Source organism: Vipera ursinii, assembly GCF_947247035.1.
Source record: "Vipera ursinii genome assembly, chromosome: 3".
Taxonomy (NCBI): Eukaryota; Metazoa; Chordata; class Lepidosauria; order Squamata; family Viperidae; genus Vipera; species Vipera ursinii.
This window is the reverse complement of record NC_139516.1, coordinates 34,795,589-34,939,767: the sequence shown is the minus strand read 5'-3', so window position 1 is coordinate 34,939,767 and position 144,179 is coordinate 34,795,589. Positions and strand designations below refer to the sequence as shown.

The following is a 144,179-nucleotide window of genomic DNA, read 5'->3' as shown; positions in this document are numbered from 1 at the left end:
CAATGTCACAATTAAATTGATACATATCATCCAGGATGTACAAACCTTAGTTGAATTCAAACATTTTGTTGTTGACTGATATTAGAAAGCATCACAGATGGTGATTTAAGGTGAATCTAGAGCTTGGAGGGCAATGATCTTCTACCTTTCTGTCAAAGGATGGTTTATTATTTACCGAGCTACAATAGTAAGGGTCTAACTGTAATGTTAGCTACTGAAGTGAATAGAGATACTGTATATGTAAAATCTAGTACTTAATTTCCATGCTGTTTTAAAGCTCTGGCAACATTCAAAGAAGGAAATGTAAAACATACATCAATTTGTCCACAAAAGATGATAATCAGTGACACATCCTATAATGTTGCAAATATTAATTTCTATAAGCCTGGATCAGATATTGACAGTGTATCATAACAAGATTATAGCAGAGAAGAGGAGGTATAGTAATCCTTCTGCAAATAATATTTTCCACTTTGGGGTCTGACTACATTTAGGGAAAATATGTTTTCCTTACAGAAAAAGTTGCCTGAAAATGGAAAACTACAAGAAACTAGGAATTGGTAAGGTTAAATCCTGACTCTTTAATATATTAATTTCTGATATGCAGGGAGGCCGCTATTATTATTAACATGGGCAGACATTAATATGTATTTGTGACCCTGTAATTCACTTGGTCTCCTTAGAATCTAAATTTTATGTTGATATAATACCTTCATTCCTCTTTTCTGATCTTCTTTGGGTATGCAGAAATGAGACAATGGGTGGGTACATATGATCTTCTAGATATTCTTGCACTATAACAGACTTGGTCAACAGTGGGAAAGGAAGCAGGTGAGTAACAGAATACAGATTCCCCAAACTTTTCTGGATCTAAGAATATTGGAATATGAAGTCCAAGGTATGTAGTAGGCACCAAGATGCTGCCTGGGGGCGTTGTTGGCCTGACATTACCTTTCTAAAGAACTCTGATACAAATCCAATCTGCTCTGTTTGTGATCCAGTCCTTGTCAAATAGAACGGAAGTGGAAAGTGGACTATTGATACTTCCCCAACCTATGCGCTGTAAACAGTGTTTGGGAGAGAATCATTACACCATCTTCCAATACGTTACATCTGCAGATGCAAGCACAAATGCACAGGTCTTTGGAAGATCACTAATGGAGAGAGCACAATGTGCGGTCCCTGGAGTTATCTCTTCCATCCCTAACAATGCTTGGCTAGTTGCCATTCCAAACTGCCAACTGAAGATGTCCTTTTCATCTGACTGTTTGCTTAACCTCAAACAGCAGTTGGCTACAAACCGATCAAGGGGCATTCTAGGTCAGTGCTTGTTGAAGGCAAGGTGTGGTTGGGGAGGGGGGAAGAGGAAGGGTGTCCTTTTTCAGCCCTCAGGCAGAACTAAAGCACTTGAGCAATAGTTTATAGAAGTAGGCAAGAATTCACAAACAACCAAGGAAGAAAGGCATAATCCAAGGTAGCATGCTGCCCAGGTTCAGGGAAAAGAAAACGGGCACATGACAGAGCTATTCCTTGGGAGAGAGCCTAAAACAGATACAAACCTATGCAGGGGTGGCCAACAACTTGCCAGCAGATGTTTTGAACTTTGTCAGAAGTTAAGCTTCTCTCTAGAGCATATTTGAAAACAAAATAAAAGATATTTTTACATGAATTCTGCTTTATGTCCTATTAAAAATGAAAAGAGATAGTGGGAGTGCACTATCTACTGCCCTCATCACCTCTCACAGAGTTCATCTCTCAGTGAAACTCCCCACACAGAGTTCTCCATCAGATCAGAACAATAATCAGAGTTATTGTGTAGTGGGTCCAACGCAAGGAAGAGACGCCAGCTGGTGTGTGAGTTCAGCTCTTTATTGGAGGGGGGTAGTGAACTGGGGAATGAGGGTTACCTGGCCTCCTTAAATACCCGGCCAGGTAAGCGGACAGCCAATGGGATTGGCCCTAGGTTTCCCGCCGAAACTGGGTTTCCCACCGAAACCGTTCAGGCCAACTCCCCCTGGTGGCTGTTGCTATGCAGGTGCCTGCATACATAACAAGAGTGACAGAGAATCCTGAAGCAGCTTGAAAGATTGTATTTTATATTTTATAATCCACAGTCCATTTCATCCTATATGTAAAGGGAAGTATCTATATGCTTATGGTTGGATGTGTATAGGAAGGGAAAGAGTGAAAGAAGAAACAAATATGAATGGTAGAGAACAACAGCAAATGAAATCAGTCATTCAAGTAATAGAAATATTTAACCAAATTTATTTACATCTCTATTTCTGAAAACTATTGCAAGGAACACTACAGGATAGTTTCACATAACTATTGCAGCTTAGTTTTAGCCTTCGTGAAAACTGGACTTTGAAGAACCAGGATAAGAAGAGTGTTTACACTTCTGAACTTTTGTTTTGGGGAAGACTCTTGAGAATACCATGGAAAACCAAAAAAAACAAACAAACAAATGCATCATCAAACAAATCACCAGCAGTCTCACTTCGCATACAAATGACCAGGCTCAAATTATCCTACTTCAGACCCACTACGTGAAGATCTAGTTCTCTGGAGAAGACTCGAATGCTGGGAAAGGTGGAAGGAAAGAAGAGGATGGAGGGGTTCAACATGGTAATGAACACAGCGTTGGAAGAACTGGAAGACCATGTTAGCACTAAATTGTCATAGGGTTAATTGATCTATGTGATTGCTAGTAGTCAGAAACAACTTGATCATACTTACAACCAATCAATCAATTAAAAAAATCTGGGGCCCTTTAGAGATATGTACAATTTAAATTACAAACCCAGATTTCCCTTTTCTTATGCTCCAGTGCTAGAGCCTTGTCTGGTCCTGATGTCACTAAGATGTATGTTGGCAATATTGAGCTAGAAGGAACAAGTAGTAATAGTATAGCCTCTTCTGATTCTATTATACCATAGTATTTTAAGACCATCATTTGCTAGGTTCCCAAATTGTACTCATCATATATCATGATTTACATAGCTGAGTTCAAACAATTCAATAAAATAAAGCCAAACAAATTATATTTAAATCAATGTTTAAGCCCAGCTGATGAGGAGTATATAGCATAAACTGAAGTATTTATTGCATGGGAGCATAATTTCACATTTTCTCAGAAGAAAAGGAGTGAAGATCTTGAGGCTATTTAAACATTGTTGAACTCGCAACAACACTGCCATTGACCATGTTCCTGGAAGCTGATGGGAGTTGAAATTCAGCACCTGAAAGGCCACAATTTTCCCATTCCCACAGTAAGACGTGTACTTAGGATAATGCCATTGCAACAACATTACATCAGAGAGAAAATTTCCATTTTGATCTAACATTGAAAACATAGTTGCTTCTATTGCAAATATAAATTGGAACATAACAACCTGTCATTGTTACCATAGCACTGTATAAGCAACAAAGGTAGTTTTATTGTAATGTTTAGTGTTTTCTGCTTAATATACAGTAGTTATTCTGTGACTGCCCTCTAGCTGTTGTATTTTCCCCCATTCTTCACACAGGTTTGATTTATTTTCTAGTATTTGCCAACTATGTGGTAAATGTTGAAATCTGGCATAATAAATAAGACAAACTTATTGCATTCATGTTTCCAATCTCTGAATCAATCAAGTAAGATGCAAGCATCTTCATCATAATATCATAAAATTTCAATATCCCCCAAACCAAATGTTCAGAGAGAGATTCTTGTGTTTGGTGAATGCACATTTCAGATTCATTATGATTATTGTTTGGGATTAACAATCTAGTTCACTTGTGCTGCACAGTGATTGTTTTAAACAGATAAATGAATTGACATTGTTAGATATCCATGACAAAAGACCATTTTTTATTATTTGTTGTTCATTTTTTAAACAAATTAATCATTAATTAATGCATGCAGACTACAGGTAGTCCTTGTTTAATGGTTGCATGTTTGGTAACTGTTCAAAGTTGTAATGGCATTGAAAAAGGAGATTTACAACCAGTCCCTGGAATCATACGATCACAATTCAGGTGCTTAGCAACAAGTGCATATTTACAATGGTTGGTCATGTAATCGCCATTTGCGATCTTCACAGTTCACTTCCAACAAACAAGTTAATGGGAAAGCTGACAAGAAGTTGCAAGTCTTGTTCATATGACATCATGCTTAACAACTGCAATAATTTGCTTAATAACCAAGCTGGAACTGACATCATAAGTCAAGCTTGGTCACATGAGTCCTTCAGGAAAAGGGCGGTATATAAATCGAAACAAATAAATAAGGATTCGCTTTACAACTGTGTCACTTATCAACAGGATTGCTAGTCCCAATTAATAATAATAATAATAATAATAATAATAATAATAATAATAATAATAATAATAATAATGATGATGATGATGATGATGATGATGGAAGGGACCTTGGAGGTCATCTAATCCAACCCTTTGCCCAGGCAGGAAACCCTATACCATTTCAGACAAATGGCTGTCCAATTTCTTCTTAAAGACTTCCAGTGTTGGAGCATTCACAGCTTCTGGAGGCAGGTTGTTCCACTGGTTAATTGTTCTAACAAAATGAAATTCAATGGTGAAAAAAGTAAGGTTCTACACTTAGGCAGGAAAAATCAAATGCATAGGTATAGTATAGGTGGTACCTTGCTCAATAGTAGTAACTGTGAGAGGGATCTCGGAGTCTTAGTAGACAATCACTTCAATATGAGCCAGCAGTGTGCTGCAGCTGCCAAAAAAGCCAACACAGTGCTAGGCTGCATTAACAGAGGGATAGAATCAAGATCAAGTGAAGTACTAATACCACTCTACAATGCTTTGGTAAGGCCACACCTGGAATACTGCATCCAGTTTTGGTCACCACGATGTAAAAAAGATGTCGAGACTCTAGAAAGGGTAAAGAGAAGAGCAACAAAGATGATTAGGGGGCTGGAGGCTAAAACATATAGGAAACGGTTGCAGGAATTGGGTATGTGTAGTTTAATGAAGAGAAGGGTGAGGGGTGACATGATAGCAGTGTTCCAATATCTCAGGGGCTACCACAAAGAAGAGGGAGTCAAGCTATTCTCCAAAGTACCTGAAAGCAGGATAAGAAGCAACGGATGGAAACTAGTCAAGGAGAGAAGCAACCTAGAACTAAGGAGAAACTTCCTGACAGTTAGAACAATTAACCAGTGGAACAACCTGCCTCCAGAGGTGGTGAATGCTCCAACACTGGAGGTTTTTAAGAAGAGACTGGACAGCCATTTGCCTGAAATGGTATAAGGTTTCCTGCCTGAGCAGGGGGTTGGACTAGATGACCTCCAAGGTCCCTTCCAACTTTATTATTATTATTATTATTATTATTATTATTATTATTATTATTATTATTATTATTATTATTATTATTATTAGTTCTAGGTTGCATCTCTCTTTGGTTAGTTTCCATCCATTGCTTCTTGTCCTGCCTTCAGGTGCTTTGGAGAATAGTTTGACACCCTCTTCTTTGTGGCAACCCCTGAGATATTGGAACACTGCTATCATGTCCCCCCTCATCCTTCTCTTCATTAAAGTAGACATACCCAGTTCCAGCAACCGTTCCTTGTATGTTTTAGCCTCCAGTCCCCTAATCATCTTTGTTGCTCTTCTCTGTACCCTTTCTAGAGTCCCAACTTATTTTTTACATTGTGGTGACCAAAACTGAATGCAGTATTCCAAGTGTGGCCTTACCAAGGCATTGTAAAGTGGTAATAGTACTTCACATGATCTTGATTCTATCCCTTTGTTAATGCAGCCTAACACTGTGTTGGCTTTTTTGGCAGCTGCAACACACTGCTGGCTCATATTTAAGTAATTGTCCACTAGGACACCAAGATCCCTCTCACAATTACTACTATTAAGCAAGGTACCTCCTAAACTAAGAATACAGCACATGTAGGCCACCATCAATAATGTAAAATAATTCATTCATTGTGCAGTGCTTTCACATATTCTGAACTACAGTTTTTCTCTGATAGAGCAATAATTCATTGCATCTGGATCTACCTCCTTCAAACAGAGGCCATGAAAATGGGTTAAACTTCAGTCACCTTACATTGCTGGATTGTCAACATCAAAAACAGAATCCAGTTGAGGAAAACTAATTAGAAGGTTGGGGAATGTAGAATCCATATTCCATAGTTGGTTGAAAACAGACATGTCAAACTTGCAACATCACGTGACGTCGTGCGACATATAGAAACTTTTTCCCCATTGCCGGCAATGGGGTGGGTGCGGTTTCCTCATGATGCGTCCGGCCCGCGGGCCAGCAGTTTGACACTCCTGGTTTAAAACATCGTTTTCAACCCTCAGAAGAGGTCCTGGAGATTCTTTCACTTGTTATCCGTCCATCCTTATGACAGCTATATCTGCTCTGTACATTGTTGCCTACTGGCACCATAGGAAAAGAATTCTACCTGCTCTAGGATTTCTAGCCAGCACTAATGCCCTTTACAATAGAAAAACAATTAGTGTGCATATTTTTGCTTTATTGTTCACAGGGATCAGCTGATCATGGGAAACCACTGTTTCTGTGAAGTATCTGCTAGCTAAGTCATGATAAATGCCATTCTTTCTGAGAGGTTATTTACTGAACACTTCTGGGAGTAGTTGGTTGTTAATGAGGCACCCAAAATGGAGACTGAGGAAGCTGCCAGGAGCTGGAGGAACCCTGCCAGGAGTTTAATGAAGTGTCAAAGAGCCTGGGTAGGAAAACATTGTCCTGGACTTTGATGGAATATCTACATCTTTGCCTAGGCAATGGAACCTAATTTGCTCTCTCTGCAATGAAAGAGTGAACAGATCCCCCGCCTGGAGCAAATACCCTTCAAAAGGCTGCAACTGGAATTAGGTTGAGTACCCACAAGCCTAAGAAGAGGAGACCTCTGTCAGGTGAATATCCTCCCTATGGAGAAATATGCTAAAAAACAAAACAAAGGAAGCTATGATGATTCATTGGGGAAAGTAATCTGAAATAAATAGTTGGGCACTGGAAGCAACCAAAGGAAGTAAAATATGTACAATTCCAGAGATATTACTATAGCCCAATAGCAAAGATCCTAATAGTACCTCAAAGGCTAGGAATTTCATCTTCAACTTCCAACTTCAACATTCTCACACACCTGTCTGGGAAATGGGAAAATAATAAAGAGAAGGATTAAAGGGAATACTGCAACAGAAGTGAGACTTTTGAGTTTTTCAAATACTAATAGAATAAGGATCATTTAATGCTCTGGCTCGAGTCTTATGCATAACTTGAAACTGCAATGCAAGCAGAGATTAATCTATACAGTTGCATTTTAAGTTTTAAGGTTGCCAAATCAAATCCATTTTTAATGTCACTGTGGGAAAGAGCAACAAAGAATTGTGGACTCTTGTTCACTATTTTGTGAAATGTCACTTGTTCCTTATGAAAGGATTGCCCAACTAATAATAAACCTTACACCCTGCTTAAAGAAAATGAGTAAAGGCTAAGGAATAAGAGCACTGCTTCTCTGTTCTAGTAAGATTTGATGTAATTGGCAATCTTTTGCAATCTGTAGGTACAAATTAACGTAATTAGTTTGCAAGGGCTGATCTGAATCATCTACTAAGAACTTCAGTGCAATACCAACCAAGCTTCTATTGTACAGCACCAATTCCTATGTTGCTATTCCCTTAACGTACAGAATGGTAGGAGGAGGAAAGTTGGGCCCTGCAGATATGTTGGACCTCAGGCTTTGTAGCATCTAGAGATCTGGCTAAGGATTATAGAAATTAAAATCCAACTCAATGAAGCAAATCAAGAACAATGTACTGAATGCTTCCAGGAGTATTCAGTAAAATAGCTCATTTTGATAAATTCAGTTGATTTTATTTAAGGCTTGGAAAAAGTATTATTATATTGCTTCTGTTTACATCTTGGCTGTTGCACTTGCTCTTTCTCATGGCAACATTAATCTACATACCTCACGTCTTTGAGTGGACCAATAACCCCAAAATTATGGCAATACATGGTTAGGAAACTCCATACATGCATGCCTTTATTAGATTTATATAACTGTTCATTTTATGCAATAAGATGGGCAGCTCTCAAACAACAATAAAAGCAATAAAAATAAACATCAAAAACTACCTATCCCAGAGGGAGGGACTCAATAGGTGGATAAAAATGCCAAATCCAATCTAAACATCTGGCTGTCTGTGAGATGAACAATAAAAACATAAAACCAGGGTCAAGAGGGCATAATCTAACCATGGCAAAGGACTGATGTTAACATTCCTCTGATCCAGATAACTACCCACTTGATCCCATGGATCACGTACACTCCCCCTTTCCTCTAAAATCAATCATAATTCATCTTTCCTTTCTCTTCTTCCTACATAAGATTATCAATCTCTCAGATTTAACAACAACAAAAAATAAGCAACAAAAAAATTCTTCTTGACGCCTCCTCCTCTTTCTTAATATTCAAACTTTCTTCTGCTTCTTTCTGGGCTTTTAAAATATTAAAGATGATTGAATATATACATCATGCTCAGATAAAGGTAAAGGTTTCCCTTGTCTAGTCCTGCCCAAGTCTTGGGTGTGGTGCTCATCTCCATTTTTTAGCTGAGGGAGCCAGCATTTTCCAAAGACATTTCCGTGGTCATGTGGCCAGGAGGACTATATGCCAAGGTACATGGGACACTGTTACCTTCCCACCAAAGCAGTACTTATTTATCTATCGTATTTCAATGCTTTCAAACTGCTAGGTGAGCAGGAGCTAGGGCAAATAATGGGAGCTCACCTTGTTGAGCAGTGATCATGTCTTGAACCTGGGCTGTCAGCCTTCCAGCATTGAGGCATTGATTATAACAGCACAGGTACTAAATACCAGATCCATACAAGCAAGCATCTACCACACTAGGCAGGACCCAAAGTGCAGACTATGCAGAGAAGCTTCAGAGATAGTCTAGGACCTAACGGCGGGATATAAGATACAGGCAGAAACAGAATACACTGAACGACACAACCAAGTAGCTGGCATTGTGAACGTGAACATCTATACAGAATATGGGCTAGATCCTCCTAAGTCTAGGAGGGAAATCCCACAGAAAGTTGTGGAAAATAATAAGGGTAAGATCCTGTGGGATTTCCAGATCCAGAGAGACAGGCAAGTACTGGCCAATCAACCAGATGTTGTGGTAGTAGACAAAGATCAGAAGATACTGATGGTAATAGATGCAGGGGTTCCAAGTGACAGCAACATAAGGAAAAAGGAGCATGAGAAACTGGAGAAGTATCAGGGCCTGAAGGAGGAAGTGGAAAATAAAGGCCAAAGTGGTCCCAGTAATGATAGAAGCACTCAAGGCTGTGACTCCTAGGCTGCGAGAGTGGCTTCAATAGATCCCAGAAACATCCTCAGAGTTCTCTGTTCAGAAGACTGCAGTGCTAGGAACAACTAAGATCCTGCATAGCACCCTCAAACTCCTGGGCCTCTAGAAGAGGACTCATTATTGATGAAGACACAGATGCCCTACTAGTATGAAAAGGGATTTGTAATTTTTACACACATACACACCATGAGTTAAACAGATTTGGTTCTTTCTAATCCAGGGGTCTTCAAACTTGGCCCTTTGATGACTCGTGGACTTCAACTCCCAGAATTCCTCAGCCAGGAATTCTGGGAGTTGAAGTCCACAAGTCATAAAACAGGGCCAAGTTTGAAGACCCCTGTTCTAATCCATGACTACCAAGATCCTAGGCATGTTTTCCTAGACGCCTCATCACTAATACAATGAAACTTACTCACTAGTAACAGTGCATCCCAGGAGATGTTATCAAATCACCCATCATTTCTCCTTCTCCTTCTCTTTCTTCATATTCCAAACTATTTCTACTTTTTTGTTTCCTGTATGCATTTCAACACAACTTCCTAAAGAGGCAGAACTCAATTTGAACAAGTTTTTTTTCAGTTACTAACCTAGAACTAAGGAGTAACTTACTGACAGTTAGAACCATTAATCATTGGAACATCCTGCCTCCAGAAACTGTGAATGCTCCAACACTGAAAGTTTTTAAGAAGAGACTCGACAGCCATTTGTCTGAAATGGTATAGGGTTTCCTGCCTGAGCAGGGGGTTGGACTAGATGACCTTCCAACATTATTATTATTATTATTATTATTATTATTATTATTATTATTATTATTATTATTATTATTATTATTTGCAGTCAGCCAGATGTTCAGACTGGATTTGGCATTTTTTTTTATTTAAAAAGTTTTACAATACATTTTGACTTTAATCCCCCCCTCCCCCACCCCTATCCAACCCTCCCTATCCCTCTCCCCCACTCCCTCCTCCCCCCCCCGACTTCCCAGAGCTAAATACAGGGCATAAAATCAAAAAACAAACATAAACACCCCTATGTTATCAACAATAAACTATAAATTCTATCTCTCTCTAGCTCATATAAAATGAATACAAACAATATTAATATTACAAATAAAGTAGAAAAAAAGAGGAAAACAGAAAAAGAGCTTTACTCAAAATAAATTTTCTTAATCCCAGTCCTTATTCATATTAATTTCAAAAAGAAAAAGAAAAAGAAAAAGAAAAGAAGAAAAAAAACTTTCACCTGCTATTTGCATTCTCCCATCTTTCTCTAATTTCCAAACAAATTCTCAGTTACACACCAAAAGCGCCTATCTCTGTTAATCTTAATAATCTCCGACCAAACTAAACTATGATCAAAAATAGTTCTTGCATGTATCACGCCAAATGTCTCGCAGTTCCAAATCATCCTTAAGTTCAAATAAAAGTTCAAATAAAAAGAGTATATAAAAAAAAAGATTTAGGCAATCTCTAAGACAACTTGTTGTTAATTAGGAGCTTACATACCCATTCTTAGTTCAACACATACTTTAAGTCCATAACCCTGATATACTTTTCTAGCAAGCAAATAACATCAATCTTAAATTGTGTAAAATATTAAAAAAAAAGAAAAAGAAAAAAAACTTTCTTTCTCCTCTATAGTAATTTTACTCCATTGACATTCTAATCTAAAAATTAATCAGCAAACTTAACGCCCCAAAACTTTTGGAGCACCTCTGTCATGACCATTTTTGTCTACCTATTGAGCCCTTACCAAGGACCTGAGATAGGCAGATGTGGATGTTTGATGGTATTACAGATATTGTTGCAGAATGGAAGCAGTTCCTAGTAAGGCCGCCTTTTGCAATTGACTAATGGTGAATTTCTCAATGCCAATGGTGTTCAAGTAGTGCTCCAGTTGTTTGGGATTGCGCCCAAGGCGCCTATTACTATTGGTACTACCCAGTGCTTTTTTTGTAAAAGAAAAAGGTGCTGGAACTCACACATGTCATACAACCCGCCTTGCCTACCCTACAAGGTTCCATCCAAAAAAGGTGCTGGAACTCCGTTCTGAGCATTTATGAGAAAAAAAGCCCTGGTACTATCCTTGTTTGCCTTTGCCACAGTCTTTACATTTCTATTTATAGGTCTTTGTATTTTGTTATCTTCTCCAGTTCTTTCTCATCTATTCTGCTGTCTCCAGGCACTGCCATGTCCAGTATCCAGACTTTTTTGTCTTTCTTATCAGGGTGTTATGTTGCAGGTGCTTGTCTGTTTGAATTCTGAAGTCCCAGAGCAGTTTAACTTTATCATTTTGTATGACTTTGTCTATTTTATGATCCCACCAGTTCTTGCTTGCACACAAATGATATTTCTTGCAGATCTTCCAATGCACCATTGTTGCTACTTTGTCATGCCGCTGCTTGTAGTCAGTCTGTGCAATCTTCTTGTAGCAGTTTACCAGGTGGTCCACTGTTTCTCCAGCTTCTTTGCATAGGCGGCACTTACTGTCTGTTGCTGTCTTCTCAATTTTGACTTTGTATGCATTTGGCCTGAAGGCTTGGTCTTGTGCAGCCAAAATTAGTCCCTGGGTCTCTTTCTTCAACTTTCCTGCTCTTAGCCATTGCCAGGTCTTGTTATTATCAGCTTTCCCAGCTATTTTTTAATGTACTGGCCATGTAGTGCTTTGTTTTCCCATGCCTCTATTCTGTTCTTCATTTGATCTTTCTTGTAGGCCAGTTTGGTCTCTCCAGTAGTCAGTAAGCCTTCTTCTTCTTCTTCTTCTTCTTCTTATTATTATTATTATTATTATTATTATTATTATTATTATTATATAAAACTTTTATTCATAAAACATGAAACTCAGTCAACTGAACACTCAAATTGACTGGCACTAATGGTTGACACGGGTTGCTGCCAGCATCCTAGGTAACAACCAGGTTGTTGTTGTTGTTGTTGTTGTTGTTGTTGTTGTTGTTATTATTATTATTATTATTATTATTATTATTTATAAGTCACATGGTGCTAATAGACAGACACAATGACTCAGACACTGAGCTTGTCAGCTGGAAAGACCTGAGCACTGCATAATGGGATGTGCTCCCATTACTTGAACTAAAGAACTGCAACTTTATTTGGGGAAAGGCCATTTTAATTGCACATGATTTGTTTCAGTTTCTATCTCTGATTATTTCTAGCTAAAGTAATCTTTGGAAATAGAGTTAAAGAAAGATCACAGAGATCTGATGTTTTGGTTTAAATCTAATGGTATCAAACCACAATGCTGATTTAGTTAATCTATTTACATAATATACTAAAATCCTATTTTGATTTGGTTATGTGTAACCTGAGAAAAGGCACAATGCATATGTTTAAAATATTACAGGTGAGGACACATCTAAAACAAGCTACATCCAAACTTGAAGAAGGATGAACATTCTAGCACAGAAACTTCATACTACAGCTAGTGATTTCAAATAGCCATTATTGGAAATGGGTAAATATTTCCAGTTTAAAAGCCAATCCTTCCCTGAGGGGGCTCCTCCCTCACAACTGATAGGCAGTGTTTCATGTCATGACTTACAAAGGAATACCTGGAGTGATCAAAGGGAATCGCTCACACATTACTTGAAATAAACCAGATTTCCCACAATAACATTATGGCTGATCCCCTTAGGACATTCTGACAGCCTCAAATTTTTACCCAGCCTTAAAATTGGAAACTGGCCCATAGGGCACCAACTGCAAAACAAAAACAGCAGCCAACAGACTTCTATTCCTAGTCACAGTCACCTAAGGCAAGGAGTAGCAAATCTGAGCAGACTTGACACCCAGAGAGTCTGCCCTTGGATGGTATTAGAATAAGTAGGATTTAAGCCTGTGTCATGCCTGGGTTAGGGATAAGACGAAGGCAACTTCATGGGGATACAGTATTGCAAAACAAAAGGCACCAGGGCATATTTGTGGTATGGAGGAAAGTCCATAGTCTGATACTGCTTAATGAAACTAAAGCATTTAATGCAGCATCTTATTTTTCACAGGGGATGCATTGTGCCATGGAGCCTTGAAAAGAAATAAAGCTTGGGTGGCTAAGTAGTTTGTACACATGATGATATTATAAATTTATTTCACTGTTTGTATTAAATGCACGGCATTTGTTCTCTTAATAAAATAAACAGCCCATTTGAGGCAAAAATAAAATAGTATGTAAATGATACGGGGACAGAGGTGGCAGACTGGCAGGATTCAGAGTGTATTTACAATATCTCCCAGATACTTATATTTACTGGTTGCTGATCCATGGCCTGGCCAGTGGGGATGGGACTAATCATGCAACCTTATCATTTTTTCCCTGGAGCAAGGGATCATGGGATACCAATCAGGAGTAAAAACGTTGGGCACACATTCTGTATTTCCTAAGATGGCACCTCGGAACAATTACTATGTTTATATGCTGCCATATCCAAAAGTAAGAAGTTAAGACTGGCTAAATGTATTGAATGAAATCTGCAATTATGTTGTACAACATCATGAAAAAGATAACAGTGCATGTGATAAAAAAGCAAGGGAATGTACTTTTGAAACCTATCAGATTTGTTTATAGTGCTCCTCCTCACACGACAGCAAGATTTCTTTTTTCCCACAACTAGTATTTCCTCTAAGTACCTGACATACATGATTAAGCAAGTCACTAGGTGTCATTTAAAACACACCTTACTTACATCCTATCTTGACAGCTGCAACTTAGTCAGTGTGGATACAACTGACAAATGACCAGAAGTTGCATTTGGTATAATCTGCAGCTAGCCTGATAACTGCTTCAAGGTTCAATGATTATACGAAGCCAAAATTGGAAGATCTATGCAGGCTGCCAATTGCTTACTGGGCACAATTTTTATTATCTGTTAAAACTCAAAGAAAAGCTCTAAAAAGATTAGAGTCTGACATCTGAGTGATCACCTTATCCATGTGGACCAATCCAGTTGTTCATATCTGTTGGAGAGGCCCCCTCAAAGATGCCTCTGCTGTCAGAGACCCTCCTTTTGCAATGGAGGGTTATTCTTCTATCTGCACTCCCTCTCTTCACTCAGCACTAAGAAAAATCAATAATTCATTATACTTATCATGAATTACTGATTTTTCTAAGTGGCAAGTGAGTAGGGTATCATGTGAGTAGGGTGATGAGTGAGTAGGGGTGTGTGTGTGCATGTCAAAGAGGCATAAGCTGCCTTGAGCATCCAGCAGAGTAGAAAAATAGGGTGTAAAAAAAATAAATAAGCACAAGTCATTATGCAGGTGTTTAATAAGACTGTATATGGGAAATTCACAACACTAATTTATAGTTAAGATCCCCCCCTCCATATCAAGATAAAACTAAAAGTATTTATTTATTTATTTTCACAAAATAGCCTTGACCATTTTTAATTTTTATAGAAATTAATGTTCCCATGAATTATCCATTTTTAATGTTCTGGACATAGATATACATGAACCTATTTGCAGCTACTTTGGTAAGCGTCATCTCTACTCTCTGCATGGATTAAATCTCAGATTACAGGTAATCCTCAATTTACAACAGTTCACTTAATGACCCTTCAAAGTCACAACTGCACTGAAAAATGTGACTTATGACCATTTTTCATAGTTACATGATCACATGATCATGTGATCAAAATTCAGATATCTTGGCAACTGGTTCATATTTGTGGCGGTTGCAGTGTCCCAGGGTCATGTGATCACCTTTTGTGACCTTCTGACAAGCAAAGTCAATGGGGAAGCCAGATTCACTTATCAACCAAATTACTAACTTATCAACTGCAGTGATTCACTTAACAACTGTGGTAAGAAAAGTCATATAATGGGGCAAAACTCATTTAACAAATGTCTCACTTAACAACAGAAATTTTGGGCTCAATTGTGGTTGTAAATCAAGAACTACCGGTACTTCTGAATTGGAGCATACGTTAGGTTTGATCTACGTACAAAATATAATCAGATGTTTCTTGGGTTTTTTTAATTAAAAGGGTGACAAATATGTTATTTGTATATCTGCTTAAATAATGGCTCTTATACTTTTTTATAAATGCTATTCGATAACATTTTTCACAATGGTATTCATCCTATGCTAATATGTTACTTATGTAATACCATGTCCCACTTGAATGAAAATATGCTAGGAATAAATTTTGTTTCCTAAATGTCCTGACACAACAAAATTAGTTAATATTTGCTGACTTTTTAAAAGCCTTCTTAAGGTAATATTGCCATTTCCGAGTTAAGAGTACAAAAACAGTTATTCCAAAATCCACTTTTCAGTCCATATTTCTTGAAAACACTTTAATTGTACTTGGAAATCATAGACCTCTGCAGAATTGGTTTATTGCATTGAGCAGTAATCAGTAACCTGACTACAAAGTGAGACAGAAATAGCAGAGGTGCTGTAGCTCAGCATTAAAGCATGTCTGCTTTGTGGGCAGAAGGTCTAGGTTCAACTCCTGGCATCTCCCAGTATGAGTAGAATCAGAAATGTGTTCCTAGGGTTAAAGGGAAGGGGTTTTGAGCCCATTCACTTCTTGTAACCAACCAAATATACCTATATTACATTGAAGCAATTGAAATAGTAACATTAGAAGAATTTTTGAAGGAAATGCATAGGGATCAAAGAATTACGGAGTTGGAAGGGACCTTGGAGGTCTTCTAGTCCAACCCTCCTCCTCAAACAGCAGACCCTATAAAATTTTGATCAAAAGACTGTCCAATCTCTTTATAAAAATCTGCAGTGATGGAGCACCCACAATGTCTGGAATTCCACTGATTAATTGTTCTCACTGATAGGAAATTTCTCCTTAATCCAGAGAGTGGTTGGATTTCTCTTTGATAAGTTTCCATCTGTTATTTCTTGTCCTGTCCTCAGGTGCTTTGGAGAATAGATTGACCCCCCCCCTCCTCTTTGTGACAGCCCTCAAATATTGGAAGACATGCTGGCTCAGGAAATTCTGGGAGTTGAAGTCCAAGAGTCATAAAAGAGCCAAGGTTGCCTACCTCTGGACTAGGGCATACCCAGTTCCCGCAACCATTCAAGTGAAAAGGCGTTGTAGATCCTATTTTTTCCTTCAACATATCTTTGTGCAAGGACGCGGTGGCTCAGTGGGTTAGGACGCTGAGTTTGTCGATCAGAAGATCGGCAGCTTGGTGGGTTGAATCCTGAGTGCCGCGTAACAGAGTGAGCGCCTGTTACTCGTCCCAGCTTCTGCCAACCTAGCAGTTCGAAAGCACATAAAAATGCAAGTAGAAAAATAGGGACCACTACAGTGGGAAGGTAACAGCGTTCCGTGCGCCTTTGACATCTAGTCATGCCGGCCACATGACCATGGAGACATCCTTGGACAAGCCCTGGCTCTTCGGCTTTGAAACGAAGATGAGCACTGGCCCCTAGAGTTGGAAATGACTAGCATGCATGTGCGGGGGAACCTTTACCTTTATCTTTTGTCTTTGTGCAAGAGGATTTTCAGCAACTACCAAAACAGTCTGAATACAATGCCACTCTTTAACAAATTTCAATCAAAAGTTGAAGAATATCTTTACTGAAATATGCCTTCATATGCAAGGCTCATACATTCTTTTAAGAAATGCTATAGAAAATCAAAGATATTATTGAAACATGTTGTCTTTCATTAGTCTCTAAATCTCCTCCCTCCTTTTATTAGAGTGGCAGCCCAATGTCCCTCATAAAAAAAATATTGTTTATATTCCATGCCCATAAAAGTTTAATAAACATTGGATTACTAAAGCATGCTGGGCTATGAATGACCTTATACTTTAAAACAAATTTGATCCTTTTATTGTTATTAAATATTGCCAGTGTTAGTCCAAAGGGAGGAGGCACAGTTCTATTTCTAAAAAACAGAGATAAGCTGCATCTCTGGCATTGTGTGCAAAACCTTAAACAACCAAAAGTTTAAATTCACCTGACTAGTGATTAAATCGTGCAGTGGTTAAATAACCAATTTGTAAAGGTTATTGCCAGATTTATCCATAGCCAGAAGAAGAATCTCTGTCTTTAAGGTTTATCTTAATGGTACACATACAGAGCAATTATTGGTCACAGGAATAGTGGTGGTAGTATTCATTCTTGCTTCATATATGTGTTTCTCTGTTCTCTCCCATTTACTAAATGGAAGGCAAAGGGCTTGGGATCACTTGCACAGGTTCTGTCTAGTTTTGCACTGTTTGTTGTGCAAACAAATGCTTACATTCATCACCAACCTGGTTTTGATAGAAGCAAATGGAATTATGGGTAAGAAACATAACAGAAGTAGATGAACTGACAAGATCAGACTTTTCTTTTGTTAACAAATGATTGAAATCACATTGTACTTATACAGGTACCTGCTCCATGGAATATCCTCCCTTCAGAGATCAGGATACACCCAACCCTTTAATAAGTTCCTAAAAACCAGACTATGCTCCCAAGAGTGTCAAGGGCCCCATTTCCTGGCTATGTACTAACTGGCTGAATATTTTGCTCTTCAGTATGTTGAATTGGATGTTTTTACTGTTTTTTATGGTTTTACTGTTTTTATTGCTTTAAAATGTCCTTTTAAAAATTTTAATTGTAATATATTTTTTTGAATTGTATGCCATCCAAAGTCATTGACATAGACATTGAACAAAAAGGAAATTTCTTTGGCAGTTTCCAAGTTTTTGTTCATTCTTTACTGAATTGTGTGTAATTTTTGTTTTCCCCCTGGACCCTGACAGGGAAATGCTTAATTCATATAGATAGATAGATGAGAGAGAGAGAGAGAGAGAGAGAGAGAGAGAGAGAGAGAGAGAGAGAGAGAGAGAGAGAGAGAGAGAGAGAGAGAGAGAGATATTCCTGAATTGGGGTGAGGGTGCTCTTGTCATGGCTGGGGACTTCAATCAAGCTTGTCTAAAAACAGTTCTCCCCAAGTTTGTACAGAATGTGCAATTGTCCACCAGAGGGAAGAACACTCTAGACCGCGTGTACTCAAATCTGAAACAGGCATACAGAGCATTCCCTCTCCACCATCTGGGTACATCCGACCATCTTTCACACCTGTTGTGCCCAAAGTATGTCCCTCTCAGGAAAAGAACACAGGCAGTCACGAAAAGGGTCAAAACCTGGCCAGTGGGTGCTCTCAGTAGGTTGCAGGACTGCTTTGAAACCACTGACTGGAGTGTATTCGAAGATCAAGACCTGAATGCATATACGGATGCCATACTCTCTTATATCAAAACATGCACTGACAGTGTGACAACAGAAAAGTGCATTAGAGTTTACAGGAATTGCAAACCCTGGATGACTGCAGAGGTACAAACACTCCTAAGAGCCTGGGCTTCTGCCTTTAAGGCAGGGGACAGAGAGACATACAGAGAGGCCAGGGCAAATCTCAGAAGAGGCATTAGGATGGTGAAACAACAATATAAACACAAGGTGGAGAGCAACCTAGCAGACAACAATCCGAAGCAAGTGTGGCAGGGACTGCAGCACCTAACCAACCACAAGGGCAATACGAGGAACACGGTTAATACCAATGCCTCGTTGGCAGGAGCTGAATATCTTCTTCGCTCACTACAAGGTGAAAAGACCAGACCCCGTAGCCTCTGCTGGCTGGCCTTCTGATTCTCAGCCACTCACCCTGTGTGAACAAGTGAGAGCTGTATTGAAGGCTGTGAATCCCAGCAAAGCTACAGGCCCAGATGGGGTGCTGGGGATAGTGGTTAAGAACTGTGCCGACCAATTAGCAGGGGTCCTGACAAGGATCTTTAACATCTCCTTGCAAATGGCATGTGTGCCATCATGCTTGAAAGCAGCTACCATTGTCCCAGTCCCAAAGAAAACTGCAGTTGAGTGCCTGAATGGCTACAGACCTGTTGCATTAATGTCTGTAGTCATGAAATGCTTCAAAAGACTGGTTCTCTAACATCTTAGGACATGCCTCCCACTGGACTTCAACAAACATCAATTTGCCTACAGGGGTAACAGATCGACAGATGATGCCATAGCTACTGCTCTACACTCTGTAGCAAGCCATCTGGAGAAACCTGGAAGCTATGTCAGGATGCTTTTTGTTGATTACAGCTCAGCTTTCAACACCATTTTGCCGAGCACTCTCATTGAAAAGCTGACTGACTTGAAATTTCCCCCTCCATCTGCAATTGGATTAAAGACTTTCTCAGGGACCAGTTACAAACAGTGAGTGTTGGGTCTGTTTTATCCACCCCCCTGAAGCTTTGCACCGGCTCGCCACAGGACTGTGTGCTTAGCCTCTACCTGTACTCATTGTACACATATGATTGTGTATCGTCCGACCCATCTACTGCAATAATTAAGTTCATAGATGATACCACCATAGTGGGTCTTATTACAGGTGGAGATGAAACAGCATACAGGGGGGAGGTACAAAAACTATCCATATGGTGTTTAGAGAACAACTTGCACCTGAACATCGGCAAGACAAAAGAGATGGTGCTAGACTTCCGGAGGAAAAAAGAGGAACCTGCCCCACTTTACATGGGGGTGGCTGTGTGGAGAGAGTTTCCTCCTTTAAATTTCTGGGAGTCTACCTCTGTGAAGATGTTACCTGGAAAGCTAATACAACCCAGGTGGCCAGAAAGGCGCAACAGAGACTCCACTTCCTCAGGGTCTTGCGGAAGAACAAGGTAGATGTACTACATGTACTGTAGTACATTAACCAATGTACTACATCGGGCATAATTATTTAATGTTTTTTAACTTTTGTATTTCGTATTTTGATATTTATTGCCCTATACACCGCCCTGAGTCCTTCGGGAGAAGGGCGGTATAAAAATCTAATAAAATAAATAAATAAATAAATAAATAGAACTTGGCAACTGCCCTCACACATCTCAATGTATGGTTAGTTTGGGATTCTGACTGGTGAATTCCCTATTGTCCTCCCCCACCCCCCAAGGGACATGGATTCTGTGTCATCACCAATTGCTCCCCAAAACATGAAGAGATGGATGAATAGCCCTGTTAATATTTAGTTGTTTGTTTTACTTGAACAGTTGGGATAGCATCTTGGTGCCTTGACAGCCATTCTGAATAAAGTGTTGGTGTTTATTATAATTGGCAGACAATTTACATGAATATTGATGGGAGATGAATGTTGCTTTTGGGGTTTACCATTTCAAGGGCTACAGTTAAAAACAGATGTGAATTTGTTCTAAACTATTTCAGGTTTGGGAAGTTGTAGTCTAGAAATATCTATAGTAATGTTTATCAATGGATTAATATTTCCTGCAGGAGATAACCTGGCTGTGTTCTTGCAGCAATACATATTTCTGCAGCATAAAAAGCAGCAGTGCTCCACCATAGTCAAGCAGTCACTTAGTTATCCATAATCTTCTATAAATTGCTATGCAGTTGTTAAGAAATGATAGAGCTGATCTCCATTAAAAGACTCACCCACTGATTCTTACCATTTTACAAATACAGATTATTTGCAACTCGATTTGTTTCAGTTACAGTTGGTTAAACAGGGAGACAGGCACTATACCACTCTCTTCCACACCAGATTTAGAAAGTGCTATACTGTACTAATGACTTTCAGTAAATAGGTCTTCTAGCAGTTATATTTATGCAACCAGCCATGCTATTAATTACAGACTAACTACCTTCTGCTCTTTGGGGCTTGTAAATAAGACTATTGTTTTGATTTCTTTTTATTTTATTTTATTTTTTTATGCAGATGAGAAACAGAGAGTTTGTTTGAGGGTGAGTCACTCATATTTTTAACTTGGTTGGAATCTAGAGGACAAGGGTTTCTTTTTACCTAAGAACAGTCAATGCCTAAAGGCTGGTTAATATTTGTCCAAAGTTCTAAAGATGAAAAGGCTTCCACTAATGTTGAATGCATACATCTGGACTATAAAATGTGTGTGCAATAGCAAATAAAATGGCCTGGAACATTAAATTTTAAATTAATATGAAATATGAAATACGAGTTCAAAGAAAACAGCCTGAAGCTTTTGATTTTAGATTTGGAAAACATTTTTATTTACCTACTCTGTAACCTAGACGGTTACAAGGACCTAAATTCCAAATGTGGTACCTGTTTACTTACAGACTATACCTTGGCATTTGTTAAGGAAAATCCTTTTAATAAATAATATAAGGGGGGAAATGTAACTGGGCCTAAGACAGAACCTTGGGGTCCTCCACTGCATGCTTCCCTCCATGTAAACGTAGTGCCATTGACTACACATTGAGTATTGTTGGTCAGCCAGTTACAAATCCATCTGGTGGTGATACTATCTATCCCTTCCTTACCAAGAAGTAGTTTGTAGTCTACTTTGTCAAATGCCTTACTGAAGTCCAAGTATATTATGTCCACAGCATTTCACTGGTCTACTAATTTGATCACTTTGTCAAAGAAAGGAATAAGATTTGTCTGGCATGATCTGTTTTTGACAAACCTATGTTGCCTTCCAGTAATAGCTTTGTTTGCTTCTAGGTGTTCACAGATCTGTTATTTCATTATCCTTTCCAGGATCTTCCCAGTATTGATGTCAGGCTGATTGGTCTGTAGTTTCCTGGATCCATTTTTTCCCCTTTTTTGAAGATGGGAACCGCATCTTTTTCCAGTCCTCTGATAATTTCCCTGTGCTCCAGGATCTTTGAAAGATATGGTTCAGTGATTCTGAGATCACATCTGCCAGTTCCTTCACAACTCTGAGATGTAATCCATCTGGTCCTGGTGATTTGTACTTGTCTAGAATAGATAGGCATTGTCTTCCCTTTTTCTTGCCTATTTTGACTTATATTTGTAATCTGTCTTTTACGGCAGGGGCCACATGAAGGCATGGCCAGTGCATGCGCACACATGCGTGCACTCACACACCCCACACTTGTGCTAGCCATGAGCATCCCATTGGCGCTAGCGCTGCCCCACCCCTGAGCGGGGCAGTACATGAAACCACGCCCACTCCGGTCCGCAGAAAAACACACTCCACGGAACCAGTCACTGGTGCTCAAAAGGTTGGGGACCTCTGTTTTATGGTACTGCTTTTGATAGGTTGGAGTAATTTTTTTCCTTTTTATGTAAAGACAGATGCAAAGAATGAATCATGCAGATCCAATTTCTCTCTGCTGCCCCTCAGCCCTTGCCATTTTCTCCCATTAGTTTCCTTCACTTTTTTATGTTTACATATTGAAACTTTTTTTATTACATGCAAAGCAAAGCAGTGGCTTCAATTAACTTTTTTATTTTTAAAAATATCTCTGGGTCCCATTCAGACAATGTATATCATTGACAGGGGTGGTACATCCCAGTGTTCAGTAAATATGTTCCTTTGTAAATTACATTCTGGGTGGCTGGAGTTAAAATGAAGTTACCTTGCCAATTTGCCAATTATGGTAAATAAGTGGTATTTCTTGGTTCCCTCAAAGTGGCAATTATGTAATATTGCTACTGATATAATTTAACTCAATATTCCAAATGTACTCAACAGCCCAGAAACATTGGTTGGACCACAGATTATTTTAATAAAGATTTACAATTACGGTATATAATATGTTTTTCTTAACCATCCAATCATACAGAAGAGAAATTCAGTGTTTGCCTTATTCATCCTATTTATTTATTTATTTATTTTATTTCCATTTATATCCCGCCCTTCTCCGAAGACTCAGGGCGGCTTACAAGCTTAGCAGTAGCCTTCATTCTATGTATATGCCTGCTTATTAGGGCTTTCACACACACACCAAGCGGCATTATTACAAAGTCAGCTTATTGCCCCCAACAATCTGGGTCCTCATTTTACCTACCTCGGAAGGATGGAAGGCTGAGTCAACCTGGAGCCTGGTGGGACTCGAACCTGCACTAATTGCAGGCAGCTGGTGTTACTTAAGGAGGCATTAGCCCACTGCTCCACTGAGGAGCAGTGAATATATTTTGGTGACTATAATTTCCAGAAGTTCTGGACAGGTCAATTGCTGTGGCTGGCATCTGCAATGTGTCTTTTAATGATCAGATGTGCCTTCTTTTCTTGTTCCTCCTCTTGACTCTGTACTCTGGCTAGAGGCTGTTCTCTGCCAACTACCTGGGAATTCTGGAGACTAGTCCAAGCACCTCTGGAGGCTGCCAGGCTGTAAATTATTTTATCTTAATCAGACATTGCAGAAAAGGGAGCCTCTCCCTTTAGAATAAACAAGCAAGTAGAAAAAGCGGTCAAGGAAACATGATTTTAGAATAATCTCTCTCTCTCTCTCTCTCTCTCTCTCTCTCTCTCTCTCTCTCTCTCTCACACACACACACACACACACACACACACACAAACAAACCTCATTACTGTCTATAAAATAGGCATGTGATTGAAGGACAACCACGCATGGTCTCTGAGCAGTTGAACAAATTCCAAGGTTTGATATGGCACTACAGTGCCCTCTAGAGCTTCTGGAACCCTCTTCATTAGACCTGAATAGATGGCATCCCAGTTTTATTTCCCACAAGAGTGAAATGAAAAACCACTGAAAACCTCTGCACCTTAATCAGTAATTTTATTAACGTTTGTTAGAAAGTTAGGTTTAATTCCTAGATAATTTCTGATTTGCTAGCTAGACCTGGGACATCATAGATGGAGGATTGTCTTTGGGCAAGAAACAATCCACATTTTTGGTTATGTGGTTTTCATGTATCTCTCACATTCTATGAAACTAGGATTAAATGGTTGGAAGGACAAAAAAGTCTTAATTCTGAACTTCCAAGCAGGTGACCCAAAAGATCTTTCTCCAACTCTCATCTCTGCAAAAAAAACAAAACAAAAAACCACCATGTGTTTAATGCTGAAACCGGAGACTTTATTCAAGGAGGTAATAAGTAACTAACTTAAACAAGCTGACTATTGATTTCATTTGGAATTCTCTCTGTGTATGATTGTTTCCTTTCCTTGCTTACTCTATATCTTTCTTTCCCCAATGAAGTCATTTTTCTTTCTAGAGATTTGGCTTCACTGCTTAGAAGAGAATACCTAATCAAAATCTTCCCTGTGTGCAAAACTTTTGTTGCAGATTTGGCACATGGTTTGGGCATGAAGATCCAAAGCATCTTCCTTTCTAATTTGCTAGAGCTTGGCTGAAAGGTCAACCCCTGGGGAAAAGGACGAAGAATTCTCCAGCTGGACAGACAAGAGCACCAGGAAATTCAGACTGACTCATGGCGGCCTGCTGAAAATATTTTTTACTGAAGCCTTGGAAAAAGTGACACCAGGGAAGTTTTAAATTTTAAATGATCACACACACACACACACACACACAGAGAGAGAGAGAGAGAGAGAGAGAGAGAGAGAGAGAGAGAGAGAGAGATTCCTCTACAAAAACTCCTTGTGTTTGTAATAAAGACTTCTAAATTCTGTTGCATTGTAGGCCTTCTCTTTTTTTCATTCCATGTGTGTGCTTTCTGAATTGGTGGTAAATCTTATAAATCTACTGTAGCTTCCTTAAAAGAAACCTAAGACGCTTCTAATATCTTCATGACCATCTTTGAATTATATTGCATACGGTACTGCAGTGGGAGAATGGTCTATTGATAAAATAATTGCATGGTGATCACTCTCAGAAAAAAAAGCATTTGTCAGGATATTTTTTTACTGTTCCAGTGGGGGTTTTTTTTAATTCAAAAGCGTTCTTGAAAATGAATATGACTCTAGAAGTATAATATTTTCCTTTTTTAAAAAAAGTAAACATCATAAAAGAGTCTGGGGACAAACTACTGTCCATAGGCACCGTCTTGAATCCATGTACATGACCTTCTTGTCTCCACACAACAGAGACCCACTTACCTTTGCCAATACTGTATACCCTCATGAGGTAACCTCTGTATCATTGTCAGCCAGCTACTAAGTGCAATTATCATTGCAGCCTCAGTTGTTTGCTTCTCAAGAGGCTCCTGCCTATTTCTTAAGCCAACTTCAGAAATTCCAGTCCAGATTGTAACAGGTTGGCAACTGGGATAGGCTGAGGTTCAGTCTGGACTTTAATGACTGCAAGAACTGACTAGTCGAACCCCTGATTGTTATTCTTCCTCTCCATGCAGAGAAGGCAAGTCTCCCTGGCTAGCTCCTATGTGGACCAGCCTATCAGGGCCCGCTTTTCCCTTTGGGGATTGTTCCTTACCAGTCCCAGTGGCTTGCCTTGGCTTTCTTGATATTGGCACATGGATGCCTCCACATGGGTAACTCTTTTGACAGTAAAGCAGACCCTTTCTCTTCCTTTTCCTTCTTATTTCAGAACTGATGCTCTGATGCCACAGCAATACTCCCATGTAACACCTCTACTCCGCAAGCTGCATTGGCTTCCAGTTGCCCTCCGGGTGAGATTCAAGGTGCTGGTGATGACCTATAAAGCCCTAAATGGCTTGGGTCCAGGATATCTGAGGGAACACCTGCTGCCGGCATCAAGTTCCCTTCATCCAGTGCGCTCCCACAGGGAGGGTCTTCTCAGGGTGCCACCGGCAAGAGATTGCCGGCGGACGACACCCAGGGATAGGGCCTTCTCAGTGGGGGCGCCTGCCCTTTGGAACCAGCTGCCAGTGGAGCTGAGGACTACCCCCAACCTCCGTTCATTCTGCCGGGACCTGAAGACCTGGCTCTTCGAGCTCTCTGGCCCAGGCTGAGGATTAATCTTATTTTAACTGGGGTTTTATTTATACAGGGACAAATATAATTTTTTTAAATTTGTTTTTAACTTTTGTATCTTGGGTTTTTTTTAATTACCCTGTAAACCGCCCTGAGTCCTTCGGGAAAGGGCGGTATATAAATGTAATAAATAAATAAATCAAAGTATCAGGGGAAAAGATTGTTCTTTTGTTCTGCAGATTCAGGGAATTGTAACAAGAACTGATAATTCAGCTTCCTAGCAGCAAAGCAGTAGCATTCCTATTTTTGCCACATAAAGATGTTTAAAAAATGAAGTCAGGGGCAGGGGAACTTTTCAATAAGATGGGCAGAGTGGGGAGCAAGAGGGCGCCAGCTTTGAACAGCCTGTGCAAAAACAAAGAGGATAGAATCTTTGTTTCAGTGTCTTTTCTGAGAACTATTTCTATCTTCTCCGTAGATCTTTTTCCTTCCAGAAGATCTGGCTGTTGTAGGAACTCCGGGCAGTTTCCTTCTATTACATTAGGTATCTGGTGTTCCACTTCAGTGCTTCTCTTGATGCTCAACCCTGAACTTGGTTCTTTCATTTTAGCTGAGACTCCTACAAGTGTGTCCTAATTTCTAAAAGTAAATCTGCACCATTCCTTATTGTAGAATCAGGAGTCCATCTTAGCTAATTATCAATCCTTCTCTTCTTGTTGTATTCCGCTAAACCTTCCTCACACAGCATGGCATTGGGACAATTCTCCGCCACCGCAGAGCCCAACTGTCCTTTCCATCTTTTCTACTGAAAAGGTGATTTAACTAAAGCAGTTTTTGCATGGCCTTTGGCACACAGCCTTTATACTTACAGTGCTTGGGCCAAGCATTGGCCCATGACAAGTGGGCCTGTTGGATGTCCACCCACTATGACATCTATTTGCTCATAGGTAAAATAGTATCCAAACTGAATTTAGATAAGACCTCTCCCCTCATAAAAACCTTGGGAGGGTAACTCTGACATATTTCTACTACCTCTGGAGGTCTACATTCTGCTAGCTTTTGGGACTTCTACTGTCTCTGGGTCTTGGGTTCCTTTAGAAGGATTTATAGTTCTCTCTTTTGTAATTAGGCCATAAATTGTACAAGCTGCGTCAATACAATTATTTCACTGATGTGGCTATTAGACAGTATATGCCCTTTTCATAGCAGATCTCTTTTCAGATGTTAAGCACACTATACTAATTACTTAAGTTTTTCCCACTTGCTCCTTTTCTCTTTTTTGTATATTTTCCTCTCTTTGGAATTCCAGCACGATTCTTTTAAGTGGAGTTAGGTTTCAAATTTGAGATGAAGTGAGGAAAGCAATAGTAAGACTATGACAACTGTATTGAAGAGGATGTGATCCAAGAGGACAACCTGAACAATATGAGACCAAGTCATTTGGTGGTTTGCCATTCCAAATAAAAAACATAGGCTTAAAAGGGTATATTTAGGCCACAGGGTTTAGCCCCTTGCTCACTGTAGGAAGCCAAATTAAAGCACCCTTGGCAATTGGTGTGTTTTTTTTAGCTAACTTCCTAATGATTCTTTCTGCTAAAGAAGGCAAAATCTAACTTCTTTAAGATCATTATTTCACATTCTGTGATCTGAGGTAATAGAAAACAGGTCATAGACTTCTGTGTAATTCCTATCAATTGATTTGGGACCAGTCATTTTTAGCACATTCACCTGACAGAGCAGTTGTAGGAAAAAACTAAAGGATGGAATATTAATTATACTGCCTCGAGCTCTTTCAACAACAATGTGATATAAATGTAATGTATACATGAATATAATATTTAGATAAATATTATAAAATATTAAACCAACTATAATGGTTTATCTCTTCTTTTGAATCATCTCAGTGAATGTTGAATGTTTTTCTGTTTGAGCTTGTGAATTCCCCACATCCCCCTTTTTAATGTTTAAACATTGCACTGTTTTAATTCCTACAATGTTTACATTATTATGTTGATATTTTTATTGTTGTTTTTACCTTTGTACACTTTCAAGATGTTCTTGTAATGGGAAGCAGTGTTTAAAGGTTTTTAAAAGAAACAATTCTATAAAGATTCAGGGTTTAATTTGAATTTCTTCATTCTGTGCTTACATCCTAAGCCGATTGGCTATAACAAGAAGCCACATACACAATATGGGTGTTCTGGGAATAATACTTTGAATTGGCTTACCTGTGATATCCTGGGAATGCTCATTTGCTGCACTGTTCCAAAACTATGCAGGATTTCTGAATCTCTGCTGAAGGAGAAAGTAGAAAAGAACTCAATTAAAGGAACATAATATGATGTCACATTTTTCAGACAAACAGACTTCAGATCAGGGGCAGCTCCTATTTCTTTTAGACAGAAAATCCCAAGCTCCTGAGAGTTGAAGAAGTTACAAAACTTTCTTTTAACTTTCAGCTGGTTGCACTGTAATAACATGGACTTCACTAGAACCAAACCTAGTCCATTTCTTCTCTGTCAACTTCCCTTAGCAAGAGTTCCAACAATATTGATGTACACAGAATTCATTGTTGCTCCTTGACAAAGATAAGATGGGAACAAATGAACAATACAGCAAGCTGTGATGAGCCTATAAAAGTACTATGAAGAGATAAACCTAAAAAGCCAAACCAAATAATAGGATAAAGCAGTGTGTATTTTGGAACACTCAGTTGTATTTGATGCCAGTAAAAGGAAAAACAGTGAAACTATTCAAGCGTTCATATACTGATCCAAACAAGATATTTTATTCCCACATCGCCTTTTATAAATAGGCTAATCTGCCTCCAGTATATGTGTAGATTTATTGATGAGACAACAGAGTCATTAACCCATTGGATTAAATCCAAATTGTTACTTCAATTTAAGGGACTTACATCATAGCTAAGTTGTTCCAAAAAATCATCAGTTGTGTCTGAGTTCAACAACTTGATCTTGGTCCAAATTGCTTAGATTAGAGGGGAAAAAGAACATCACGTAATCATAAAATAACAAACAATTGAAACTATGGGTCTTAATATCTGATTTTTCTCCCCTAGAACCAGCTCTTTCTTCTAGATCCTGTTACTAAGCTCCATGATGTTATCTCTTCAAAGTGTTATATTTATTTTATTTTATTTATTTGTATCCTGTTATTATTTTTATAAATAACTCAAGGCGATGAACATAGCCAACAAACTTTCCTCCTCTTATTTTTCCTGACAACAACAACCCTGTGAGGTGGATTGGACTGAGAGAGACTCGTAACTGGCCCAAAGTCATCCAGCTGGCTTTCATGGTTAAGGCAGGACTTGAACTCAAAGTCTCCTGCTTTCTAGCCTGGTGCTTTAACCACTAGACCAAAGAGCATGCAGGAATTTGCAGGATGAATATTAAAGATAAAACATATAACATAATATAAAAAGACAGCTTACAAATAAACCAAGAAACCATGAGATACATAAGTCACATTAAGAGCATTTTAATAGTGGAAAAGTTCAGTAGTGGAATGTTTGCAATCAACATCCCACTATGGATAGCAGACATTCTAACTAGATATGTTTGGATCTAAAGAAAGTAAATGAACATACTAATTTATTTATTTATTTATTTCCTTATATTTGTTTGTTTGTTTATTCAATTTGTATAGTCACCCATTTCACCAGTATAACCCTGCGTGGCTCACAATAATTAAAACAAGAACTGAAATATAAAAAAAATAAAATAAAACCATATACTATTATCTTAAAAGCACAATTAAATACAAATCATCATATAAATTATAATTCCATTTAATATAGCCATTACTAAGGCCAATCACTTCTACTGAACCCCCAGGCATGATGGCACAGCCAACACTTCAAGGCCTTTCCAAAACACCAGAATGGTAGGGTCAATTTTAGTAGAAATCACTAATTAAGTAATACACCACTGGTCCAATTATCTGTAAGAAGATCAGTCATTCTCTTCCAGGAACATCTGGGCAATCCAGGAGCTAGATCAGCATCCCCAGAGTATCTCAAAATTGATGGGGCAAAACATTTGGGCTGCTTTTTGCATTCAGGGAGTTGGGGAGCAAAATTGTGCCTTCAGTCTTTAAAATGTTCAAATCACATAGTGCATTCTTAAAACTCCTGTTCCTCCTAGCACACTTTATCCTGCCTCATCCATGTTTTGGGGTGTGTTCTTCAAAGTGCCATGTAAGACCTATGTGTCCCTCAAACCAAAGGAAATTGTGCAGATGAAAAATTATTAGACAATTGCTTCTTACCAAAAATTTGCAGGGATACAAACTTTGCAGTGATTAATATATGTTAGAGAGCAGTTTGGTGTAGTGCACAGTCAGTTGGGTGGCCTTAGCCAGTTGGTGTCTCCTAGCTCTGGGAAGGAGACAGCAGCAAACCACTTCAAAAATCTTGCCAAGAAAATTGCAGGGATTAAGTCTAAGTCAAAGGCACAGAAGAAAATTAAATTAGATTGCAGAGATAGAATGGAAAATGTTCATTTGACATGTCCCTTCCTGTATCAGTGCCCAATTCTACAATAAAGTCTCCAAGTATCTCCTATTTGGCCATTGTACCAACATAACAGCTGCATTAACACCTCTAGAATGGTGCTAGTATAACAGGATACAACTTCTGTGTCCTAGCTGTATATCTCTCACCTGGAATATCAGAAGCATAGAATTATTCAGATGAGTCATGCTAGTTCTTAAGCACAAATGCTCTAGATTACAAAACATACATTGAGCCACAGGGAACAAATGACCCTTGGTTGTTGAGAATTCTTTAAGCAAAGGCTTCAAACCCACAGGAAATGAATTTTAAATTGTGAAATGAATTTGGAACACTGAGCTGTGATCAGAAAATTATGAGGTTAAGATTCAAAAAGATCTAAATCTAATACTCAGATTAATATAAATGCAATTTGGACCGAAGACTTGGTCTAGCTACGTCTTAGCTGTCCATGCATTTGGGAGTGTCAGTTTTGGGAGCTTTCTTTTTAAACAATAGGTGGCTGTTGTCACTGCAGAAATTCCATGACACATTGGCCCTATTGTGTAACCCTTTTATGAACTAAAAATAGTTCTCTTTATGACAGGAAATTGCTCTGGTGAAATTGCTCAATTTCTAGGTCACTGTAAAGAAGACAAACACTAATAAGAGAAACTGCAAATGTTCCCTGCAATTTTTGAACACTTCAAAGTCCTGAATTATTGAACTTGCTTTACAAGCTGTTTGGAAAGGATCAGTAACCGTAGATGGGAACGGCTTCTACAAAGCTGCCGGAGAGACTTTGCGAGTCTGGGTAGGCAATCCTGAGTTAGATGGGGAAGAATGAAGTAGCACAGGGCTTTTCAGGTAGACCTCTCTGGGGTTCCATGAGAAACTAAGGACCAAAAAAAGCCAAAATCCCAAGTTCAGTTGAAAGCAGCCAATTTCCTATCGCCAGGGTTTTGCTTCTTGATCAGAGCTGTTTTTAACTAACAGACTTTGAATTTGTTTGAAAACCCCTGAATTAGTGTGCCATTTGCAAGGGAGGTATTTAGGGAGTGTTCCCAGTCCAGCTATTCTAGCTCTGCCCTCTGGCTTTTTTGCTTATTATCTCCAAGTCTTGCTTGTCTGTGGACAAACCTGGAATGTTTAGGCCAGGGGTCTTCAAACTTGGCCCTTTTATGACTTGTGGACTTCAACTCCCAGAATTCCTCAGCCAGCAAAGCTGGCTGAGGAATTCTGGGAGTTGAAGTCCACAAGTCATAAAAGGGCCAAGTTTGAAGACCCCTGGTTTAGGCAGAGGTGAAAAGATACAAAACTCAAGGAAACTGATGTAGCCAAATAGTCTTATTGCAGGCCTTTAATCACAAGGAACAGAGGTTTGTCCACTGATTCTGCTCAAGTAGTTCTTCCTGAAAGATGGATATATAAAGTAAACATGAGGCAAAACTAAACAGTGCACAGTCCCAAACCTTTCTCCTACAAACCTGACTGCAAGTAAATCATTTATCTGAAGGAAACATTCCTCCAAACTTCAGTATAAAAAAATGCAAAGTTAAAGTCCCCATAAAAATCTCCATAATCAGACACCCATACTGTGCTTCCACTAATATCCTGGTCCTGGTGACTGCAGAGGGCAGGAGCAGAGAGGAGCTGGGATGGGGCCTCTAGAATTTCCAGGGAAGATTTTTCCATGAAGCAGGTGCCATGACAGAGAAGGTATGCTTCCTAAATCCTAGCAGCTGATCCTGCTTCATCAAGGGGACCCAGAGCAGGTCTACTGTTCCAGATCTGGTGGAGCAGACAAAGACCACTAAAAATAGGCAGTCCTGCAAGTAATCTGGCCTCATGCCACATATAACTTATAAAAATGCTGCTTCATTCAAATGGCATGCAGGGACAAAGTAAAACTCCATGTCAGTGCCATTTTAAAATCTTCAGTTAATCTTCATGATACAACCTTTCTGTAATTCGTATATATTTAAAATTTGATTTCCATCTCTGGTTCTTGCTAGGACAGGGAGTGCCTGAGGCTTTAGCTGAGATAATACCAAGGCTTTAATTATCTGAACATTGAGCAACTGCAAAAGTCACTGTACATCTGTCGTAATGCAACCATTATGCCAGGGTTCTTCCATGCGGGAAGGCATATTAGTTGGAAAATAAAACTGCCCCTTTCACGTCCATAAAGGGCCTGGTTGGATCATATGATCAACTCTTGTCATTTACAAGGACTGGTATCTCCTAAGGTTTTTGTTAATGGTTAAATGATATGCAGAATTTTATTGCACAGGGAATGATTGCTTCATAGTTAGTCCAAAATACCATCTTGATATGTTTATTATGATGCCTTCAATAAATAGGAGGAAAACAGTGAATTTGCATGAGTGTGTTGATGATGTGAACATAAGGAAGGGGAACATAAGGAAGGGCTATGCATAAAGGTGAAAAGATGACCTCAAAATAATCATGATAGCATATCTTACTACAGCTGACTTGAGCCTTAGATTTGGTACAAAAGATTTTGCTGTGTATCTCAAATACAATCTTCTTAATAGGTAGTTTTAAGGTTTCTCCCCCTTGTAGGATGTTAAGTATTTGTTGTGTCTTAAGAGTCTATTTGGGGGATGAAAGGAATGAATGAGGTTGTCAGAGCTTCATAGAAATGGTGCCCTACTCTTTGTATTTTCTGTTGGTTAAGATTTAGTATCTTTTTGCCCTTTAATCTTATGAGGACATCAACTAAAACCTCTTCTAAAAAAATTCCACTCTTGATTTGCACTTGTACTTAATTTGTTCCTGTGGATGCAGAGTTGTCTCTTAGTGGTCATGTTGGCTGCTGTACCTTTGGATGAAAATTGCCCATTATCTAGTCTAGTTTATTTGTGTCATAGGTGAATTTGCTGCTGAGGAAGAATGAGTTCAGCTAGTTGTTTGAGCCATAGAACAGAGGTGTGGATGAAGACACTAATAATGAAAGAAACACTTATGGCTAAGGCTGTATTCTTGTGAACTCTGTGTTACAATAACATCCTAGGTGCTTGGGATGATCCTTCTCATCTTTGTTCCCTTTGACATCCAGAAGCAGAATCGCCAAAGGCGTGTCTACTAGGAGAATTGTGGGTAGAATGCAGGATGAAATAAGGCAACAGAGGAGAGCCATTGAATCAGGTCCACCACAGTGATGTCCTAGTAATGAGGAAGGGGGATTGGCCATCCAGTGCTGCTGGCTTTCATTCAGTTCAATGCCTGGGGAATATGGCTCCGTGGTGAAGTAGCTGTGAGCTTTCTGAAGGCTATCAGCAGCAAGTGGCTTGTGGTTAACAGGCTGGTAATCCCTGAGGAAAACATTTAATGAATATTTTGTTGCCAAACCACTGGAGCCCATTTTGATTGTACCCCACCATCAGAGAAACTCTTTGATATGACCACAGAGAGTGAGTTGTTTTCTGGAGTTTACTAGTCACAGTAGCTGATAAAGTCTAAGGAAAGTTAAAAGGAATGACCTGGCCACATGAATGGCTGTCGGAGTGTTCAATCATGCATGATCCCTGGACTAAAAGAGAGCCTGAATTACAGTTGGATTCACTGAAATTTAAACATTGCCAGGAGACAGGGCAGTGGCACATTATTAAATGCCCTAGTTTTGTTGTAGGAAAATGAGAAAAGGCAACAATCACATACACAGTATTCAATTCAATCATTCTAGGTCAGACATGTCAAACTCGCAACATCACGTGACATCGCGCAACGTATCGAGATTGTTTTGCCATTGCCGGCAATGGGGTGGGAGCGGCTTCCGCGTGATGCATCCGGCACACAGGTTAGCAGTTTGACACTCCTGTCCAGGTAATTATTAGCTTCTTAGCTCCTTTTGTGTTTCAGGTGTGTGCATTGCAAAGAAGAGTTTGACAAGACATTATGTTGGCATTATGACATTATGTCTTGTGTTTGAATGTGTATAAGTAGACCTTTCTTGATCCTTGTTTCTTTCTTTGACCAATTACCTCCAACTTTATAGAATGTAGATTGGACTACATTTTACTGGCTTTGTCCAATCAAGGATAATATTGCATCTATGACGTCCTGGGCCCCACCAGCAAATTGGACATTATCTAGGGACTAAGCTTATCTTCCCAAAAACCTTGATAGAATTAAATGATTACATGGAAGAATCTCTCTCTCTCTCTCTCTCTCTCTCTCTCTCTCTCTCTCTCTCTCTCTCTCTCTCTCTGTGTGTGTGTGTGTGTGTGTGTGTGTGTGATGCCATTTCCAGTGCTGTACTGTTGGAATCAAAAAGCTTTAAAACTAATGCAATCTTTTTTCCCCTGAAAAAAAGCATGCAAGTAACCAAAACACCGCCCCCCCCAGTTTCATGGGTTTCTCTATACACTACACAGCAAGAATGAACAGAATTTGAAAAATCCATTCCTGTCTACTCTGTTCACAGCACTATTCCCCAGCCTGTTGCATTTCAGAGATTATCACATAAAAATTCAGATCAGACAATAGCAACCTTAGTTGGAATGACAAGAACTATAATTTAATGGAAACATTGATCCATCCTCAAGCTGTGAAAAGTCCCAGTGATTCAATTGGAAAACCACACTTACATTATTTATGGTTGCACCACAGCTGGGCTGAAAATACAGTTTTGGCTGGCAGATACAACAATATTAGGAGATCACCAAAGAATAGAACTTTTCTTCATGTGGTCCAACACAATTTGTGAAAGTGCCCTTTAAGAAGCAAGCAGTTTAAGCAGAAGAGGAAAGTACTTAGCATATAATTCAGTTTTAAAATATAGAGCATATTGCCTGGATACAGAACACAGATGACATTTCTTGAAGCAAAACGATAAAAGGATAGAAGGAAATGCCATATTGAAGTTAGGACTAGTTGCTTAAGACATTTGGAAAATTAAAGTAGGCCTTACTGAGACAGAGTGAGAGCTCCTCACTGTCTCTACCACATCTTCATTCCCTTCGTCCAGTGCGCTCGCACAGGGAGGGTCTTCTCAGGGTGCCGCCGGTAAAAGATTGCCAGCGGATAACACCCAGGGGGAGGGCCTTCTCTGTGGGTGCGCCTCCCCTCTGGAATCAGCTGCCCGTGGAGCTCAGGACTGCCCCTGACCTGCGTTCATTCCGCCGGGACCTGAAGACTTGGCTCTTTGAACTCTCTGACCCAGGCTGAGAATTTTAACTGGGGTTTTATTTTCAGGGATAATTTAATCTTTTTAATTGTCTTTTAACTTTTGTATTTTGTATTGGTGTGATTTTAAAATGCCCTGTAAACCGCCCTGAGTCCTTCGGGAAAGGGCAGTATATAAATCTAATAAAATAAAATTAAAATTAAATTAAAAATCTCAATCTTTCCTCAGCCCAATTAGGTTAGGCATTTCAATTGCATTTTTAGGGTTTAACTATGCTATCATATGTAAAGCTGACAGAGAAACCCATATAGTACCAAGCAACGGAGGCTGGATTTATATCTCACCTTTCCACCATCAGTTCAATGTAGAGAACATAATATTTGCCTTCTCTAATATTATCCACATATCAATTCTGTGGGATTGGCTTAGGCTGTCAGATGGCGATTGAACCTATCCAGTGGCAGAATTCAGTTCTCATGGCAGAATCAGGGTCAGGTTATCAAGCAGAGTGATTCTCAGCCCTAGTCCAATTGTAATTGCTACCCTACTTTGAAAGGGTTAGAATGCAGTATTAAGAACACCTGAAGATCCAACACTGTGAAAAAGTGGCAAGGCAAAATGCTATAATATTACAGGGAGTAAATATTCTTGGAACATGTGGCTAAGGACAGGTTTTCTAAAGTTTCTTTGGTACACTCTGTTATGACTCAGGGCCAGCCGGTGGGTCCGGCAGCCGGTTCAGATGTATCGGATGACTCAGATGAGGGGGAGGAGGAGGGTGTGGAAGACGAACCGGCTGATGATGGCTTGGAGGCTTTGCAGAGCCCTCAGCCGGGGACCTCTTCTCAGCTGCGTGAGCCCGATAGTGCGGAGGATGATGACCCACAGCTGGCCCTGTTCAAGGACGCCCAACGCAGGAGGCAGTCGAGCAGGAACAAACAAAGAAAGGCTGTGGGACTCCTCGGGAGGAGGCACAGGGAGACCACGCCCTGAACTCTAAATAAAAGGAGTGTTTGGGGAGGGGCTGGTTGCTGAAAGCAACCCTTCCGCTTGAGGATTCAAGTTCCTGTGTTTCTTGTTCTGTTGTTTTGCTTGTGAATAAAACTTGGCAAACGCTTTGCAACCTCAGACGCTCTCCAGTCTCTACTGCTTGAACAGGGGTTTGCTTTATTACAAGGCCGGTAGTGGCTGGTTCAGAACAGTTTGCTTTCAGCCTCCCACCCCTTACTACTACGATGGAGCAGCTTCTTGCCGAGAATGCTCAGCTCACCCAGCAACTCACTTTGCTGGCAGCTCAGGTGGCTCAACTGCAAGCTCAGGTACATGCTGCACCCCCACCCAGGAGGAAATGTCAGATAGCTATGCCGGATAAATTTGCTGGCAATCCAGAACTGTTTCCTGCCTTCCTGGGACAATGCCAGCTTTTTATCAGCGTGAGAGCAGCTGATTTCCCCACTGACCGAGATAAGGTGGGATTCGTGTTGAGCCTTCTGTCGGGGGATGCAGCTCGTTGGGGCACGCCTCTGCTGGCACAGCCTAGCCCTTTGTTGGATAACTTTGGGGGGTTTTGTGACCATATGCGCCTCATGTACGAGGACCCGATTAAGGCGCAGACTGCCACCCGACGTCTGAAAGCTTTGAGGCAGGGTCAGCGCCCCCTACAGGCCTATATCAGCGATTTCCGGTTGCTTAGCCAGGATTCCGCCTGGAATGAGGCTGCGCTCGTGGATGCCTTCCAGGATGGCTTGTCAGAGGAGATGTTGGATGAGCTGGCCCGCGTGGACATTCCCTCAGACCTGAATGGGCTGATCCATCTTTGTCTGCGGATCGATGCCCGGCTGCAGCAGCGAAAGAGTCGCCGTGCCACCCCACAGACCCCTGCCGCTCCTGTTGAGCGTGTGCCCCCAGTCCAGAGGGAGGAGCCAATGGAGCTGGGTGCCGCCAGGTCCCGTCTATCGGTGACGGAAATGGACAGACGACGATCGGAGGGGTTGTGTTTTTACTGTGGGGACCCTGGACATTTGGCTGCTTCTTGTCCAAAGAAGCGTCAGCGGGCATCAGTGACCAAGCCGGCCCCGAGAAAGTCCCCTGCTTTGCTGTCGGGAAACGGCCCGAGCCCGATCTAGACGGTGTGATAGATCGGACGACCCACCACGACCACGCCGAGCGACGCCATTCCGACGGTGCCTGTGAACCTCCACGGCATTTGATTTTGGAGGCACGACTGATCCTTCCTGGCAAGCCAGAGGGGATTCCGGTCCATGCCTTAATTGACTCTGGGGCTACCACTAACTTTATGGACTCGGCCTTCGTGGCCAAATGGGCTGTTCCCCAGTGTCCGGTGGATCCGCCCATGCTAGTGGAGACTATTGATGGTCGAGTGCTCCTGTCCGGGCCTATTACGGCCGCCACGCAACCAGTGTGTATGGCCATCAGTTCCCATGTGGAGGCCATTCAGTTCTACATCACTTCGGATCTGCACTTCCCCGTGGTCCTGGGACTGGCGTGGCTCCGGGCGCATGATCCACAGATCTATTGGTCTCAGAACTTGGTCACCTTCCCAAGTTTGCAGTGCGTGGACCACACCCGCCATATCTGTGCCGGCCAGGTGGAGGGTTCCTCAGGGGTTTCCTTGCCTCCCGAACTGTCCGACTTTGCTGATGTGTTCAGCGAGTCAGAGGCGGACCAATTACCCCCGCACAGGCCCTATGACTGTTCCATTGATCTAGTCCCTGATGCGCCTCTCCCAGTGGGGCGTTTGTACTCCATGTCAGAGCCCGAGTTGGCTGCATTGCGGGACTTCCTGACAAAGAATTTGGCTCGTGGTTTCATCCGGCCCTCGTCCTCGCCAGTGTCTGCGCCCGTGCTCTTCGTCAAAAAGAAGTCGGGCGAGTTACGGCTCTGCTGTGACTACCGGAAACTCAACGCCATCACGGTGCGTAACCGCTACCCGCTGCCCCTCATCCCCGAGCTCTTGGACCGACTCCGGGAGGCTAAGATCTTCACGAAACTGGACCTGCGTGGAGCTTACAACCTCGTCAGGGTTCGGCCGGGTGATGAGTGGAAGACGGCGTTTGGTACTCGCTATGGACATTTCGAGTACACGGTGATGCCGTTTGGCCTGACCAACGCCCCCGCTGTGTTTCAGCATTTTATGAACGACATCTTTCGAGATCTGTTGGACCAGTTTGTCGTGATTTACCTGGATGACATCCTGATTTACTCCCCGTCGCGTGAAGCGCATCATCAGCATCTCCGTCAGGTCCTGCAGCGCCTCCGGAAACATCGGCTGTTTGCCAAGTTGGAGAAGTGCCAGTTCTACCAGGTGACCATCGATTTCTTGGGTCACCGCATTTATCCTGAGGGCATCGCCATGGAACCGAGTAAAGTTGAGTCGTTGCAGAGTTGGCAACCCCCGTGTCGCGTGAAGGATGTTCAGCGACTTCTTGGATTTGCCAACTACTATCGAACATTCATCCCTGGCTTTGCTGCCTTGACAGCCCCCCTCACCCGGCTCCTGCAGAAGAAGACTCGGTTCCAGTGGAACGCCCCCGAACAACAGGCGTTCCAAGCTTTGAAGGACGCCTTCATGAAGGAGCCCATCTTGAAGCATCCTGACCCGCAACGGCCGTTTGTCGTGGAGGCGGACGCCTCCGACATTGCCATTGGGGCCGTGTTACTCCAGGCAGCGACGCCCAACGGTACCCTTTTCCCTTGCGCGTTTCACTCTCGGAAATTGAATCCCTCGGAGCGCAACTATACCATCTGGGAGAAGGAGCTGCTGGCCATCAAGGCGGCGTTCGAGGCTTGGAGGCATCATCTGGAGGGGCGCGGCATCAAATCGAGGTCCGGACGGACCACAAGAATCTGGAAAGCCTGCAGACTGCTCGGAATTTGAACCAACGCCAGATCCGGTGGTCCCTCTTCTTTGCGAGGTTTGACTTCCGGGTGCGGTACATACCAAGCGGGCACAACCAGAGAGCGGATGCTCTGTCCAGGAAGCCCGAGTACACCCGAGTGGAAGACAAGCTTCCGCCCAGGACAGTGATCCCCATCGAGTCTTTTGCTGCGGTGCGGGAGCCGGTGGATATACGGGCTCGGATCCGGGAGGCGCAGCAGCAGGAGGCGTGGGTGGCTCAGCGGAAGGAAGAGGTGGGGCCAGATTCGCCTTGGTCGGTCACGGATGGACTCCTGTATTATCGTGACCGGCTCTATGTTCCAGGAGGGCCACTCAGGGGACTCGTCCTCAGCCAGTGTCATGATAACCCGGCTGCGGGGCATTTTGGTCTGTTCAAGACTCTGAACCTGGTCTCCCGTACCTTCTGGTGGCCCCGAGTCCGACACGATGTCCAGTCTTATGTCACCTCCTGCGTTCCATGCAGGCAGGCCAAGTCAGCGACAGGGGCCCCGCCTGGTTTACTGCAGCCTTTGCCAACACCCAAGAGACCCTGGGGGGCTGTGTCCATGGACTTTCTGACGGATCTACCTCCATCCTCCGGCTTCACGACAGTGTTTGTGGTGGTGGACATGTTGACCAAGATGGCGCACTTCATCCCCTGTCGCGGCTTACCGTCAGCTCGCGCCACTAGTCGCATGTTCATCCAACAGGTGTTCCGGCTGCACGGCCTTCCTGATAGAGTCGTCTCCGATAGGGGGGCCCAGTTTACAGCCCGCTTCTGGCAGGAGTTGATGCGGGCGTTGGACATTAAGGTTTGCCTCTCGTCCGCGCATCATCCTCAGACCGACGGGGGTACCGAGAAGGTCATCGGCATCTTAGAGCAGTATCTGCGCTGCTACGTTAACCTGCAGCAGGACAATTGGGTGGACTATTTGGCCATAGCCGAGTTTGCCTTTAACAACTCGCAGCACACCTCCACGCAGATGACACCGTTCTTGGCCAACGTGGGTTATCACCCCCAGTTTTTCCCCCTTTCTCCTGTGGACTCACCGGAGCCGGCAGCGAACGAATTCATGGCGGAGTTACAGGCGACCCATCGGTTGGTGCGACGGCAGCTGGAGAAGGCCAAGGCCGACTACAAGAGGTTCGCCGATCGGTCGAGAAGGGATACGCCTCCACTATCGGTGGGGGATCGGGTCTGGCTGTCCACCAGGAACCTACCATCCACTCGGCCGGTGAGGAAGCTGGACCACCGTTACCTTGGACCGTTCCCAGTCGAGGCCGTCATCAATCCGGTCGCCTATCGTTTAACTCTGCCACGTTCCCTGCGCGTGCATCCCGTCTTCCATCGGTCCTTGTTGGTCCCCGAACAACCGGCTTGTCCACTTCGCCAAGCGGAACCTCCCCCATCAGGACCTCGTGATGGAGGCAGCACCCCCGAGTACGAGGTCGCCAGCATCCGGGATTCCCGCTGGCTGAAAGGTCACTTCCAGTACCTGATCGAGTGGAAAGGGTACGGGCCGGAGGACTTCACATGGGAAGACGCGACCGCCGTTCATGCCCCTGCGTTGGTGACAGCGTTTCACGAACAATTCCCATCCCGACCGCATCCGGATCGGCAGCCCCGGGGGAAGGGCCCTGCGGTGCGGGATAGTGTTATGACTCAGGGCCAGCCGGTGGGTCCGGCAGCCGGTTCAGATGTATCGGATGACCCAGATGAGGGGGAGGAGGAGGGTGTGGAAGACGAACCGGCTGATGATGGCTTGGAGGCTTTGCAGAGCCCTCAGCCGGGGACCTCTTCTCAGCTGCGTGAGCCCGATAGTGCGGAGGATGATGACCCACAGCTGGCCCTGTTCAAGGACGCCCGACGCAGGAGGCAGTCGAGCAGGAACAAACAAAGAAAGGCTGTGGGACTCCTCGGGAGGAGGCACAGGGAGACCACGCCCTGAACTCTAAATAAAAGGAGTGTTTGGGGAGGGGCTGGTTGCTGAAAGCAACCCTTCCGCTTGAGGATTCAAGTTCCTGTGTTTCTTGTTCTGTTGTTTTGCTTGTGAATAAAACTTGGCAAACGCTTTGCAACCTCAGACGCTCTCCAGTCTCTACTGCTTGAACAGGGGTTTGCTTTATTACAAGGCCGGTAGTGGCTGGTTCAGAACACACTCAGCCAACAGTCCCAGCACGTCTGCTTGATTTTCTGAACTGTCCCCTCACAGACAGGTGTGGAACCTACTGTACTGTCACATTTTTATTTATTTTTATTTTTATTTTTATTCCATTTATATCCCGCCCTTCTCCGAAGACTCAGGACGGCTTTACAAACTTAGCAATAGCCTTCATTGTATGTATATGCCTGCTTATTAGGGCTTTTACACACACCCCAGTGGCATTATTACAAAGTCAGCTTAATTGCCCCCAACAATCTGGGTCCTCATTTTACCTACCTCGGAAGGATGGAAGGCTGAGTCAACCTTGAGCCTGGTGGGACGCGAACCTGCACTATTTGCAGGCAGCTGGTGTTACTTAAGGAGGCATTAGCCCACTGCTCCACCAAGAGACATGAGTGTCTCTTTTATTTTGTCCTTGTTCAAAGCATCTTTCTAGGACACGGGTGTCAAACTTGCCACGTCACGTGACGTGGCATGATGTATCGCGACTCTTTTTGCATTGCCGGCAATGGGGTGGGCGCAGCTTTGGTATGATGAAACCGCCCCACAGGCCAGCAGTTTGACACCCCTGTTCTAGGATCTCCATAAAAATCCATAAAATGACTTTAGAAGTTACCATGTGGATTTCCCTAGAGTTTGGCAAAAGGGAAATATTTCGGTGAGATGCTACCGTTTCTTTCTGAAATACACTCTCCTTGCCACAGAAACAAATATACAAAACAAAAAACAAAAGCAAATAGAATCGTCTGCACAAAGGTCCCTGGCTAAAACGGGTGGTTTTCTTTCTACTGTTCTTTGCTTGGCTCAAGGGCTGTGAGGTTTTTGAGCCTTTCACAGGAGCCAGTAGGCATTGTAGCTTGGCCACCAGGGGGCCTGTAGTCCAACAAAAGAGGATTGGAATGAATTACTGATTTTTTTTTCTTTTTTTAATTCTGCCCAGAGATCTGAGGAATAAACAGCAGCAGTGCGCTGGCAAGGCAGACCAAAGTGTCTCTCTGTCGTCGCTCGACTGAGACTCCAATCTCCTTGCTTATTCTATTCCCTGTCCCTGACCCTCTTTTAAGACCACAAGTCAAAGCGAAGAAACTTTTTCCTTTTCTCACTGAGGGCAGTGACATCTCTGCTTATTTGGTGAATTCCTTTCTTGTATCTTTCTGTTTACCTCTGTTTTGCAGGAAAAAAGGATGTCTTTGCCTTGGACAGGTATGCTTTTGCTTAGTTTTCTGCAGCCATTGGAAACCTTGAGGAAAGAAGGAGCTGTCCCATTTATTGAAGAAAACTATGCACCCTCCAGAATGGACGCAAAGGCTGGAGAAGGTCACTTAAAAAGACACATGAATTCCAAAGGCATCCTGATGGAGTTACTTGGAGAACTAGGCAGGATGAGAGACTCAGGACCAACTTGCAACCATGAAGAGCAACAGTTCTCAGAAGAACAGCTGAGATGGAGAAGAACACGTAGGGGAACGAAAGATGATGATGCCAAGTCAGTTCAGCAGTATGTTCCAGGAGTCAAAGCAGAGTTTCCTCAGCCTGCAAACCCAGCCACTTTACAGCCAACGAAGCCTGCAGTACCATCCAGCACAGATCCTTTTGAACCCCACCAACAGAGCCCGGCGGTCTATGGTGATAGAGAGGCCCAGGTTAATAGAACTGTGGCATTAGGGAAGCGTCTTCAGATACAGAACCCTCTCTATCCAGTGACAGAAAGCTCTTATAGTGCTTATGCTGTCATGTTCCTGTCCCTCATTGTCTTTGCTGTGGGCATCGTGGGGAACCTCTCAGTCATGTGCATTGTCTGGAATAACTACTACATGAAAAGTGCCTGGAATTCCATTTTGGCCAGTCTTGCTTTCTGGGATTTCCTTATCCTCTTCTTCTGCTTACCTGTGGTCATCTTCAATGAAATTACCAAGAAGAGACTGCTGGGGAACTTCTCCTGTCGCCTTGTGCCCTTCATGGAGGTAAGAGTTTCCTCTGCTAAGTTCTAGCATGTATCTTAAGCAACTTTGTGTCTCCATTTGGAGAACAGAGGGATAATGTTATTTGTGCTTGGCCAGCTTTATGTTTTGAATTTGACTTAATCCAATGACATTTGGCCTTACTAATACCCAATACCTTTCCTAACATCAAGTTTGAGGAGTGATTGATTGATTGATTGAAGAGCTATAGAAAACACCATCTCTGTTCCAAAGATGATAACAATAATGCTTTGGGGAAAAATGGAAACAAGCACAGTTATGCTTTTTTCAATGCCAATTATTTGAAGAATGTTTCCGTGTTGACCCCAGAGATACAAAGTTGAAGTTGTGCCTTATATTTCTAGGAGATAATAATTTGCAAATTTTTATGCAATTATTAATAAATATTAATGATTAATAAACATTAATGATTCAGCCATTAATATATTCTAACCATTAATAGACTGTCCAGCAGCTTGATATCTTCCATATAGACAGGGCTAACATATGGAGAACAATAGGTTAAAGGATGCTGCATTAATAGATGAAAACTAGGTACTTCTCACATTAAGATTATAAAAGCTTTAAAGTCACATCAAGAAATGAGATCTTAATTAAAAAGAGTAAGTGCATCTAATCCTTGTGCTGAATCTATAATTAGCAGGTATAGTAGGCCTTCTCTAGTTTGACAGTTCAAGACCTAGACTCAAGCCATCATGCTTTAGAGATCATGCACATTTAATTACACTGAGTAAAGATTCTTCTATAATTCAAGACTGAGAGTTCTGAAAGAAAATTGCCAGTCTAAGAGAAATTCTTGCCCAATGGATATAATGCATTTCAGATTATACCTGCTGACCATAGGCATAGGAAGTAGACAGGAACACAGGATGAAGAAGGAAACAAGTCAAGCTTTTTTCTAGAAATAAAAGATTATCACTTGTAATTGGTTGAAGACCATTTAACTGTGAAAGGATGGTGTTCCTTAAATTATTCTCTCTGGACCAGAGAATTTTACTTTTAATAGGATAAAATGATAGCAATAAAGGTTTAGCTATCATTGAATCATTGGCTGAAAATGCTGAATTTCTTCTGAGGACAGAACAATTGTTACTATTCTAATTCTTTAAATCTCAGGGGCTGTTAAATTAAAAAAAACATTATTAACTACCTTGATCAAGGTAATTATAAATGACAAATATTTGGAAGACATATAACCAGGCTGAAGAATTTATGGATCTCTGAATATTGCTGAACTACAGTTGTCAGCATCCCTGGTCATATCCAGCAATACCCAATGAGAGAGAGTTTGGGATATATATCATAGTCATCAACGTACTCTCATAAGAGAGGGTGAGAGAAGGAGATATTGAATGAAGTGACCTTTTCAATAGATCATAAATCTGTACAAAACCTGCTATGGTGTAAAACTTTAGCTCTGTGACTCGTGAAGGTTACATGTCTTCCCTAGGAGTTGGGCTTCTCCTAAGATGAAAAGGAGAGAAAAGAAGGAGCTGTGTTTTGAGCGATGTGAAGTTTCCATGGAAAATCTATTTGGCTGAAATGTATTACCATGGAGTCTTTGTTAATAATGGCAGGGAAAGGACATTTTAATTTTCTTTCAACAGTGCACTTGGGATTTACAAAAACACAACTAACTAGATATGACTGCAACAGCCTTACTTCCATAAATCCAAATCTCACCATATCACTTAAAAAGACTTGCAAGGATGGGGACATTGAATTCAGCCTTCCACAATCTTGTCATTAGATGTTATTTTATTTATTTATTTAAATTTATTAGCCACACTTCCAATAGACTTACATTTCTATCATCTGGCTGTCACACCGAAAGTGAGCATAACTGAAGTAAAACCTAGGCAGAGATCAGCACCAATAAAAACCTGCTCAACTGGTTGGGCCTGCAACTAATTTACAGGGTCTGTGCTACCATCACACTTATCCTCAAGTCTTTGATCAGGTTGTGACCTTTACTTGGAAACAGGGCTTTTTTTTCTCATAGAAGGCTCAGAACGGAGTTCCGGCACCTTTTTTGGATGGAACCTTGTAGGGTAGGCAAGGTGGGTTGTATGACATGTGTGAGTTCCGGCACCTTTTTCTTTTACAAAAAAAGCACTGCTTGGAAATATATATTTAGCTTAGGCTACATGGAATAATCTCTTGGGCCTGACATAAACAATAAAAGAATTGGAAAGGATTTTAGAAATCACCTAGCTCAGTGTCATAGATCCATTAGAGCATCACTGAGAGATGACTATCCATGCTCTGTCTGGACTTCAAACAAAGGAGAATACATCAGAGACACTCTGTTCCAGTAGTTTACTGTATACGGTGCAGGGGTCTTCAAACCTGGCCCTTTTATGACTTGTGGACTTCAACTCCCAGAATTCCTCAGCCAGCGTGACTGGCTGAGGAATTCTGGGAGTTGAAGTCCACAAGTCATAAAAAGGCCAGGTTTGAAGACCTCTGGTGTAGAGAGTCAGAAAGTTCTTCCTCATACCTGGCTTAAATCTACATCCTTATAGCTTTAATTAATTGATTCTGGTCCTGTCCTCTAGGGAATAGAGAATAGGTCCAAATTTTATACTCTATTAAACAGAAAGGAAAATATTTGTGTTGGATGTGGGACAATTGAAGATAGAGGTGGGCTGCTTGCTTAGTAGTATCTAACCATTCCATCTAACAGATTGTCATAGAGAAAAATCTATCCATCATGGTTTACTCAATAAAGTTAACCATAGGTTGACATTTTCTGTAAAGACAGCAACACTTTTCAGAATTACCACTAGCTCCTATGCCATACTGTATTTACAGCACAATTGGGTTTAAGGACATGCATTGAACATACAGTGTCTTTAACCAATTATTGATTTAATACATTTCTGACTTTACAATATACATTGAATTATCAGCTAGCCAATAGTTTAGATTTGCATATTAAGCTAAACCAAAAAAACGCAAACCAAGGTTAACTAACCCAAACCAAGTTTAGAATATTGTATGCTAAGCCTTTATTTATTTGTTTATTTGCTTGGAAAATTTATATTGCTTCCTACTCGCTCATGGCGACTCAAGGTAGCTTACAGGAAATAAAACACAATATAAAAGAAATAAAAATAATAGAATATAAAAATAATAACTAATCTGGCTAAGTGTACTATATGAAAACAAATATTGTTGATTTTTAATGACTATTTTAAAAGGCTTTCTAACTATTTAATATTATGTAAACCATCTTGGGAAAATCAAACAGCAGCATGCAAATTTAATAAAATAAAATAATTGTAACAATTATCTACTTCTTTCATCATTATTTATATCTTTGATTCTGTACACTCACTCCTATTCTGTTGAATCTTTAATGAATTTGGAACTGTGAGTTCTTTAAAAGATTTTATAAGATAGTGTCATGGTATTAATGCGCAAAACTGGAACATTTACAAAGCAAGGAACAATGGGGGGGTGCATCTCGGTTTTTATAATATCTAAGACATAATTTCAAAAGACCAGGTTCCTTCTGTTTGCAAGAAAGCAGTTGGAAGAAAGCAGCTGAAATGAGGTGAGATTAGACATACTGGAAATAAAGTTTGTTTAGACTGAAAATGGACAGTAATGATACATATCTGATGTGAACATTTGTGCACACAAATTGTTTTCTGTCAAACATAATGAATAGATTGTCCTTCTTTAGAAATTTCTATGTTCCAATGTAACTGCTATAACTTTCCTGCTTAGTGAAGGAGGATATGAGAGCAAAGCAGGTGATGGACATCTGTGCATGATTCAGAGCTTAACTAAGGGGACAGCAGAGTACATGAAGGAGGCAGAGAAGACAATGGGTCCTTGATGTAATATGATAAGGGCACTAACAGTTGGATACATCAAAGACCCATTGCAAAATAGGAAAATGCAATCATAGGTCAAGTACTTATTCTTGCAATCCACACACCCTATCACTTTCAGAAACCATGCTAAATGTCAAAAATCTAGGCAGACTTAGGTTACTATGCAGTTTTCTGTCATTCTATCATGTTGAAAGTACACCTAAAATTGGAGTGACAAGATCTAGGCTGCAAAAAACCACATGACACTAGATGGTGGCAAAGAGATGTGAAAAACCTAATGCTTTGCTGCCATCTAGTGATCTTAAGGGTTTTTGCAGTCCAGATGTAATAGACCTGCTAAAATTAAGCATTGGCCATCTTCATATTTATTCATTCAGATGATTTTCCTGTTAAATAGGTCATTAGGATATTTGATCTTGTTTCTATGAAAGGTTGAAGAGTATTATTTTCTTTAAACTACCATATTCTGATATTCACTGATGCACTGATTATTTGTTTATTTTTGCCAAGTTTTTATCTTCCAGGAAAAAAGACCATCTGCATGAAATTCTACATATGAACCAATAGTTTCTCTTTTGCAAAAACTGTTCTCTATCATTGAGTTTGTTTTTGCATCTAAGACAGCAGCCTTGGCAGGCCAGCTGGGGAATAGAGAGGAACTGAATCTTGTGAGCAATGGGCCGGTGTGCACGCACACACACAAAGAGCCCCTGCTCAAGTGGTGGGCCAGCATGAGAGGCAGGCCAGCATGCATGTGTGCAGCTCAACTTGGGCAAGCGGCAGGCTGACACACGCACAAGTGCCCTCCGGCCCGCCACTCATACAAGTTGAGCTGCGTGCACCTGCACCCACATACTCTCCAGCCAGCCACTCATGCAGCCCAATTCCAAATAGGCCACGGCCCAGTAGTGGCCACAACCTGGGTGTTGGGGACCTCAGATCTAAGAGGCTGCAGCTATCCATATGGGAAAGCAGCAAAGGTGTCTTGAAAGGGATAATTTGCAGCAAAAAAATGGTAAAAGCAGAATTGCATTTTGCCATATGTACTTTCAAACTATGAGCTGACTTTTGTCCTCGGTAAATTAGATATACAAATCTGCAGATCTGCATAGAAATATCGGCCAAATTCTCCTGATGTCATCAACCCAGCTGTCTATATTTGCACGGCTGCTCCTATAATATCGATAGCTGAATTGTTAATTCAAGAACCGTAATATAGTCTCTAATATTTTCCTGCTGTCCCAATAACTTGTTCAGGTTGTAGGTGAAAGATTGTAGGTTTGGATTATTCTTCATAAAAGATACCCCACTGGAATATTCTGCAAAATGAGATAAAATGTAAAGATCTACTTTAAGAGATCTGGATAGCATCTATTTAAGGACAATTGTTTTAAATGGATTTTGTTGCAGCTGCTTTGCTAATGGAAATATTCTTTGCTGTCTTTCACATCTGGAGCCCTGATGCAAATTTGCAATTCCATTATAGACCGATTCTCTGAATCTTATACAGCTTAGTATTTTCTCCACAAAGGTTTTCATACTAGAATTTTACTCCAGATGCCTCTTAATTTCAACCAAACATGAACTTGTTCCGCTTTTGTGTGTGTATGTGTGTGCGCGCACGCGTGCACATGCACACTTAAGAAGACAATGGCAAACCACTTCTGGAAAACCTTGCCAAGAAAATTGTAGGGACTAGTCCAGGCATTTGCCAGAAGTCAACTCTTCCTCAAAGGCAGATATACACACACAAAAAGTATTGTAGTACATCATAGTACTATAATAAAACAGCAGAACTCAAGTTTCAAATTCATTTGGAAGACATCCTCCTGTTTGCTGCATCATGCTAACATGGGTATCCATCTTGAAATCTCTTAATTTATATTTTAGAAACAATTGATGGTACAATTGTTTGGATATTGTTTGGATATCACTGGATATTCAGTGAGACATTGTTGTACAAGCTAGCAGAAGCAGCCAAGCAGCCTTAATCTATGAAGTCCTCTAATCATATAGTGTAACTGCTTGGAACATCGAATTCTTTATTTGTGTTGGCTTTTCAAACAAGCTCTCCATAAACCCCATCTTTCTTTAGCATTCATCAGTGCGATAGCCACAACTATGAATATGGCCTTGCATCAAGTTTTTTAAGCATCCATTGAAAGCTCATAGCTTAATAAACACCATGAGAGATTGTACCCTGAAATTGCTCTGTTTTGTGCTGGTTTGGCTGCAGTTCAAAGGACACAGAACAGGGAAGGGAGGGAAAAGGAAGAATAAAGAAAGTAAGCCTCTTTGCTTAATTTCCAAAGCTTCCGGTGTTAAATGAATGCCCTTTTTTCCTCTGAGAAGTGAGCGGGTGCCTGCAATTAGGGCCCAGAGCTCTTCAGCAGTCTATAAACAGCTGTCCAAATGAGGCGTAGTATTTCCTGAACCAAAGGAAAGCACAGCATTTGTAATGGAGTGTGTTGCGCAAGGAGGCGAGTCCTCACTCCGCCTCCCCGGCTGATATTTATTCATGTTCTACATTGTCTGTCCAACCCACCCAGTGTTTGGCATTTTCTCCTCCACGCTTTGCCATCTTCCCTTTTGGCAGACAAGGATGTTTTCCTGGGATTCTGAATGCAGCGGAAATTAACAAAAGCTGGTTTGGGACATCAACAAATTTACTTAATAATAATAATAATAATAATAATAATAATAATAATAATAATAATAATAATAATAATATGGAGGGGACCTTGGAGGTCATCTAGTCCAACCCCCTGCTAAGGCAGGAAACCCTATACCATTTCAGACAAATGGCTGTCCAGTCTCTTCTTAAAAACTTCCAGTGTTGGAGCATTCACCACTTCTGGAGGCAGGTTGTTCCACTGGTTAGTTGTTCTAACTGTCAGGAAGTTTCTCCTTAGTTCTAGGTTGCTTCTCTCCTTGACTAGTTTCCATCCGTTGCTTCTTGTCCTGCTTTCAGGTGCTTTGGAGAATAGCTTGACTCCCTCTTCTTTGTGGCAGCCCCTGAGATATTGGAACGCTGCTATCATGTCCCCCCTGGTCCTTCTCTTCGTTAAACTACACATACCCAATTCCAGCAACCGTTCCCGATATGTTTTAGCCTCCAGTCCCCCAATTTGATGCTCATTTGATGCTCAGAAAGTAGATGCATTTTGATTCGGTGATTTTTTGGAAAGGACCAAAGGTTGTTTAAGGAGTACTAGCATGGTGGGAAGGTAACAGCGTTCCGTGCGCCCTTGGCATCTAGTCATGCCGGCCACATGACCACGGAGACATCCTCAGACAAGTGCTGGCTCTTCGGCTTTGAAACGGAGATGAGCACCGGCCCCTAGAGTCGGAAACGACTAGCACGCATGTGTGGGGGAACCTTTACCTTTTCCTAGCCAATGACCTAAGAATCTCTCCTGATCTTTTAAGGTGTTTCTCCCATTGGTTTTTCCTTATTAATTGCCCTCTGTAAAAAGAAACATGTAAATCATGGAAGCATGATATACAAGGAACTGAATAAAGGCATGGGAGACAAAAAACTTAGAGAGGGGAGGGGGTGGATATGGTATATATTACTCCTTTTTAATTACATTTGTTAGTAAAGGTGTTGCAATTTTCTTGATTTTAATGTCATTCTACAGTAACATAGCATTTCTCCTGTAATTATTTAGGGACAGTGTCTTTGAGTCAGTTCAACTCCTAACAACCACATGGATATATCTATGCAGTTTTCTTGATATTAATATGGAATGGTTTGCCACTGCTTTCTTCTGGATTTTTTTAAAATTTTCTATTGACTAAGGATTCTTAGTGCAGGGGTATCAAACTGCTGGCCCGCGGGCAGGATGCATCACTGGGAAACCAAGCCCACCCCATTGCCAGCAATGTCAAAAAAGCTCCAATACATTGTGCGATGTCACGTGACGTCGCGAGTTTGACATGTCTGCCCTAGTGGTTTCCCATCCAAGAACAGACCAGGCTGGAGACTACTTAGCTTCTGAGCCATGTGCTGGCAGCTGCTGAGACAGGGATACATAAGAAAGACAAAGAGTGATGTCATAGTCAGCAGAAATTCATTCCATATTCACATTATAGTTTTTAAAACTGAATGTTTGCAAAGAAATAAGAGGTGCATCCTTTCTGCATTTGTTGATTAAAATTAAAATAGAAGTGCAAACAGTGCTCACAGTGCCGAAACTGTTTTTAAGTCTGCAAGATCTATTTTCATGTGAACCAAATGAAGGCAGCTGCAAAACAGAAGTTCTGGGATGTAGAAACTGAAATGAATATAAAGCAATCTGAAAATGTACCAGCTTCCAAAATGGTTCCTGATATCACAGTAAAACTCTCACATCCTTTTGTTTCCTAGCAAGCCCATCTTTGATTTTAGCAATGTTAACATTGCTTTATTGTTAGGAATTAGTAACTTTCCTGATCTATTGCCGATTATTCAAAGGTTCACCAAGGATATAAATGTCCTTCTGCTCACTTTGAATATAAGGAATCGAAAAAGATGGAAATATAAAAGAGGGGAAACCAATTGGAATAAATGGAGCAGGAAAGTAAGATTGTTACTTAGATGGATATTTTAATAAATTAAAATCAAATAAAGAGTTAGAAAGTCAACCACATATCAGTGTCCATATATTTGGATTTGTTAAACAATATTGGATCCAAAGTGTCCTTATACATTGCAATTAATTGGGAAGTAGCTAAGGACAGATAGTAAACAGAGAGTTAGAAGCATTTTTTTATATTCTCATGGTTAAGGAAAGCCAATATGCTTGTTTTAATATTGTACAAAACAATCTTTATTAAGCTGCAACTCCCATGCTGATGTTTGTAGTTATTAAACAAATGTAGGGAAACATTTTGGGAAACATGGTGTATTACACAACTTCAACATCAACTCTACATGGAAATGCTCAAGAATAAAAGCTGATATATTAAAAAGTCACACACATTCCTTGGTAGAGCTGATCCCCCAAATGTGACTTATTCTATTCAGGTTACAGAATTAAATGGGATTATTATTCTCATAACAGACACTAATATTTAAATACTGTGTGCATCTTTTCATATGAGGATATTTGCCATCTCCCAGGCTGCTGTCTCTATTCTGGAGTATTGCACAAACTTGTATAGTTGCTCTTGGGAGCATTTAAAAAGTGCTGGGGACTTGAATGACTTCCCCTGTTTTCTACATACTATTTTATTTTGGCATAATTTGGGATCTGCATTAGTCTGCATGGTAAATGAATTTCCTACGCTAGAGACAGGGTTTATTTTTTTTCTTTGAAATCCTTTTGCACAAAATTGAAAAATGTCTGTATTCCCTCATTAACTTAAAAGTTAAGGAGAGGACAATGTTTTGTCTCACTCTTTGGCCATCTCAGTTCAACCACTTCTCTTTCTTATGCTCCTAGGTGACTTCTTTGGGAATCACCACCTTCAGCCTCTGTGCCTTGGGCATTGACAGATTCCATGCGGCTACCAGCCCTCAAGCCAAGCTCCGCCCAATTGAACACTGCCACTCCATCATTGCCAAGCTGGCTGTTATTTGGGTGGGTTCCATGACCCTTTCAATCCCAGAGCTCCTTCTTTGGCAGCTGGCACAGGATACCTCACCAGTCTCTGGTGTAGTGTCTGACTACTGCACAATGAAACCTTTTCAGGAGCTGCCTGAATCAATTTACTCTCTGGTTCTCACTTATCAGAATGCTAGGATGTGGTGGTACTTTGGATGCTACTTCTGCCTGCCGATCCTCTTTACCGTCAGCTGCCAGCTGGTCACCAGAAGGATCAGCAGCTCAGAGGAGACTGAATGCCGTGGCAATAAGCATGGGCAGTGTGAGAGCCAACTCAACTGCACAGTGATTGGCCTGACAGTAATCTATGGTCTCTGCACCATTCCTGAGAATGTCAGTAATATTGTTGTGGCCTATCTGTCTCCTGACATGACAAAACAGACCCTGGACCTATTAAGCTTGGTCAACCAGTTCTTCCTGTTCTTCAAATCTTCAGTTACTCCTGTGCTTCTACTATGCCTTTGCAAACCCCTGGGGCAGGCCTTCATGGACTGCTGCTGCTGCTGCTGTGATGAATGTGGTCAAGAGACTACTTCCAGTGATGGTGGTTCTGAAAGCAAAATAAAAACCGAGATGTCCTCAAATATTTTGTTTGACAAGACCCGAGAGTCACCTCCCCCTGTAGGGGCCATTGGTACTCCATGCTAAGCTCAATCATCCTAGTGGTAGACCGACAGCAGTTCTTCCGCTACCTTTTCCCAAGACCAAAAGTTGTGGTTTCCTTTTAGTATTAATTGGTGAAATAGCTGGACACTGGAAGTGGGAGCTGGTGTCTATCATCTGCTTGTTCCAGCAATGTCTTGTAAGAACAACTTATGAACAAGGCATCACCAATAGCTATCTCTTCTCTGCTGAACAGTTACCAAGGGTGCCCTTGACTCCCCTGATTTAGCATGACTAGAAAGGCTGCTGTCCTGAATGTGAAAGATGCTGTGGAAAGGCCCACTTGCAACCCTTTCAAGACAGAGAAATTACCTGTTTTAGAAGAGTTCATAGTACACACTAACCTATTCTGCACTGGTGCAGGACCTTACTGTCCTCTTCTTCACTTCTTCCCCAGAGACAGCCTTGTATACAAAGTCAGCACTATCCTAACCTCAATAAACCCATAGACTAAGTAGAAAAAGGTTCCAGTCACTTTATTCAAAATGTGGTAGGACAATTAATCATTCTGTCAGTATCTCCAAAAAAATGTGAATCTGTCCACACTATATAAACTAGATTTCTTGTCCAACCAAGGAATCAGGATTTTCCACCAGGTTTCACTGTATCTTGTGTTATGTGTGTGTGGGGAAGGGGGGGAGGGGGGAGTGTAGGGAGATTGTTTTTTTAAAAAACAATTCACACAAAATACCACAGATTGGGGTATTTTGATCTATCCATGCTTTCAGGTGACTATTATCACATGCTGTACTTTAGTGTAGATCAATTAACTCATTGTGGCATCAGTGGCAGTTTCTTGGCAATTTTCTCTGTTCTGGCATCCAGTCTGTTTTCTTGTTTCTCAATCTTTGACAGTCTCTTTTCACATTCATTTTTACCAACTTCTTTAATTCATTCTATAATTCCTCTGGTTCCTATTAATGAGGCTCAGTATTTCAAAGTGAATGTTTTCCTTCAAAACGATGGGTCAAGATTGTACCAGGAACTGCTTAGCTTTGTTCTTCTGCTTTAGTTCTTTCATTTGGAACTTGCACGTGAATGGTTCATGATCTGTTCCACAGTTATCTCCTGGCTCTTTGCTGTTATAATTGAGTTTTTCCACCTCCTTGTGACAATACTACAAAGGTAGTCCTGACTTATAACCACAATTGGGACAGGAACATCTGTAAGCAAAGTGATTTTGTTAAGCAAGTTGCACCCAATTTTATAACTTTTTTTCTCTCTTTTTTGCCATACCCATTAAACAAATCACACAAATGTTAAATAAATCAAGTTTCTCCCATTAACTTTATTTTTTGGAAGCCCTCTGGGAAGGTTGTAAATGGTGATCATGTGACTCTGGGATGCTGCAACTGGCATAAATACACGAAGGTTGCCATTTAATCATGTGACCATGGAGATGGTGCAATGGCGGTATGTGCAAGGACCGGTTGTAAGTCGTTTTTCTCAGTGGTATCATAACTTCAAATGTTTGTTACAAATGGTTGTAAGACGACGACTACCTGTAGTCAATTTGATTTCTGTGAACTCTTATTGGACGATGTCTACATAGATGCATGTTGTTTTGGTTGCTGCAAAACTCTTAGCAGTGAAGAAATAGCAGTGAATAAATAATTAGATGGGCAAAAACAGGCACAGGCTAATTGGGATTGGAAACTCTATTAAGCAATGCAGATGTAAGTTGAAAAACCCTATGACTGTGTCATTCAGCAACAGCAGTTAGGTAGTTGCTGACACTGAGTGATGACAGTGCGATTCACTAATGAACTGAGATCACCATGACTTCCAACTTCCTGTCAGCTTTTTCACTGACTGTTGTGGGAATCTGACAGGAAAGTCATGTAACTCCGGGATGCAGGGATGGTCAGATCCAGTCATCACTACCACTTGTTCAGTGCCATTGTTAAGTTCAAATTGTTGCTGAAGGAATGATCACTAAAAGAGGGACTATCTGTAAGCCATTCTGCTTCCTAGGCTATATAGCACAGTTATGTCTCTCCACCTTCATTCCAACAATTATAAGAGACCTGTCCATACTGAGCCAACTTCAACAGCACTGCAAAGTCCCTCTTCCAGTTTAAGGTTTCACATTAAACCAGTAGTAGATCAAGAGGCCCTTAAGAAGCCCAAGATGCATGTTCAAAATTATGATATTTATACATAAAGGGCTCTTACACTTCCTACCTCCAACCTCTGTATGTAGTTCTCAGGGATTTATTTTTATTTTTTTCTCAGATTTTAATTATCTTCTTTTAGAGCATTAAGTAACTTTATGAATAAATCAGATCAACATCCCCGATACCCAAAGTAAAAGATTATTGATCAACAGTAGTGCATATATGGTTTCCAGTTCTCATACACATTGGGATATTCAGGTGGCATTAAAAATGTAGAATTTACCCTATTGGGAAGCCTAATTGGCATTCATTTGCAGGTCTGATACATAGTGTTTCTTGTAGCATGTGAAATGTTTACCAGAATGATGAGTTTTTGTCACTATATGGTATTGCACAGCTTTTTGTGGGCGGATGACACTCAGTCACAAATGTTAAGTTCAATAGTGACATCTCTCTATGCTTTTTCCTTCGTTGCACCAGCACCACATGAAAAGGGTATAGATATCACTGAGAATCTCTTTGCAGTTTTTTGCCTCTTTGGGAAACAGCTGGGGAATATGACCTGTGTGTAATCCAAATGTTTCAAACACACATGATGGAAAGCTGCCACTGTTTATGGTATTAGTCAAATTGGCATCCATGGAGGTTTACGCTTAGCAGTTTTGATCGTGCAAAGGTTGATTAAACTCATAGATCAATGCCCTATTGACAGATTTTATATGAAAGAAAGTGTCACAGTATAAAGACAAGAGGTGAAGCGTAAGTAATGCAAGGAGCAGCAAGTTTGATTTAAGCAACGTGAGATGCCCATTAAGCAATTTTCTAGTCTTCTCTATTAAATTACCCTTTGCAAATCTGGTCCTCTGCAGATATATTGGACTACAACTATCATCCCGATAGGTTGGCAAAGGCTCTTCTAAACTATCATTGCCCTGCAAGAATGCAATAAATGCAGCCCGACAAATAAATAAGGAACACTTAATGGAGGAGCATCTGCTGCTGTGCAGTCTTTTACTATTTTGCCCTTCTCTTGATCAGCTCTCCAGCAGAGTACACAATACTTAATATATTAAGGGAAAAATCCATTTCTGTGTTTTAAACCACAGGGGCAGAAGACAACATATGGCCTTCCAGAGTTTTGTGCTCCATTTCCTTTCAGCACTTGTCAAGCACCATTTTGGACTGTGAACACTGGAATTCAACCATATACAGAAACCCATGTATTAAAACCAATAAATGAGTGGGCTGTCTTCCCCAATTTTTTCTTTCCCCTGAGTTCATCAGTTTCAGATCACTTTGTAAACAGGTCTGAAAGAAGCAGTGAGTGAGACATCAATCCTCTGCCTTTTTTTTGCTTCTTTTTTTTTGATCCGCTCTCTTCCCTCTCCCTAACATTAGGTTGTGAGAACAGAACAAATAGCCAGGAAACCTTTTTTAGTAAAGATTTTTAAATTACACCAAAGATTGGTCATCCCTGCATTAGTGACTTCTCCCACTGGATAGCAGTGCATCGATCTATCTGCCATCTACATACAATCCAGTTTCTTCTAGGAACACAGATTTCCTGTATCTTTGGTGCTGTTCAAAATTTATCTTTATTGATTTCCTGAGATTTAATATTGTTAACTCAGGTTGGTAACATTGATGTCTAAAAGGAAAGAGGTCTAACTTCAGGTATACATCAAATAATAGGGTTATACAGTTGAGCAATTAAATCTAAGCTAAATTTTAGCTCTGGACTACTTTGTGCCTTTAACGTTTAAAGCAATAGTAGGTGAAATTATCCTTGCCATGGAGATGAAGAGATGGGATATACTCAACGTCCTTGAATGTTATGCAGCTCTTAAAGGTAGAGAACTTTTCAGATAGTACTAAACTACAATACCCAATCACTCCGATCATTATTATGGGGCTGATGGAAATTAAGTGTCTAATATCTGAAAAACCAATATATTTCACCCTGTCTTAAAGCTACTGTCATATGTCAAGGAGGAAACACAATCAGTTTCTTCCTATCCAGTATCTGAAGGCAAAGCTTTCACATCATAATTCCTGATAGTTGCTATAGCTTTTTTCCTTTAAATAAGCATTCTGCACAGAATATGAATTGGAAGAGTTATGCAGGGATGCACAGTGTAACATTCAGTGCTCTGTTCAAGGCAGGAAAGTACTGTATCCCCAAGAAGTGATTATCCAGCTTTTGCTTGAAAATCTATGATGAGGAAGAACTTATCTGCCCCAGGATTCATTTTAATGATGTTCTTACTATCAGCAGCTGTCTTTGCAAGACAAGCTTTTCAAGGTTTACTTAACTAGTCAACAACATCGTTGTGACTGTACAATGCTGAAGCATAAACTAATAACATTGCTTGGGTTCCCTTCAACTCACTGAAATAAAACATGGTTGGCTACTTTGTGTATGCCCGATATTACTGGATTTGTAATTATTCCAAAGTTGATTGGAATCACTGTCTACCACCATGTTCATTCTGTAACATCTAAACCAGTCACAATATGATTTTTCCCAAACTGTATTTTCATCCAGGCAAAAATTATACTTGTTGAAACTGACATAGTGGACTAGTATTGAAGAAACTTGTCTTCAAGCTTCAGTTCAACTATGTGGCCAATTGGGTGATTAGGGCTCCATTGGTAACTCTCAACGTAGCCTAGCTCACCGAATTGTGAGGATAAAAGGGAGGATAGATAAATAGGAACACCAATCATGAGTTTTTAAGAGGAATAAAGACAGATAAATCTAAGCCACAATATTAAAGTGACAGTATCAACTATAGCTTATGCATGAACAGAATATCTCTCCCTTAGAAGGATAAATTTTACCTCGATTTTAGACCTAAGCAGTGGGTACAAATAATAGCAATTAGTTTCACAGCTGGGATGTAAGTTAGTTCAGAATGTTTTGAGTTTTATTTGTATATACTGTAGTTCTTACTCATAGATGTCAACTACTTAGTGGTGGGAAATATCTCTGCCAATAAAATAAGGAATGTGGGAAGGGAAAACAAATCTAACATTCACTGTGTATTTCAGAATTACAACCATTAGCAGTTCCTTCCATAGTGCTAAATGGAGAGACTCAGTGGAGAAATCTGTTCAAGCTAGTCATGGTCTAATGGCCAGACGTTTTGACAGGGTACTTGCATTATGTCCGAGTTTGCTTAACATAGTTAATAAAACCACTAAGCGATAAACCAGGGTTTACAAGCAAAAAAGCTGTCAAATATCTATCCACACCACCAATACAGTATGGTATAGTCTGATGTGTGAATGAGACCGACATTAAAGGCATCGTTATCCAAATTCCATCCCAAGGAAAGGAGCTACCATCTAGTTCCCTGTGCTGATCTTTTGCAGAATGACTGAACTACTCTCAAACAAGCAGGGAGAGGCTCAGATTTTCATAGAGCTTCAATACTCCTGCTCGATCCAGATGTTTCTCTCTGTTCAGGGATTCTTGTAGAATAAAACAAGCATCTTCTCAGCAGTGTTTGCTTAGCTGCAGCTCTTTTTGCTTTCGGGGGGTGCTCCTCCCCTAATTTCTCTGTGAAGAGAGACTCCCAGTAAAGTTTGCTGAGAGTTGAAGCTCCCTGTACTCTGCTTTCTTTGGATTGCACCCTCAGAAGGGAGAAACGGCTGGAGAGAGGGAGGCAGTTGCTAAGGGATGGGCTGCAACGGCCACAGGGGGATCAGTAAGGGCTTTGTAGGGAACGCCACCCACAGTCCCTTCATGGGCCTGCTGCCATGGAGACAAAGCCTCTGTCTATGTACAAAGAAAGTGATGTTTGGACTGCTGCCCCCATTAGCCAGCAGGAGAATGCCTGGGGCAGCTATGCTTTCTGTCTCTTGAGGAATCATCTCTTCTAAGCCTTTTCTCCCTTTCCATCTCCCGATTCTCCCTCTCCTAAGAAACAGGGAAAACCCCTTTGCTCTGGATCATGAGTATTTTTTTGGATGAGCCATAGTAATTACTTGTTTCAAGAAAGCCTGGCTTTCAAAAAATGTGAGAATACAGTACAATGACAAGATGCCACACATGGACAATATTAAAAAAAAAAGAAACCTATCCCTTACAGGTCTCTCAACTTGGCTAACTCTACAGTCTCGTCTTGATTTTCCCAATATTCCTCTTGTGAGCCTCCTGCATTCTCAAAAAGCTGCTAGAACCTTGCACCATAATATATTAATCTTCTTTAGCTTATACTCAAAATACAAGGAATGGGAGGGAAGGAAGAAATTGTTCACATAAATGTGCTGTTTATTTATTATTTATGCACGTCACTTTAGACTCCACCCACTTCAACGAAGTCTATGTGGCTAGAGTTGATGAAGCAGCACCAGCAGCTCTACATAAATCACAGTAGACAGTAAAACAGCAATGGTTTGATAAATCTGCACTTCTCCAAATTTTGGGCATAATATCAATACAACCATAGACACATCCTTTCTTATTTCCACGTAGCCCTCACATACAAGTATATCAGAATCTTTTTTTTGACTCAACCATTTTTATTTGCATCAGTGGTAGAGATGATGCTGGATTGTAATTCCCATCTCTGCAACAACAAAGCTAGTAGGGCTGGTGGGAATGACAGCCCCTCCAGTTTAAGAAAATTGTTTAAGAAAAAACTCATGTAAGCTAACGTATAATTGTTACCAACATAGAAGCTGATAATGTGCTGGAAATATCTCAAGTGACTGAAGCCAGACTGAACAATTATGACACAGATACAGAGTGAGAGGAGGCTGCTGTCTTGACGCGTGACTCTTGATCCAAGCCCTACCAGGATGGTTGAAGGGTGTGCAGCCAAAGCACTAGTGTGACCTGAATATCTAGCAGTTTAACAGGGGAATGGATGGGAGCTGCTATTCATACTGTCCTCTCCCTGCTGGCTTCCCCTGAGCAAGGGCCAAGCAAGAACAATGCTGGGCTTGTTGTCACAGCTCCTGGTTGGTCAGAACACTGGGGGTGGGGAATGGAGGGTGGAAAAAAAGAGACCAACCAAGCCTTCCTGGAATACTGCAGAACTGGGGGAGGGCAAGAAAGGAAAGGGAGGAGCATTTCAAAGAAGTTGAAATCAGGAAGGATAAACTTCATTCAATTTGACCTTCCCCTCTCCCCCCCCTCCCAAAAAAAGCATGCAAATACACAGGGCAGCTATTTCCAAGACAATTGCTCAGACTTGTTACTGTTAGAATAAAAAGAATCTTGAATGATCCTAGTATACAAGGGGTGAGATGGCAGAAACAGTTCCATGATTTGCATAGTTGCTGACGTAAGATTTTTAAAAAGCAGTTCTTGTAGTTCACAAGATCTGGGAGGGACTGTCATTTTGCCCTGGCCTGTACAGTGCATAAGGGTAAGAAGACAGCAGCACAGTAGTTTTAACTATGGACCTGTATGGAAGACATGAGCAGTTGCTGCGTGAAGATTGTAACAAGACCAAGAGTAGAAAAGGGTTCCATGATCAAGGTATCATCACTGAAAGGGAAACTGTTTCTACTGGCAGTCCTACATTTCAAATTATAGATCACTACTGTTGTGATTCAGGGTCAGCCTGTGGGTTCGGCAGTTGGGTTGGACGACTCAGAGGAGGAGGAGGAGGGGGGTGTTGAAGAGCTTGCTGCTGATGGCCTTGAGACTCCGCAGAGCCCTCAGCCAGGCCCCTCCCACCTGGTCACGACGGAGACCCAGCTGTGTGAGCCTGACAGCGTGGATGAAGATGACCCACAGCTGGCCCTGTTCAAGGACACCCGACGCAGGAGGCAGTCAATCAGGAGTAAACAGAGGAAGGCAATGGGGCACCTCGGAAGGAGGCAGAGAGAAGCCACGCCCTGAACTGTATAAAAGGGGAATGCGTGGGAGGGCTGGTTTGCTGAAGGCAACCGCTTGAATAGCTCCTGTTTCATGGTTCGTGTCTTCTTTGCTTTTGTATCCATAAATCTGGTAGGCTTAGTTCCAGCCTCTTGCCTTCTTGTAAAAGGGGTTGTCCCTGCCTTTTCTGCAGGGCCGGTAGCAAGCTGGTACAGAACAACTACAAAAGGACATGAACTAGAATACTCGTAAGTGATATGAGAAGGCAGTTAATTCTGACTACTATATAGACAGAATTTATAGTCAAATATATCCCATAATCCATCGCAGAAAGCAGGGTTTCCATAGCAAGTTGTAGGGGATTCCTCAACAACACAAGCCAATTGGGAGATTCTTTGGAGATTTAACTTAAAAATGCAAACAGGTAATGCACTGGGATTTTGAGTGGCATACTAGACTGGGGGATTAATCCAAATTCAAAGCAGCTAATCATGCTCAATGCAAATCAAAATTTACTTATGGCCCAAGAGGAAACATGCCAATCATGCTGACAGAGGATCTACAGAAATCCAAAACAACTGGAAAGCATTATGGTTTTTTGGGGGGTGGGGGGTGGGGGGAGAACAGAGCTAGAATATGGGGAATCTGGAGTCCTTCAGATTTTTGTTTCACATAAAAACTCCCGTAACACTAGTTGGGTTAATAGTATTCCAGAGATATCCAATTAGTTATACAATATAGCTTCTTGGATTGATCCTGAACCAGATTCTAAAATGCCGAAGTTATCATGGATCAGAAATTGAAAAATAAAATACCTTTAAACTAAAATCAAAATATTGAGTTTTATTAGAGTGTTCCAGTCAGTTTTGTTGTATAAGAAAAAAGTTACGTTATATGCTAGAAATAGAGCTACACTACTGTGTTGTCTAAAGGAACACAAATTTCTGGCAAAATGGCGAAAACATCTAAGATAACAGCAATGCCTGATCACCAAGTAAGAAGCCATTTATTAATTGGCTCAAATATGCTCTTGCTGTTTCTGCTAAACATCTGTTTCTTAACATCAGATTTATTCGCCTACTATTTCCACAGTCATTGAGAATGTTAGCTAAGAATAATGGGAATCATAGTCTGATCGACCTGAAGAATATTCTGTTGCAGAAGTCTCACTGAAGCTATCCCAAAAAGAAGAGCCTCATATCTTTATCAGAAGTATGATACCAGGCGAGGTTTAGCTTGGTAATCCTTCCTAACCTTTCTAGAATGACATTTGTAACACACTCCTTTATTTATTATTGTGGTCTCTGTTTTCAAGACAATGGAGGGTTTTTTGCTCTTCCACAATAGGGAAAAAGCCCTCAGAATAAAATCTTTGGATACAGCATGGAAAAGGAAGTATGGACAAACCACCCGAAGAAAAAAGGTAACAGTGCAACCACCACCAACATAAAATTGTTAATTTATTGTTATTTTGAGCCAAAAAAGTACTGTTACAAGATTTGTTTTCCAGATAAGGTCAAAGTATGAGCCAAAAATGTATTTTAAAAAAGGAATAAATGACACTATACAATTGATTAAATTAAAAAAGTAAAATGCTTCCATGTGCAGTTTGGTGAAAACGGGGAGAAAAGAAAAAAAAATGAAATCAGAAAGCACCCTCCCCTCTTGAGGGAAGCAGCTCGTGGCAGGATGGGGCCCTGCGACTGTACACTTGTCCATAGCTTACATGGGGCAGAGAGAGATATAGCCACCCACCAGCATCGACTATCTTTACAAGAAACAGTATTAGCTTATCGCATCTTTAAATATTTTCCATAGCTTTACTTCCTGAAGTTCTCTGCAGCTGCTTTTAAGTCCTAGAGTGAGTCAAGAGGAGACGTAGGAGCAGGAGCTTAGTCTGACCTCCCTTAGCCGGGAATATCATGGCCTTTGCCAGATACCCAAGCACGCTATAATCCAAGGGATTTCTTACACAAAACCCACAGAATGAAATTCCCTCTTCTACTCTGTTATCCTAAACCTTCACCCCTAAGTTTGAGAAGCAAAGTTTCCATACCTCTGCGTGCATTGGTGGAAGGAGGAGGAGGGATGTAAGCTTAAAGGACACCGAGAAAGAGTCCTGGCTCTTACAGCTTCATCTTGAGCTCTGAGCAAAGATAGCCTTTTCTACATACCTTTTCTGCTCTAGAATTCAATTAAGGTCTGTGCTTTGAGTGAACCATCCTGTGAACTCTGTCTTGCTCCAAAGGCTTTTGAATGGAACCTTTGCATAAGTCATTCTGTTCCTCAACAATCCACAAAGGTCTGAGGGAGGAGACAGTCTAAAACATGGACTCAGTGAATGCTGGCGGTCCAAACCTAGTCATTTTGGCAGTACACCAGAATTCTAGGTCATCTGCATAGTTACAGGACGCATACCATGCACTGCTTACTTCCATTCAGGGAACTATCCTGATCCTTGCAAAGAAAGCTGCCTTACAGGTTTTCAAAGAGAGGGAGTGCATCCAGCATATATCAGGTATGGTTCTGAAACACAGCAGCAGCAAGAGATAGTGTACTGTATCTTCAAGTGCAAGGTGAATGAGATTTAAAGCTCAGATCAAAGAGCTGCGCCTCCTGCCTGCTGGAAAACAACCAAACTGGCCATTGTTTCCAATGATTTAGTGGCAAAGGAAAAAAAAAAACTTGCATTGGCTCGTCCCTAAAGTCTTGCACAGACTGATTAAATGCGAATACTGCTCTAGGAGGCTGTCCTGGGGATGCCTCCCCCCCATTAATCATGCCATATACAGAAGGACAAAAGAAGTGTGAAAGATGGAAGGAGAGAGTTATCTTGCAGGGAAAGTATCACCCAAAGTTATGCTCTGTACCCAGCCGGATCCCACTTGTTCTGTGGCTGCTTGTGACATCCCCAATACTGCATTTGTTGCTTTCCCACCCCATCCATTAGCTGCTGCCCCCTTGACAGCTGACAGGCCCCATTTTGTAACAGTATAATTGCTTAAATTAAAAAATTAAAATATATATACATATATTTATATATATATATATACTGTACACACACTGACAACAACAGAACAGTGCCAAAATCAGAGTAAGGAGCAAAAGAGAGGAGGGGGCAGTTTCTTTATAATAAAAACAGGAGTTCAATCTCAGCAGAAGAGGGTTCTGGTGTCCCCTAAAAATACCCATCTAGGGAAAAAGAAGTGGGCAAGAGGGATGGAAAGAGCAGGAGATGGGAAAAGAGAAAGGAGGAGGTGCGCCTGGCTTTTACAATCGCATCTTCCCGATCCAAAACTTGGACAAAGAGCTCTCAGCTTCGCCGGGACTTTGAATGCTGAATAAGCCACTGTAGGGTGATATCTGTCAAAGAGAAGGTAACAATTTATGACCATCGAGAAGGAAAGGATGATATGCTAAGCTTTCTTCTGCTTACCTGGAGGTAAAATAAAACGTGCAGATTGCCTGCCCAGCTAAAAGCTAGATCTTTTCTCAAATGTTGGCTGATTCAGTCTTGCACCCCAACAGAACTGATAGAGGACAAAGGGTGATGTGACCAAACTCTTCCCACTTCCAACTATGAAATGAATGGAAACCCCAAAGGCACACAGAACCCTCATAATAAAACTGACTTTGGAGCTCAGCTGACCACGTTATGGGCAAAGCCAGCAACTGGGTCTCTCCTCAAATAAGATTTTGCTGCAGATTCAACCCTCATCAGAACAACATTTGAGTTGTTACATACCCTGACCTTTTAATCTTTCCCAGCCTTTTCTTTTCCAGCTTACCAATGTTGTCTTTTTCTTTGCAAGAGATTGAATAGCAACAGATCTCGCGGTCCTGGATGGCGGACAAGTTCCTGAAAGAGAAGTAACGGCACAAAAGATCAGAAGTCTTAAAAAAGAAAAAGACAACTCACACAAAAGGAACACTGCCAGCCAAAAAGAGTGATAAAATGTGTCCCAGCAACCTGCAGCTTCAAACATAATGAAAAGAGGATGAGTTCAGAATTTTTCCTTTTGAACGATGACCTCACCTACTCATGAGATCCTGCCATCCTCATTTATCATCTCTACCCACTCTGGGTCTCCTAAAATTTCGGGAATGTTATCCCACAGCCAATCGGATTTAGGCATATAAGAGTCAGGTATTATTCACATAGGCTTCGTGCAAGCTTTTACAAGATCCTGGCAGCTTTAAAAATAAAAGCCATTTTAACTTGATTTCCAGGATAAAGTATGAGGAAAAATCAATAATAAAAATAAATATAATAGTTTCCATTACTAAAGTGCAACAAATGGATAACAATACTATAGAAAGCTCTTAAATGTTGAAGATTGACAACTGTCAACTGGCAATGTGTTCCAGAAGCAGACAAGTGAGAAGGTTTTCACATTTGCACACTATTGATATGGTTAAAAACATGATCTCATTACCATATGCGTATGGAACAGACTGCCTAAATTAGCTCTGACAGCCATACCTGATTAAAATATGCTGTAGAAAGGTCCACCCAACAATTAGATAGGACTAACATGAACTCTGCTATGTGCTATTCAAGAAAAGCCTATGAGCCTATGTGTGTAAGCAACTTGACAGTTTCTTCTTATAAATAAGCATCCATAGATTTTGAACAACAGAGCAAATATGATACTGCCTTCTGGTGAATAGTCAACCCTTTCTTAACTTTGAAGGTGTGAAGTTGGAAAGCTGGTAGTGAACATTTGTAGCCTATATTCAAAGCTTGAGGAAGGCTGGGATCTATTAGAAACTGTGAGATCAAAATACCCCCAAATTCTAGACCCATGGTGGAGAACCTATGGCAGGCATGCCACAGGTGGCACACAGAGCCGTCCCTGTGGGCACATGTGCCATCACCCCAGAGGGAGGAGCCCTTGCAGGGGCGGGATGAGGAGTTTAGCCAGCATTTGACGGATAAAATCGCTCAGATTCAGGCCGGTCTGGATTCTGACTGGGCAGAGACTGATGGGGGGGAGACGAGCGGTCTTGGGAATGTTATCTGGAATGAATTCGATCCTGTGACCCCGGAAGAGGTGGACAAGATCATGAGGAGACTGAGTTCCACCACGTGTTTATTGGACCCGTGCCCCTCCTGGCTTGTGTATGCAGCTCGGGAGGGGACACGAGGCTGGCTCCAGGCAGTAATAACTGCTTCTTTGAGGGAGGGTACCTTCTGTGCCGCCTTGAAGGAGGCGGTGGTGAGGCCCCTCCTCAAGAAGCCTGCCCTGGACCCGGCTATGTTGAACAACTATCATCCGGTCTCCAACCTTCTCTTTCTTGCGAAGGTTGTTGAGAGCGTGGTGGCGCATCAGCTCCCTCTGTTCCTGGAGGAAGCGGATTATCTGGACCCGTACCAATCGGGCTTTAGGCCCGGGTACAGCACGGAGACAGCATTGGTCGCGCTGGTGAATGATCTCTGGCGGGCTCAGGACAGGGGTTGTTCCTCTGTCCTAGTCCTATTATATACCTCTCAGCGGCTTTCGATACCATCGACCATGGTATCTTACTGCGACACCTCAGGGGGTTGGGAGTAGGGGGCACTGTTCTCCAGTGGTTCTCCTCCTACCTCCTGGGACGTTCACAGTCGGTGCTGACAGGAGGGCAGAGATCGGCCTCGAGGCCTCTCGTTTGTGGAGTTCCTCAGGGGTCGGTCCTCTCGCCTCTCCTGTTCAACATCTATATGAAGCCACTGGGTGAGATCATTTGTGGTTTTGGAGTGGGGTATCATCAGTACGCCGATGATACCCAGCTTTTCATCTCTACCCCAAACCACCCCAGTGATGCCCTCGATGTGATGTCCCATTGCCTAGAGGCGGTTCGGGTCTGGATGGGGAGGAACAGGCTTCGGCTCAATCCCGACAAGACTGAGTGGTTGTACGTTCCGGCATCTCGGGAAATTCAGTTCATTCCATCTTTAACCATGGGGGGGTGAGGTGTTACCCCCCCGTAGATAGGGCTCGCAACTTGGGTGACCTCCTGGATTCACAGCTCAGTTTGGAAGACCATGTAGGAGCTGTGACCAGGGGGGCTTTTGCCCAGGTTCGCCTGATGCACCAGTTGCGACCCTATCTGGACCAGGATGCCCTGCGTAGAGTCACTCATGCGCTTGTGACCTCTCGTATAGACTACTGTACATGGGGCTGTACATGGGGCTGCCCTTAAGGACCACTCGGAGGCTTCAGCTGGTGCAGAATGCGGCCATGCGAGTTGTGATGGGGGTCTCCCGATACTCCCATGTAACACCTCTTCTCCGCAAGCTGCATTGGCTTCCAGTTGCCCTCTGGGTGAGATTCAAGGTGGTGGTGATTACCTATAAAGCCCTAAATGGCATGGGTCCAGATTACTTACGGGAGCACCTGCTGCCGGCGTCATCTTCCCTTCGTCCTGTGCGCTCCCACAGAGAGGGCCTCCTCAGGGTGCCATCGGTAAGAGAGTGTCGGCTTGCGGCCCCCAGGGGGACAGCATTCTCTGTGGGCGCGCCAGCCCTTTGGAATCAATTACCGGTTGAGCTCCAGATGGCTCCCGACCTTCGCTCTTTCCGCTGTGATCTGAAAACCTATTTATTTGAACAGGCTGGCCTGGTTTAAAGGTTGGGGTATTTTTAATCATTTATTGTTAGGGCTTAATTAATTTAATTTTATTTTAACTTTTGTATGTAATGCTTTTATTGCCCTGTACACTGCCCTGAATCCTTTGGGAGAAGGGCGGTATAGAAATTCAATTTAAAAAAAAAATAAAAAAATAGTACACATTAGCCCCTGTTATCTCTCTCACCTCAGCCTCTTCTCAAGAGCTGGAAGAAAAATGGTTGCTACTTCTGTCCAAAAATACTAATGGCACTGGCACATAATAGTACTCATCATTCACTGCCCAAACTCACTTGCCAAGAGAGGGGTAAAAAAAAGTAGGGAAGATTTGGCCTCTCACTTGCCTATGAAGATCTGCATAAGATTATGGGCTCCTTCAGATATAGTCATCTTAGCTTACACCACCTTTACAGAAAAGTATTAGTTTCTTATTGCAGGATGTTGAAAAGTGCAAAGGAACAGGTTTCAAAATCATCTTTACAGGGAAGTTGGAAAATGATTAAGGACAGCAGAATCCCTCACAGGATCCTTCACAGACAGAACTTGGCCGAGGATATTTCTTCCCCTCTCATAATTCCCTTCTATTTTTTTTTTGAATGAGTCCTTGAATGAGTCCTTGCTTTCTTGAGTCTTTTAGCAGAAAATATTACTATAAAAACAATTCCTGAAATATGTGAACTCTGCCCACAATATTGTTCAGCCTATCAGGGGAAAAAGGAGAAATGAAAAATACTTGCCTGCCTATGGTGCCATCATGTGGCAAAGGCAGTGAAAAACTAAGAGTATGTTGGTTTCTTTCAGTTAAACTGCAGTTCTGTAATCCAATATGGGTTCATAGTGCTTTTATTTCCAGGTCTATCCGTGGACTGTAATTTTCTCAATAAGTATTTCTGTATTGTTCTATCTATAACAATAGAACATAGAATCCAAAGAAGCAGAAACCCTATTATCAGTGTTCAAATAATACAATATCCAATTGCATTTTGATTTCCAAGATGGCTTTTAATCCCATAGGAATTGCAAAACCATCTGTTGAAAATAAAAACTGTGGGGGGCTGTAACTCTGTAATTTGTCTTGAAATATGCTAAGGACTAAGGATAAAATTTCGGACAGTAAGAACAATTAGTCAATGGAACAGCTTGCCTCCTGGAGTTGTGGGTGCTCCATCTCTGGAGGTTTTCAAGAAAAGACTGGACATCCATTTGTCCGGGATGGTATAAGGTCTCCTGCAATGGGCAGGGGGCTGGACTAGAAGACCTCCAAGATCCCTTCCAGCCCTACGATTCTATGTTTTCTCAATGCTTGAAACAATGTGGTGCACAACATGTTTTGTCACTATGTTCTTTTCCAGTTATTTCAGTTCAGAAGCAAATAGCTGATACTCAGCAATGCTTCCTGTGCTCTTATTCCCAAAGCCTTTTGCTCTTCCTGAGATTCATCACTACCATCATCATCATATGGATTCATGGGATAGTACCCCAGAAGAGAAACTGATTCAATCTTATTTACTGTTACCTGCTTTCCTGGCTAAAAAAATTCCAATGTATTATCAATAAACTACACTATATTTGAACATAGCAATCTCCAAGGCCTCAGAGGATTTGCAAATTCATATAATATCTTCCCTAAAACAAAATTATTACACAATTTATTCATTACCACTACCATATGCAAATGACAATATAATATCAAATACAACTGGCAAGCTTTAAAATGCCATTAAATTCTATGCTGCCTTTTCTATAGCAAACTAAAATGATTCCTCTTTGGAATTCCATTAAGAGATGTAACATGTAATGAATTAAGTTTTCTTTTATAACCAAGATTCTCAACAATGAGGGGCATTAATTCATAGCACCTCTGTAAAAGCAAGTAATCTAAATAGCAAATGTACACCTAAAAATACAGTCCATAAATCAAGTTAGTTAGACTTGTACAAGTTCAGGAATAAATGCCTTGGCAAGCTTCAGTATCATATACTCTACTTCAGATGTTCAACAAGGTAGAAGTCTTAGAAATACTGCCGGCCCATTGGATATTAGGCCTGAATGTCCTTAGAAGCAGATTTCCCTCTTTCATTGCTAGGAACATTCTGGCAATGAAAATAATTACTTTCCAGGTGGGAGAACATTGATGGTAAAGAGAAAACTGGGAGTATCATACTGGATAAAAAAGAAGATACTGCAATAGTGGGGAAAAAAGAAGTATGTGTGTTGATTAACCTGAAACTCAAAGCAAAGGCTGCTTAATAAATTGCTCTGGTGTGAGAAAAAGAAGAAACATTCAGCAATAAAATACACAAGACTGCACCAATAAAATATACAGGAGTGGAGCAATTTGTGGTATGCTCCACATTTCTTCAAAAATCCCACCAATAAAAGTGAAGCTTAAAGAGATTTGGAGCTTTATTTTTTTATTAAGATGATTTATATGACTACCCAACTAACAGTGACTTTGGGTGGCCTACTCTAATTGTCCTGATTTAAGGCTGATACTCATCATTAAAATGATTGAAGATTAAAAAAATAAAGAAATTGTGATATACTGAAAACTCAGAAATTATTAGTTTATGAAGAACTTTGGATTTATCAAGCTTAAAGTAGAGTCATGAACATGATTTTGTTTTCTTGGAAAGAAATTGCTACTAGAGACTTAAAATCTGGACTGAAGACATGGCTCACTCAGTCTTTCAACTGGTTTGTTATTAACACAATGGAAATACTGATTAATCAATATGATTCTGTAAAGACAAGATTTGATTTTATTGTTTAAAATCTGTTACTTGTGTGTGTGTGGACACATGCAATTTATGTGTTCCTTTTCTTTTTCCTATTTTTTATTACTTTGTGTTTTGTGGAAATAATTTTGTTAATTTCTTCTAGTTTGTTTTCCACTATAGCAAGTATGGAGCACTAGTCTGCTCAGGCCCTGCTGGCTGATCATTAGAAAGGAATGCAATGCTGCAAGTTAAAGCATGGATCTTGCTAGTACTTGTGGATCTTGTCTTGATTGCCAGTTGATTTCAGACACTAGTATTTGATGTTGGCAATTGCCATTTTGACAGCGTGTCTATTTTGTGGAAACCTGAACAAGCTAGCAGCAGGGGCAGAGAGGACCTTCAAGGTAGGTGTTGGCCGTGTACTAGGAGATTTGAAACTAAGGATATGAAGCTGTTTCCAGTTCATGGGCTCTCTACCTGGACTTTGCTGCCCAGATGTTTTGTGTATCTGGCTGTTCCAAAGATCAGTTTGGAAGTATCTGCTCCCCTGCCCCAATAGCTTAGTCCTTTCACCATCACCTGGACTGAGAAGTGTGGTTGCTGAACCTCCTCAGCATCAATCCCCTAGAAGCCCTTTTTGGCAAAGAGAACAAAGAAGCTGTTGGGTTTTATCTTTGGGGCAACTGGGCTATTCTATGAATGAGGACCAGGGTAGTATATTGAATGTTTTATAGGCAGTAGTTTGTTGAGGGAAATGCCTGAAAGTCATATAAGCCTAAAGATCTTTGTTGAAAGTCCTTACATTAGGTTCAGCTTCTTATTGGACAGTGGAAGGTGCTGGTTAAGAAGGTTAGGGGGAATTTTGAAGGAATGGAATGATGAGCAATGAACATATGGTAGGAGACTGAGAATGGACCACATTCAGGAAACACATGTTTGACATATAGAATTTTTTTTGGGATTCCCTCTTCCAGCTTTCAGTTTTCATACCAGGAGCTCAGGGCTCCAACTGCTGCAATTTAATGATATCTCTCTATAGTAATCTTCCTCATCCATGATTTCATTATTAATGAAAGGGCAAACCTAGTTTGTATCTCCCTAGATAGGGGTTTTTTCTACAATGCAACCCACCCACTGTGGTGGGAAAGAACTTACTGTATTAGATTGGTCTGCCAGTTTTCAAGACTCTTTGGGAGTTTCCCAAGATTCTGGCAGACAACTCAGCTAAGGCTTTGGTTGCCCAAAGATATAAAAGGATGAGCAGCCGTCTCCTGTCTGCACATACATTTTGCAGCCCTTACTTTACTGAAGAGTTTAAGAAATGAGTGCCAGAGGAGATGCCTGGAATATTATTAAATGAAGATCCATCTTGAGTCTGACACAACACTAGCAGAAGCTCAAGTTAATGCTCATACAGTGGTAATTCAAGCAGTGCAAAAAGTAACTCTTATTGCATCCGCCAAATGCTATTCCTTGATCCTTTTTAAGATGACCTGTTCCCTTTTTTAGGGAAGAATGTTCACAAAGTCCATCTGAAAGGACTCTGTGAAGTTTTCACAGCATCTGTCAGTCAGGATGTTCACACTATTGACAATGCCAATGCAGATGATTATGACCTCGTCTTGTGAAATTTTATGGAATCATTTTGAGACTGTATGTCTTCATGAAATTGCAATGTTAGCTTTGCTACTCTCAGTTGTATCTCTTTCCCTTATGGTTGGTCATGGCCTTACATGAGGTGGTGGGTTGGATCAATATTTGTCTGAGAATATGTTTCCCTCATATCTGTAAGAGGCAGCAGTCAGACCGCAGTCAGAAAACTTTGGTCAGTTCAATGTTGGATTGTTATAGACCTGTTTCCTCTCTTTTCCCCCCTGAAATATTGTGGAAAAAGTGGTTTTCCTACAGCTGCAAAGGAACCTAGAGGCAATAGACATGGACTCATATTTGTCAAAGTTCAAGCCAGAATACAGCACGTAAACTCTGGGCTTGTGGATGACTTTTAGATAGACCAGGATCTGTACTTTATAATCCTCCTTGAATTCTCAGCGCTCTTTTGATACCATTGACCATGATAGTCTTCTGAACCATCTCTGTTCTGCAGTGGTTCCTCCTTCCGGAAGGATAGGTTCCATTTGATGGCAGAGGAAGATCTACCCACAGAACTCTTTGTGGAGTGTCTCAGGGATATCTCTTCTATCCACTCCTTTTTAATAACTCTTATAAAACTGCTGAAGGAAGTCATCTTCTGTTATGGGTTATGGTATCATCATTATGCTGAAGATATCTAGTCACATATTATGTTTCTAGGCCAAACAGATAACACTATGGAAGTTGCCTACACAACCAGATCAAATAGAGCCATTTGCTTCAAATCCTATCTATATGGGATTGTCACATAACGGAGCCTCAGAAGCAGATGTTCTCAGTAGTTACCTCCACTCTTTGGAACTCCCTCTTAGTGGGAAGGGGTAGATCTCTCCCCTGCCACCAAATGGAACCAATCATTCTGAAGGAGGAAACACTACAAAAGAGACATGGTTCAGAAGGCTATCATGATCAATGGGCAAGACTTCAGGAAAGCTTTAAAGACCTACTTGTTCATTTTTGCAGAAGAGGAGGGTGCTCTTTGACCCGAACTGCTGGCATGTATCTGTGGATATTTTTAATTTTATGCTATTACTTACATTGATTTAAAGTACACCTTACTCCAGGTACATAATAAAAAAATATAAAAGTCCAGATCCTGGTCTGCCCAAAAGAACAATGAAAATAACTGATATGCATCCAGAAAGACCATATAACACATGCCGCACAAAACGTACAGGAACTTATCCACTACCCTGCCCCAATATCTAGTCAAGTTTTCAATGATGTCATGGAACATCATCAGGAGATACACAGATTTCTGGGAAATACTATTCCAGAGCACAGGCACCACCACATGAAATGCAGAAGGCATTTTATGTTCATATTGTTTATATCTTTTAGACTGGTGAGGATGGGTGGCCTATAAGCAGTGTAATTTTATAATACCATAACTGGTGTTATATTATTATGATTATTATTATTATTATTATTATTATTATTATTATTATTATTATTATTATTATTATTATTATTATTATTATATTTTTATTATGCCTTTTATATAAAAATATTATATTGCATAATCATGCTGAATATATCCAGATGTGATTTCCAAGAAGCTAAAATCAAGTTATTGCTGTAATGGAGAGACTCCAGCCAAACTGTAGATATTGAAGACAACAAGAAACACTTACATTTTTTCAATGAGCTCTTTCTCATCCAAGGCACCAGCCAGATCTCGCTTGTTCCCAAGAACTAAGACCTTCAAAAGAGAATAGGGCAGTGCTCTTAATACGTGCAAGCTGCAAAGAGCTATGGAACAGTCTGAAGTGGCTCCATTGTTCAAACAAGATATATCTTGTGCACCAGTGTTTTCAATACACTTTCTGAATTCAAGAATTTCCTTTATAATCCAGGGAAAGTCTGCCAAGCATGAAGTTGGGAAAAACACAATTTGGCTTGAAAGAGAAAAAGATAATAGGAAAGCTGTCTCTACAAATATTTAAAATACCAATTTCTAAAATGCTATATGAACTTTATAAAGCCATATATAAAAGAAGCAAAACACTGCATTGCTTTAAGTCTAAATGCAGATATGAATAACAATATTAGCCATGTAAAATAATTTAAGGGTTCACTTGGAAAGACATTCATGGGAAAAATCAAATACTCATAGAGGGTATTTGATTAACCTTTAAATGTATTCCCTGGGGGTAGCCAATACATCTTTTGTAACCAACAAACAGAAAGTTGTCTAGTGTCCAGATATGCTATTAAAACCTAGCTACCCAAAAGAGTATCTGCTTTTCTTTGCAATTACTTCACCCTTGGCAATGCTCCCTATGGGCCAGTTCAAATGGCAACATGCTGATTGATAACTGTTTTTTCTTTTAAAATATTAACTGGACCCTACACAATTCTTGACTTCCTAATTTTCAGGAGCTATTCTCATTAAGATTTGGACCATGAAATTCTCTCATAAAGACCTCTACCTCCCATTTATTTTGCTAAAGACCATACTTCCACTTGCAAGCAATGGAAATTACAGATCTTTTAAAAAGCAGCATAGTGCATTTGTGTGTAAAAGCTGGTTTAAAGAAAGGAGTGAAACTGCAAATATGTGTTACATATTTACATTTTTGCCTCAAATCAGCTATTTCATTGTCTAAAAAAAATGAAAAACCTGAGGAAAGGATTTTAATTCATGGAAGGTAGAAACACTCAGTTGCGCACACACACACACACACACACACACACACATATATATACACACACACATATACATACATACATACACACACACACACACTGCTCAAAAAAATAAAGGGAACACTTAAACAACACAATGTATAGTAGGATGTCTTATCTTGTGTTCCCTTTATTTTTTTGAGCAGTGTGTGTGTGTGTCTTTACAGTGTGTGCAATAATACAGTGTGTTATTTCTATCTTCCATCTGAACAGTAGCCAGTGGGAGCACCTACCAACTCTGGCTCTGTGTCAGGCTCTTGGATGGGAGACCATCAGAAAGTTCCAGAGCTATAGGCTAAAATGGAAAAAATAAAAACATTCTGGAAGAAAAAAATAGCAAGCTCTTTCGTTACTATTGTCAAGAAAACTACACAATTAGATTTATACGGCCATCAGAAGCTGAGCTTGACTTGAGAAAATATCTAACTGTGGATGCGCTAAAAACTAAGTATTATTTACATTATAAAACTTCAGCCTTACTTTCTAGGAGCTAATTATGTAATATTTTTCTTTTTCGCATTCCAAACAAGAGGGTTACACCTATCTCCTGCAATGTTATAGAAGTAGATTCCGCCCTTTACTTACTTTTCCAATACAGTCCTTCCATAAAAACTTACACATCCTAGAAAGAAATATCTCAGCACCATGTGGAAAAGTCATGAAAATGAGAAATAGTTGGTTCCAAAATCTAGTCCTATAGTTTCTGAGAATAAATTACATTGAGATGAATATGGATATGGATTAACTTGTATATGTTTAGCCTTTCCAGAACTGGATCAACTTACAGGAATGCCTTGGAGTTGTGGTTTATCAAGCAAGTTGTGCAGTTCATTCTTTGAAGCTTCAATCTTCTCCTGATCTGCAGCATCTACCATATATCTAGAATGAAACAGCACATTACTACTGAGCTGGAAAGGTGACAGAAGCAGTTGCAGACGACAGCCTAAGATACTACGTAGGAGCCTAATACAACATTAGCTAACCAGCCCCCACCAAACAAGATTAGTCTCATTAACTGACTGGTTGCAAAACTTTGGATTTGGTCAACATCTTTATTCACATGTTTCTGTCCATACCTTAGGAAGTACTTACTCTCCTAGAGATACTGGGATTCTAGTGCTACAAATATGCACTGCAGGCTTCATTTTGTGTGTAGAAGTGCTTAGGCAGGGTTGAACATACTTTGAAAGGAATATATTAGACATGCTTCAGACCTCACACAACACCTCTCTGCTATTTATCAAAGCAGCCAGTCTCCCATCACGGCTTTAAGAAGCCCATTCTTAAAACAGCAGCATAGGGAAAAAATAGAACTTGTTGAATGAATAAGAGAGAAGTGTTGTACTCATGCAAGATCAGAAAGCACTTCCTTCTCAATCTTTTCTAAAGCATGCACAACTCTACTGTTGGACAGGTTTGTATAATCTATATTCATATCCATTTGAAGATTTCTTTCATTAAAAAGTGCAAATGACACAAAAGAGCTATACGGTGTAGACAGGATATTTGTCAGAGATTCTTAGTCACATCTTAGTAAGAAATTACTAAAGATATTAGAGTTCTTAAGGGTTAGGAAAAAAATAACAGCAGAGAATGAAGGCAAGATTTTAAACTATTGATTCTGTTTATAGATACATTCAATATAGATGAAATTTTGAATTCTAAGAGTCATTTATTATCAGCTTCTTAAACTTCCAGGGACGCAGTGGCTCAGTGGGTTAGGACGCTGAGCTTGTCGATCAGAAGGTCGGCAGTTTGGCGGGTCGAATCCCGAGCGCCGCATAGCAGAGTGAGCGCCTGTTACTCGTCCCAGCTTCTGCCAACCTAGCAGTTCGAAAGCACGTAAAAACGCAAGTAGAAAAATAGGGACCACTCCGGTGGGAAGGTAACAGCGTTCCATGCGCCTTTGGCGTCTAGTCATGCCGGCCACATGACCATGGAGACGTCCTCGGACAAGCGCTGGCTCTTCGGCTTTGAAATGGAGATGAGCACCGGCCCCTAGAGTCGGAAAACGACTAGCGCGCATGCGCGGGGGAACCTTTACCTTTACCTTAAACTTCCAAAAAAACAAAACTTTTGCCATTATTTAGGCTTCAACTCTTACTACATCTTAACAGTTTCCTGAATTTGCCCATCTTTCTACCTTCATTGGATCATTCTGATTCACGACTCTCTTCAGAATTGCAGCCACCAACAACCCCAAAGGAAACTGATAGGGTCTTGGGTAATTCAACAGTCAGTTAATCTAACTGTTGGTTGCACACAGCAATTTCATTCACCACAGGCAAACTTACCTTTATGTTCAATTATTCACTAAACAAAATGTGCTAGGCTAGTTCCATTAAAAAAAAACAGCAGGAAGCAAATAAATGTCTGCAGATTTTCTAGATTCACTTTTTATGATATAGAAAAACATGTTATAGAGTATTCAAGCAGAATTCAATAAGTAAAAATCCAACCGAAGTACAATATACAGTACAACATTTTCAACAAAGGTGAACTCAACCCAGTTGAGTAGTAGCCCAAAATCTGATCTAAAGAAAACAGATACCAAGACATTTTCAGAAATAAAGATATATAAACTATCAGTATTAATATCAAAGAATATGCTACATACCAAATGTATCTTTAGGCTTAGCCGTATAATACTTAGCATGCAGAATGTATCTTCTTGAATATGTTATTTTTATACAGTGCCACATACTGTATACTAATGTCTATTGCATCAGGAACCAAAACTCAGTTTGACTCAGAATCCAGATTCAGCTCATTTACTTGACAGCAAGGGGATAGTGGAGTATTTTGTAACATTAGCCAATAAGTGGACAAGGGCACAGAATGCTACCTACTAGCTTGCCTATATGGAAAGCGAGGCACAGGCAAAACAGAGCTAATCCAGCACATAAATCTGCAGAAGCAATAGAAGGATTGGCCGCTACTGGAGGTTGCACTCACTGATAAGGGGAAAGACAAGCAAGGGTTAAGTAGAAGGACTATGGGTAAAGATGCAGCTTCACAAAAGGGTAGTCTTGAACTGGATATTGTTCAGTTATATGGATTTCAATTCATAGAATTCCTGTCAGCATTACTATAGTTGAAAATAGTGTGAATTAAAATTGTCGTACATGAAGGATGTCTTGATTAGGGAATGCTGATATAAAACATCACATGAACGAATAGCAATACATGTTTCTGACAAAGAAGTCTTTCAGAGATAATTAGAAGTAATCCATGGGAATGCAGGGAAGAAACAAATGCCAACTCTTTATGGGACTACATCATTTCCCCCCATATCTCTCCTTCCTTCCCATCTAGCAGGCTAATAGAAGAGAGGCAGAAAAAGCTGGATAGCTGACCATTCCTACAGTATTATTCTGAAGAGATTAATCGTGTGTGTGTGTGTGTGTGTGTGTGTGTGTGTGTTTGTAGCTTTTTGAATATGAAGGGAAAAAGTGCTTTGGAATATGTGAAAACGCTCAAATGTCATCTATCTGGAACTTTTTAACACATCTGTATCTTTCCTAAGAGAACCTGGCTGCCCTCTACAAATGAAATGCAATCTTAGAAAAGATATACTGGCTCTGAATTTGGAAGGCAGCACAGCCCTACTATAAGCATTCGTACATAAAGAAAACACAATTCCGCTTTATCTGGACTGAGATTCAACAATGGCTTTTCCTCTAATTCCAATCTCTGTCAAAAATTAGAAAACATTATTTTTTTTTCCTAAATTCGGATGAACAAGTATAAACCTAAGTTTTCAAAAATTCTTCATAATTTCAGCGTATATATTTGGACCCTTTGATTCAGCCTTGGCATGAAACAATTGCTTCCCATCTGCCAATCCTAATTTCCTAATTAGCTCTTTAATGAAAACCCCAGGAGTTATCCCAAGAATTAGGAAACAAGAATCTAAGTTACATGTCTTTGGAACTGAAGTTGCTCAATAAGTTTTTGAAAAATGCAAACTCTGATAGCGTCTACCTCCCAAGCACATATTTTATCTTTTTAAAGCTACTTATATTATTGAACTGGGTATACATCTGTGCAAACAATTCCCCTTTTCTAAAAATAAGATGTTGAAACCAGAGCAAAGTATACCTTTTGCAAATATAATCTGAGGAAGAATCACAACTCCATGGCACAATGTTTTCAGTTAAAGACATTGGGTAACAGATCACAGGAAAAAGCTATTAATTCTGCCCTACAATTTTTGATTATCATAATACAGTATTGATGAAGATTCTAGTGCTGTAAAAAAAGTAGGCTGGAAAGATTCTAGATTCTAGAAATGCTTGACAGGTCTGAAGTAGAGGATTTGAGAACTACATGGAACCTTGCACTGAATCTTGGAAAGAGAACTTCATTAGCTACTTTCTCCCCCCCCCCCCCAAAAAAAAAAAACAGAATAAAGTTGTTCTGGCCGCCTACCATAAGAATCAATGAGGTTTTATGAAAAATAGCATTAAAAGGAACAAAACAAGAGAATTTTTCTGAAATGGTAAAATCTGCAGTGGCCTGTAAGAACTTGGCCCTATAACCTATCATTAGATCTTGAATTAAATGGAAGCCTGAAGTTTCTCTCCTGCAGAAGTAATGCCTCTTAATAGCGTATAAACAACTCTTTGTGTCAAAGTATTCCAATACAAAAGTGGTTTCTTTATGCATGACACAAGAACGGTAAAGATAAGAAAATACATCCAATGGTTACAAGAATATTCTGAATTATGGGAGCTTAGAGTTAAATATTAGGATTCCATAAAAAATGTCCTATAAAGAACACAAATATTACTGGCCAAAATAATGCACATTATTCACTATATGTGATATATGTTACCATAACATGCACAATGTTATGTTATATCTTTATTATACTTCTACTTGATGCCTTTGTGGTGTGTCAATGGATATCACTATGTATGTATATGAGAAAAATCTAGCAGTTATATCAGAATGAGACTTGAAAGACTTAAGAACAGACTCCTATATTATTCCAAGGTCTATTATTACTAAGCATACAACTAGTGCAAAGAACATTTTCAACATTAGTATCATTTAATTCACTCAAAATATCTCAACATTGACAAACAGAATTTGCTTGCAGAAAAGACATTAAAAATAGTTGATATGGAAAGTGGAATGTAAGTAGTCCTCACTTAATGACAACTCATCCAGCAACCATTTGAAGTTTTTTTTTTATCCCATTTATATCCCACCCTTCTCTGAAGACCCATGGCGGCTTACAATCTAAAGCACAAATCAATGTGCTTAGCAATAGCCTTCATTCTATGTATATGCCTGCTTATTATTAGGGCTTTCGCCCCCCCCCCCCGTGGCATTTTTACAAAGTCAGCTTATTGCCCCCAACAATCTGGGTCCTTATTTTACCTACCTTGGAAGGATGGAAGGCTGAGTCAACCTTGAGCCTGGTGGGACTCGAACCTGCACTAATTGCAGGTAGCTGGTGTTACTTAAGGAGGCATTAGCCCACTAGCTTGTCCTGTACAGCTTGACCGGGGGTTGGGGGGGGGAGTCACATGATCAAACTTCAGGCGTTTGGCAATCCATCCACATTTACAACCACTGCATGTGCTTCAACACTCCCCTCTTGCTTATCTCCCCCCATCTCTGGCCTTTTGACTGCTCTGCACTCAGCCACCCAGCCCTGGCAGTGTCCCCAAAGAGTCATGATGCCTCCGCAGAACAGTCCTCCAGAAGCGCTGCCAAGGCTTTCCAGGGAGAAAGCTGGGGCAAGAGTGAGCAAAGGGCTTTGTCAGTGCTGGGTTTACTTTATCCCCCACTGAAACCTGCAAGCTGGTCCTCTTACCACAAAAACTGCAGAGTGTACACTGTGACTCCTGGAAGTCGTCACCCTTCTGCTGCCTCAACTCCAAACAGCATCTCCTGCACAGCTGCCACCTTCACCTGGGGAACCGCTGCCACCTCTCCTGCCTCACCCATTGATAGAGAGCACCTCACTTTGATGTCCCCAAATTTTGACTGCAGGGGCACTGCAACGACCAGAACTTTTGAGGATCACTTAAAATTACCATTCATTAAGCACCATTGTAAGTTCAAATGGTTGCAGAATGAATGGCTGCACCTGAGAACTATCGGTATGTGTGAAATCTGAATCAATTTTGTGTTTTCTTCAGAAAAAAATCATCTGAATTTCTGAATGAATTGATCTCTAGTTTCTGGCCCCGCCCCGGGTCTGTCTAGACATCAGGCCTTCAATACTCACCCTGCGAAGATCGAGAGATCCTTCGCTTTCTTGGCTGCTCCAGGCCTTCGGTGCGTTCACAGAGAATGGAGGCCTAAAGTAATGCAAGATCACGTGAAATCAGTGGGGCGAGATCTCACGCTACTGATCTTGCGTGATCTCACAGTACTTTAGGCCTCTGTTCTCTGCAACAGAGAACTGAAGCTGGGGGCCACTTCTGTGTGTCTCCAGAGGCTGGATCCAGACGCCGGAGGTCTTTTCCAAGCCACTGCCGCCCAGATCTGAGGCCGGGGGACGCTTCTGCAGACCTCCGGAAGATCGATCCAGGCTTTGGAGGCCTTTTCCAGGCTGCTGCCACCCAGATCATCTTAATGAGCAAGGGAGTGATCTCATTCGAGATACGAGATTCACCCCGAGTTTTCAAGTTACGAGTGGAATGGGCAGGTTCCATTACACTCGTAACTCGAGGACTACCTGTAATTAAAGACAAGGATTAAGAATTTGGATGACTGTTGTTGTTGGCCAATCAAGCACTTGTAGCATGAGAAAAGACTTTGCATCAAGAAACAAGGCCTGGTTATTGCTCTCATGCTACAACTCTGAAACACAGTGGAAGATAAATGACAAGCTGACAACTTTTGCTTCTGAACAGAGTTTATTTATGTATTCATTTATTAATCAGATTTCTAGGCCACTCAACCCATACCAATTCTGTGTAGCATACAGAATAAAATAATTAATACAATACAAACAGAAGATGATAATCTATGAATTAAATTAACAATATATTAAATTTCCACAATGGACACATTTCATGACCTAGTGATTAGCAGAAAGGCCAAGTCTTCCAGGGCTGTTTAAACCAGGGCTTTTCAACCTTTTCACCCACTGTACCACTTTTAGTATATGGCAACATCCAAGTACCACCAGTCACCTAGCAAGGTGTCAAAAACGTGATGACCAAAAAAAAGGGAAAAAAGTGATGAAATACAGGTAGTCCTCGACTTACAACAGTTTGCTTAGTGACTGTTCGAAGTTATAATGGCACTGAAACAAGTGCCCTCCAAGCCACAGCCGAGCAAGACACCTGCCTGCCCGGCCAGCGGCACTCTTCCTCCTGTCCGAGGTTTTCATTGTGAACATTTCTGTTGAGGATTGGCAGTGGGGGTGGGGTGGGTGGGGTGTTTGGTTTTTATTCCCCATCTGCTGGGTGGTTGCAGCAGGTTTTGGTCACTTCACATGACCCTGGGACACTGTGACCGTCATAAATATGAATCAGTTGCCAAGCATCTGAATGTAAATCATAAGACCCTGGAGATGCTGCAACATTCCAGCTGATGGGCACTTCTTCTGGGCTCAGCAGAAGTGCCAGGATCAGTGCCGAGCTCCAGCTGGAGCCTGGCACTAATCCTGGCGCTTCCACTGAGCCTTGACAGTCCTGAAAAAGTGCTGATCATGGCACTTCCACTGAGCCCTGACAGCCGTGCAGCTCCAGCCATCTCTTGCTCAGGCTTGTGCGGTGCTGCCACCGATTAAGCTCATTCCCCTCCCCCACTACCACTTTTCTAGGATGGTTGCGTACCACCTGCCAAGTGCCAGTGTACCACAGCTGGTGCCCGTACCACTGGTTCAAAAGCCCTGGTTTAAACAATGGCATGGTTGGGGTGATTTAAACCTGAAGGGCAGTTAACTTTTCCACAGGGCAGGTGCCACAAGTCCATTTAATGACATTATTTTAACTATAGGACTTGCATTATGCCAATTTTGTCAGATCTGCCTGGGGAGGCTAAAGCAATGGGAAAAGGATAGTCTCTCATCCAGGCCCTTTAAAGATACCTTGAATTGTATCCAGAAGCTTCCTGGTAACCAGTGCAGTCTGTGCAGCAAAGGTATTACACAGATGTGAAAAAAATGCCTCTGTAACTACCTGCACCAGACAGTTTCCAAGCTGTCTTCCACTCTTCCATTATTGAGTGTATTGCAATTGTTTACATGTGAGATAACTAGAATCTGAGTGACTATGAGAAGAGATTCATGGTCCAGGAAAGGGCATAACTAGCATACTGGATAAATCAAGGAAAAGCCCCCTATCCACAGCTGTAATGAGAGGAGGCAAAAGTTTGCTATGATGCCTGACTTGCACTTAGCTATACTATAATTAAAGAGTTAGAACTAACTGCAAGTTTCCATCCTTCTTTGTGTATTATTCCTGCCCCTCCATAAGGAAGCATCAAGCATATCTTACTTACCATTCCCTTAGTAATGGTATTAATTAATTAATCAGTGGAACAATCTGCCTCCAGAAGTGGTCAATGCTCCAACACTGGAAGTTTTTAAGAACAGACTGGACAGCCATTTGTCTGAAATGGTATAGGGTTTCCTGCCCGAGCAGGGGGTTGGACTAGATGACCTCCAAGGTCCCTTCCAAGTTCATTATGTTGTTGTTGTTGTTGTTATTTATTATTATTATAAAAAACTTTTATTCATAAAGTATGAAACTCAGTCAACTGAACACTCAAATTGACTGGCACTAATGGTTGACACGGGTTGCTGCCAGCATCCTAGGTATCAACCAAGTATCTCCTTAAAATGTAAGATGTTCCGAGTAACGCAGTTTTTTGTAGCTTTGCTGGAGTTATTGCAGGAAGCTGCAATTTCTTGATGTATTTTGCAAAGTTTTTGGACATAGTTCCCAGTGCCCCGATGACAATGGGTATCACTGTTACACGTTTCATCCATAATCGTGCAGTTTCGATGGCCAGGTCGCGGTATTTCGTAATTTTTTTCCAGTTCTTTTTCTTCGACTCTGGCATCTCCTCGTACAGCAATATCAATCAAGTGTACGCTTCGATTCTCTATGACTGTGATATCTGGCGTGTTGTGTTCCAAATGGTGATCTGTCTGTATTCGGAAGTCCCACAAGATCTTCACCCTCTCATTCTCGACAACTTTTTCCACCCTATATTCCCACAACTTTTTGGACACAGGCAAGTCGTATTATTATTATTATTATTATTATTATTATTATTATTATTATTATTATTATTATTATTAATTATTATTATTTAGTATGCAGACAAGAATTACTTACACTATTGCACTAACACCACGGCAATATCTCTCCCACATGCTACGAAAACGAGGTTGACCTCCAATGTCCCAGAGCTATAAAGAGAGAGAAGCAAAAAGGATACGAAAAGAGGAGGATGTTGAGGCCTTAAAAATAGATTTATCCATGACTTCCATATGCAATACTCTACATGCATATTCTATTTTCTAAATAATTTTCTAAATACAATTCTCCCCACTTACCGGTACTTCATGGGCCACATTCACTTATAGCTAAGGAAAATAAAGCTGGAGGATTATCAAGATATCCCAGAAAATGGATTCCTCAGCTGCAATTCTAGATCCTACCGAGAAATGTTTTCACATTCACAAAACATGCAAAATTCTTCATACTTCAAACTATTAATATGCATTAAAATATATATCCAAAAAGACTGAAATGACAGGAAATATATGCACTAAATTAACATATTCATATTTTTTCTCATCACTTTAATATGTCTATACCAACTATTGATACGTTGCTAACACTTCTTTTCAAATTCCCACTGAAGTCCTATCTTTTCCTAAAAAGCTGGATAATAAATCATCTATATAATCTACAGAAAAAAATTGCCTTAATAAACAAATGTCAACCAATCTGCCTTTATTTTAGCTGACTTAAGCCTCCAGAGTTGGGAATCCTTGGCTCACAAACAGCATACAGCACTCATGTTGCAGTCTCCGAGAATAGTACAGACCATAAACAAGCTGTAAGAAGCACTAAAACCACTGTGCTCTGAAAACCCACTTCCTCCATCTGAACCCAACTGAAAGTAGCCCAACATTTCGGTAATATTCCCTTTCTATGCTCCTGTCCTGCTTTTAAGAAGTCACAGTGCCTTCATCTACAGAAAGGTTCCTGTTGCATAATCATCTAAAAAGTGAGCCTTTCACAGCATGCCTTCCGGAATCAATTTTCACAACATCTATCAAGGCATCCAAAGAAAGGAGAGTCAGCTTATTTCAGCATCTAACAGCCAGCATGACTTCATATGTGAAAGAAGCAGATACAATTTTAATTTCTGTTAATTAGATTTAATTTGTTGATCTGCCTGGATGGCCACAATCTAGAGTACCCCAAACACTATGTTTGAAATCTAGTCAGGGTATTTTGTATCTTACCTTTATAGTTACATTTCCCTTGGTGATTTTCCTCATGTTGAAGCCCACGGTTGGGATCATATCTTCATTGAACTGTCCAGACTAAACAAAATTTTTTAAAAAAGATTAGTCATTCATTAGAAATGTCTAGCTTTCTGTTTAGCTTTTCGACAGCTCCATTCTTACAACAGGGGGAGATATAATAGAAATCAAAGGACTGAAAGGGATTTTAATTTCTAGATTGCAATGACTGCAACTTTTTTTTTTAGATGATCAACTTATCAAACAACAATCCCATTCAGGAAGGGAGGAAGAGGAAGAGAAAGGAGAAAAAGCAGTCTCAAAGACATGAAGTAAAAGCTACCCCATCTGTCAATATGGATAGACCACAGACGATTCTCAAGTAGATCCACTGAATCCCACTGGTACCCCAGGTGTTCATTTTAATATCTAGCACTTGGGTGTCCTTAATTTTTTTAAAAAAACCTGTTAGACTGCTGTTATACAGTCTATTTTAGCATACAACTATAATTAAAATTGCAACTAATACTCATAAGTTGTATAGGAATGTAAACTCATTTGTCATTTCCATGTTGGGTTTTAGAAAGTGTACAAAATATAATCCGTATCAGACTGCAGCCTAATTGAAAATGACAATTGGAAGTATTTTATGTTTATCTGATAGAAATCAACTGAACTAATCCACAGATAAAATATAGCACAAAACATAGTAACTTACGTAGTAATAGTAAATTTTCATTTAAGTGAAATAGAATTTATTAAAATATGCTTATTTATCTGATTATTTATTATTGTGATTTTTTTTCCAAACAAAAGAGAAAAAAGTGCATAAATATGTATTATGTACTCTGGAATCCAGAAAGTATAAAACTGAACAATTTCAGATGAAAAGATTTATTTATTTTTTTGCTTATTGTTACTTGAGTTGTCCTGGATCTGTGTTCCATATACCGGTATCTTGCAACATTTGTCTCAGAATAATCTTAGAAATTAATTTTATCTACCCACTGCTCTTGTCTTTTAATAATTTACAATTTTAAAATGATCATCATTTAAACATTTATCATTTTAAATTTGGTAGCAGAGATTTAAGAATCTTGCAAGTATATCTAAGTGTCAGCAATGAATTTATCTAACTCTGATTTAAAAATGGAGAGCTTTTAGCCTCTGGCTTTTAAAGATTTGGCACATCAGCAAATCTTCCATGATTCTCAGTCTCTGTGTTTTCTCCCTCAGCTTTTCATTTTAAAAGGCATATCCTGATCTTGCCAGAGAGATAATAATAGACTGCTCAAAAGCTGCATCAATAGGCCCGCAAGCTCACACTGCACTGGGATTTTAATGCAACATGCTACTCCAGACCTTGTTTTTCCAACAATGGTAAGGTTTGACTTAAGCAATAGATTCAAATATCCTCATTTTTCTGTCCAACTTTTTTTTTTCTGACACAGACCATCAATACTGCACAGTAGAAAATTTATATTATTAATTAGATTCCCAACAGAGGCGATAAACAAGTCTTTAAAAGATATAAAAGTTATATATTTGAAAAACATTAAGTGAAAATTTAAGGCAATCTTCCCCAATCCAGTGCGCAACAATAGTTAAAATGTTAGACTAGAAAGACAAAAGACCCAAATTTCAGACCACTCTTAACTTGAGTGGATGATTTTGAACCAGTCTCTCTCTCTCAATCCACCCTACCTCATAGGGTGCTTTGTGGAAAAACTGGAAGAAGGATCATTACATGCAGTATATTGCCTTGAGTTCCTGAATGAAAGCAGGGATATCAATCTAATAAATAAACTGGGCTTCAGAGCTGGGAGCAAATCTTAGGATGTTTAGAGGACAGCAAGGCTCTTAAACTGTTTTTAAGAGAAGCTACTAGATCAGGCACGTGACATGACATCGCACAACGTATCACGACTTTTCCCCCATTGCCGGCAATGAGGTGGGCGCGGTTTCGGTGTGACACATCCAGCCCGTGAGCCAGCTGTTTGACATGCCTGTACTAGATCTTTACAACAGGGACTATCTTTTTGAATTTCTTGAAGAAACCATAGATGTGATAAGCAAGAATGGCTCTCTACAATCTAAGACTTAATCAAAAGAAGCTCCATGTTCTCATCAGAGACTTGTATATTGCCTCAACATAGTCTGATTTCCTTCAGCATCAGCAACATGTACACAATTAGGCTAGATAGCTGACTATTTTAGGCTCTAACACAGCACTGTTACAACTTGCATTCCTGTCTTTTGATATATCCAAAAAGTTGCCTTTCAGTATATTGTTCCAGTACTAAAATCCATTCATCCTTGACATATATTTATGATGGTTTGTTTCCCAAGCTAATCATAATGCAAGAGGCCTTGAGCCAGAATTCATGGGGCTTCCATAAATCAGAGGAAGAAAACAAATGATTCTAACATTTGTTTTGCAATAGCTCAGAAACATTTCACTGTATTGGAAAAAGGACCTGACAATTTTTCCTGTTACTAAATAATTATGTAAGTAATGAGGATTTACCTGATGGTAAAAGGAAAAAAAAGATAGATGAAGAATATTATAAGATGACAGATAACCACTGGGAGCTGAACTTACAGAAAAATTCATCTCCATCACTTAACTGTAAAATTGTTCAAACCTTCAGCCAATGTCAAAGAAGAGCCCCATCAGAGAAAGGATAAGAGATAAAGGTGCAAGAAAAAAATAGACACTATTGCTCTTCACATCTTCAGTTTAGTTACACACACACACACACACACAGAGAGAGAGAGAGAGAGAGAGAGAGAGAGAGAGGAGAGAGAGAGAGAGAGAGAGAGAGAGAGAGAGAGAGAGAGAGAGAGAGAGAGAGAGAGAGAGAAGGCATCCTATTGTAAAGAGGAGGAACAACTGGTCATTAATTACAATAAATCCAAACTTTTAGTTTTTTCCAATAAAAGATAAAGGTAGGGTACAAGTGCATAAACTCCCATGAACTAGAAAAAGTTAAATATTTTAAATATTTGGCCACAGCGATCAGGCTTCTAAGAAATTAACAGCTCAGGTTAATTCAGTGACTTCTGTTGCCCAAAGGCAGCAGTATTATACATTAGCTATAACCAAATTTTATACCAGCAAGAGGCAAATTACATTCCAATAGCAATTAAACTGTTTATGATTGTTTATGATTGAAATAGCTGCCTAACTATTATATTTTATGCAGTTTAGCCCATTTATATGAGGTCATATAAAATTATTCATTTGAACAATTTATTTTTCTCTTATTTGTAATTTTAGCCAAAGACCATTTTAAAGAAACTTAATAATGTATGATGAATATATGTTAATTTTTACAGCAATGGTTTAAAGCACACAGAAAATAAAAGGAAGAAATATAAAACCAAATGTCAAAATGCCACAGCAGTTAAATCAGGACACAAGAGAAAATAAAAACATATTGTATACTGTCTTTCAGTACTAGAAAGACTCAAGACACTTATGCCCAGTTTTCTGAACTACAATTTTCATAGTCCTTTTTCATTCACCAAGATTGCTAGGGTTTATGGGAATTGGAAGCCAAAAAGATTAGTCTGCCTGTCCTTGCATGAGTTACTAAATAGAAGCCAAAAATATACTCCAAATTTAAACAGGCAAAATAACTTTCATAATTCAAGAGCTATCACAAACTATTCATATCCCTTGATGATTTATCCTTGGCATGCAGGTGATACCAAAATAAAAGCATGTTCAGCAAATTGTAAGGAAGTAAAATATACCTGGACATGCAGAGAAGCACTGGCAGCTAGCTGTAACATGCTACAGAAATGCAACATATTTTTATTTCTATGTATTACAACGGACACTTCCAAATGATATTTGCTATTTATGGTCTCAAATGTGACACAGCTTCCAGCATCATATTTTTTTCAACTATAATAGTGGGATTCACATGTGTCCTATATCAATCAGATGATGTGAGCCCAGAGTTTAGTTGTCTGGAACTGTGCCCACTTTTCCAGAAAAAAGATAAGAGCTCTTGGGGACTAGAAAGTGTGAAAGAGAGCACTTGCTTTCAAATAACTGCTTTATGATCAGCTGTGCCCTCCATAGCAATGACTTCGCAACAGTACTTACTATATATTCTTAACATTCTAGATGTGCTTACTAGCCCCAAAAGGTTGGGGTCCCTGAATGTGACAGTGACATTAGCCACCCAGTGTAAGAACTGCATAACCCTAATTAGGTTTTGCAGACCGAAGCCAAAAATGTTATAGGAGCATACTATCCTGCTCCCACTGACACACAAACACATACCACAGAAGATTCAAGGGGTTTATTGAGGCTTTCAAGCCTTCCAAGGGTCTTCCCCAGGGAATCCCAATCCAGCAACAAGGAAACACCCCCCCCACCCATGCGTGTCCCAACTCCGTTCTGAAATGACTCCCGCATGAATCTACAAAGCTGGATTCACACACACCGAAGTCCACCATCAAATTCCAAGGCAAGGCAAATCTGAAAATAGCTCCAAGAGTCATGGCATGAATCCAGGGTCTAGGTCCACCATCTGGGTCAGGAAGATCAACAGGCATTAAAATGGACATGTTGTTCCCAGCATTTAGCATCTTGCTCTGCTAAATAGCCACAGCCTGGTGCAGTCCAGCAAGAGGGGCAAGGCTATCACCTCACGAGTAACTGGGCTGAACACCATTGCTCCTGCCTCTTCTCCAGTCTGGGTATTCTTGGATCAAGTAGAGGAGGCAGTTCCTTCTCATTTGCGCTGGCTACTGCCGCTGCATGCTCTCTCCTCCTGAGGTCTCAGCTGTGTCTTGACCATCCCATGCTCAGACAGCTGCTTGTCTGGTCATTCCCCCTGCAACTGCTCCAATGTGCTTGGCCTGCTGATCCTGTCTTGGGAACATCAGCCACCTCCAGGCGTGCTGCCACGTCCCCCTCCCCTCCGATATGCCTGGGACTGGCTCATCCTCCTCCAAGCTGGCATTCAGGGAAACATCCAGGGGAAGCTTCCAAGGAGGCCATCACAAACACTCCCACTCACTTTTGGCAAACTGCATTACATTTTGTTCTGGAAATATGTGTGGAAACTTCTGGCATCCTTAGGACTAAGAAACTTATTACATCAAAAGTGTCATTATGTCATAACATTCCAATCTAGAGTGCACGTGATTAAATGAGTGAAGACTACACTGACAGGCCTTCAGGGTTTTCCTCAGTTTCATTTATAACTTAAATAAAGTTGTAGAAATCAAAAATATAGTTGCCAAATGTGTAGAATTATTTAACATGTATGAGAATGTCAGGAGGGTAGGAAAGTATAAAGCCTATCAACGTTTCTAGCTGTTTACAAATAATTTAGGATTGTCAATCAAGTGTTCAGATTTGAGGTGACATACAAAACAATACAAATTCATAATAGCTAGTCATCTAGCTAACCCTCTCTAAAATAATGCAAAATAACACATAGTTTAGTCAAAATAGCAATTACATTTAAGAGCAATGACTATTCCTTTCTATATAAATGAAATTCAGTGTAGATAACCATGTCAGAGAGGTAATAAACATAAGGCCTTTTTTCCCTTTAGATGTGCTCATTTAGAGGGCACTTCCTCATGTACAGTCACCCCCATAGGATAAATGTTATCAAAGTATTTCTATTCAACAAACTGAACACAATCTGTTGGATTTAATTGTGAAAAATCTGAATTCATGCTCACAATCTTAAAGCAGATAGTTCCCCTAAAATAATTATCTTTTAATTGAGTCATTTACTGATAATAGAAAGAGCTTCGAAAAGAGGATGATGAAGTAGCAAGTATGCTAAAATTATAACTTTATGCTACTAATTCACATGCAGTTTTGCTATAAGTCAACAAACGGGTTCTACGGGATTGTTCTCCCTGAAGAAGCAGAAGAAACCAACTATGCTCTACCAAGAAAAGGTTCTCCTGCCATTTATTTCCTTGACTGAAGTGGGGGAAAGGCCCAATCAATGTCTCCTCCTTTTGGAGAAGCTCATACGGTGGTACCTTGGTATTCAACTGTTTTGAAACTCATCAAATTTGATACTCAACATATTTTGATGAGAAAATTTTGTCCCAGCACTCATCATTTGTTTGGCATTCAATGCACAAGCTAGAACTTGTTGGTGTCGGCTGTCTTATGACTCACTACATTATTCCTTATGGGAAAATTTGTTTGGTACTCATTTTTGGTAGTCATTGCATTTCCCAGAACCAATTAAAGATGAGTATCAAATACCACTGTATGCTGATACATACACAGAAGCCTTTCTTAAGCAATAGCAGAATCCCATGGTGTGCAATCTCTTAATAATAATCCTCACACCATCTTTCAATACAAAAGAAGATAATCTTCTTTGTAAACCATGAGGATAAACAAAAACTATCCTGGTATAGAATCAGTGACAACAGACAATGAATGTACAGTAATCCAAGAATTTTCTTACGGCTACAAGCCTGTTTTTAAAAATAACCTTTTAATAGTTTAATAGTTTAAATAATTTAATAAAAAGGCATTATTTCAGAAGTTAAAAAGCCTCCAGTTCTTTGAACTACTGGATTATGACTCTATTATTCCTGATCATCCAAATGCTGACTAAAACTTACAAGAATTGAATTTAACATGGACAAAATGGATTCCCAAATCTGCTCTATATAATCCATATATGCTGTGATATAGATTTCCTTTAATGAAATTTTCAAATTGAGATTTTCTAGGGCTGCAATAATTTACTGGGAATTTTTGCCACTATTGGTATGATGCCCTGAAGAGACTGACAATACAGTACTAGTTTACTCATATCATTTCGGCCTAGGACTAAATCCCTATTTCAAACTCTTTAGCAGCTAAGATTTTCAAGCCCTTGATATCAGCTAGGACATGTATCTCTGCTTTAATAATATTTACCTTTTAAAGTGATATATTTGATATTGTTGTTTTTATACAAAGTTTTTTATCCGTTTGTTGTGTACTGGCAGGCTCATCTTTGGCAAGATGGGTGACTATATTAATTAATTATAAATTTTCCCTTTTCTTTTACATGTCTCCAAAGTTATAGGAATTTATATATGCTGGTAGCTGGAAAACCCAGCCACTTAGATTACAACCAGCTAATAGAAGCATTGTAATCTTATCTTAAGTAATCTTAAAGATTCAATGTATCTGTTTAACATATGTTAGCAATATATGTTTAGGATATCTACTAGCTTAAATTACAGGGAGCAAGTATAATTTATCTGTGCAATTAAAACAGAATGGCACTGAAATATCACTGAACAATAGATGTCTAATTAACGCTTAATTAATAGCACAACCATGATAGTTCTACTGTTTTGATCCTGCACAGCAGTCAGCTGAGGACAAGCATGAGAGAGAGGAAAATATACAGAAAGGGCTACTCAGTCTCTCAGGCTACTGCAGGCAGGAGAAGGACTGCAGGGAACTTAACTCTTTTTCAGATATAATTGTGCAATTAATCAATTTTATGGAAATAGAAATTTCTAAGTCACTATGCCAACTGTTCTTCAAAAGAAGAGATGGACATATTATAAAATTTGCATATGAAACTATCCACCTGACATGCAGTTTAACATCACACAGAACACACTAGAATATGTAAACTTTGCATTGATCTGCAATCTCTTTTGAGAAACAGCCAATCTGCTGCATAGCCTTCCTAAACGGAGGCCGGATTATGCCATCTCAGATATGGGAACTATTTTGGAACTCAGCGAAGTGGAACGGAGAGAATATGAGGGTGCAGCAGCCCTTGGGTTGCTTATAAAGGGGGCTGGATTGCAAGTGCCCAAATTTTGTTCATATGCTTGCAGGGGTGCTGCAGCAGCCATAATTTCAGGTACACATTATAAGTCCCTTCGTTCAATGCTTCTGTAATTACAAACAGTCTCTGAATAAACAATCTTAAGTCGAGAACTACCTGTATTTCTTGTTTTTATTTCCAATTTGTTAATTAAAATTATACTTAAAAACAATTATTTAATTTCTGCCATATTAAAAACTTCCTAATCATATCAAAGAAGAAAAAAAATTTAACTATTGCTTGGTATTCAAAATGATCTGTTATTTGTACTATAGTAGTTGCAAATCATAATCCAAATCATAAATTAACTCTGACAAAGCAAGATTTCTGCTATGTAAGTTGATGTCTAAATCAATAAACTGCGGTATTCAGTTCTAAGAGTCAGGGTACAAAAAAAACCAACAGCAACAACCCAGCAATAAATAAGATTTGGCAGTGTCAGGATTGAATTATTAAATATTTTCTTATGTTTTCATTGTGGATTCCATACATTTTTCCGAAGTACTGTACACGGAATTTCACTTCAATTTTCTGATTGCCAAAGTTTATTTGGGAAAATCCAAATTGCGAGAAAAAAGTAGCTACAAGACACAGCCACACTTTATTTATTTACAGATAGTCATTGACTAAGACCATTTGTTCAGCAACTGTTCAAAGTTACAAGGGCAGTGAACAAAGGGACTGAAGTTAGACACTGCAATGCCCCTGCAATCACATGATCATAATTAGGGTGCCTGGCAATCCGCCCACACTTGCAACCAACTGCAGGGATGCTTCAACTGCCCCCATCTGCCTATCTCCCACCTCCATCTCACCCAGCTGGATCTTTGGGGCCTCCTTTCCATCCTGCTGGATCCACATTCTTAGGTGTCCCCAACTCCATCATGCCCTTGTTTTCCTGAAAGAGAGCAGGCAGTGTGCCAAGTGGCCTTCTTTTATGCCATCCTGCAAGGGGACACAAATGTCTGGATGATGTTCCAGAAGATGACAGAAAAACTCTCTTCCTGGGTCCTGATAAATGATATTCCTCACAGATAGTACCTGGAGCATGCCCTTCCTGCCAGATCTAAAAGGATGGGTAGACATGACTGAGGAGAGAAAATACCAGAAGTAATCCATAATTTTCCTGTCAATGTAGAATTAAAATGCCTTACTAATCATTCTTTAAGAACTTGCTCTCTTGATGCAGCCTTCTCCTCATCCCCCATTAACAGCTGACAATGTTTACATGTTAAAATTGTGTTTTCTATATCCTTAGTAACTTATTAGTTGGTCCTGCCTGCTAAAATTGCAGGCTCAAAAGCAACTTCAAAAGCAAAAGTAGGTTTCAAAGGCAAGGCCAATACCATATTTTCCGGCGTATAAGACGACTGGGCGTATAAGACGACCCCCTACATTTCCTGTTAAATTATAGGGTTTGGGCTATACTCGCCGTATAAGACTACCCCTCTTCCAACGCACACTAAATAAAAATTTAAAAACATCAGATTTGATTTTAATATGGTAATTTTAATTCAAATGCTTATGACATGCAGGTGCTTAGTAGGAAAACTGTCACTTATAAACATAAGGCTGTTTGTCATCAAACATGTAAACATAAAACAGTGCAAGTGGATTAAAATATAATAATATAATAATAATAATAATAATAATAATAATAATAATAATAATAATAATAACAATAATAACAATAATAACAATAATAACAATAATTTGGAGGGGACCTTGGAGGTCATCTAGTCCAACCCCCTGCTCAGGCAGGAAACCCTATACCATTTCAGACAAATGGCTGTCCCGTCTCTTCTTAAAAACTTCCAGTGTTGGAGCATTCACCACTTCTGGAGGCAGGTTGTTCCACTGGTCAATTGTTCTGTCAGGAAGTTTCTCCTTAGTTCTAGGTTGCTTCTCTCCTTGACTAGTTTCCATCGGTTGCTTCTTGTCCTGCTTTCAGGTGCTTTGGAGAATAGCTTGGCTCCCTCTGCTTTGTGTCAGCCACTGAGATATTGGATCACTGCTATCATGTCACCCCTCACCCTTCTCTTAGTTAAACTACACATACTCAATTCCAGCAACCGTTCCCTATTTTCCTAATTCACTTTTTCATTTTTCCTAATTCACTCTAAAGCTTTCCCTGCGCAGAGCCTTAACACCAGCTGCCTGCAATTAGTGCAGGTTTGCATCCCACCAGGCTCAAGGTTGACTCAGCCTTCCATCCTTCCAAGGTAGGTAAAATGAGGACCCAGATTGTTGGGGGCAATAAGCTGACTTTGTAATAATGCTGCTGGGGTGGTGGTGAAAGCCCTAATAAACAGGCATATACACAGAATGAAGGCTATTCCTAAGCACATTGATTTGTGCTTTAAATTGTAAGCCACCCTGAGTCTTCGGAGAAGGGCAGGATATAAATGGGATTTTTAAAAAAAAAGACCAAATGGGAGATCCGCTCCAGGTTTTCCAGCCAGCCTGCCCAGTTCCTGAGTCAGATGTGTCCTTAGAGCTAAGCCGCTGCTCTGGCTGCTGCCTTCCCCACCTGCCTTTCAAGTTGGGATATACTACAGCTGCTCTTCAACTTTAGAAGGAAAGACGCCCAGACCCCAGCCTGTAATAAATCACAGACTGCAGCTTCTTCTCCAATTGGTCCCGCTTTCCCTGCGCAGACTAAATGGGAGATCCACTCCAGGTTTTCCAGCCAGCCCTGTCCCTAAATTTTCAGCACCCGTATAAGACGACCCCTGACTTTTGAGAAGATTTTCATGGGTTAAAAAGTAGTCTTATATGCCGGAAACTACAGTAAATGATTGTAGTCATTTCATTTGGCTGAAGAACACTCCTTTGTATTTTCTAAGACATTACTAAAAGTGACTATCTTGGCTACTATCTTTCCTTACTATATTTTATATTGGGGGGGGCAGAATTTTCCACACATTGTGTGGAATCCTTTAGAATTTTTTTCCACTTTAATTTCTTCACTGAAAGATGAGGAAATCTTTCCTTTGGTAGCTATAGCACTGTCAGGGTTTAGGGAAGAGGTCTGTAACTTTATATAAATAATAGCTTCATTAATAAATTACTTGGAAGATTATATGTGTGCAGAGTTCAACTGAAATTACTGTAAATACATGGCAGACTTTCAAACTGCTGCTTATGTAGTCCTATGTGCAGTTTCCTATTGAGCATTATAACAGCTTTGTCAGTATATAAGTTGACTGAGCATAACTACTCTTTTCCTGCCCCTATATCCCCTGTCTGCTTATATTTGCTATCTTCATCTTTGCTTTTTGATTTTTTCTTCTGAAAAAAGATTAATGGCTTTAGAATGAGTCAGCATAGAAAGTGCTCTGACTCCTGCATGCAGATTTCCCTAGGCTGCAAATACCTCAATCCACAGCTATCCTAGTAGGACAGCAATCCCCTACCTTTGCAGCTTGCCAGCCTGGGGGGGGGGGAGAGAGGGGAACCGGGCCACGTGAGTGGCAGGCCACCTTGACTCGCACAAGCGGGGAGGCACCATGCACATGCACGCACACATAGCTTGACTGAAAGTTTAGCTGTGCACATGCGTGCGTGCAACAGCCTGCCACTCACTCAAGTTGAGCTGTGCACAGGCATGTGTGCACCAACCCACTGCTCATGTGAGTTGACCTGCATGTGTGTGCACTCGCCTGTGGCCCAGTTGCAAATAGGCCATGGCCCAGTAGTGGGCCACAGGCCGGGGGTTGGAGATCCCTGTAGTAGGACTTGGGATAGTCCCACATGGCTTTGTCTTTGTGTAAAAAAATAGTTTAATAAGAGAAAGATGCCACTTTTTCTTATCTTAAAGGACCAGAGGTGCAATTATTCTGCCAATACTGCTCTACACTTGAGGTAGAAGAGAATGGCAAGGTTGACTGTCTTGTTTAGCTACTTTAGTAGCTACTTTAGTAGTCTATCTAGTAATATGACAGTGATGAAGTAACTTTATGACCAAGCCCCTTATTTACAACCTCTGATCTATAAAACAATGGAAAGCTAAAGTAAGATCATAAGCACAGTCTTGGTTTCACTTTGTAACTGCTCCACTTAATGACAAAGTTGTGTATTCTAACAGTGGTTGCTAAATGAGGACTACCTGTAATGCAGAAGAGAGGAGTCAGGTTTGTGATCATCCATCTCAGTACTGTACAACTTGTTCAAATGACCAGGCAAGCAAGAGACTCCTCTATAAGAAAATGAAAGTGTGATCATAAATTAGAATTTTAAAAATATGCACATTTTTTGTTTATTCCTGATGCTATATTATATATTTGGGGTTTAAAATGTGATCATTTTGGATGAAGCAATATTGTATTTGCTTCCATTCCATATAATTAATTTAAATACTAGAAAAAGCAGTAAGAATCTGTTGCCTGCCAGTTAAAGCAAAGAAACGGTTATATCTTGCATAATGATGTTGAAATCATCTCCCACTTCCTAATATGGAACATTCTGACACAAACCCCTGCTTGAATTGTTGTAGTGATAATATAAGGGCCTAAAAATACTACAAAACAATGAAAACTTTAAAAACACACACATAAAAATCAACCATTAATGTATTATATCATAGCAAAACTAATACACATATTTTTATCTTCACATCTTTACTTCACTTCACTTTCTTTAAGGTACCTCTGCCTAAAATTTATTTTGAAATGTAATTCTGAAAGTTCCATTGGTACCATTTTCTCAAAAACAAATCCATCCCCTATTTCACACTCTTTTCATCATCTCTGGACCAAACTGCCTTTTTGTAATAGTACATGAGAAAAACCCTGGGCTTCTCAGAGATGCTGTCTAGGGAAGGGTCAGGTAAGAGAAAGCACAGCCCACATCTAGATAGTGGGCAGGGCGAGAGTGTCAGAAGTCCTAGTGGACAATCTGCCAAAAAAGCCAACACAGTGCTAGGCTGCATTAACAGACAGATAAAATCCAGATACATGAAGTGTTAATACCACTTTATGATGCCTTGGTAAGGCCACACTTAGAATACTGCATCCAGTTTTGGTCAGCATGATGTAAAAAAGATGTTGATACTCTAGAAAGAGTACAGAGAAGAGCAACAAAGATGATCAGGGGACTGGAGGCTAAAACATATAAGGAACGGTTGCTGGAATTGGGTATGTCTAGTTTAATGAAGAGAAGGATGAGGGGGGACATGATAGCAGTGTTCCAATATCTCAGGGGCTGCCACAAAGAAGAGGGAGTCAAGCTATTCTCCAAAGCACCTGAAGGCAGGACAAGAAGCAACGGATGGAAACTAGTCAAGGAGAGAAGCAACCTAGAACTAAGGAGAAACTTCCTGACAGTTAGAACAATTAACCAGTGGAACAACCTGCCACCAGAAGCTGTAAATGCTCCAACACTGGAAGTTTTTAAGAAGAGACTGGACAGCCATTTGTCTGAAATGGTATAGGGTTTCCTGCCTGAGCAGGGGGTTGGACTAGATGACCTCCAAGGTCCCTTCCAACTTTACTATTATGATTATGATTAAGTGACCCTCCTTGGTTTCTCAGGCTGTAAAGGAAATTGACAAAAGTGTATTTTCAGATTTGCAAGATTCTGTTAATGTAACTTTACAATAAAGTAGAATTAGTTTATCTGGTCATGTTTCCTGTCTGGTCTACTCGATAACTGTTATTGTGCAAAGCTCATTTTTCAGTCTTACATAGTTATACGTGCCTTTATGAGGTAAAATCTACACAGCTCCTCCTACTCCAAATCAGCTCTAATTCAAAGAAAAATAAATTTGTGACCTTCTACCCATTCTGGGATGGCACTTCTACCTGTTGCTATTGTTTTTCCTTGTCTTTATCTTCACAGCAGGAGAGGAAGTAAAATTAAAAAGCAAAATGGGTGTAGCCAATTTTTTTTACCTGATATTGAAATAGCAACAATGACCAAAAGATATTTCCCTTATTCCTTTTTATCCCAAATCTGCAGCTGAGTCTTCAGAAATGGAGGAGCATAAAATCTGAAATAAGATTGCTCCCATTGGTTGAAGGCTCTTCCAGGTTTCAGCGAAACTACAAGAAGACAAAGTAATCATTCACAAGCAAAAAAAAAAACCTTGTTCACATGAAATTAAACTTCACTTGAGTGAATTTTTTTTAGTATCCCTCCCACAAAGGCAACTTACAATTTTAGGAACTTAACGTTATTCCTTGGTTCTCAGGCAATTTCGAAAAACTACAGCTAATGTATAACCCGATCCACTAGAATGGGGAGGCAAGGAATGTTGCGGGTCCCGTCCCCCAAGGACATACATCTGGCAGGACCCAGAAGAATGGCCTTCTCCGTGATGGATCCCTCTTTCTGGAACATCATCCCCCCCGAGATTAGACTGGCCCCTACTCCAACACACTTTTGGAAGGTGCTGAAGATGTAGTTCTGCCAGCAGGCCTGGGGAACCCAGAGCGGGATGGAGCCCATTAAATGGCTAGTATGAATGTCTGTTGTCGCTAGGGTGGGGAATTATTATTTTATTATTTTTCTTATTATTATTTCTTTTATAAGGTGTTTTTATATCCATGTAAGCTGCCTTGAGTCTCCATGTGCGAGTAGGTGGTAATATAAATTTTCTAAATAAAATAAATAAAAATAACACACCAGATCAATCACTATCCTTCAATTTAACTTACCTCAAAGAATTCTAAAGTAAGAGTCAAAAACATTTATTTATAGAATATGTATATCATTCTACCTCAAAATTCTGGATGGTACAGATGCATTAGTTATTTTTTGAAGGCAATGTAGGATACAAATGTAATAAATAAAGTACCGGTATTTATTTTATTTGTATCCTGCCCTTATTATTTTTAGAAAAACTCAAGGCAGTGAACATATCCAACACAACTTCCTCCTCCAATTTTTACCACAACAACAATCCTGTGAGGTGGGTTGGACTGAAAGAGTGTGACTGGCCCAAAGTTATTAGCTGTCTTTCATGGCTAAGGCGTCACTGTCTCCTACATTACCTTAACCCAAACTGACTCTCCAGTTTGTTACATCTATTCCCCAAAAACAGCCACAGAGAAAGGGGTTATAATTATGAAAAGCTTCACCACCTACTTTTCACCACAAGCTTTTAGCCCCTGTATGGTATTTGGATGTAGCTACCCCAAGGCCTATTTGATACTGCCTTATCAGGCTCCTGCCCTGTCCTAGGCCAAGGATGCATTGCTTTAAAAAAGAAAGGGGGGGAACATTTTTTTATATTGGTGTGTCCAGATGTGACTGTTTCTAAGATGAGCCTAAAAATCAGCCTGTATTTTTCCCCTCTACTAGAAGCTCTCTGCTCATTAGACATTCAAGACTTATTCAGTCTGTTTTCCTGGAAAACTTTGGGCATACAGATAGCAAACACAATGACATCAGATGCTCAAAGAGCAAAACCTGAAATACTGAGAAATGAAGGTTTTTTATTTGTAAAAAATAGTTCATTTGCTACTTTTTAAAAGACAGAACAAGTTTACTTAAAATACACTTATAAATGCATTACTAATTATATCATAATTAACATTTTAAAATTCTACTCAAAATTCTCCATGTCCTACTTATAACATTTTAAAAAATTCTACAATACCCAGCAAAGACTGCTTTCTAGCCACAAAAATCATTAGGTTCACAAATAACATGCTTTCAGTTACATTTCCATGGAATATAAAATATTCTCAGAAAATTTCCTTTTTTTCCAAACAAACCTCTAACCCTGATCTCCCCCCTCACACAAGTATATACAAAGCAACTATATACATTGAGAGGAAAAATCTGTATAGCATCACTTAAGAGTCCGCAGTTCTCAAGTGTCTGTTACTATTGGGAAGATTTTGAGAGAACATGCATCCAAGGACAGTCAGCCTGATTTGCAAAATGGCAATTGTATTGGTATTGATGTTTACAAAAATCATGGTACTCTAAGATGCAAATATGTTCTTATCAGGCAAGATAAGGCATCAATAATAATATTAATAACTGTACCAGAAATTAACACCACTATAACTATGACATACAATGGAAAAATCTGCTATTTTTCTTATCTGCTATGTGAGGAAGAAAATTCCTGGACAACAGATATTTTAAGTATTTAGTATACATTCTCTTTATAAACTCTACAATAAATCTGTAAGGTGGATCAGTATCATAGCATTGGTACAATACGGGTGGAAATATAGACAGACTAATGTGTCCAAGGCCAATTATCCAATACATTAATGGATGAGTGCCTTGAATCAAGGATTTCTCAATCCACACTTTCACATTTTCGCTTTACACCCACATCAGATTTTTAAAGACAACTCGATATTAATTTCAATCATATTACTCCTAGTTATGTATTTAACAAATATTAAAATACCATCTATTCTAGTAGATATTTTGAAGAGATCTTGTCTGATAAGTTTAAAAACTGTCACTCTCTCTCAGCCCAAGTTACCTCACAGAATTGTCATTATGGGGAAATAGGAGGCAGGAGTATTAAATATTTCATTGCCTTAAATTATATATTTAAAAAGGTAGGATAAAATAGGTCAGAAATGAAAAATAATCAAATGATTCAAAGCGCAGATTGTGCAAAGAAGCAGAAGAAACAGTAGATCATAAATTTAGCTCATGCAGTAAGATCATACAAATTGAGTGTTATGAACAAAGCACAGTCAAAATTGAGTGTAATGAACAAAACAACACAGTCAAAATGATTCACTGGAATATATGTAAAGTATATGTAAAAATAATCATGTGCCAGTGATGAGAAATTGTTGAAAAAGTAGCCAAAAATGAGAAGGTTAAAAAATTGTACGATTTCAGAATACAAACTAATAAAATCTTTGTTCATAATAACCAGATTTAAACTTTTGATATAACTGGGGGAAATATTAAGAATTGACAAGTTGCAGAAACTGGTAAGAAAGGATTTATCTTGACAGTAAAAGACTTTGCTCGAACTTATCTCAAACAAGGCCTGGAAATATACTTCACTACGTTTAATTCAAGCTACTAATGGGCAGAGAAACTCATTCAGTTACACTGAGAATAATTATTAAATATAGTCCTGAACTTACAACCACAATTTGGACTGGAAATCATTAAGTTGTTGCAGTCCTAAGTTGAGACAACCATATTGGGCAGTTGTGAAATGAATAATTACAGTTGCCCTAGTGAACCACATTAAATGAACAGTGAGGTTGTTCAGCAAATCCATTAGTGTTGCAAATCACGGTCATAGTCATAAAGGTAAGCCAATTGCCATGTGCCCAAACTGTGGTCACATGACCCTGCATGTGAGTATGTGATATTTTATGAAGGGCAGAAGTGCTTTACAAGCCGTCAAGTACCCATTCGAAGGCCATCATAACTCCAAATAGTCATAAGTCAAGACTACTTGTCTTTTCTCATCATTATCTTAGATAAAAGGAGATGGGTATTTTATTTATCCTAAGGTGTCAGCTAGATAGTAGTACTTATCCAACTTGATATCCAATACTTGGATGACACATTATCAGAAAATCCCAGAGCTGCAGGGTAGATTGTATAATGAAGAAACTTTGTCAAGAAAGTATTGTAATGACAAGCCACCTCTATCTGATTAACAAGAAAACTACATGGACATATTCATGAAGTCATCATGAATCACAATTAAGTTCAAAGAAAATAAGATTTTTAATGCCTGGGATAGTATAGGAAAGAAAATTAATAACAAAGCACGTTAAAAATTGAAGGTATACGTTTCTATCTTCAAAACAAGGAATGGCAGGGATCTTCACTAATTATTTGCCATATCCAAGATTTGTCCAGTAGCCAGTGCTGAATCAGTGAGCAGTAACAAGGCATATCATGTTTCACAGAATTTCCTATTTAGCATATTATCAATTTATACACTTATGTCTCCAGTATTCAGAAAACAACACTGAAATGGGGGATTATGTATCAATAACTACAAATTCTCCCACAACAAACAAAGTAGTAACAAAAGAGAGAATCCCAGTTAGCATAAACTCTAGAGCACATATTTTATTCAAAATCAAGTATCTGAAAATATAAGTTTTAATTTAGAATTAAATTTGAGTTTTCAGTTAGCTACAATAAATTATTTACAATATCAATTAAAAACACAAAAATGCCACTCATGGTTTAAAAAAAATAAAGGAAGCACTATGAGCTTGTCCCTACTTCTGCTTCTTAAAATGGCTCCATTAAAACTACAGTAATGGGAAAATACAGTAGGACAGTGCAATCTTCATGTCTACTGTTTTCTGTCATCCACCAACAAAAATGCTCAGTATTCAGAGAAGCTGCCACGTGAATGTGAATCTCGTCTGATCCATGCTTTAGTTTTCTTCCCAGGAAGAGGATAAGATCAAAGAAGTTCAGTTTCACAATTGACAGACAACAGTGTCAGTAAATATGAAGGAATAAATATGCAGGGATAGCTACATAGCTGAGGACAGAAAGCTTTTGGATTGCTATCAGTATTCCCAATGGTCAATGTTCTTCATCCCATTTGCTCTGTAACATCTTCCTTGGTCCTTTCCATAAATGCGTACTTTCAAGGCATTACTGCAGATGCATATAAGAGGCAGGAAATGCAAGGCAGAGGAAGTCAAAATATCCAGAGTAAATATATTTTCTGCAGCCAGTTATCTTTCCGCAAATTCTTAAAATATATTCCTCAAAGATATTTCCTCAAATTCTTAAAATGTATTCCTCCAAGATATTTCACAGCAAATCCTACTGTAATGTTAAATTTGCTTAAAATAAAAGATCACTCATGCAGAGATGCATGAACATACGTAGTGTTAACTGACATATTGATTTGAAAAGATGGAGATAAAATTACCATTCACCACAGAAGATGAAACAGCATCCTTTTGCCAAACACCACCCTCCCCGGACCCACTCAATTGACTCAAATGTACATTTCACACACCACAAAAGCAGAAGGCTATCAAACAGATCAAATGCAGAGAGAACATTCAGAACTGAAGCTAATTTAAAAACAAAATGCAACGTGTTTTTTTTTCCTTTTTGTGATCTCTTCCGCATCTCAGGACCACCACCTATATATGAACGGTGGGTGGGGTGGTGGGTAATGTGGCCTTTGCTCGTGTTGCATACGCTATTTCCACTGATATCGTGGAAGGGCAGAATAGCATGAAAGGAGAGCAACTACCCTTTTTTGCAGAAAGAGAAAAGGAGGATTTCATCACTGGGAAAAGGAAAGCAGTAATGTCCCCTTAGATCGTTTTCCTTGCAAGAATAGATCTGATGGGGGAGGGGGGCTTTTCTCATTCCCCGGGCGGAGGAAGGCCTCCGTCCTGCTAAGACTAAGAGATGATGCCCAAACATGAGGTGGCAGCGCCTTCATCGGGGCCGACGTTCCCCAACATGGTGCCCTCCCAATACTCCCCGAGATTACGGCACGAGCACTCTCAGCCAACGTATGTATCCGAAGGCCCAACTGGCAATCTTGGGAGTTGTAGTCCCATTACACCTATACCCATCTGGACGGTACCGGCCTGGGGAAGAATACTCGGTGCTACCCGCCCGGGCCCCGCCGTGATGCTCGTGACCCGGCATCTTACCGCGATCACGTTGACGAAGGTGGTCTTGCCCGAGTACTGCAGTCCCACCAGGGTCAGCTCCATCTCCTCCTTCCAAAAGAGCGCCCGGAACCAGTCCAAAAGCTTCGTGAAGAGCGCCAGCATCCTGCCTTCGAGTCCCGGCCCCGATCGCTCAGCGCAGCCAGGCCCAGCGCCTTTATTCTCTCCCGGAACGATCCGGCCTTGCAGCTACAGCCGCCGGGGTCTCGCTCGCCTAGCTCCAGTCGCTCAGCAGCGGTGATGGGTGGGGTCAGTCAGCAGTTCTCCGGCCGGGGTGGAGCCGCTAAATCTCGACGGTTTCTGCGCCCAACCCAGCAGTGGCCTCTAGAGAAGCGGAGGACTCGGTGCCGAGGCGAAGACCCCAATTCCTCCTATCGAGGCCTAGGGCGCAATCGGGCGTCAGATCTACTTCGCTTTGCAGTAGAAGCTCAAGATCCGCCCGAGCCAATGGCTGAGGAAGGCTGGCGTTCGTCTGACACACGCCAGCGAGTCACGTTTCAGCGGATTGTGTGAAGCCAACCGTGTGATTAATTTATGGTTTGCCGGGCGTGTAGGGACCTTCTGAAATTAGGGTAATTGAATAAATCATGGTTAAATTAATCAAGGGTAAATCTGTTGTGCAAAAACACAGTTCTTCAGGCAGCACTCGCTAAGACTCGGGATTGTTGTCTCAAAAGTCGTTAGTACGATACCCCTCAAGGGGGCGCCGTTGCTCATGAGGTTAGAATGCTGGGCTAACGATTGGCAGCCTTGAGTTGGAGACCTGTTACAGCAGTGGGGCAGGGTGAGCTCCCACAGGTTCCAGCTCCTGCAACCCAGCGTTTGGAAAGCAATTGCAAGTAGATAAATGGGTACCACTTTGGTGGACAACTTCATTGGCATACAAAGGGCGTCTCCGGATTAACGGTAATGTCACTGGCAAATCCTTTCACTACTGTGCTTCCAACACAGAAGCATTACTATGCCCTCAACCACAATATCTTTATTAACTACCTACAATGGTTGAAAGATTCTATAGGTAGTCCTTGACTTACAACCATTTGTTTAATGACAATTCAAAGTTACAATGGCACTGAAAAATGTCTTATGAGCAGTTGTAGCATCCCCATGGTCACAGGATCAAAATTTGGATGCTTGGCAACTGGCATGTATTTATGATAGTTGCACTGTGCCAAGGATTTAGTCCTATCTATTTGAAACTATTTTCTTCATGTTACAAATCACGAGCTCCAGTCTTCTTCAAAAGGTTTATTATGGAGTCTGACCTTGGAGTAAGGATACTTGGTAGAATTCCCTCTCCCTTGACATGCAGATCAGTTCTTCTCATCTATGCTTCAAATGCTTCCTGTTAGGATTCTGGTTTTAACAATTGGTGCTTTTGGATTATTTTTTTCTTGCTGTTGCTTATGGATTTTATATTTTATGGAGAACAGTATTTTTGCAATTGTCAGATTTTATTGCTGATGCTGTTTTACAAGGTTAACGATAGAAGGCTGGTTTTACTGGGAAAAAGCAGGATTTATATATGGTAAACAAATACGAATAGTTATCTGAACAAGTGGTCTAAAATTTAAATGTGGCTAGCATTAACTCATGAATTTAACAAGCAGTTTTTGAAAAATAGGTGTGACCTGTTTGCAGGTGTGACAATTTGATGATTTCAACATCTGTCTTAGAGAAATGTCAAAGAAAGACAAATAGCAGAAGCTACTAAATGAAGTGGAATCAATCAGTTTAAATTTTGTGGTTCATTTGCCATCTGAAAGATTGCTTTAATCAGATTTCATTCTCCAATCCTGTAGTGTAATTGCATATCTTCCTTCAAATTATGATTTTTTCAAAAGCCTTTGATTTTTGCTTCCAGCTATAACTCTTGTTTTCTTCACTCTTGCCAATCGGGTCAAAAGACACTTCTGTTCTAAACCATGGAAAAATTCATGGTACAGTTTATCTTTTGAACTATGGAAATCTTAGAGCCGAAATCACTTTTATGGGATCTTTTTTTGTTGTTTTTAAGAAACTAAGGTCCATAAACCAGATAAAGTAAAAGGTAGTAGCTTAACAGCTGCACGTCTTAAACTAAATCCTGAATGATTTGTATACTGTATAAAAATACAAATCTGTATCTGAGTTAGTGCAAATGAGAAGTGTTACGCTTTAATTATAGGAGGAGCAAATAGCTATTTTGTTCCCCTTGGGGGGAAAAACTGAGATCATTGCCTCTTCCAAATCCTACAAAAATCTATAGGAAGACTGTAATTTAGTTTTGATCAATCTGTACCTTAGAAAATTAGACAAAATAACATTGTCTGCCCTTAATTATAACTGCAACCACTTGACTCTATTTATTTATTGAATTTATATAGCTGCCCATGTCACAGATGTGATCCTGGGGAGTCTACAATAAAACAAACAGTTAAAAACAAGTATAAACAACCTTTAGAAGCAATTAAATATACATAAAATTGTGAGAGAACGGACCAATATCATGTTTGGGACTGTCAACTCCATTGCTAAGTGACATGATCATAAATTGAAATGCCATGTGGCTTGCTGATTGACATCAGTTCCACCTGTTATCATTAAGCAACTCACCTGCAGTTGCTAAGCAAGTCACAGTCATCACATAACTGCGACTTTGCAATTCCTGCTACCTTCCCGATTGAGTGTGCTTGTTGGACATCGACTGGCAAGGTTGCAAATGGCAATTATGTGACTGTGAGATCCTCCAACATCATAAATGTACACCAGTTGCTAGGTGCCTAAATTGTAATCACATGACCATGGGACACTACAACAGCTGCAGCTTTGGGGACCATCATAAGTCTCGTTTTTCAACACCATTGTAACTTTGAATAGTTGCTGAATGAGTGGTCAATAAGTGAGGACTATCTGAATACAATATAGCCATGTTGCAGGCTCCCTGTCTCCATGAGATTGCCCAGGCTGCTGGAAAACCTTGTTTTGAGAGATTTCCACAAGATTAATATGGTCGGAACTAATCATTTCCGGCAGCTTCCATGACAGAAAAGGGTCCCCTGGGTCTGATGTCATTATATAATAATGGATGGATTTTTTTAGCAGATGGGACCCATAACTTATCCTTCCTGCCAGATCTGATGGGACAGGTAGATGATATAACAGGGGAGAGGTGGTCCATCAAATGACCTGGTCCCATTCCATGTAGTTTTAAAGGTCTAAAGACTCTAGCCCAGACATGTCAAACACAAGGCCCGGGGGCCGGATCCGGCCCGCGAAGTGGTTTCATGTGGCCCGCAAAGCCATCCTGGAAACAGTGAGGGAACGGCCCCCACTGCCTTGGCCCTGGCCCAGAGACCCTCCTTCTGCCAGAGACCCTCAGATCTGTCCCACTCCTGCCCAGGCCCCCATAGGCACCCTTGATGCGAACGATGTAGAGCTGGCCACGCCCACCCAGCAGGCCATACGCACTCTAGCCATGCCCACCCAGTAGGCCACGCCCACCCTGGCCATACCCACCCGGCCCCCTGAGGGCAACTGCAATGCTGATGCGGCCCTCAATGAAATTGAGTTTGACACCCCTGCCAGATGGAAGACCAATGCCCTTTATTATATAATGACATTATCCATGTAGCTATGAATAAAAGTCCTGTGATACGCGTATTTAAGATTTGAAAAATAAGGATTATCCTTCCACAACATTTATGCGGTAATAACGCTGGTTAAATTTACAGAACAAAGTAACCTTTTCACTAAGGCTACTAAACAGGAAATTTGTTATTTTTAAGAAGTATATGTACTATAAAACCTCCAAATAGTGTAGCATTGTGGCTGAATTAAAAAAGAATATTTTTAGAACATGTTCTGTGGATGAGTCAGAAATCAGGTCCACCTTCTCCATTTGCTTAATCACATCTAAGGAAACTATGTATTCCATTCCCAGCACTCAGCTCCTAATCCTTTTCTTGCCCCAAAGCAAGAAGCAACAGATAATCCTCATTTAGTGTCTACCTCAGATAGCAACTATTCACATTTACAATGATGACAATGCCTGCATTTAAGATCTTTGCAGCATCTTTCTCTCTCAGTCTGGTGTTTGCCAGTGCAGTCAGTTAGTATGCATTATCCAGTCTCTGATCTGTGTTTTTTTTTCCTCCCACCTTTGAGAATAGAGAGATTGCTTAAAACAAATGATCTCTTCCTGAGCTCATTCCTCCCTAGCAGGTACTAACTACAAGTTAACAAGCACGGCTCTGTGGCCTTGTTAATTACAACAGAAGGCTTAGTAGACTTACAGCTGTTGCCTGAAATTGACAAGATCCTGATCAGTTTCATAACGGTTGGGTTTTTTTTTTTTGCGTCCTAAGCAGCTTGCACTTACAGCTGTGGGATGCTATACAAAAAAACAGCACTAGCACATTCCTTTTGATCTATATTTCTGATTGTGTGCCTGCTTATTCTCTTTCCTTCCTCTGCAATATATATAAATGCAAACATCAATTCTCGTCTTGCTAACGATCCCCACCCTGGGGTGTTAGTGTAGGGAAAAGGGCTGTCAGATTTGCCCAATTGCCTGGATTTCCCATTGTTTATTTATTTATTTATTTATTATATTTTTATACCGCCCTTCTCCCGAAGGACTCAGGGTGGTGTACAGGGCAATAAATATAAAAACAGAATATAAAAGTTAAAATACAATTAAATATAATGCTCAAATTTAAAATTTAAAACAATAATTAAGAACATATTTAAAACCCCAACCCTAACCCATCAGACCAGGGTTGTTGAGTTTGTATCCTTCTAATACCATAAAGCAAAGTAAAAACGGAAGCCTGGTTGTTGTTTTAATCATGTGACCATTAAAAATTACAATTACAGCAATAAAAACTAATTCAAATTTAAAAAGCAAAAGAAAAATAGGTGCAAAAAAAGAAAAAATAGGAAAGAAAGAAAAAGACTATGACAAAATGGGAAAAATAAATATATACTTTCCCCTTGATCACAAGTATAAACAATGTTAGTTTAAAATACATTATGTAATCTCTTCTTCCATCTGTAAACAAAATTTTAAGGCTTCATATCATTTCAGTAATGATATCAGCAAAAGTCCATTAAAGGTATCAGAGGTAACATATCTGTTTTAACCTTGATTAAAAAACCAACTTTAAAATCTTTCCTTCTCCTTTTCTAATAGTCTTGACCTTTAGTCCCTTCAGGGATTGAAATGGAGTGATTTCCCTATAGCTGGTTAAACTTCAGAGAAAATGTTAGAATCAACCAAGATTTGAGCAAGATAAAGGTTTTGGGAAGCTCATCCTGAAGTTGCCACCTTTGCACGCAGGTGCCTGGATGTCCCAAAGCCTAGGAAGAGCCAGGTGAGGTTTGCAACCTCCCAATTGCCAGCTGATTAGAGCAGAAACCCAGTTTGTTTGGAAGCTTCTCTAGCATTGGACCCTAATCTAGGCTCTTCTTTACTGCTGCTGTGTTTAGGCGTTTTACTGCTTGTCTGCCTCCTTAATGGATCCAGCTGGGTCATGGGATTCCTTGAGCTACCCCATGCTTACTTAATGACATGCACATTCATTTAACTGTGACTTCAGGGACAGTGAAACTATGGCACTTAAGGGTTGTCACCACTTGTGACCATAATGGGCAAGCTCTATTACAGCTGTAGATTGAGGACTACTGTATATGTATACATATCCACAGACAGTCGTACATGCTATTGGTTCCAGGAAACCTTGTCCATTATTCTTTGAAATACTTCTAAGGGAATTCAGGCTACTTGATCTGGAAAAATCCACTAATCTGTAGTGTCAGAAAGAACTGCTCTCCTTTTAAAATGTCAAACTTTCCTTCATTTTCGAGTTTCTCTTGTTAGCTTTGTCTCAGCATGCAAAACCGAGGACATTCATCTGCTCTCCAGAACCAAAAAGAGGACCACAGTGCTTTGTATTGGCAATAAATTGTGGAGTTGACATTTTTTAAAAGTAAATTTGATTAAGACTTCGATTTTTATGTTTAAGTCATGTGTCCTGGGTCAATAGGAGATTACATAGAATCAAAACTGTTGGCATTTATGATGGCCTTTAATACTGTAATTCAGTTTAAAGTGGTCCCGAGTAAGAAACCATAAGATAAAAAGAAATGTAGATCAGGACTGATGACAAGATCAAGGCGCCAGCCACAAGACTGAAGCTGATTGACTACTTATTGCTGATACGGACTTGAGGGCTTTTCTTGTCTCTGTAATGTAATTAATTATTCATGGCTGTTGATGCACTTTTTAACTAGTAGAATATAATACTACTATATAATCTTATTGTTGGGCTCTTGGTCAGTTTGGCTAGCTAGGAGCTCAGTGATTACTATAATAGGATATTTTAATAAAGAAAATTGGTTTCAGTTCTCCATTGCTTTGGTTCATTTTTCAGTAGACCTCTTTTTTCCACAACAATGTGGACTATTCGTAAATAAATAAGCAGTCTGCCAACAGCAGCAAAGGCAGGCCAGACATAGGTTGCATTCACAGCAAGTCATGGTTCTTTTAGTTATAGCATGTGAAGAGGTCACAATGTATGGGTTCATACACATAGTGCTTATAAGCCATGACTACGTTCATACTGTGCTAAAATCAAGCAATATTAACTAAGCCTAAGGATATATAGGGACGCGGTGGCTCAGTGGGTTAGGACGCTGAGCTTGTCGATCAGAAGGTTGGCAGTTTGGCGGTTCAAATCCCGAGTGCCGCGTAACAGAGTGAGCGCCTGTTACTCGTCCCAGCTTCTGCCAACCTAGCAGTTTGAAAGCACGTCAAAATGCAAGTAGAAAAATAGGGACCACTGCGGTGGGAAGGTAACAGCGTTCCGTGCGCGTCTGGCGTCTAGTCATGCCGGCCACATGACCACGGAGACGTCCTCGGACAAGCGCTGGCTCTTCGGCTTTGAAACGGAGATGAACACCGGCCCCTAGAGTCAGAAACGACTAGCACACATGTGCAGGGGAACCTTTACCTTTACCTTTTAAGGATATATATTTCAAAGAAACCTATGAATGTGCTTTCCTGTTTTACCCCCTTATTCTTTCATCATTCTTTTCAGTTGTTACTTGCCCTCAACCCATTTTTAAATGGCAGACTCTTGGGATCTAACCCCTTCTCATCTGTAATAAAGTAGGTGGATTACATAAATGACAAATCACATTAGAAAGTATGATGCACCTTCTAGTCCTCAGAATGATGGCTTTGAGATTGCTAATGTAATTTTTCCACTCTGCACAAGAGAAACGTGTTCCAAATTTGTGCATGTTTGCACCAATAAAATGTATTTATTGCTATGGTAGAATTTATTCTGAATGAGGAAATTTTGGCTTTTTAGGAAATGTGTGTTCCAGTATCTTCTTCCTGCTCTTCCACCTCCTTCCTCTTTCTCTTCTTGTTTCAGCTTCACTGAATAATTTAACAAAGCATTTATGTATAAACCTTAGCAACTTTATGGCATATAAATAATATCTTCTCTAAGCAGTAAGGTATGTAGAAACGCCCTGCTTTTATGCATGATTAGCATGAGATAACCACTGTTTTGTATAACTGCTCCTAGATTCAAAAATAAGATTAAAAATTCATTTCCAAAGGCATATGAATTCTTACTGTTGAAAACACACAGCTTCATTTTAAGATAAGCTTCAGGAAAACACATGCAAAAATGGTAAGGAAGTATTTCAATCACAATTAATTGAGATGTCTTTTCTGATTACTCTCCAGTTTGATGAGGTTAGAGGATAATTTCCTTAGTACTTTCTTCAAATAAAGATCAGAGTAGAAATAAAGAGAAGTCAGTGACTACATTTTTATGCTTTAAACTGGAATGTTAAAGAATCATGCATGCAAAATATTTATTATAAGGAGATCACTAGCCTTGGTGGGAAAAGATTAGGAAGGATACAGCACAACTTTGTTCTTTTAGCAAACATGGTTTCCTTTTTTCTTCAGTGAGAGAAAACATAATAAAACTGCAATTCAGAGGTAGAACATTTATTCTCTACGCATAAGCCTTCCAGATATAGCTAGGCTTGACAATAAGTGTGAGTGGTATTATTCACATATGATATTGCTGTGCAAATGACACAGACTATATACAGTACTGTAATCTGCGACATCCACATGACAATATGACCTGTAATGTTATTGTGGATTTTATCAGACACCTGAAAATATGGCTGGGAAAGTTGGTATCCACATTTGAGATAATATCACCAATGCTGAGCAAAGTAGACTAGTAGATGTGCTTATTTTAAGGTAACTTCCTATGTATTTTAGCCCTATGTAGTTAGTTAGTTTGTTGTTGTTGTTAGTTGCGAAGTCGTGTCCGACCCATCGCGACCCTATGGACAATGTTCCTCCAGGCCTTCCTGTCCTCTACCATCTTCTGGAGTCCATTTAAGCTCACGCCTACTGCTTCAGTGACTCCATCCAGCCACCTCATTCTCTGTCGTCCCCTTCTTCTATTGCCCTCAATCTTTCCCAGCATTAGCCTCTTCTCCAGTGAGTCCTTCCTTCTCATTAGGTGGCCAAAGTATTTGAGTTTTAGCTTCAGGATCTGGCCTTCTAAAGAGCAGTCAGGGTTGATCTCCTCTAGGACTGGCATATGAGCAGGCATATACATAGAATGAAGGCTACTGCTAAGCTTGTAAGCCGCCCTGAGTCTTCGGAGAAGGGCGGGATATAAATGGAATTAAAATAAAAAAAAATAAAAAAATCTAATTTATACAAAACTCTGAGTGGAAAAAATATATTACAGTATATTTTCCATTTTATATCCTAGGTATATAAAATATGTTTATTTTATATATTCATCCATTTGAACATAACACTAGCAAGCCAATACACTCAGCTAACCTATTGTGTGTTAATGCTTACAGACTGATTGAATATTTTTTAAGTTACATATTTTTAAATGTGATCGCCTCTGTCTCACTTTCTCGTTTAAAATACCTTGTTTAAATCAGGCTGTATGTCATGACTGAATACAAACTAATTAATTCAATTTATGAGGCTTCCTAACTCCATAGCGACTCTGGACAGCATGTATTAATGAAATATTATAAAAAATAAATAAAATCACAAACATCTGAAGAAAGGAAGACGGTTCATTCTAAAATAATAAAACCACAAGTCCTACAATCCAGTATAACCCAAGGCCTTGGAAAAGAATCAGATTTTAAGGGTTTCTTTGAACTCAGACGGGGTGAGGGCCAAACAAGTCTCAGGGGAAATGTAGTTCCAGAGAGCAGGTGCTGTGACCAAGAAACCATATTTCTTAATTTCATTACATAACACTTTTTAATAGACTTATAGGATAACCAACACCGTGAATTGTGATATGATATCACAGTCATCATGTGACACATCCATAATTGCTCATAGTGGTGCATTCTGGACCAGTTGCAATTTCTGAGTGTTTTTCAAGGGCAGCCCTATGTAGACTGCATTACAAGAGTCATGTGAGATGACAGAGTGACTATCTGAATGACCATCTGGTTCAGGTAGGATTATAATTAGCACACAAGATAGATTTATGCAAAGGCCTTTTTAGCCATAACTGCTATCTGCTCCTTAAGTAGGAGATGTGAATCTAAAAATACCTCCATATTGTGTATCAGTTCTGAATGGAAAAGTCCAAGCTTACTCATGACTAAAGATTCATGTCACTGTCTCAAGGACCCAAACCCATAACCACTCATCATTGTCAGGATCAAGCTTGAGCCTTTTGCTTCCCATCCAGAATTTCCACAGCCTCCAGACACTGGGTAAAGATCTTGACAACGTGACCTGGTCAGTCCAGGATTGAGATGTACAGCTGAGTGTGTGTGTGTGTGTGTGTGTGTGTGTTTAACACAACAGTATTTTTAATGGATTTGAAATGAATATTATGTTTACAAAACTTACACAGGAAGTTCAAAACATTAAAAAATGAAATTAAAATTCTACATCCACCTAAATTCCTTTTATATAAAACCAACAACCAAACAGTTCTTGTTTGAGCTATGTATTTCAAGTGATTGAAATATAAATACTTCGTTATCTTGCTATCAGAAAAAGGCTCTCCAAGCAAAGTGTCAAGATATAAACAGTTCCTCTTGCTATCACAGCATGATGGATTAGTTGTCTGTGAACTCGGGAAGCTGTGAGGCATACATAGCAAGTGTATGATGGACAAACTGGTACTGTTCACTGGTTTGTATCATTCCACCTCTGCAATGCAAAAAAATCTATCTAAATGTACAGGCACTGGGAAGAACAATACATTTGTTTTGCAAACAGTGGGAATCTTAGATCATTTACAATCTTTGCAGACCATAGCAGAACAGCTTACAAAGTAGGCAGAGAATTACATATACTTTGCAAAACAATTCAATTGCAAATGCCTGTTCAAAAAATTGTAAAATGTAATATCTACAGGTTAATTAATAAAGACTGAAAACTATGAAGACCTTTAAAACTTCTTAAATCAAACTAAAATAGCATTAGTAAATACTGGTAAGAGTCTTTAAATTAATTGTTGAGAATTTTTATCAGGTCAAAATCATCTTTCATTCAAAGCTTATTAATATGAATATGAGTGTCACTTAGATATAGCTTTTAATAATCCCTGGAAGAGCAAACTAAAGAGTTGACATGATCCATTTGTATTATATATAAGGCATTGGGAACTATCTTTAAAAAATCTTATCGGATAGGCTATATTCGCCATATTGCTTGTAAAGTCATATTGCTCATATACTGTTTATAGATGTTGTAGTTTATTTTCTGTTGTTTCTTGCATGTTTTTTATTCATGCCATAGACAATATTTACTTAGATACTGAAGTTGATAAATAACACAAACCTTTTAATTAACACTTGAATGTCTGGCTGGGTTCTTAACCTATAGCCATGTCCCAATGAAGAATTAAAGATATATAAAGATTTGCATATATTTCTCTTGGCACTGCGTAGTACATTTTGCTCCATGATGTCTGGAAGCACACTACAAGTAGCACTAATAATGTACTTACATTGTCATACATGCTTTTATCACATTTAAAGGTACAGCAATCTGGGTATAACACTTTACCACAAGTGTTACATTGAAATAACTGTAACGGGGTTTGGTAGGTTACTTGATTTATCACAAGACTATATAGAATTGGAGATTAAATCTATTGTAACAATACAGAAATCAATTTATTACTGGGTATAATTTGGTTGGTGCCTCTGTGTATGTGGTGACCGATGCAGAATGAGACAAATACAGATCTTAAGTTGAGGTACACAAAGTGGGATCTGATTTGTTTAGGGATCAAGCTTACTTCTGTGTATTTAGTGAACAGGTGCCATCCCTATTATGCTTCCTACAAACATACCTGGGATACATATCTCACCATAAACTGTCTTGTTACTAAAGCATTAATGATTGCTGTGATTTTGCTCGAATACTAAACCAACTAATTTAATTACTTTCATATCAAATTATCAGCATTGGGAAACACCATAGCTTTACTATAGCATGATAATCAAAACATTTGACTTGGTTAGAGAATATTGTTAAGTGGATACTATATGAACAAAACAAAAAGATAAGCTAGATGGCCACAACAGAGGGCCACTAGAGACCACTTCAGTTTTTCATAAAATAGTCTCAGAACTATATACCACACTTCATCCATACCTGTCTATACGTAGCTGGCAGACAATCCCCAAAATATCTACTTCTCCTTTGTCCTTTAGTTGCTGGCATCCAATCTGAGTAGCAATAAAGCAGCCTGTCCGCCCAATGCCGGCACTAAATAGAACAACAATTTCAAGTCATATTGCATCTTTGGGGCTATGAGAGAGAAAGTTGCAGAAATATATCTGTCTATCACCTTCCAATCAAGTAGGTTTGCTGAATTCCATCTCTTATACACCAAAACCTAGAGGCTTCTGGAAAATACACTTTGCCAGTTTCACCACTGTCTATAAGTACAGAATTTTACAGAGAGGCGTGTTTGCTAGATCTGCAGCTACATCATTTTAGAATGGAGATTTCAAATATATCTTCAAAACCAGCATCCTTGGGCATCGTCCAATACTGGAGCTACAAGAAGAATTTCTCACCTACAGTGCACAACAACTGGTCCTTTGTTTTGGGCAGCCTTCAGAATTTTATCCACTTCAAGAATCAAATGCAAGAGCATCTTGGCTGATTCTGGTGTCCTCTGGTCTGGCCAGGATGAGAAGACAATGTGTTTCACAGTGCGACATTCATCTCTGAACTAAGAATCATGATGAAATAGAAGATAGCATTACTTTTGCTCTTTCAAATATGCACATAAATGTGGCTGCATCTGTCCAAGACAGAAAGTATCAGGGTACTTGATGGAATTCCAAAACTTACAGCTATACAAACATCTTTAAGGAGACAAAAGTCCTGAGGGAAAAATAACTCCCTTCCTCACAGCAGCCTCATGACAACTAAGTGAGACAATGAAATGCCAAATGAAATGGTCATTGATAATTATAGGTGGAATGAAAATTAAATGAGAGGTTAAATGAAAGGGAATGTTCTGTCTACAAGTAGAAAATTAAACAGAAATAATTCAGATTGCAATATTTTGTGGCCAGGCCTATTCATATACGCTAAGGAATTTTTTATACAGCCAAAATGGTAACATCTGCATACAGAAAGGAGCCAAAGGGAACCTGGTTGAAAAACATCCAGGCATGGAGAAAATTAGAAAAATAAAATCTATAAACACATTTTTAAAAAAGAGCCATCAAATGAGAACTATCCATTTTCAGTAGACAGGAGATTAATTTTTCTGGAAAATGTGGCTGATTAGCTGAAATAGTAAACAAGTAAAGTCTGTACTGCTTTATTTTGGTATACTTTATATCTTACACAGAAACATAAAATCCCACTTTGTTACAAGAATAATAGAAATCCCAATTGAACAGTATTTTTAAACTAGAAAAAAATATAATAAAAGTAACAAAGCCCAAAGCAACAATCATGAAAAATCATGAAAAATAAATGGCTTCTTAAGAAAAAGAAAATGTATAGCAGTTTAACTTAAGGAGCAGGTTTTGACAGTACTTGCATAGAGATTTGGAGGGAAGGGTGAACTGTACAGAAAAATCATTTTGCCAGAGCTCTTGCCTTCATAAATAAGAAATTAATACCTGCAGAGAAAAGCTACGAATGGTGTAGTCATCACATTCCCAAATGTCTTGGATTTGAATTCTAAATGATCCATAGGATGCTTCTCCTTCAGGCCAGTAACAGATACATTTCTGAAATTATAAAGGCAGGGATCCTCATTCATAAATATATCAACCAAGTGGCTGACTCTAAATCCCCAAAGAAAAGAGGAAATTAGAACCAACATTCACTGATCTATTCCCCCATAGTAAATGGGCTGCAGGAGTGGTTCTACAAAGCAAACAATAGCAAGCTTGCTAAGGCTCAGGAACCCCACTTGTGAGTTTTCAATGCATTTTCTAAAGCTTCCTTATGGAAAAAAAAGGCTTAGGAAAATCTTAACAGTTACAAAATACACTTGAGATGTAGCTATTAATACTCCCTTGCCACTGCATTTATATTCATTAGGTCTGGAGGGATTTGTGCTGGCTAACAAAGCTTCCAGAAATAATAAGGCCACAAGTTCTGCACATTTGCCAGATGATAAACCCCTTTCTTGTTTTTATTTCTAAACAAGGGCACACGCAGGGCCCTTGTTTAGCAATAAGTTAAGCAATAAGCAATAGGTTTAACAATAAGCAACCTTCCTGCACATCAGTAGGGGATACCAAAACTCCTTCCCGCAATCTCACCCAACACCTTTAAAAACTTCATCCAGAGGTATCTTCAAGCTGTCAAGGAAAACCACTATAGAATGTCCAGAGTGCTTTGTAGCCCTAGATGTCATTAGCTGAAAACTAAGATATAGCAAAGCACTGGGAAAAGAGAAAAACAGTAGGAAAGCAGCTTCAAAATGTGGCTAAGACTTTGAAATGGCAGCTTATCTGTGAGGGTTTGCAAAGAGTGGAGCTTTAGAGGGTCAGAAGGACTGCTTTGTAAGCTCACAAGACAGAAGGGGACACTCAATGAGGCAAATTTGACCTGGACTGGAGTTTCAGGATCTCTGAGTTAAAAGATAGTGTATAAGCATTTCATTCAATTCATTTAATTTCATTTTTAAAAAGTAAAGATAGCCTTGTTACTTCATGGGAAGAAAATAATCCAGAATGTCACAAATCTTGAACAGAAATCTTGCGGAAAATCTAATAGCATTATCTGTTCCTTTAGAATAGCCACAGTATGCCACAATATTACTATGGCTATAGGTGGCTGTCCTTTATTAGGCTTCTGAATATTTTGCTAACTTGCAAATGACTGTGTACAGATGTTATACTATAGCAATGGCTCTGATCTCCAGAAATCTCTTCTGAAGGACACAGAACCCAGGACAAACACTGGAAACTTTGAAATCTCTTGTTAATCAGAATTGATATACATCTATACAACAATACCTCTTTCTTTTCTTTGAGTTTGGTGAGCATAATTATGAGTGGAGTTTCTTCTTGCCACACCATTGTCCAGAAGTCATTGACTGTATTTAGCATGGGCCCCTGTGTGGCTATATAGGCCTTCTTCTGGCTAGCATAACCCTGGACAACGTGAGAGAAATAACAACTGTGAACAAGAGACACTGGAGCCACATCTTTGTTATTCTCACCTCTAGATAATTCACTGGCTCACCCGGATGTAATTTGCATTTATGTAAGACTCCTCTTCTTGGCTGTTGACTCTCCTGAGACAGACACGACTCTGGGGATCTAGAGGAATATTTTAGTTTGGTGAGATAACTAAGGTCTTAATATAGCATTTACTATCAGTTGGGCGAAACTATTTCACAGAAAAGTGGTTTTGAAACCTTCCTGGCTTCCTGTCATTTTGGTTTTGGGCCCTTATTTCACCCACTTTTCATTATAAATGTACAGCTATAATCTCAAAATAGGAGTATAAAAGAGATTTTAAAACAAGGATGACAAAAACAAAAAGTCCACTAGTTAAATGCCTAGCTGAACCAATAGTTTTTTTCCCTGATGCCTTGAGCTTTTATAGTTATATTATTTTATTTCTCCTAAACCTGGAGCAATATACATCCCACAACAAATTTTTATTCATCTTAAGGTAAAGGTAAAGGTTCCCCCGCACATGCATGCTAGTCGTTTCCGACTCTAGGGGCCGGTGCTCATCTCCGTTTCAAAGCCAAAGAGCCAGCACTTGTCCGAGGACATCTCCGTGGTCATGTGGCCGGCATGACTAGATGCCAAAGGTGCACGGAATGCTGTTACCTTCCCACCGTAGTGGTCCCTATTTTTCTACTTGCATTTTTACGTGCTTTCGAACTGCTAGGTTGGCAGAAGCTGGGATGAGTAACAGGCGCTCACTCTGCTACGCGGCACTTGGGATTCGACCCGCCAAACTGCCGACCTTCCGATCGACAAGCTCAGCGTCCTAACCCACTGAGCCACCGCGTCCCTTTTTATTCATCTTATTTAGCAATAAATTATATTCTTTACAGTCTTGTGCAAGGGTGGTAGCATCATCAAGAAATTCTTATGTACGTGGAGGACATTTTGCATTTTATCACACCACAGCTTTAAAAGCAGCCTTCCCCAACTTGCCAGGTATCTTGGGTTTTACTTCACATAATTTCCACCCAGGTAAGCCTGGTGACAATGGGAGCACAAGTTCAAAATTTCTGGAATGGATCAGCTTTTCCACAATTTATAACAGTTTCAATGCTTCTCGGAACAATAAATAATTTTTGATCCCCTGTAACTGAAAGGGAAGAAGCTACAACATGGTCAAAAGTAGCCCACAAAGTTCAAAAATATTTGAATATGAAAGGTATTGCTTTATTATACCTATATTTCAATTTTTACCATTCTAATGAAAAATTCAAGGCATCCTAGATGGGATTAACCTTTTCTTTCCTTTTCTTTTCATTGAGATATCCCACTAGAAAGAAATTGTGCTTCCAATTTCCAATGAAATGTTTATTGCACAATCATTCTCTCATTCATGAAATTCTACTGGATCCCTTGAATATATTGTCTTTTATTCCTTAAAATCTCTCTATGTTTCCCCAACATTTCTTTGATATTTCATACCCAAGGAATGGAAATTAACTTAATTAACTTAACTGGTAACTCTAGGAGTCCTCCATCCAGAAGTACCCTTTGCAACTATTTCATGTTCTACAGTGATGTTCCATGTGTGGCAAGTTTCTCCAGTTCAGTACTCTACAATCAATTGTCCAACTGAGCATGCTCCAGAAGTGTTTGGACTAACATTCCAGACTTCCCACCCAGTATGATATATTGACCCCCTCAGGGATCTCCAAATGCCTATCCCGCTGAAGATATGCTTTGTGTCATTTTACTCAGTGGACTGAAAACTATTTTCTGAAAGCTAAAATAGGAATTTTATCACCTGGTCATAAAAACATCAGCTGTCAGCTGTGTTCCCTGCTGATATTAATGACAACTTCAGACTTTGAGTCATGCATCCTCAAGAGACTTGACAGGAGATCCTACTGAAAACAAGGGTCTGCCAATGTTGCAGAAGGCAAGCTCTGTGGTATGTTATGCAATATAAATCTAGAGCCAAAACTCTTTGTTTTCCTTTCCCAATCCCAATTTTTCGCTGTTCAAAGACAATTACAAAGTAAACATACTTGGTAGGATGGATTTGTATCTATCCTTTGCTGCTCGACCAGGAATGTTGAGTTCTTCTGGATTGATGAAGTTTGAGGGGATTTTCTATTAAGGAGAAGAGGAATTGCTGAATTGATTTCCTTTTTGAGTAGTACTCAGAGAGTTGGAAAAATATCATCAGTGCCTTTTATCATTTCAAGTAGGCAATTTCCCAATCCTACCTTCCCAGCAAGGCGAGCTCAGCAGAAAAAGATGGGGGGGAAAGTATAACTTAGAATTACTGCTCTGCTCAGATGCTGCTAACTAAGAACCATGACCAGCTGGATCCTATACTAATTCAGCATCAGTCTGAATCAGGATAGTGATATTCAAAGTCAAACTTGGTGTCTGAATGGCATGCCGGAGTTCCACTGGAAAAAGTAGGCAGGGACCCAAAAAAGCCCATTCAGATTCTCAGCTTAGCATAGCTAGATAGTGATGTTTACTGTGTACTGGGACGAAGAAACCTTAAGCAGCTGATTCTCTTCTGTGATTTTTTTAATATTTTACTTTTTATATCCATTGCAGTTCAATCCAGTATTTCCTTTTCCTACAATTCCCTTGGCTTAAAGGCACTTTGCTTTATATTACTTACTTACTAAGTGGTAATTGGTAATTAGTTATTAAGTGGTAATTGGTTTTTGATATAATGAGCATTCCTGCAGGGGAAACTCTTATCTGCCCTACATGCAATACATGATGGAGGGAACTAAGGTATTAGAGGTGTTTGACCTGGAATCAAATCAGGCAGTTGGTAGGCAGTTTTGAGAATCTCACCGCAAACTCCTCTTGAAGCTCTTCCAGATTGCAGCTCCATTGCTGTAGCATCTTCTGTGTTAGGACATGACTGGCAGTGTTCAAAAACTGTACTGTGACATCTCTAGGAGTGGAGATTTGCACAATGGGTTCAGTGTTGCTCAGAGAACTCATGTCCAACACCAGTGACACACTGGAACCCCTTCTGCAAGACAAAGAAGCCTGAAGTTACAAACCATTAAACTAAAGAAAGCAGCCTATGCTATAGCAACAGAGTGTCTCTGCTGACAAAATGAGGTTGTCGTGCTGAATATCACAAAAATATGGCAAGTAGTTATTTTCTGAATGAGTAGAGATGTATTTTTACCAATAAATAAGAGGAGTTGTTATCAGAATAATTTGACCTGAATCAATATTCAGCCCTATCTCTATAAACCACATCCATTTACTTTCCTCCTAAGACAGGAGGAAAGTATGTCAGTATGAGAAGCACTGCTCCCACATCACTTACCATGACTCAACAATGGGGCAGTTTAGGGTTGCTGCCTGCATACCCTGTAATGTCAGGTAGTTTCAGAGCAACAGTTGGCAGAAAACCTGCCTTCTCTTCCCTTCCCATCCCACATCACTATCAATTGGAAAGCAAACTCCAATTGCCACCATTGGACCTCTGTTTTGGCTGGCTTTAATGCTTTGCCAGAAGAGCCACTCTAAGTCTGTCTGCAGAAAATATTTGCAGCAAGCTTCTGATTTGCATGCTCAGCATCTCATACTGCAGTGGCTTAATCCTGGCCTGGTTATTTCAAATTGATGCAATGGCTTCACTATTGCCCACTTTATGTTTATGCGGAAACTATATGAGTTGTCTGGCCTTCAAATAAATTATATTTGCAGGAATTGTTTGTTTTGGACTCTATCTTCTGGCCTTTCTGTGCCAATTCTGGGAAATGCAACTACCTTAAGGCATCTTAAGATGTCTTTGATTCCTTTGATATCTCTTATCTTGTTGAATCTCCACTACAAAAGACTCTTTCTTCTGAACAACAAAACCTGGAATCTAACTCATTCATCTACCCTCAGAGATTAAAGAAAAATTCTACCTTTGTCATGTTGCTGCTTCAGCAATATTGCAATGATCCTAAGCAAGAATATTATTCCTTTGGAATCCCCCAGGAGAGGGACAGAGTTTCTCAGCAAGTATGTCAGTATGTCAGAACAACCTCAGTCAGTGCCAGTCAAGTATCTGGTGCATCTGGCAACTATACAAAAATGGTCAAGGAGATTAAAGAGTTCACAGTAGCTGGACAGTAGCGGGGAGAATTGCAACAACCAAGTGTAGTCTAAAGGTAAAGGTAAAGGTTCCCCTGCACATGCGTGCTAGTTGTTTCCGACTCTAGGGGCCGGTGCTCATCTCTGTTTCAAAGCCGAAGAGCCAGCGCTTGTCCGAGGACATCTCCGTGGTCATGTGGCCAGCATGACTAGACACCAAAGGCGCACGGAACGCTGTTACCATCCCACCGTAGTGGTCCCTATTTTTCTACTTGCATTTTTTTACGTGCTTTTGAACTGCTAGGTTGGCAGAAGCTGGGACGAGTAACAGGCGCTCACTCTGTTACGCAGCACTCGGGATTCGACCCGCCAAACTGCCGACCTTCTGATCGACAAGCTCAGCGTCCTAACCCACTGAGCCACCATGTCCCTACAAGTGTAGTCTAGTAAATCATTAAAACCTCCAAGGGTTTCTTGTTCCCTCAAACCTAGAATGTCTGCACGGGTGGCCATATATTAGCATAGGATAGAAAAAACTAGTTTAAACAAAAAGATACAGTTTTGACATTTTCTTGGAGTTTTGACATTTTCTAAACACTGAAAGAGTAAGAAGTTAAATGCACCACTATGGGGAGGGCTTTGCACAGATAGGAGCCATGCAAGAGAAGGTCTTCTCTCATCTATCAGACAGAGCTTGTGGCAGCAGGCGCATTTTGAAAAGACCTCTGCTGCTGATTGAAATAACTAGCCCCGTTCATCATGACAGCCCTTAAGGTGATTAATGTTTTAACTGTTAACAGTAACAATTTTTCAGTACAGACATCTTATAATTCCTATAGTTAACAATACAATAGTATATATTTCACCAGCTGCAATTTCTGGACAATTTTCCAGGAAGCCCCCTGTAGAAACTGTTAGAGTAATTAAGTAGCTAAGACATGGCTAACTACTAACAGTTCTGCTCAGGAGTTATATTTTATTTTTTAATTATTTTTTAGATTTTTAAAATTATTTCCTTTATTACATTTTATAAGAAACTCAAGGTGGTGAACATACATAATATTCCTTCCTCCTCCTATTTTCCACACAACAGGCATGTGAAGTGGGTTGGGCTGAGAAAGAGTGACTAGCCCAAAGTCACCAGCCAGCTCTCCTAAAGCAGAACTATGACTCAGAGTCTCCTGGTTTTTACTCCAGCACCTTAACCACCACACAAACTGGCTCAGTAGCACATCAGCCACAGTTGTGCTAACATGCTTCTGAACTGCAAATACAATACAGTAATAGTTGGGAAGTCAAAGAAAACTCTCAAACCCTAAAGCTGCTATGTCTGAGGAGTACAGTCTTATCCAGAATAGGCTTCACTTCTGTTCGCCAAACAATTTCCTCCTTACCAACACAGCTTCTCACTTCTAGAATATCTGGATGTAATTTTAGCTTCTACTCACTCATTCAACCTAACATTAGTTAGTATTCAAGGGTTTTAGCTGTGTCTTTACAGATGGTGGGGGCAGTAGAACTGGGTGTCATCAGCACCCAGATATTTGTGCCTTTGTTGCATTATCTCCTTCAGAATGATTAGCTACCCCACCTAATCAGATTGGTTGCCAGGAATGAAGTTTCAATTACTGTGTTCATTAATGATCAACAATAATTCATCTAATATTCAATGGAAGATTACCATCAACTTCAATGGAAAGAAGAGAATCTAAGTCAATCACAGCACTGAAGCTATACTTAAATAAGCAGCAGGTCCACAGGACTTTGTCTACAGAGGTATTGGGACCACAGACCTGAAGAGCCCATGTCAAGCCAAGTTATGCCAATAGAGTGCTAGATTAAAACAATGCAAAATAAAAAAAACTGTATCTCACCACAAATAGAAGCACATACTGTTGAATGCCATTTGATCTTGATTAAGCTACTTATGGAAACTGTGGTTTTAATATGTTAATTTACATTCAATGTGTAAATTAGCCACTGAAGTTCACATGCTTAGTAGTATGTATGAAATTAGCTAATTGAGACCTATTTAACAAACCATAGTGAAGCATCTGGTTTGTTAGTATAACTTTGTACACTTTGAATTAACTCTATGACAGCCTTCTTTCCTAAATGGTCAGGTAGTTCTCAACTTATAAATATAATTAAGTTCACAATTTTTGCCATACGTCATGAGTCATAAAGCAGGTCACCATATGACTAGATCGGACACATGACCTTTTTTGTGGCAGTCATTAAGTGAGCACTCGGTTGTAAAATGAACACTACAATCGCTAAGCAAACTGATTGTTCACTATAGGGCCAGTTTTGATGGAAACCAAAAGTAAATGCCAGTTTCTATCAAAAACATCATAAATCAATGCAAGCTGGTTGCCAAGTGCCCAAAATGTGGTCATGTGACTAGAGGGGGGGAAGATGGATGTTCAAAACCGATCGTAAGTCCCATTTTCAGGATCCATTGTAACTTTGAATGGTTTCTAAGTGACCAGTCATAAATTGAGGACTACCTGCATCCATTTTAATCTATTTAGTCAGCATTCTCAGCTTTATGCTCTGTATTTACAATTCCTATGAATCCCAGCTAGTGTAGCCAAATTCAGCAAAGCTATGCAGAGTGTTGGAGAACATAATTTTGTCTATTAGAACCAGCATAGTGCTTAACCTACCACTAGAAACTCAGAGTCTATGCATGAAATTTGGAGTAGCACTGACTCACCGATCTTGCAGGCGCACATGTTTCTTAACTTCCTGATTGCTGTGGGTAGCCTTGTCCATTCTCCGCCTTGTTTGCTTCTGCAGCATGCAGAAACTATGATTTCTCAGACATGCTGAACAGGCCAGGACTGGGATCTGCTAGCAAGGATTTGTTGAACTTAGGTAAGAAAGACCAGTAAGCACAGAAAGAATGCAGCTCGATGAATCCATGTCCCCAAGAAAGCGCCTAGAAAACATTCAAGGAAACTGATCATCACTAAAAGCTTCAACATCTTTCTATCATCCAACACACAAAACCCAGGTACGGCCAGCCCCATTTAAATCAGACACAACAGAGCCTTGTTCAGAAGATGCCAATTAGCTTGGTGTGCTTGAAAAATGTTGAAAATGCCAAAGGGAGAGAGAAATATGCAACTCGGTCCAACAAACTTGTTTGGGGAAAATCCAATGCCACCTGCATAAAATGGGTACTCCTTGAGGCTGTTGCATATTCACTGATTAGAAGAGACCCTTCACTCATTCTTTGCTCCAGATATATGAGGTTTGGGAGAATATTATGCGAGGGGGGGAGGTTGCCCCATATTTTGCAGCTTTGTTCCCCATCTTCATATTCCCAAGAAATGATTCCCTTAAACTGATATTTTTCTCCCCTGCTTGTCCTTTCCCGTAAATTCCTCTCTCACCTCATGCTGCCAGTAACTTCGTCATCTCTAGGGTTTCAACCAGGGTCTGTTGGCTCTAGGAGATGTACATGCAGAGTGAAAAGAAAGTGAATACAGGAAATTCTTTATCTCTGAGGCTGGTGGTTGCTCTTTGACACTTCCTCCTCTTGCTCCACCCTTACAGCCGCCCACACACATTCTGGCCACAACTTCATAGTTACTTCCACAGATACCTTCAGCTTCCTGATGAGCTTTTTTGCAAGGCTGCCTGAATGGTTAGACCCTACCTGTTTTGCTTTAGAACGATCAGATATTTCTTTTATTTTTACAACCAAGAATGTAGTAATTCACTTTGTATGCTTATTGCAGTCTAGAATATAAATCCACTCTATTGACAAAAATACAAATCCATGACTATGAGCTACTGAGCTTTGTGATATAATAGGAAGCAGCAATTTTAGTGAGCGTGATTTCATAATCATATAATTCTTGTGAAGTCTGCAGTAATAGCTCCCTGCTGAAATCCTCCCTCTACCCTTTATCATAGGTTTAATTCCCTGAATATTTATATTTGTAGGAGCAATTTTAAAACCATAGTATTTTTTTAGTATAAAAACGTTCTCCATGTGATCACTTGAGAATATTTCAACTGGTTTTTGAACAGATCTGCAAAATAGCATGCCGGAGAAGACTGAGCTAGATAACTTAAAAATGCAGTGGGGCAATAAATAAATTAAACCAAAAAAAAAGGCAAAAACAAAAAAACTCTACATACAATTATTTAAGCACAGTAATTGCAAAGGAAGTCCATGTGCTCTATTACACAGTATTGCAATCGGGCAATACAGTTTCAGTTGGAAAATACCACAATGCACATCTGTTGCAGATGATTATTAGGAGGTCTCTTTCTACTGTAAGCAATGAAGCATAGGCATTTCAACAAGCTATAGCTCTTAAAAAAGAACATTGGCAAAAAATATTCAGCTGATAAATGTGCTGGAAAATATATCAAACAATATTTTTTAAAGAGGATTGTATAAAATTTTGGGGAATCTTTCCTGCCAGAAGTGATATTAATGTTTGCAACCCATTTTGAATATATAGTAAACATGAACAATCTTCAAATGAAATTTAATGAAAGATTCCAGGAAAACCTCCTGTGTAACTTTAAGTGGCTAGGAACGAAAACAAAAACCATCAGAGTAATTGAAACAGTACCTATGAAGCTAATGCTGAATTATAGACATAATTCTAGAATTCAAAAAGTGTCAAGTGATAGATGCAGATTTGAAGGACGAGGCAATGTGCATCAGAAAGCAGTGGCTTGAACCACAAAACAATCAAATCATACTATCCAAAGATTCTCTTAAAATATCCTTTGCTTGTAAGAGAAATATGGTGATCTTTTGCTCTGTGGCAATTTTATCTGTAAGAATAACGTCAGCTGTGCCTGCTAAATTTTCTGTTGATGGACAATTTCAAGAGCTTTGCTTCCATTGAGAATTGTTATCTTCACCCAGAAACTGACAGCCATTCAAACAGATAATGGCTTCAAAGAGAGGACTATATTCCAAACAATTTTCATATAGAAGATTAACTTCTGTAAAATGAAATTTTATGCAGCTACCTTGAGTGCAACTTTAACAATACAGAAAGACTCAAAAAGAAACAGGCGAATTTTGGAAAGCCCTTCCTTAATTGTGACTTGAGAAAAGGGGAAACTACTTGTTTTGTAAATTTAAAATGTGAAAAGACTATTCTATTTTTTATTGTATTTTATTCTGTGGGTGTTATAGACCACAGTATGTTTAAAATTATGGAAAGATTCTCTTTGACCTCTTAAAATTTGAATTTAAAAAACACGAATTGTGAATGTGAGTTCACAAAGCTTTGGCTTTGGAATTTGTATGAAGAGATATTACATCCCTGGGTGAAATTTCTTTATATACAGCTAAGTGACATAATGAAGAAGTTTTCAATCTGCATAAATACTTTTTACAGAGATTAAAAAAATGTCAGTTTTTAATTCCAAAATGTCAGTTTATAGGCAGATTAATAAATTCCATGCTGGTAATATGGTATTCTTCAAATTAAACATACAACTAAAATTAAATGTGTTTTGTAATGGTGATTGAAATGGACATATTTAATCATATAACATATATTAAGACTTTGGGCAGGAATCATTTAAACTGATTCCTGATGACATGACTGTTCCCCTTACATTTTTGAATAGAGACTGGAAATATCTAGCTCATAGCTAGGAAATTATCAAAATGCTACTTGGTAAAATAAAAATCATTTGTTTTACCTAACAATGAAAAGCTCAAACTGGAAAAAAATGTCCAAATTTTGGGATTTTGTTATAAATGCACTGAACAGTATTTAAAAAAGAGGATCTACTAAGAGAAGTCAGTGTCCATACATCCTTAATGAGTAGTTTTGTTTGATATGCATACCAGTGCTATTAGCAACTAAAGCCAGAATTATATGAGAATTAAGAGTATGTTAAATTTTCTTCCATGCTGAACACTGAGGAGGATGGAAAAGGGGAGCTTTCTACCCCTGCTGCTAGTTCTCTTGTTTATTTTCTTGTATTTTAATTGATGACTTTCTGCTGAGTCAACAAATACAATATTTTCTGTATTTGAAAATGCTAACGTGCTTGCTGTTTTAAAATTCATTTGATGATATGCCACAAACTCACTCTTTGAAAGAGTTTAATAAAAGTCTGTCTATGAAGATTCTCAGTCATCCAGGTCACAATTATCACAAAGATGCTTTTTCATAAGGCAACTGGACCTTCTTGTTTCTCTTTGAAGATGTTTCGCTTCTCACCCAAGAAGCTTCTTCAGCTCTGACCAGATAGTTGGGAATGGAAAGATTTATACTCCTGCAGACAGCTGTTCATTTGCATTCTTTTAGCAAGTTGTTAAAGCTACCTGGAGGCTTATCTGTGCCTCCAGGGTCACCTGAATAGTGCAAATGGGTGTGGAGCCTTCTTGGAACTGTTGAAATAGATGATGGAGATGTTGTTGTTGTTAGTTGCGAAGTCGTGTCCGACCCATCACGACCCTATGGACAATGTTCCTCCAGGCCTTCCTGTCCTCTACCATCTTCTGGAGTCCATTTAAGCTCACGCCTACTGCTTCAGTGACTCCATCCAGCCACCTCATTCTCTGTCGTCCCCTTCTTCTATTGCCCTCAATCTTTCCCAGCATTAGGCTCTTCTCCAGTGAGTCCTTCCTTCTCATTAGGTGGCCAAAGTATTTGAGTTTTAGCTTCAGGATCTGGCCTTCTAAAGAGCAGTCAGGGTTGATCTCCTCTAGGACTGACCGGTTTGATCACCTTGCAGTCCAAGGGACTCGCAGGAGTCTTCTCCAGCACCATAGTTCAAAGGCTTCAATTCTTTGGCGCTCAGCCTTTCTTATGGTCCAGCTTTCACTGCCATACATTGCAACTGGGAAGACCATAGCCTTGACTATACACACTTTTGTTGACAGGGTGATGTTTCTGCTTTTTAGTGTGCTGTCTAGATTTGCCATGGCTTTCCTCCCCAGGAGCAAGCGTCTTTTAATTTCTTGGCTACAGTCCCCATCTGCAGTGATCTTGGAGTCCAGGAAAATAAAATCTGTCACTACCTCCATTTCTTCCCCATCTATTTGCCAGGAATTGAGAGGGCCAGATGCCATGATCTTGGTTTTCTTAATGTTTAGTTTCAACCAAAGTTTTGCACTCTCCTTCTTCACTCGCAACAAGAGATGATGGAGATAGATGATGTCAGATCCCTCCCCCTCTGTTGAGAGAGGGCAGTTCAGTTTTGACATAGATGGCCTCTTTGATCCCTCTTTCAAACCAGTGGTCCTCTCTGTCCAAAATGTGGACTTTGCTATCTTCAAAAGAGTGGCCTTTGTCCTTTAAATGCAGATGGGCTGCTGACTCTTGTCCTGATGGGTTTGTTCTCCTATGTTGTGCCATGCATTTATGAATTTGTTTCCCCTATGTCCACCTTTGCACATGGCTCACTGTATTGTACAGCATATACCACTTTGCTCAGTTTGTGTCTGGGTGCTTTATCCTTGGGGTGGACAAGCTTCTCCCTTAGTGTATTCTTGGGTTTGAAATGTGCACATATGTTGTGTTGGTTGAAGATCCTCCTGAGCTTTTCCAATATTCCTGCAACGTATGGAATTACATTGCTTCGTTTATTGCTTTCTTCATCTGTTACAGAGGAGCTCCTGCTAGGTCTTTTTTGAGATTTGATGAAGGCCCACTTGGGATAGCTACATGTTCTGGGTGCTTCCCTGATGTGCTTTATTTCTTTTCTTTCTTTTTCTTCTTTGCTGGTAGGCAGGCCTTCAGCTCTGCGGTGTAGGGTTCTGGTAACTCCCATTTTGTGCTCCAGTGGGTGGTGTGAATCAAAATGTAAATATTAATCCGTGTGAGTGGGTTTTCTGTAAATTTCAGTGTTAAGGTTTCTGTCTTCCTTAATCTATACAGCACAGTCCAGGAAGGCTAGACTATTTTCCTTAACATCTTCATGGATGAATTTGATGTATCTGTCCACTAAGTTGATATGTTTGTTGAATGCTTCCAATTCCTGTGTTTTGGTCTTGATCCAAGTATCGTCCACATACCTATACCCAGTGCTTTTTTTGTAAAAGAAAAAGGTGCTGGAGCTCACACATGTCATACAACCCGCCTTGCCTACCCTACAAGGTTCCATCCAAAAAAGGTGCCGGAACTCCGTTCTGAGCGTTCTATGAGGAAAAAAAGCCCTGCCTATACCAGTGAGCGGGTAGAATTCCTGTGAAGGGGTTTAGGGCTTCTGTGTAGAGTTTGGCCAGAATGGGGGACACAAATGAGCCCAACGTACAGCCATGTTTTTGTCATGTTGTTTTAGTAATAGTCCATTAAAAAAAAGTATACAAATGTATGTTTACATTGCTACTTGCAATATTAGCTGAATATTAGATATCCTTGCATGAATATGTTGCAAACTCTCAGATTATGGCTGCAATTCTTTTATTATATATTTATCAACAAACAAATCCCACATAGCCCAATTTAATTTATTGTCCAATAGGATGAATTTATGTTTGGGACTTTTAAACATACATTCTTTGCCTTCTTGTCTACAACATGCTTGTGACATTTGTTTTTTTAAATGGCATCCCAAATTGAGTATTTTCAGAACTGAGCTTTTCTCAAAATAATGATTGGGTGTCAAAAAAGTCAAGATGGCAGTTGCAACCATGTCACTAAGCCATCCCCTTTTTAATATATCTCACAAATGACACATATTAAAATGGGTAAGGCCTTGATTACATAGTTGCCATCTTGACTTAACTTTGACCCCCTGCAGAAAATTTCACAATAACTCTGGTGTGATTGTTCTTATTTATATACTGCCCAGAATTTGAATTATTGGGGTGGTCTAAATTGATCCCAAGATATTTTGTAAGCAGAAACACTCTGTCTCCCCTAACCTGACATTCTCCAAGCTCATTACAGCACAATTTCCATTGTTCCCTATCAGTATGTATCTAGGGAAACTGATATGCAGTGTTGAACCATTACACTAGACCAGAGGTAGGCAACCTTGGCTCTTTTATGACTCGTGGACTTCAACTCCCAGAATTCCTGAGCCAGCATGGAATTCTGGGAGTTGAAGTCCACGAGTCATAAAAGAGCCAAGGTTGCCTACCCCTGCACTAGACTAAGGGCAATTTCACACTGCAGCCTAAGCTGCGTGAATAAATTGATTTAAAAATAGGGGTTTGTTTTCTGCAAATGAAATTGTATTGTTTGGACTGAAGTGTGAGAAGAATAGGAGCATTCTTTTTCACAAAAGTGATGATTCGTGAAAAACAAAAAACATAGTGATGATTCATGAAAACTAAAAATAAGCTCTTGGAGAACCTCTTATTTCTTTTGGAAATGCTGCATGGAGCATAAACCGGCATTTTCACATTCTGGGAATCTGCTCTCCAATCTCTTAGAAGGTTTACTTTTAAGAAATAGCTGAACATTTCTAATATTACTTAATACATGAAACTTTGACTTCCTAATTATCTTAATATTAAACAAATGAGTCACATTTAAACTGCCTGCAGGTTGGATTTGAAAAGAGCTTTCTTCTAAAATCCAAATGCTGCAATATAGAAATTGATTGGTTTGCAGTGTTCCTATAGCATTAACCAACAACACAATAATCAAATATAATGTGCACACACATTTATAGACCCAGATTCTTTGTAAGGGGTGAAGGGAAAGAGAAATCTAACCTCCCTTTGAGTTTGGATTATAATTATCAGTAACAGGAACTGAAATTTGCATAATAGATGAAAAAGACAGAAAGAGCACAGGAGATTAAAAAAGGAAGTGGCTGAAAAATGTTTGTTTTGTCTGCTGCTAGCCTTTGCAAGCCTTTTGATAAAGAAAACCTTTGCAAGAAACTGTCTTGGGACCTTTATTGTTCCTGGGATCATTTCTGAGTTTGGTCAGTCAGAGCAGAAGCTCCTAATTTCAGCTTGCTTTAAAAAGAAAAATCAAGGGAATGGATTTCAATATACCAATTGCACAAATGTGGATTGCTTAGTGTGAATGTATGGAATCAAACCAGAAGACTGAAGTCAAATGCAATATTGGATCACTTATGCTCACTTGCATAGAAGCCAACTGCACAAAAGAGAAAATATATCTATCTGGACCAGAAAATAGAGATTTAGAGATGGAGTGGGGAGACCAATGTAGAAGTCTGCCAAACCACCAAAGGGATAGTTATAACTTATATATCAATATTTTCCTAGATTAGCAGGAAAGGGGCTAGCTTGATCTCCCTTGGAAGGGCTATTAAAAGCTTCTCCTTACAAGATCTAGTGAGACGTTTAAGTTCTGGTTGAACAGCAATTTCCCAAACACCAAGTCATGAAGAGCTTCTTAACACCAGCATTTTAAACTATACCCAGAAACCAACTGCCAACCAATGTGGAGCCCACAGAATCCATTATGTATTACATACTTCCAACACCTAAAGCTAGTAAATATACAGCTTGCCATTTTCTGGACCTGCCATAGTCTCCAAGTAGTCTTTAAAGACAACCCCATGTAAAGTGCACTGCAATTGACCAACCAGCAGGTAATGAGGGTGAGTGAGAGTTACTGTAGCCATGTCCTCCTGCCCCAGAAAAAGTTGTAACTGGAGCATCAGATAGAACCAGGCAAATCTTTTCCTTCTAGCCATGGCCTCCACTTGCTTTTCAAGTAGGAGCCATATTTCTAGAAGGATCCCCAAGTCAGGCACCTCCTGCTTCATCGGTAACTTGCCCAATCTGACCAGGAGTTTTAGCACAAGTATTAGCAAAGACACCCAACATACAAATAACAACTCTATCTTATTCAGCTTCAGTTTTTTTCTTTCCCATCAAGATTGCTATGGGGGCTCTTCTTGAGGTAGTTGATTAAGAATTAATCCCACCTTCTCCCCTACTCCCTCCTTCTCCATCTTGTGACAATGATTTTTTTTGTTTGTATTATTATTTTATTGGATTGGAACATTAATACTTGATTAATATTTTTTATGCTATAAGCCACACAGAGCCACTTCAAAATAGTTTATAGTTTAGTTTAGTTTATTAAATTTTTATACCGCCCTTCTCCCGAAGGACTCAGGGCGGTGAACAGGGCATATAATAAAAATACAGAAATACAAAAGTTAAGAAAAAAATAAATTATTGCCCAAGTAAAACAGTAAAAATATACAAATATTAAAACCCTAAGTTAACTCCCCATCAGGCCAGGCCAGCTTGTTCAAATAAATGGGTCTTTAACCCGCGCCGGAAGGAGCAGAGATCCGGTGCCAACCAGAGCTCAACCGGCAGTTGAGGGGCGTCCACAGAGAAGGCCCTCCCCCTGGGGGCCACCAGCCGGCATTCTCTGACCAGAGGCACCCCGAGGAGGCCTTCTCTGTGGGAACGCACGGGGCGGAGGGGAGTCGACGCCGGCAGCAGGTGGTCCCCAAGGTATTCCGGACCCATGCCATGTAAGGACTTAAAAACCATCACCAAGACCTTGAACCTCACCCGGAAGACAACTGGTAGCCAATGCAGCCCGTGGAGCAAAGGTGTAACATGGGAGTACCGGGAAACTCCCAAGACAACTCTCGCGGCCGCATTCTGTACCAGTTGGAGCCTCCGAGTGGTCTTCAAGGGAAGCCCCATGTAGAGAGCATTGCAATAGTCAAGACAAGAGGTCACGAGCGCATGAGTGACCGTACACAGGGCATCCTGGTCCATATAGGGCCGCAACTGACGCACCAGGTGAACCTGAGCGAAAGCCCCCCTAGTCACGGCTACTATGTGGTCTTCTAAGGTAAGCCGTGAATCTAGGAGGACTCCCAAGTTGCGAGCCCTATCCACGGGGGGTAAAAACTCACCCCCCACAGAAAGCGATGGAACATTTTGAATGTCCCGGGATGCCGGAATGTACAGCCACTCGGTCTTGTCAGGGTTGAGTTGAAGTCTGTTCCTCCCCATCCAGACCCGAACCGCCTCCAGGCAACGGGACATCACAGCGAGGGCATCACTGGGGTGGTTTGGGGTCGAAATGAAAAGTTGGGTATCATCGGCATATTGATGATACCCAACTCCAAAACCATGAATGATCTCACCCAGTGGTTTCATATAGATGTTGAACAGGAGAGGCGAGAGGACCGACCCCTGAGGAACTCCACAAACGAGAGACCTAGGGGTCGATCTCTGCCCCCCTGCCAACACCGACTGCAAACGTCCCAGGAGATAGGAGGAGAACCACCGAAGAACCGTGCCTCCCACTCCCAATCCCCTGAGACGATGCAGCAGGATACCATGGTCGATGGTATCGAAAGCCGCCGAGAGGTCTAATAGGACTAGGACAGAGGAATATCCCCTATCCCGGGCCCTCCAGAGATCATTCACCAGAGCGACCAATGCCGTCTCCGTGCTGTACCCGGGCCTGAAACCCGATTGGTACGGGTCCAAATAATCCGCTTCATCCAGGACCAGAGGGAGCTGATGCGCCACCACACTCTCAACAACCTTCGCAAGAAAGCGAAGGTTGGAGACTGGACGAAAGTTGTTCAACACAGCTGGGTCCAAGGCAGGCTTCTTGAGGAGAGGTCTCACCACCGCCTCCTTCAAGATGGTGGGGAAATTACCCTCACTCAAAGAAGCAGATATAACCGCCTGGAACCAGCCTCGTGTCCTCTCCCTAGCTGCATAAACCAGCCAAGAAGGGCACGGGTCCAATAAACATGTCGTGGAGCTCAATCTCCCCATAATCCTGTCCACTTCATCAGGGGTCACAGAATCAAACTCCTCCCAGATAACATTGACAAGACCTCCTGTGTCCTGCTCGTCAGACTCTGCCCAGCTGGAGTCCAAACCGGTCCGAATCTGAGCGATTTTATCCGACAGATGTTGACCAAACTCCTCGGCACAACCCTGCAAGGGATCCTCTCTCACCTCCTGATTAAGGAGGGAGCGAGTCACCCTAAACAGGGCGGCCGGGCGATTATCTGCGGACGCGATGAGGGAAGAGAAGTAATTACACCTCGCCGCCCTCATCGCTGCGAGAAAAGACCTAATATAGGTTCTTAACCGCAACCGGTCGGATTCGGATCGGCTGGACCTCCAAAATGAGATGGGTGGCAAATAAATGTAATAAATACATAATCAAGACTGCTATAAGTTCCAGAATCCAAAATAGGATGTCAATAACATCTCTCCTCCAGCCTGGAGTGATGAAGGAAAAGTCTTCATCATGGTTCAGTCCAAGCTGAAGAGACTGCTTTAGAAAGAAGGTTGCAGTTTATTGAAGGAGAGCCAGACAGGAAGATGGCTCTGGAAAAAAAGAGGGAGAGCACATGGGGGTTTTATACCCTCTGTAGCCTTTTGTTTGGAGTTGTTTCCTGTTCCTGTTTGAGGCTTTGTATTTCCTGTGTCATGTATTCTGACCTGAATCTGGGTTTGTCCTTTGGCATCTGTGAGTTAATCCTATTATGTCCTGTCTTAGACTTTGGGTGGGGTATGTAGATTTTAGGTGTCTTTGTCTTCTTAATCTTTTAGCTTCAACTTTCCTGAATGGTTTACATCTGCATTTCTATAGAGCTGGTTTCTGCTTGGGGGAGGAAGACTTGGGACTATTAAGAAAACTGGGCATGCTTTTCTTCCTCTTTAAGATCCTTTGAAGAAATATATTTTTCTGCCCTTTTAATATTTCCTTCTCTGGGGGGCTAACTTCCCACAATGTAAAGTTGCATAACATCAGCAAACCAATGATACTTTCCCTCAAAGTATTAGCTGAGCTCTCCCAAGAACATTAACATACAGATGTTAAAGAGTAGGGACAAAATCATGAACAGATTGTTAGAAAGTAGATTTGCTTGCTGGTGTTCCAGAAAGAAGAAATAAAAATAATGGGTGGACATTGCAGAAAAGAAAACTTTGTCTAAACTTTAGAAGAAATGTCTTAAGGGGTAGAATCTTTCAACAGCAAAAGAGCTTAAAATTGTGCTTTCAAACCAGGAGCTCATTGTGTGTTGTGGTTACACTTCAGCAATCAGTAATGGTGAGGGAAGGGGTAGGGACTAAGTGATAGTTCCAAGTCTTCTAAACTTCTCTGCAAAATCTTTACAAAGCAAAATTTGCCTGTAGAGCAAAGCCTATTTTTACACCAACTTTTTGTAATCCCATCTATGATTCAAAGGCCTTTCTGATCATCTCAGGAGCTATATGTCCATAGGATATATATAGTATCTTCCATGCTATTGTTCTCCTGCATTCAGGTGTTCTTAAATACTATATTATATTATAACTTGTAGGCATATTTCACTTGCAAGTACTGTATATTGGGTTTTCTGGTACTTCTTCCAGCTTTTCTTCACAGAGAGAGAAAGAGAGAGAGAGAGAGGGAGGGAGAGAGGGAGGGAGGGAGGGAGGGAGACTAGAATAATTGCAATCTATTTTACTCAATAACACCAGGACTCTCTATTTAGAAGCATCCCAATTTGTGAATAATACACTGAAGTTGATTAACATGACCAAAAAACATAATTGTTTAGAAACATTGAAACTGCTCACCTTTGGTTTTGAATGTCTGTAATAACTTTGAACACTTATCACTAGAGGGCATCATTTCCTCAGATCTAACAGATCTATTACTCTTTCTTCAGAGCTCAGGCTGCTTTTTTCCCCCTACACATTGCAGGAAAAAACATAATCTTTCTATAATCTGACAGTATCGATTATGTTCTACTTTCTGGTATTCTTCCACCATATTTGGGGCTATACATAAAATGTGTTTTGAGTCCCTCATCAAATCTGGCTTATCTCAATGGCAGCTTGGACTGATCTCTTGGCAATCTCTCTTAGCTTTCATATTCCAGAGCTTTTCTTCAGCCTGTTTTGCAGATGCAACAAAAAATCCTGATACGTATTTTATCTGTCAAACTCATTTTAAAATTTCAGTTCTGAGCAGAATCCAAAGCATGTTTCTGTACCAGCTTGTAACTTCTACCATCCGAGAATTGCTGTCCAGTAATATTGGAAGATTGATGATTCTTAAATCTTGTGATCAATGTTATAGATTTACTTTATCTTGGCTGATCTTGCTTTCTGCTGTCTCTTGTAACCAGATAGATTGCAACCTGAAATCCTCAGGGCAGGAGAAAGTTGAATGGGATACTGTTCTTTTTTAAATGGTTGGACATCTGTACATCTTTGTGAATGCTATATTTGTATGCTTCTCTTGGCAGCCTTGAATCTTCCTCTACTCAGTTTTTTGGATCATCCATCCATCCATCCATCCATCTATCTCTATTTATAAAATGTATTGGCCACCCATCTTATCACAGGGTAACTCTGGGTGGCCAACAATACTTCTAATATTATATTAGACTAGATAGATAGATAGATAGATAGATAGATAGATAGATAGATAGATAGATAGATAGATAGACAGACAGACAGACAGACAGACAGACAGACAGACAGGACATCAGTCACTTTTTAATCTGAACTAAAAAGCTGTGTACATTATATAGCTTATTATAGAAAGATATATTGTTCCACATAAATATTATTATTTTTTGCTGAGTTGAAAAGTGGACTTGCATTACTCCCTTTCTGCATATTGCATAATATTACTTATTCCTAACAAATACGTAGTATGATAACTATGTGTGTGTAATGCTTTATTTAAAGTCCGATCATTTATTCAGCAGACTCAATGTTGTTTACACCAATGTTTCTCAACCTCGGGAACTTTAAGAAGTATGAACTTCAACTCCCAACATGCTGGGTCAGGGATTCTGGAAACTGAAGACCACACATCTTAAAATTGCCAAGGCTGAGACAGTACTAATCTATACTAATAGGCAACAGTTTTCTATGGTTCCAGGTATTCCCAGCTCTAATCTGGAAAAGCTGGAAAATGAACTTGGGATGGTCTGGTTGTAACACATCTTGCCCTGACAGCTACTGGCAAAATGTAGTGAAATTACTCACTAAGTACCTATGGTGTTTCTCTTCTACTTAGAGGGCCACTCTTAAATATATGGGCTGGATTTTGGAAATTACTTGTTACTTTTCAACTATTAGGAATATTTAGATTGACAAGTTTTGCAGCACTTGGTAAATTTCCTCCAGTCCATAGAAGTTTTAAATACAAGTTTAAGGACCTACAGCATTATTTTTTCTGGAGTAAACAGCAAAAGGTTGATTAAAACTTTGATTTTAAAAACTTACAGACTAAAGGTATAGATAAACTTAAAATAAGATTTTGGAACTAATTAAAAAGAATCCTTCACATGGAAAAATATGTTCTTTTTGAATTCTTTCTTTTTTCCTTTTTTAAAAAAGACTTTAAACACTGGACACTAGAGGGAACTAGAAAGAACTAAAGATTACAATTAACAAAGAAGAACACTCATACTTGAATTATTACTGCAGAATGACACAAGATATTTTAACATTGGACACATTGAAGGATATTTTTGAACAATGGGCCCAGAAGTTAACTTTAAGAGTATCTGCCTCTACAGATAGACTTGTTGAAAAAGTGCTATGGAAGAGGAACAAATATTACCTGTCATGATTGAGACTGATCTGAAAATGGATTTTAAAATGGCAGGAATGACATGGAAAAAGGTTTACACTGAACATACAAAATAAAACATCTAATGTCTAAATAATTTAAAAAAGGATATACAAATAAAACTAAGAGATTGTCCTGGATAATTTTCCTATATTGGATTTACAATGAATTTTGTGAGAATGGAGAAGGAAAAAATGAAAAGAAACCAAGTTTTAGGACATTATTTGAAGGGACTAGAGGTCCTGATTCTTAAAAGTAAAAGAAAAAAGATATGACCTTGATTTATTTGATCAAGATTAAAATAATGCGTCGTTATATCTGGTAAGTCTTAATGGACTTTTGCTGACATTAAGAATGAAATGAATTTGTTTATAGAGAAGATATGGGATCTGTATCGTGAGAAGAAGAGATCATTTGCTGAAGTTTAAGAGAAAGTGATAAGTTACTATAATTGGTTAAACTTGTAATGAACAAGAAAGTCATTTCTGTATATAGAGCTTTCCCTTTTTGCTACCATATTCTATTTTTTATTTTGTGTTTTTTATTTCTTCTTTTTTCTGCACCTTCTATTTTTTTTAGTTTTTCTTTTTTTAGTGCGCATTAGTTTTGATTGTTGTAAATTGTAATCCTTATTAAAATTACAATTAAAAAAATATTATCATGCATGAAATCTGTGTCAGTTTTATGGCAAATCCAAAGCCAAGTGATATAATGAGAAAATGGAATAACCTCAAGGAACAGGAGAAACAGATGCCACCAAGATAACAGTCAGGTAAAAGAAATTGGGAGTACTGGGCAGAACTGTACTCTAAGTAAGTGCCTTAGATAAGATTGCCCCTATTTCTCTCAAAGATAAAGGGAGGAAGGGGGGGGGAAATATTCAAACATGCGAGATTCTGTTACTATAAACTCATGATAAATGTAGTATTAGTTTGCTTGACTTGGCTTGCCTAGTCTAGTAGTCTAAGGTTTGGCAAAGGACAATACTGTCGAGAATAGAAAGCAGGTCTAGAATGGGAACTGAGGTGTTGAGACAAAGGCAGAATGAAGCCAGGAGGTGAGAGGAGATGCATTCCACTCCAGAGACATGTGACTGGGAAGCAAAGCAGAAATACATGTCAGCAGGAGATAGTATAGAGCAGACCATTTTAGAGCAGGCTTTTGATTCCCCCAGTGCTTCCTTTCTTTTGAAGAGAAGTTTGGGACAAGCCCAAGCAAGCTATCCAAATGGCCAGCTGGGACTTGTTAGCTATGTTGCGCAACTGCAGAAGAGAGATGGGAGGCCAACAGCACTGTTTGTTCACTGGATAGCCAGGAAAGAATTTGCCGAGTGGATATTGAAATAAAGAACAAAAACAGGTAGGTGCTCCCAAAACAGAAATTTCCAGGAGGAAATTTGTTCCAGTTTGGGGCTGAATGGTGAGGAAAGAGAAAAAAAGATAAATGGTGAATTAATGTTTGTCATAGGTGTAGCTCTTTAATCTCTGCCTGTAGGTGTGGGAAGTGACATTATACCTGTATTCATCCCTACTGTACTGGAAAATTACTTTCTCTTCTAGGATAGGCCATTTGGAAGTTAGCTTGCAATGCTGCTTTAAAAACATTTGGCATTTGTAATTCATTTGCTTGCCTGGTTAGTGCATGCATTATATGCATATGTTGTTGTTTTTGAATAAGTATAGTCCTTGTGGTTTCTAAATTTATGGGTTAACATGTCTGAATAAACAACAATGGTTTAATGAGACATGTTAAGGATGTATAGAGGAGGGCCTCGAAGGCAGAGGAAAGATCCATTACCAAGGCAACATCAGACAAACATGGCTTGAGCTCAGGCCAATAAAGTGGTTTACAAAAATGCCTCCGTGAGGCCCCTTTTAATTCTCATGAAGCCAACAGGAGGACGAGAAGTTGTTTCAGACTTGCTTGCAAGGTTTTGTTACTATAGCCATTTTAATAAAGTAGTTTTAGGCCCACATGGTATCCATTTCTTAGTCTGGTCTACCCCTAAAGGGTTGATACATGTGAACTCAAATCCCGAAAGCTGTGGTCTGTGAGGATTGGCACAAGGTACGTTTGTTTACCATGCAGAGCTTCAAATGGGGAGATACTTGTCCAGGAAAGTGATTTTAAAAATGGAAACATAGTTGTCGGGTCCCAGATTTCAAAACTGAAAACAAATGTGAAGGAAACTACAGATTCCTATTCTGTAGAGAAAGATGGACAAAGTGCAGCTTTCTGCTAAGATCATTTAATATTCTTGGAATAGAAAACACAGAAGGAAAAAATGCATATACTTCTTCAACATGGCAACTGCCTGATGAATCTCCATCATTCCCAGGCAGCATAACTGGTGGAGGGTGGGGCAGGGAGGGAAAAGATTGTGAGAAGGATGGACTTGTTGGTTTTAGAAGATTTCACCATTGTTGGGTTTTCAATCCTGTGGACTTGTCAGGAAATGAGAAGGACTAAAGTCTCTGTAGGTTAACAGAAACCAAACTCTAATTGTAATGGCTGAACTTAGGCATGTGGTTTTACACAATATCTGCCATTTGGCTTGGAGAGAAACTTGATTCTAGTGGGGCTGAGAAGCAGGACACAGCCAACAACAGAGTGATCTGGTATTCTCCAACTTTCTGAAATCTGGTATAACCAGTTCCATGTATATACAGCAGGTGCTGGCACTGAGAATCAAGAAAGGTTGAGAAAAGCTAAATAGACTTGCTTAACTTTTCTGTTGGATATTGCCTTGGGACTGGAATTAGGAGCAGTCAGTCTGACAAATGGTTTTTAAAAGTGGCAAGTAGTGCAACAATGAACAAGGTCACTGCATCTCTGATGTTAAAGAGGAAGAATCCCAACAAATGCAGATTTTTTTTCTGCATCATTATTAAAGAACAGAGCCTACTTTTTTTTGGCATTTGGTCACCAGTCATCTGGAGAATTTCAAGATGTAGAACTAATTTCCTTTTGTCCCCACTACATGCTGCTCTTCCTTTGCTCTCTTTTGACAATTCTGGCCAGGAAATATGAATCCAGCACATTTAGAGGTGACAAAGTTTGGGAACATATCACGCATAAGAGGCTCCATATGCTCTCCAGTTCTAGCAAATATGCACAGTGCTCTTCCCCCCACTCCTCCCCATCAAACAACTCACAAGAGTTTCTGCAATGAAAATTTGCAGGTCCTTAAAAAGATTGCAAGGTTCCAATTTCTCCACCAATCTCTACCTGCTGGCTGTTCTGTTTTTAATTACAATATGTCTTAATGCTATGTCTTCACCTCCCATTCCCAATCCACCCCTGTGCACATAACCTAATCCCAGCATTGGCTTCAACTGCTTAATGGAAAATGTGATGACTCAACAACCTTGTTCCAGCCACTGGGTGGAGGAATCTCTTGCTTTCAATCCAGCTCTATCTATGTCAAAGGCAGAGGGCAAAAGGAGAAGAGCTGGCTTCTCCAGCTGTTTAATTGTCCCTCCATTGGTTTGTCATCCTTTCTCCAGGGATTAAAAGCAGAAGCTCTGTACAAGGAACTGCACGCTTAACCGACTCAGGAGTTGCTG

The 144,179-nt window shown here is 40.0% G+C and overlaps 3 protein-coding genes across 3 annotated transcripts; 1 reads left to right on the top strand and 2 right to left on the bottom strand.

Annotated features, from left to right (window-relative positions):
• Window positions 1–42,891: 42,891 nt before the first annotated feature.
• On the top strand, window positions 42,892–53,863 carry GPR37L1 (G protein-coupled receptor 37 like 1; the record flags this gene model as incomplete). The annotated part of the gene is made up of 2 exons (XM_083359200.1): window positions 42,892–43,671; window positions 52,961–53,863. 2 exons carry the CDS (start codon window positions 42,892–42,894, stop codon window positions 53,768–53,770), a joined length of 1,590 nt encoding a protein of 529 aa, XP_083215326.1. The 3' UTR covers window positions 53,771–53,863.
• A 9,325-nt stretch (window positions 53,864–63,188) lies between these two features.
• ARL8A (ARF like GTPase 8A) lies at window positions 63,189–105,709 on the bottom strand. The gene is made up of 7 exons (XM_083360581.1): window positions 105,293–105,709; window positions 85,858–85,938; window positions 84,716–84,789; window positions 76,187–76,280; window positions 74,348–74,415; window positions 65,524–65,594; window positions 63,189–65,098 (listed from the first exon to the last, which is right to left on the bottom strand). Exons 1-7 carry the CDS (start codon window positions 105,413–105,415, stop codon window positions 65,049–65,051), a joined length of 561 nt encoding a protein of 186 aa, XP_083216707.1. The 5' UTR covers window positions 105,416–105,709; the 3' UTR covers window positions 63,189–65,048.
• Window positions 105,710–114,487: 8,778 nt separating this feature from the next.
• On the bottom strand, window positions 114,488–126,949 carry PTPN7 (protein tyrosine phosphatase non-receptor type 7). The gene is made up of 9 exons (XM_083360374.1): window positions 126,819–126,949; window positions 122,852–123,035; window positions 122,056–122,140; window positions 120,069–120,145; window positions 119,840–119,977; window positions 118,490–118,600; window positions 117,425–117,582; window positions 116,997–117,110; window positions 114,488–115,541 (listed from the first exon to the last, which is right to left on the bottom strand). The coding sequence occupies exons 1-9, from the start codon at window positions 126,902–126,904 to the stop codon at window positions 115,448–115,450; spliced, it is 1,047 nt and encodes a 348-aa protein (XP_083216500.1). The 5' UTR covers window positions 126,905–126,949; the 3' UTR covers window positions 114,488–115,447.
• Window positions 126,950–144,179: the final 17,230 nt, after the last annotated feature.

Bases quoted from the DNA above. Each gene is read 5' to 3' on its own strand.
- ARL8A (XM_083360581.1), bottom strand. From the start codon at position 105,415: ATGCTGGCGCTCTTCACGAAGCTTTTGGACTGGTTCCGGGCGCTCTTT. The intron at 76,281-84,715 runs GTAAGTAATTCT...GTTTCATTCTAG, and splicing joins CGTGGTGTTAGTGCAATAGT to ATATATGGTAGATGCTGCAG. The intron at 74,416-76,186 runs GTAAGTTGATCC...TCTCTTTTGAAG, and splicing joins CACAACTCCAAGGCATTCCT to GTCTTAGTTCTTGGGAACAA.
- PTPN7 (XM_083360374.1), bottom strand. From the start codon at position 126,904: ATGCTGCAGAAGCAAACAAGGCGGAGAATGGACAAGGCTACCCACAGC. The intron at 118,601-119,839 runs GTATTGTTGTAT...TTATAATTTCAG, and splicing joins AACTCAAAGAAAAGAAAGAG to AAATGTATCTGTTACTGGCC. The intron at 115,542-116,996 runs GTATGGATGAAG...TTTGCATTGCAG, and splicing joins TGCCAGCTACGTATAGACAG to AGGTGGAATGATACAAACCA.